This window comes from Cyrtonyx montezumae, unplaced genomic scaffold (assembly GCF_038088225.1).
Source record: "Cyrtonyx montezumae isolate F1298 unplaced genomic scaffold, pur_monq_1.0 scaffold_48, whole genome shotgun sequence".
NCBI classification, from domain to species: domain Eukaryota; kingdom Metazoa; phylum Chordata; class Aves; order Galliformes; family Odontophoridae; genus Cyrtonyx; species Cyrtonyx montezumae.
In genome coordinates this window covers 1,108,930-1,242,426 of record NW_027072054.1, presented here as the reverse complement: position 1 = coordinate 1,242,426, position 133,497 = coordinate 1,108,930, and the positions used below count along the sequence as shown (strand labels likewise).

General features: G+C 48.3%; 24 protein-coding genes and 1 pseudogene across 25 annotated transcripts; 13 read left to right on the top strand and 12 right to left on the bottom strand.

The window, feature by feature from the left end:
• Window positions 1-4,235: 4,235 nt before the first annotated feature.
• GOSR2 (golgi SNAP receptor complex member 2) lies at window positions 4,236-13,406 on the top strand. 2 transcript variants are annotated; one of them, XM_065747732.1, is made up of 5 exons: window positions 4,236-4,297; window positions 7,362-7,470; window positions 8,496-8,628; window positions 10,682-10,822; window positions 12,723-13,406. In XM_065747732.1, the coding sequence occupies exons 1-5, from the start codon at window positions 4,258-4,260 to the stop codon at window positions 12,882-12,884; spliced, it is 585 nt and encodes a 194-aa protein (XP_065603804.1). In that variant the 5' UTR covers window positions 4,236-4,257; the 3' UTR covers window positions 12,885-13,406. The 2 variants fall into 2 exon arrangements, with proteins under 2 accessions (XP_065603804.1, XP_065603805.1); XM_065747733.1 differs by lacking the exon at window positions 10,682-10,822.
• Window positions 13,407-37,534: 24,128 nt separating this feature from the next.
• On the bottom strand, window positions 37,535-41,907 carry LOC136055821 (feather keratin 1-like). The gene is made up of 3 exons (XM_065747697.1): window positions 41,827-41,907; window positions 38,574-38,726; window positions 37,535-38,216 (listed from the first exon to the last, which is right to left on the bottom strand). The coding sequence occupies exons 1-3, from the start codon at window positions 41,905-41,907 to the stop codon at window positions 37,881-37,883; spliced, it is 570 nt and encodes a 189-aa protein (XP_065603769.1). The 3' UTR covers window positions 37,535-37,880.
• Window positions 41,908-42,203: 296 nt separating this feature from the next.
• LOC136055779 (feather keratin 1-like) lies at window positions 42,204-42,864 on the top strand. The gene has a single exon (XM_065747661.1). It carries the CDS (start codon window positions 42,204-42,206, stop codon window positions 42,516-42,518), a length of 315 nt encoding a protein of 104 aa, XP_065603733.1. The 3' UTR covers window positions 42,519-42,864.
• Window positions 42,865-45,075: 2,211 nt separating this feature from the next.
• Window positions 45,076-49,352, bottom strand: LOC136055820 (feather keratin 1-like). The gene is made up of 3 exons (XM_065747695.1): window positions 49,272-49,352; window positions 46,029-46,181; window positions 45,076-45,671 (listed from the first exon to the last, which is right to left on the bottom strand). Exons 1-3 carry the CDS (start codon window positions 49,350-49,352, stop codon window positions 45,336-45,338), a joined length of 570 nt encoding a protein of 189 aa, XP_065603767.1. The 3' UTR covers window positions 45,076-45,335.
• Window positions 49,353-49,541: 189 nt separating this feature from the next.
• Window positions 49,542-50,309, top strand: LOC136055745 (feather keratin 1-like). Its single transcript, XM_065747616.1, has one exon. It carries the CDS (start codon window positions 49,649-49,651, stop codon window positions 49,961-49,963), a length of 315 nt encoding a protein of 104 aa, XP_065603688.1. The 5' UTR covers window positions 49,542-49,648; the 3' UTR covers window positions 49,964-50,309.
• Window positions 50,310-52,768: 2,459 nt separating this feature from the next.
• LOC136055819 (feather keratin 1-like) lies at window positions 52,769-56,796 on the bottom strand. The gene is made up of 3 exons (XM_065747694.1): window positions 56,716-56,796; window positions 53,474-53,626; window positions 52,769-53,116 (listed from the first exon to the last, which is right to left on the bottom strand). The coding sequence occupies exons 1-3, from the start codon at window positions 56,794-56,796 to the stop codon at window positions 52,781-52,783; spliced, it is 570 nt and encodes a 189-aa protein (XP_065603766.1). The 3' UTR covers window positions 52,769-52,780.
• A 189-nt stretch (window positions 56,797-56,985) lies between these two features.
• LOC136055826 (feather keratin 1-like) lies at window positions 56,986-57,753 on the top strand. The gene has a single exon (XM_065747702.1). It carries the CDS (start codon window positions 57,093-57,095, stop codon window positions 57,405-57,407), a length of 315 nt encoding a protein of 104 aa, XP_065603774.1. The 5' UTR covers window positions 56,986-57,092; the 3' UTR covers window positions 57,408-57,753.
• Window positions 57,754-60,119: 2,366 nt separating this feature from the next.
• LOC136055818 (feather keratin 1-like) lies at window positions 60,120-63,909 on the bottom strand. The gene is made up of 3 exons (XM_065747693.1): window positions 63,829-63,909; window positions 60,912-61,064; window positions 60,120-60,554 (listed from the first exon to the last, which is right to left on the bottom strand). Exons 1-3 carry the CDS (start codon window positions 63,907-63,909, stop codon window positions 60,219-60,221), a joined length of 570 nt encoding a protein of 189 aa, XP_065603765.1. The 3' UTR covers window positions 60,120-60,218.
• Window positions 63,910-64,098: 189 nt separating this feature from the next.
• Window positions 64,099-64,866, top strand: LOC136055759 (feather keratin 1-like). Its single transcript, XM_065747630.1, has one exon. It carries the CDS (start codon window positions 64,206-64,208, stop codon window positions 64,518-64,520), a length of 315 nt encoding a protein of 104 aa, XP_065603702.1. The 5' UTR covers window positions 64,099-64,205; the 3' UTR covers window positions 64,521-64,866.
• Window positions 64,867-67,077: 2,211 nt separating this feature from the next.
• On the bottom strand, window positions 67,078-71,354 carry LOC136055816 (feather keratin 1-like). The gene is made up of 3 exons (XM_065747692.1): window positions 71,274-71,354; window positions 68,031-68,183; window positions 67,078-67,673 (listed from the first exon to the last, which is right to left on the bottom strand). Exons 1-3 carry the CDS (start codon window positions 71,352-71,354, stop codon window positions 67,338-67,340), a joined length of 570 nt encoding a protein of 189 aa, XP_065603764.1. The 3' UTR covers window positions 67,078-67,337.
• Window positions 71,355-71,543: 189 nt separating this feature from the next.
• LOC136055744 (feather keratin 1-like) lies at window positions 71,544-72,311 on the top strand. Its single transcript, XM_065747615.1, has one exon. It carries the CDS (start codon window positions 71,651-71,653, stop codon window positions 71,963-71,965), a length of 315 nt encoding a protein of 104 aa, XP_065603687.1. The 5' UTR covers window positions 71,544-71,650; the 3' UTR covers window positions 71,966-72,311.
• A 2,459-nt stretch (window positions 72,312-74,770) lies between these two features.
• Window positions 74,771-78,798, bottom strand: LOC136055815 (feather keratin 1-like). Its single transcript, XM_065747691.1, has 3 exons — window positions 78,718-78,798; window positions 75,476-75,628; window positions 74,771-75,118 (listed from the first exon to the last, which is right to left on the bottom strand). The coding sequence occupies exons 1-3, from the start codon at window positions 78,796-78,798 to the stop codon at window positions 74,783-74,785; spliced, it is 570 nt and encodes a 189-aa protein (XP_065603763.1). The 3' UTR covers window positions 74,771-74,782.
• A 189-nt stretch (window positions 78,799-78,987) lies between these two features.
• On the top strand, window positions 78,988-79,755 carry LOC136055827 (feather keratin 1-like). Its single transcript, XM_065747703.1, has one exon. It carries the CDS (start codon window positions 79,095-79,097, stop codon window positions 79,407-79,409), a length of 315 nt encoding a protein of 104 aa, XP_065603775.1. The 5' UTR covers window positions 78,988-79,094; the 3' UTR covers window positions 79,410-79,755.
• A 2,366-nt stretch (window positions 79,756-82,121) lies between these two features.
• LOC136055814 (feather keratin 1-like) lies at window positions 82,122-85,911 on the bottom strand. Its single transcript, XM_065747690.1, has 3 exons — window positions 85,831-85,911; window positions 82,914-83,066; window positions 82,122-82,556 (listed from the first exon to the last, which is right to left on the bottom strand). Exons 1-3 carry the CDS (start codon window positions 85,909-85,911, stop codon window positions 82,221-82,223), a joined length of 570 nt encoding a protein of 189 aa, XP_065603762.1. The 3' UTR covers window positions 82,122-82,220.
• A 189-nt stretch (window positions 85,912-86,100) lies between these two features.
• LOC136055752 (feather keratin 1-like) lies at window positions 86,101-86,868 on the top strand. Its single transcript, XM_065747622.1, has one exon. It carries the CDS (start codon window positions 86,208-86,210, stop codon window positions 86,520-86,522), a length of 315 nt encoding a protein of 104 aa, XP_065603694.1. The 5' UTR covers window positions 86,101-86,207; the 3' UTR covers window positions 86,523-86,868.
• A 2,211-nt stretch (window positions 86,869-89,079) lies between these two features.
• Window positions 89,080-93,358, bottom strand: LOC136055813 (feather keratin 1-like). The gene is made up of 3 exons (XM_065747689.1): window positions 93,278-93,358; window positions 90,033-90,185; window positions 89,080-89,675 (listed from the first exon to the last, which is right to left on the bottom strand). Exons 1-3 carry the CDS (start codon window positions 93,356-93,358, stop codon window positions 89,340-89,342), a joined length of 570 nt encoding a protein of 189 aa, XP_065603761.1. The 3' UTR covers window positions 89,080-89,339.
• A 296-nt stretch (window positions 93,359-93,654) lies between these two features.
• Window positions 93,655-94,315, top strand: LOC136055751 (feather keratin 1-like). Its single transcript, XM_065747621.1, has one exon. It carries the CDS (start codon window positions 93,655-93,657, stop codon window positions 93,967-93,969), a length of 315 nt encoding a protein of 104 aa, XP_065603693.1. The 3' UTR covers window positions 93,970-94,315.
• Window positions 94,316-96,527: 2,212 nt separating this feature from the next.
• LOC136055812 (feather keratin 1-like) lies at window positions 96,528-100,806 on the bottom strand. The gene is made up of 3 exons (XM_065747688.1): window positions 100,726-100,806; window positions 97,481-97,633; window positions 96,528-97,123 (listed from the first exon to the last, which is right to left on the bottom strand). The coding sequence occupies exons 1-3, from the start codon at window positions 100,804-100,806 to the stop codon at window positions 96,788-96,790; spliced, it is 570 nt and encodes a 189-aa protein (XP_065603760.1). The 3' UTR covers window positions 96,528-96,787.
• Window positions 100,807-101,102: 296 nt separating this feature from the next.
• Window positions 101,103-101,763, top strand: LOC136055749 (feather keratin 1-like). The gene has a single exon (XM_065747620.1). It carries the CDS (start codon window positions 101,103-101,105, stop codon window positions 101,415-101,417), a length of 315 nt encoding a protein of 104 aa, XP_065603692.1. The 3' UTR covers window positions 101,418-101,763.
• A 2,212-nt stretch (window positions 101,764-103,975) lies between these two features.
• On the bottom strand, window positions 103,976-104,591 carry LOC136055746 (feather keratin 1-like). The gene has a single exon (XM_065747617.1). It carries the CDS (start codon window positions 104,548-104,550, stop codon window positions 104,236-104,238), a length of 315 nt encoding a protein of 104 aa, XP_065603689.1. The 5' UTR covers window positions 104,551-104,591; the 3' UTR covers window positions 103,976-104,235.
• Window positions 104,592-108,440: 3,849 nt separating this feature from the next.
• Window positions 108,441-108,864, top strand: LOC136055754 (feather keratin 1-like). Its single transcript, XM_065747625.1, has one exon. It carries the CDS (start codon window positions 108,548-108,550, stop codon window positions 108,860-108,862), a length of 315 nt encoding a protein of 104 aa, XP_065603697.1. The 5' UTR covers window positions 108,441-108,547; the 3' UTR covers window positions 108,863-108,864.
• A 6,223-nt stretch (window positions 108,865-115,087) lies between these two features.
• On the top strand, window positions 115,088-115,418 carry LOC136055753 (feather keratin 1-like). Its single transcript, XM_065747623.1, has one exon. It carries the CDS (start codon window positions 115,100-115,102, stop codon window positions 115,412-115,414), a length of 315 nt encoding a protein of 104 aa, XP_065603695.1. The 5' UTR covers window positions 115,088-115,099; the 3' UTR covers window positions 115,415-115,418.
• Window positions 115,419-120,833: 5,415 nt separating this feature from the next.
• Window positions 120,834-121,148, bottom strand: LOC136055811 (feather keratin 1-like). The gene has a single exon (XM_065747687.1). It carries the CDS (start codon window positions 121,146-121,148, stop codon window positions 120,834-120,836), a length of 315 nt encoding a protein of 104 aa, XP_065603759.1.
• A 3,133-nt stretch (window positions 121,149-124,281) lies between these two features.
• Window positions 124,282-125,026, top strand: LOC136055758 (feather keratin 1-like). The gene is made up of 2 exons (XM_065747629.1): window positions 124,282-124,301; window positions 124,665-125,026. The coding sequence occupies exon 2, from the start codon at window positions 124,686-124,688 to the stop codon at window positions 124,998-125,000; it is 315 nt and encodes a 104-aa protein (XP_065603701.1). The 5' UTR covers window positions 124,282-124,301; window positions 124,665-124,685; the 3' UTR covers window positions 125,001-125,026.
• Window positions 125,027-129,158: 4,132 nt separating this feature from the next.
• On the bottom strand, window positions 129,159-130,512 carry LOC136055810 (feather keratin 1-like; annotated as a pseudogene).
• Window positions 130,513-133,497: the final 2,985 nt, after the last annotated feature.

Here is a 133,497-nt window from a genome sequence, read left to right as displayed (position 1 = left end):
TTGGCCAGGAGGGAAGCCCCAGCACCTATCTCCATCCAAGACTTCTGTTTGCAGAAAACGTTTGAAACAGAGCATAATGACTCAGATTAAAGAGAGCAAAGAACAAAAACCGATTGTGTTTGTTCCTGCAGCAGCACATGTTTTTATATGTAGTTTATTTTTAGACTGATGTAATTTCTGTGGCTTGAAACACTGTTAAGAACTCAGTGGGATGATGTTTTTCCAGGCACCTGCCTTGCTGGTCAAAGCAAGTTTGCTGGAGTGGGGGGTGAAGGATACACAGGAACAAGAATTTTTCATTAATTACAGATGTGTCATTATTTCACTCATTTATACCTGTATAATGCTTGGTAACTTGTACTCATGTGATTAGAGTGCATCCTTCAGGTGCATCCCTTAACTGTAAATGAGGAACAGAAGAAAAAATGCCACCTTGGAGAGTGTTCCTGTCTCAAAGTGTCCTGTTTTGATCAGAATCATATAAGATGACCACCATAAACTTCTCCCCACCCACCCACCCTCTCAAAATCTTTCCTGGTTTCAACATTTGTCATCCTTAAGTACCTCGAACTTGTGCTGTAAACATAAATACACTTTGCATGTGTGGAAAAAAAAAAAGAAAAAAAAAAGTCAGAATAGGGCTGAAGACTGATTATGATCCTAGATTTAAAACTTGAATTTGACTGTATTAGAGCAATTAATTCCTTTGTTAACCCATGACTTCCATATTCTCAGAAGGATGGCAAGGAATCCCACTATGTCTTATTTCTGTAACCCAATTCCTTTGAAAGAGGTTTTATAGATTCATCATCTTGTCAACTGTTGCCTTGGGCACCTCTGAGGATGGGGCTCTGAACAGTGAGATCTATAATCACAGCAGCATGCAATGGTTTGGGTTGGAGGGGACCTCAGTGACCATTCCAGGGATGGGGCACCCACAGCTTCTCCAGGCAGCTTGTTCCAGCACCTCACTGTCCCATGAATAAGAAATTTCCCCTCTTTTAGCTTAAAATTATTCCCCCATCTACTATCCCTATCTGCGTGCGTAACAAGTTGCTGTCCTCCTGCTCCTAAGCTCCCCTCAAGCCCTGGAAGGCGGCAGCGAGGTCTCCCCGGAGCTTTCTCTCCTCCGGGCTTGTTCAGATCAGTGGCCGCAGGTGGGCTTGGGTCAGTGGGTCGTCCCCAACCACGAGGACCCCGCACCGATCCCATCCCCCCACCCGGGGCCGAACGCGCGCCCCACGCATCGGCTGAGGGAAGCGCGCCCCCCGGCGGCGGCGCAGGCGCACAGCCCGGGCCTGGTGGGGCCGCGGTTGGCGGAAGCGGAAGTTGCGTGCGGCAAAAAGCGGAAGTTGCGCGCGGCGGAAGTGGAAGCGACGTGTGCGGTAGTGCGGAGCGGGGCGCGCCTCGAGATGGAGGGACTGTACCATCAGACCAACAAGTGTGTGTGGTGCTGAGCCGGGATGGGGCGGGCCGTGAGGGGCGGCTGAGGCCGCCTTGAGCGCGCGGTGCTGGGGGAGAGGGACCGTAGCCTCTGCGGGATGACCGGGGCTCACACGACCGCAGCGCTTTGCGTGAGGGGTGTGCGGAGAGTTGCTTCGAGCGGCTGCGGAAAGCTCGGACCGGGCAGAATTCTGTGCCAGGCGGCCGCTGTGCCGTCAGGAGTGAGTTTTGTCGCAGCTTTGGGATGGTCTGGTGTGTGTCCAAAGACCCAACGTGCCCTTAGCCACGTCAGTCCGACGTAGGGCCTTTAGGTTTTAATTAAAGAGATTACAGTTGTCCGCTGAGAAAGTCATTGTGGTGCATTAGATGCATTAATTTACGTTCATCTACTTAAGTTTTTATGGTAGGGGGCTTTTGTGCTGGCTAGCAGATGGCATTTGAACTGTTTTAGGAAACGCATAGTGGATAGTGTGAAATGGTTTTGCAGATTTTGATGCAGGATGAGGCTTAGGCAATATGAAAATTGCAAATCACAGAGAAGGAAGAAAATGTGATGCTTGGTGTGAAAGACAGCAAAGCTGTGAAGGGGAGCAGCAGAGGGAACTGGAATAGTTCAGTCTGGAGAAGAGGAGGCTTTGGGAAACCTTATAGCTCTCTATAACTGCCACAAAAGAGGTTGTGGCAAGGTGAGGGTTGGCCTCTTCTCCTGGGTGACAGTGATCAGATGAGAGGGAAAGGCCTCAAGCTGTGCCAGGAGAGGTTCAGGTTGGAAATCAAACTTTTTTTTTCAGAAAGAGTGGTGATGCATTAGCAGAGGCTGACCAGGGAGGTGGGGGTGCCTCCATCTCTGGAGGTGTGTAAGTAAAGTGGCAATGTACTTTGTGATGTAGTTTAGTGAACAGTACTGGTGATGAGTGGACTGTTGGACTGGATATCTTAGAGTTCTTTTCCAACCTTAATGGTTCTACGGTTCTGTATGAAATAGCTCATGGAAAGCAGTTCAAAGGATGCAATTAGTCCAAAAGTGCAGTCTGTTATCTGTTTTAATGGTTTTCATTAAACAGTGATATAGAGAGACCAAGCAGGGAAGAGCTGGAAATCCTGTTGATCTAGAAATGCACACCCACATTGATAACGGGAGTAATCCTGCTTTGTTTCAGTTTCCATGTTGTCCTACTCTCAGTGTAGCACTTGAGATATGTTTTTTTTATTTTATTTTATTACAGTTTGTTGTTAGTCTGGATATGGTCTCAATTTTTAAACTCCTTTCCAAATTTTCCCTGTCTTAACGGTGATTGTGAAATAATTTCTCAGACCTAGCTGCTCGTGATCAGGTTTAGCTTCTCCATCTAGATTTTCAGAGCAGTGCAAGTCCTAAGATGTCTGGTGCATCCTAGAAAAGGTGATTGAGAACAGAACTATAGGACAAGGATGGATTGCAAGATAGTGAATATGGAATTGGTGATTAACTGAATGCATCATAAACTTGTTTTTTTTTCTACTGCTAGCTGTACAGCATTGTTAAAAAATTTCATACATGACTGAAAAGTGAATATTTTCTTCCTGAATAAGAGAAGCTGGTTTCTGAGGTCTGGCTTTGTAGAAATTGGTGCTGCAGTTATCTAACTATATTACCTAACTATAATTACTAGGAAAAGAGTCACTGATGTGAGCATAATTAGGCTCTTGCATATGTTTAAGAAATACATTTCAGAAGTTTTTTGAAGTTGGAATCCCAGGTGGTGTGAGGTTGTTTGTACCAAGTACAGCCAAAGTCTGACCTAGAGTATGCTCAGTGTTGTGTAACTGCAGATCTCTAGGAAAGACAGTAAGAAACAGGAAAAAGAGAGATCTTTATTGAATATTGTGCCAGCCTTCCTGGAACTTGAGGCTTGTGGAACATTTTTAAACAGGAATATAACAATCAACAGTGTTTTCCTTTCTTTTCCCTTTCCTTTCCCTGCCACTGTTTGTGCAGCATCGGGAGCTCCTTCTCTGCTCTTTTAAGCTATCTAACTTCTATTTTTGGCAAGATGCCTCTGTAATTCATATATTCTAAGAGTCAATTAAAGTCATTATTCACCTTACTCTGTGCTATTTTGCTCTAGGATATTTTCTTACAGACAATGATTATCAGTCCAGAGTGAAAATTCCATTCTGCATAAAAGCTTTTCTGTACTTTCCATAATCCATATAGTCCTTCTCTGATCCTTCACCAGTGCTGCTGTTTTCTTTAAGAAGGAAGTGACACAGCCTTTGTGCAAGATGTGTATTCGCAGTGCCCTAATGATGATGTACGTAAGTGGTACATACACAGACTCCAGGTGCTTCACTGCTTTACTCTGTATCAACTTTTCATACTCACTATTTCTGAGTTCCTCCTGTGAATCTGATAACTTTTCTTCTTGGTTGTAGTGGAGTAGGGAGAGATCTTAAATGGTGTTAAGTATGCCAGTGTGTGACACGAGAGAGCATCTCACTTCAGGTTCTGAATAAAAAAGGGAGCTAGAGTTGGACTGGAGTTCTTGGAAAAAAAAAAAGCCCTTTCACCTTGATTTTTGCTTATAAACTGCAGCTTGTAGGTACATGTTAAGTGAACGCACAGCTGTCTTCAAACTGAAGAAATTTGTTGTTTTTTTTTGTGTTTTAGTGATGGATTATATTCACCAAATAACACGTATCCAGTTCCTGATAGTAATACAGTCTGAAGATTGAGATACTGAAAAATGATTTGTTTTCATTTTATAGGCGTTAACTGACTTCTGTTTCTTTACCCTTTGTCTTTTCAGGCAAGTCCATGAAATCCAGTCGTACATGGGACGTCTGGAGACTTCAGACAAAGAGTCAGTACACTGTAAGTATTTAATCAGGGAGGAAAGTCCCACTCTGGTTCTGATTTGATGTAGTGTGCACTTTTAACCTCAAATGCTCTGTAATTAAATATGCAATCATTCTTGCAACTAATTTGGCATTTCAGTTACTCTTGATCAACTGGTGATGTGGAATGCATTAAAACTGTTTCACTGTGCGACTTAATTAAGGTGATGTTTTGTAGGAAAGAGTAGAAAATAGAGAACAGTAATTGTCCTCAAAACAAATTCCTTCAGTAATTCTTGAATTAAGAAGTAGTGTTAACTGTAAATACTTCTACAAGTGTCTTGCTATGGCAGTGCCAGGTATTTTTTGGTGCTGTACTTTTGGAACTCATTGTCAGAGTATGCTGTGGAAGCATACAATAAAAACAGATTAAGATAATCAAATTTGTACATAGAAGGAGGTAAAATTAGCATATACATGTGGAAGGAGCTGCAAATTCAGTCATCGTGAGGCTATTTTATTAGAGTTCAGAAGCTGGAAAATCTCACTGTATATCAGCCCTGTTGTTTTACTGTTCCTTAAGCATCCATTAATTGGCAGACATGTCAAAAAGATTATTAGTCCAATTTCTGCAGAAAAAAGACTATAATTTGATGTATAGGAATTTAAGCAGTATGATTCAGGCTTGAGAGTTGCATCTGTTCCAGCCTCATGAAGTTCGGCAAGGTCAAGTGCAAGGTCCTGTATCTGGGTCGGGGCAATCCCAGGCATAAATACAGGAATGTCTTGAGAGCAGCCCTGAGGAGGAGTTGGGGCTGTCAGTTGATGAAGGACTCAGTGTGTGTTGCCCAGAAGGCCAATTGTATCCTGGGTTGCATCAAGAGAATTGTGACCAGCAGGTCGAAGGAGGTGATTCTGCCCTTCTTCTCTGCTCTCAGGAGATCTCACCTGGAGCATGTGTCCGGTTCTGGGGCCCCCAAAACAAGAAGGATATGGGGCTGTTGGAATGGGTCCAGAGGAGTGCCATGAAGATGATCAGAGGGCTGGAGCACCTTCCCTATGAGGACAGGCTGAGAGCTGGGGCTCTTCAGTCTGGGGAAGAGAAAGCCCCAGGGGGACCTTATAGCCCTTCCAGTACCTGAAAGGGGGCTACAGGAAAGCTGAGGAGGGACTTTTTAGAAGAGCATATAGCAAGAGGACAAGGATAAATGGTTTCAAACTGTGAGAGGGTAGGTTTAGACTAGATATTAGGGAGAAATTCTTTACTGTAAGGGTGGTGAGGCACTGGAACAGGCTGCTCAGTGAGGTTGTGAACTCCCCCTCCCTGGGAGCATTCAAGGCCAGGCTGGATTGGGCTGTGAGCAACTTGGACTGGAGGGAAGTGTCTCTGCCTATAGGGTTGGAACTGGATGATCTTAAGGGTCCCTTTCAGCCCTGATTCTATGATGTTAGCTCCTTCTTGCATCACTGTCCTGTAGAGGCTTGCATCAAGACCAGAGTACTTGATGCGAGAGACAAGATTTCCAGAAATGGGATTATGTATCATCTCACACAGTCAATAAATGAAGGTAGTATTTTATTTATTAAAAATACAGATATGTACTCTATATGTTGTTGTATATTTGAGAATTTTGGGATAAGGAATTATCCCTTGGCTGAGGAACCAGGTAATCAAAGCTTCTTTTGAAGCTTTTCTTTTACAGCTTTGAGCAAATACGATTTCTCAGAGCAAGAAGGGATTAAGATGACCAAGATGGTAATACCACTGTTTGGACCAGCTAAAGCTGATGTAATTGCCCGCTGTTAACTTGATTACTCTTCTGTTAAGTTTGGCAGTATTAAATGATGGATAAATGAATTAGGACAGTTTGCTTGAGTTGTGTTTATGTACTTGACTTAAATTCCTCTTTGAATGGGTGAGATCAAAATGCAAAGAAAAGGGGTTAATGTAAGTTTCCTTTCTGGTTCTTCTGATTGTAATTTTTTTGGAAAGTCCTGAGATGCTGTGGAGTAAGTAGCAGTTGGTAAATATTGCTTTTCTCTACACCTTTATAGTCTAAAACCAAAATAAGAATAAACAGTGTATCTTAAGACTTATCCTAAATATAAACTAAGAACAAATGGTATCTGTAGAATTTTAAAATCATTTACTGTAGGACTGACCATGGCATTCTGTGATTAGAATTGGCTGCACAGACAGGATGGTGCTTCAGTGTCCTCTAATACTCATTCTGTGGATGTTCTCTGGAGGGTGCATACTTTCAGCCTTCTAGCTCTCCTTTATGCAGAAGAATGTCAGATGATTTGAGGTCTCCCCGTAAATAGTGAAATGCTGGATTGTGACATTCGTAGAGAAAGTGGCTTTAAAATGAAGGCAGTCATGGCCGAAGCAGGTTTTGCTTTACAGTGATGACAGTAACTGAAAGCCTGTGAGTCTTCTTTTTCCCTAATTTTATGCCTTTCCCAACTCGTTAAAGTACCAGTATTTGAGTTTGCATTTTGATTTCTCATCTCTCTACTATTTCTACACACAGAAGCAGTTGCAAAGTAGATGATTACAGGGACAATTGTTATGTAAGTCCTGTTTTCCCACCTGTAAGGGCTCCCCAGCCCTGATTTGGGCATGCTTTTCAGAGCTGTCTGTGCAGCACGCCAGTTTCTGTCTTTCTTCTTCCCATGCTTTGTCAACCTCTCCTGCTATAGATGTGGATAATGCAATTGTTTGTTAACATTTTTCATAAGTTTAAATTGCTGTTGTTGTGAAGATCATTTTGGCTATTAGCTTTTGTGAGCAAAACCTTGTGAGAGAACACAGAGGGGAATGTAAGAACTTTTAAGTCCTAATACATATAGGTGAGAGGGAAATACAGTTACATATTTCAGAAGAGCAGGGACTTTTCCTGTTTCCTTCACAGAGGAGGGATGGAAGGCAAGATTCTTAAACTAAAGAAGTGGCTTTTCATGACTTGTAGAGCTCTTCGTTAATTTTTATTTTCATCGAGTAAAGATACATCTTTTGGTTTGAATGCTTTTGAGCCTTTGTCTTCACTCTGATTGCGGTTCTTTAATTCAAATCAAAACATATTTTTATTTCCTTGCAGTAGTAGAAAATGAGATTCAGGCAAGAATAGACAAGGTATTCAGCAACTTGGAACGTCTGGAAATCCTGTCCAGCAAAGAACCTCCCAATAAGCGACAGAATGCTAAACTGTAAGTTCACCTTCTTTGCTACAGTAAAGGAGTAGTCCAGTTATTTTCGTTAAGCTGATTGAAGCCCTTTGCTTTTTCACTTGATTGAAACTTTTCTGCTTTGCAACTTAAATCTCTGTGCTCAGCTGTAACAGAACTGAAGGGCAGAGGCAGGATCACTTTCCTGCACATAACTGCAGTCTGGTGATGGAGCTAGATTCATGGCTCTGTCTGAGAACAGCAGACTTTGATTCATAAAGGCATTTCTATTCTGTACAGTATTTGTTTTAATGGTATTTTTAGAGATGTTGATGACTAAAATACGATTTCTAAAAAGAGCACTGGTTTGAGCAGGTGGTTGGACCACAGACTATTAGAGAACTTTCCATTCATAATTGTTCTGTTAATTGTTAGTCCCAGAATGCCTCTGTAGATAGTAGAAGTGGATTTCCTATCGCCTGTATTATAAAGGTTGGTATCTGAAATAGTCATCTTGGTTTTCTTTGTGGTCACTGAACATTTAATTAGAATCAGTGGAGTTCTGGACGTGATTTACCCCAGTGGAAATGTCTCCGATATTGCTCACTAGCTTTTGTACCTTTTGTAAAAACTGAGACTTAAGAACATGGTGTTAATTAATGAAACTTGAAAGCTTAATCTTTTATGTGAATGGGTCATAAAACAGAAACTGTTCAAATCTTCATTAAATGAAGAGTATATATATATATATATATAATCACTTTGAAGAGACTTACTATAGGAGATGATGTATATGATAGCTCAAGAATTCCGCTTTGCTTTTTATCTGTAGCCTGCAGTTAAATAATCACCTGTTCAGTAAAAAAAACACAAATGAGGCACAGAAGATCTAAGTTTGGAATAGAAGCCTAACATCAAATGTACTTTAGATGTTCTTTAGATAAAAGAATCCATTATTTTTAGCATTTGCTGTTAATTTATAATGCTCTGTTGTTCATTAAAAACCACCGCATAAAATTGGTATTTCTTATCCCTGGGAATTTCTTTCTGTTGTTGATCTTGTCTAGCCGAGTTGACCAGCTGAAGTATGATGTTCAGCATCTGCAGACAGCTCTGAGGAACTTCCAGCATCGCCGTTACATCCGGGAGCAGCAAGAGCGACAGCGAGAAGAGTTACTAGCACGTACATTTACTACTAATGTAAATATTCTTCGTTTTAGATTTCTCTGTTCTTGCGGTCATTATCTTTCAGAGAAGTTTCAGACAAGACCTAGGCTTGATTATTAGATTACTGCCATGTGGTGATGTAAATGGAATAAAGATAGAAAAGATTCATGATACACGGAAAAAGTACAACTCTCATGAAAGAAAGGTTGGTCTATTATAAGAGGCAGTTGTGAAAGGCTACAGAAATTGCTGCTTAGATTTAACCAGAGCAGCTCTGATTTTGTATAGCAGTTTGAAAAGGTTGAATGAGGTAGGTACTGAAGTATACATTTTTCTTGGATCTGTCAGATATCCCTGTAATAAGAAAATGATTTATTTGTGAGTTACTGGCCTAGCTTTTTTGGTTAGACATTTACCCACCAGTTTATATATGTCAGCTCAGTGTGAAAGCATCCTAAGTAAGTCACTGTAAAATGTGTAATAGTTCTTGGAAGCTCTAACAGTGTTCTGGACATTCTGCCTAATTCGAAGATATGTGGGGCCTTTATCTTTAAAACAATTGAACAATTCTGGAGAAAAATGCTAACAGCAGATGAAAAATATGCTGTCATCTAGTGCCCCTATGAGCAGCATGCAGAAGGCCAGGCTGAATGGTGCTTTGAGTCAAACTGATGTAGTGCCACGTGTCCCTTCCCATGGGCAGGGTGGTTGGAACTGGCCTTTCTAACCCAGACCATTCTAGGATTCTGTGAACAAAGATCTACCTAGACAGTTTTCTTGCTGCCTTGTGCATAAATGAAAATCAACTGGAAACTCCTTGCACAGGGAATGGAACTCTCCTGATTTGAAGTTTAATAAGTATCTGAAGGAATAGCCATTCACATGCAAATCCAGGTGTTTCTGCTTTGCAGATTCCCGTAAGATAACATATTTTTTTAACTTTTGTGCCTTATTAGCTTTTGATCAAAGAGTTGTGTATGCTTTCTAGAGTCTTTGACATCTAATAATTCTGACCTTGCAGCTGGGAACATCTCTGTCCTTTATCCTTCATTCTTTCAAACTAGATAAACAGAACACACACCTAAGCAGACACCGAACACTGGACTATGCCTGTCATTCCTGTATTAATTTTTTGTCTATCTTTTTCAGTGTTTTTACATGCTTATAACCTACATCTGACAGTCAAATGTAGAGCATTAACTATCTTTTGCCTCAGAGACTAATTATGTATTTAAGTAATTCTTGCCATTCTGTGTACATGGAAGCAGGTAACACAGTGTTTCCACACTTAATTCTCACCTGTACAATGACTCCTATTCATGAAACAGCACTAATAGTTTACAGCTATTACCTTGGCTCACAGTGGAGCGGTGTCCAAAGAAGAATAGACTGGAAGACTTTGGAAGACAAAAGTGATATCTTCTGATTTCTTGTGTAAACCAGATTGTACAATTTTATTCCAGTTATTTCGATTTTAAGATTTATAATTTCTACTTAAGATAATACATCTTCTCTGGATATTTTAGTTTTTTCTAGATAACACCTTCGTTGGTGAGTGAGTTAGACCTTGAGGGAACTAGGTTCATAAAGTCTGTTTGCCCTCACTATCCGAAATTGCATCTTGTAAATGAGTTTATAGAATGTTATCTCCCATACATTGTTTTAGAGGTCTTTTGTCATTAGAAATGTGCTACTGTCTTCCAGAAATCTTTCACATGTAATGATCAAATTACTCCTTTGTTTAATCCCTTCTGCTAGTTTTTATGTTCTCTTGTAAATACCCTTTTTTATTTGTGTCATAAAGAGATTATGAACATTCTCAACTTTTAATTTGTCCTTTAATCTTCTGAAGTCATATTTTATTTGAATAGCTGGTCAGTTTTGCTTCTTGATTTAATTCCTGTAGGCTTCTCTAAACTTTGTTTTTTTCACTCAAATACTAACATTAGCTTAACGTCCCTATAAAAAACTGTTTAAAACATAAACTCTCAAGTCCTGTTAAGGGCTGTTTGTTTTTGTTTGTTCTCTTTCTGGATCTATGAGTGTGAGTAGGCAAGGTAATCAAGACCCTGCATTTCCCCTACAGGACTCTGACACCACCATACCGATCGACGAAACATTACAGTTTAATGAATCCCTGCAGAATGCCCATCGTGGCATGGATGATCTTATTGGCAGTGGGACCAACATTCTTCAGGGGCTGAGGGACCAGAGAGTGACATTAAAGGTGGGGGCATCATTTTTTACCAAAAAGACCCCACGTTTCTGCATTTGTGGTGATCTGGTTAAGTAAAATAAATAAATTTGTTTCAGTGCATTGCTTCAAGCTGAGAACACTGGTAAAGACCTAAACTCCAATTTAGCTAAATCTAAAATCTTAATTGTTGTCATTTTACTAGGAATGTACTTAAAATCTATTTTTTTAACCTGGTATGGTAGCAGTCTTCACACAGTATCTACAGCACTGAATGTTTTGTTCTGTTTTTTTAATATTATTTTTTTCCAAATGATGAATAGAAAGTAATGGCTAGCTTACAGGTAGTTTAGAAGAACCACAACGCTGGGAAAGTATTGGTGTTTAAAATTACTAATGAAGATAGTAAGTCCAGTGTACCTCAGCAGTATGTCTTCACCCGAATACTGCTCAAGAAAGCTGTATTTCTTTAAGTCTTTTAATAACACTTTTCCTTTGAAGAATAGAGTGGTGTTCAATTTTGAGTTAGGAGTTCAAAGGTATAAAAGAATCTTTATAATAAGAAGTGTGTGTTGAGGAGGAGAGAGATGGATTTCTGAAAAGGGTAATTCCTGTCTCTGCTGTATTCATCCTGTGATGCGGGTAACAACTACTGCCTGTTTTTTTGCTTTGTTTTGGGATGCATTTGCCAGAGGATTTAAGCATTTTTAATTGCACACAAATCCTTCCTTGTTGTCAGACAAATCATGCCTCATAACTCCATGCGTTGTATATAATGTTCCACTGACAACCTTGCCAGATAAAAACAGTTAGCTGAACTGTAGACACAGTTCAGGTCTTTCCTCTCAGAGATGGAAGATAGCTTCATGGTTACGGTAGTTTGTTTACTGACCTATGAAATAGATATTTTATCTAAAGTCAATTACTAGAAAAACTTGATGATGTAGATTAAGAATATTCAAGAGGTGTATTGCAGCTGAATCTACCACAGCAGTGGTGGATAGAAAGGGTCCTATTACCATCTCATAAAGCAGAGGTTACTAGTGCTAGAAAGGTTCTCTTGGAAAAATTAACTTCCCTTTGTGTAGTTTATCTAGAATGGTGCTTTTCATTGTGATGGCAGCTGTAAATTCTTTTCCTTCTTTGCAGAGAGGATGATCTCTAGCTCTGAGCTGTGCCTAGAGTACATGTATGGACCTGTGTTCTGTAGAGGTTATTTTTGACAGTTTCCCTGAAATAAAGTAGCAGTATTAGTGCTGCACTGCATAGTGATTCTTGGGGCATTTCCTATTACTTCCAGTTGTGCAGCTCTGTTACACGCTTAGTGGTGATCTGGTAACTTTTGGGATCCACAGACATTCTTAATAATACCAACTGCTTCATCAGTGAAATGAAACTGAGGTATGGCCTTGTTTGCAGCATACCTGCTAGCAGTCTTGTTCAGTGCTGTTCTCTGAAGGGATGTCGTGAAATTGCATTAATTATACTTTTATATGCCTTTACACTGCATACCACCACTGGCATTACAAGTTTCTGGACCTCCTTATGAACTTGTTGATAAACTGTACTTCAGCAGGAGGGGAGTTCTTCAAGGAAGGTTTTCAAGAAGCTTCAGGCTCTTAGACGGTCTGAAAGTAGACCAGAAAAACTTATAATTGCTCCACACAGAGCTGCTGTCTGTGTTGCTTCTGTCAGGATCCATCGTTTTGTATCTTTTACCTCTGTCCTGTTCTTGTGTGTGAATTAATTAATCATATCATCATTTCCAGGATCCCAAGATCATCTCTTCTGACACTGTTGGCTTAGGGCAAGTTCCATCATTTTCTGAGGGATTAGAATTCACTGCATGCCATACCATATAAGATAAAGTATTTTATAGAATAAGAATTGTGCCATGAAGTTAATTAATTCTTTGTTGTCTTTTTATTCTTAGGGAACTCAGAAAAAGATCCTGGATGTTGCCAACACATTGGGCTTATCCAATACAGTAATGCGGCTGATTGAGAAGCGAGCCTTTCAAGATAAATACTTCATGATTGGGGGAATGATTGTGACTTGTGTAATTATGTTTCTTGTCGTGCAGTATCTGACATGAGTTACTAAACTATTGCCGGAGGATATCATCTTTTGGGAGCAAGATGGACTGCCCTCCAAAATGTACTTTCCTCTGAGTGCTGCTTTGGATGAACCCCTCCTGAGAACTTCAGAGTTTACAAATCACACTCAGACATGTCATGTGGAAAGCACATAGGGGATCAAATTTCTTTGGGGACAGTGTAGATTAGAATGACCCTATAAAAATATCCATGGCCATTACCACTTTCATGTTATTGTCTGTTAAGTTTAAGAATCTGATTAAGTAGGAAACAGAAGTGAAAATTTTGTCCAGATGTTTTACAAGGTAGGAATGTTTTTTTTTTTCTTTTTTGTTTTTTTTGTTAGATAGAAGAGGATGCTAAGGGAGAGCATGAGAGAATGCTCTTATGACACTGAGGATTGACCTCAGAGAGTGTATTTTGTGTTGAAGGAATTCTCTCACTGAAGAGAATTCTGCATTATTTGTCAGCGCACTCTTGCAGTGTAAGAGTGCAAAAAGAGGCAGAAAGTGAAGGATTCCCATCTTAGAGGAAGAAGGACTGGTAGGGACTTGACAGGTTCAAACTCTAAAAGTATGGTTATAACTTCTGGTAATGTTTTTGTATGCCCATACAATTCTAACCATTGCAAATCTTTAGGCTGAAATGCTTCTCATCTGAAGTATATTTCAGTAGCTTTGCCATGCTGCTTCCTAGTCGAAGCTGAATGCTGTACTCTGCTTCCTGACCGCTACAGGTCATTGAGTGTCATCTCAGTGTGCCCAAATCCAACCTCCAAAACTGTAACACTTGACATTTTTGGTGCTAATGCACATCTTGTTCTGAAATTATTTTCTGGGATGTTTGAGGTTGTGTGACCTGTAGCCAGTGTTTTTGGATTTGGTGAAGCAGATAAACTGCTGCTGTGTTCAAATTGAGTTCTGTCATTTTTTGTGTTCACAGAGCCAGAATGGGGCCTGCTGTTTTTTTTTTTTTTGTTTTGTTTTGTTTTGTTTAATTCAGAGTAACAGTGGGATAAGGGCAACAAACCTCTCACTTAAAACCAGTTATCATCAGAAGAGTTTCCTGAAGCTACATATCTTTAGATGGTAAACATTTCCTTTGTCTCCCTTGGAAGAGCGATCTTCACATTATTCTTAGTACCTGGAAATTTACTGTGAAGGACATGCTTACAAAATATCATCTCACAGAGATGATAGCCAACTTAGATTATATATCCTTGGTTGTGTAGATATATATCCACATTTAAACATTGACAGTTATGAAATGCCTCATAGTTGAAGTACAATACTCATTTCCCTGTATACTTTGGAGACTGTTAGAATGATTCCATTTCAAACAGTCTTCAGATACGTTCTTATTTTGAGTACAAGTCAGGAGTATTTCCAGATGTCTAACAGAGGCACAGAAGTTTCACATTTTGATGATGTGGCATTCTGCTGGGATTTCCTCCATCTTCTGTCTGGAAGGGTTGTAGGTCTTTTAATTAGTAACACTTTACAAGTGTTGTATTTGTTGCAATAAGCTTTGCTTTCATAATTATGCAGCTTGTTGCAAACCTGATTTTTTTTTTAACGGTTAATAATACAATTTCTTCAAAATCTGCTAATAAGGCCAAGTGAAATAGGCTTCATCAGGGCTTGTTTACAGTTGCTTAACGTAAGTATTGACTGATCTGTGGCATATCTTTAAAGTCCAGACGAGACTATCCAATTTGATCAGCCATCACCAGCCAATCAGCTTCATATATGGACTCCAGGAAAAGAGAAGTGTCAGTGCAGACCCAACAGTGGAGGAGGCCAAGATGCCATCAGTGCCTCGACAGTCTCATCAGATGGTTCAACAAAAGAAAGACCAGCTTAAACACTCGCTGAATATCCTACGTGCTGCACACCTGATGTCTGGTTGTTTTGTGCTTCTCGATGTGTTGGATGGTGATTTCAAGTGCTTAATTTTCTTTGTCTGCTACACTTCCTCAAGAAAACACATTAGCGGACCACATACTAAATCAGTTTATATGTAAGCCAGAAGGGCTAAGGAATGTAAAAGAGGAAGTCTGCAGTGAGAGATCATCTGTCTTATTGTTCTTTATAAGTTACCTTAAGTTTATTTCATCAGTGAGATGAAACTGGGATATAGACCTGTCTGAAATTTGTTATTTTAGAACACTTATTAATTTTCTATTACATCAGTCGGGCACCTTCTAAAGAGATCGCTCAAGAGTCTTTTGTTCCTGGTAAACAGGTCAATTTCCACCTTTATTTTGCAACGTTATGGTTTAGTGTTTCTACAGTTGTGCCTTGCTGCAGCAGGATTTGTCTTGTACCAAGCTGTTTTCCTTTTCAGTTTGTAGGAGCCATAAAATACAATTAATGGTACTGGAATTGTTTTCTGTATTGAGATGAGACTAACATTTTGACACATTCTTCTCCATTTATTTTTCAACTTTCTATAATCTCCTCATGTAGGCTAATTTCATGGCTGTATGTCTGCTATTCGCTGTTGAGATGTAGGGTTTGAAGAAATCAATGTAAATGGATTTTCATGATGTGTAACTTCAGACAAATTTGTACTAGATGTTAAATGCAAAATGACCAACATGAGTACCTCTGCCATCTCAGATGGTTAATGGAAACCTTTCAAAACTTCTGTCATTACAGTGTGCCACAGCAAAAGCAAAAGGTAGGATCAACATCTCTGCTGCTGTGAAATGACAGAACTGAAACTGCTGGCTTTACCAGTGTTGCTGCTATAGGTGCTCTGTGTGAAGTCTCCTTTCTTACTAAAGACGTTTCTTTTGCTTCTGAAGTTCTGTGGACAGAAGGTGTTCAGTTGGTGAATCAACTGCTCACTGTTGAGAGGACATTGTGAAAACTAACTTGGGAAAATACTCCTTCTCATGCGTGTTTTATACATGATGGAACAAGGGTGAGACATGATGGAGTTCAAATTAAGGACAGTACAGGAGGAGTTTGAAGGCCAAATGTGTCTGTTGACTGAGTGTATTTATAATGCAAGACCAAACTGATTAAGGATTAAATTATCGTTTTCTTGCAATTGCATGTTTTGTTTTGCACTAATTGTTCCCCATATCTACAAAGCACTCATTAAATCAGAAAATATCCAGCAAAGAATTGAAAAAGTTAAACATTTCATCCAGATATGTCAGCAGAAAATAGATAAATAGATCAGGCTGTCCTGTGGCGGTCTTTTGCTGAAGCTTTGGAAAAAGAATTAAAAAAATGTACTTAATAACTGACTGCTGAGATAGGTTTTCATGTTTTTTCTAATAGGGTGGTCCCCTAAAGGGATCCAGTGTGATAAGAAGCAGCTCAAGCCTAGAAACAGTATTTGTGATTCATCAGTACACCTTAAGGTGGTAAGAAACAATCTGGGAAGACACAAAGCAGGTAAAGGTTTTGGAACAGACACTCAGCACAGTTAAGTATTGTAGCAGTTGAGAGTGATCTGCAGATAAGATATGCAGATTGAAGGGGAGATAATGAATAACAAGCCTATGATTGGGTAGGATAGAATTAATTTAGAAGGAAGATGGTACAGATAAGTACTAGAAGTTATTTTCACTTGTCTAGTAACCAGAGTGTAAGCACGTACTGTTTCTGAAGGTTAACCCTATGCATGATTACAGCTGCTAAGTGTTAGAAAGCAACACCTGCTTTAAAGAAGTACAAAACAAATGGTGACATTACATGACTACAGGAACAATATTGAATGCCACAACCATCAAAGAAAAAATATATCTTTGAGTTTTATGGTCCAAAGATGGTGGTACCACGTTTTCACAGCAGCCCCCTGTAAATGTAGTAAGTGTAGTTGTGTACAGAGGGTGCTCTTGCCTTGCTCTGCTTTGTCTTGCCCAAGGCCTGTGAGTACTGAAGCTGTTTCTTGTTCCCCACCCCTGCTTTCTTGCTTTACATTGATGTGAAGCCAAGTCCCACCTTGAAACTCATATGCTTTTGGTGTGGACAGGATGGTGCTAGCACACAGAGCTTGCTATGCTATTGTCTGTGCTTTTGCAGCTGAGCTCATGCTGTCCTTCCGGACCCTTAGCCCAGTGCTAGCTCTCCCTGGACCCAGAGGAGGGCTCTTGTTTTTCCACAACTCTTTGGTCTCCAGGTGAAGAACTAAGAGTATAAGAGAGGGAGCCAGAGGGGAATACAAAAGGGAAAAGGGCAGATAAAGCGTTATCAGTGGTACAGTCATGGTGTATTTCAGACTGGCAGAATGTATGATGTCACACACATACAGCTGTGATGGCCATAGTAAAAGGGCTGCTGCCAATGACCATCTCGGTACCTGGGAGCTCCACACGAGAAGGCTCTTCCCAGATATTTGGTAAGAGGTCGGTGTGCTGCTTTAATCTTCTCTGTGCTCTGGAATGTGCACATCAGGCCTGCATGAAGAGACGCCTCATCTGCATGGTTTGGCTAATGTTTCAAAAGAAAGATGTTAACTCTGACTGTAGCAAACATGTGGGAAGCCCCGGGCAGTCACTGCTTTGATTTTCAGCCTATTACTGAGTTGGCACTTAAAAAAAACCTCCAGGCTGAGCCTATGCTTTTGTTAGAATCTTGTTAGAATGAGTTAGAATCTTGATTAAAAGCCAGGAAAGGGGAAATGGCTTCTTGAATGTTTGGTTGTGCAGTTGAGATCTGGGGCCAGAGCCTCATCCACCAGAAACAGGAGACTGCTGCCTTCAGTAACACCTGCTGGAACCTGAAAGTCAGAACCAGGTGGTAGTTCTCTATGGAGGTAAAGGAAACACCAAATCCAACAAATCAATGTAACCCTGGAACCTCAGAGATCCCCTGGGTAGTCTGTTCTCCCCCTCCAGCCCTCCACTGCCAGCCTTCATGACCACAGCACTGACAAAGGAGCTGGATGCAGAACTCAGAAGGCAAAACAAGACTGGGAACTTATTCACCATCCAGCATATAGATAGAGGGACATTTCTGTTGCTCGTGTTTCCCAGCCCCCATTAGGTGAAGACAACACCGAGGAAAGAGCTCACAGTCTGAACTGTGGGAGAGGCAGGTGAGCATTTTCCAGGTCATGTATATGGGCACTGTAGTCGTAAGTATACCCCTGTGGGATTGTGTGTACCCACTGTTCATCTTAACTACAGGGAAAGTGGAAGGGCACAAAAGAGGCTGTGAACAAGGATTGCATGGACTTGTATGGTCTTCTGGTGCCAACAGAGACCCAGGTGGTACAAAGACTGAGTGCCAGAAGAGTAGGCCATAAGAATCAAAGTCACTAATAAAGAGCTTGATCCTGAGAAGAAGCACAAACCAAGGCAGAGGCCCTTCCCCCAGCATTCTTGCTTCAACAGTGTGAGAGTGCAATTTGCCTTTGGTTGGAGGAGTGGAGAAGAGAGTGGTGAATTCCTTTCTCAGTGCTCTGCAGCTGGTGAAGAGAGAGGGAAGACTGGAGAAAGGACGTTCTTCCTGGGCTAGTGTGGTTCTGCTGATGGAAAGCAAGTACTAAATTGCGCAAGCTCAACAAGAGGGAAAAATTTGTGCTTAAAGGTAAATGCTACCTCTTCTCTTTTCTCCTGAGACTCAACTCATCACATCATCAAAAATGCAGACGCAAACAACTACTTATACCCCAGATTTCCATACAGATTTCTAGTCAGACCAGTCCTGTTGCTATTGAACTGGTAGCTCAGACAAGGCAGAAATGGCCCAGCAGGCAGGGTGCAGCTGTAAGAGTGCTCACAGAGTGAGTTTAAGAGTACTTGTGGCACCACAAAACTCAAGCTGGGGGAAGAGTCGTAGAATCATACCATGGTTTGAGCTGCAAGGGACCTTTAAGATTATTTAGCACCAACCCCTCTGCCTCCCTACAGGCAGGGACACCTCCCACTATACAAGGTTCTTCACAGCCCTATCCAGCCAGGCCCTGAATGCCTCCAGGGAGGAGGCATCCACAACCTCACTGGGCAAACCTGCTTTAGTGTCTCACCACTTTCACAGTAAAGAATTTCTTCCTCATATCTAGTTTAACTCTACCCTCTTCCAGTTTAAAACCATTTCCCCTCATCCTGTTGCTACATGCCCTTCTTAAAAGTCCCTCCCCAGCTTTCCTGTAGGCCCACTTTCAGGTACAGAAGGCTGCTGTAAGGTCCCTCCAGAGCCCCAGCTCTCAGCCTGTCCTCATAGGGAAGGTACTTCAGCCCTTTGATCATCTTTACAGGCCTCCTCTGGACCTGCTCCAACAGCTCCACATCATTCTTGTGTTTGTGGCTCGAGAACTGAACACAGTACTCCAGGTGGGGTTTCATGAGAACAGAGGGGCAGAATTGAGGTTTAACAAGAGCAAGGATAGAGTCTTGCACCTAGGGAGGAATAACCACATGCACCGGTACAGGTTGAGCTGCTGGAGAGGAGCCCTGAGGAGAGAGACCTGGGGGTCCTTGTGGATGACAAGTTGGCCATGAGCCAGCAGTGTGCCCAGGTGGCCAAGAAGGACAATGGCATCCTGGGGTGCATTCCAAGGAGCATGGTCAGCAGGTCAAGGGAGGTGATACTCCCCTTCTACTCTGCCCTGGTGAGGCCTGACCTAGAGTACTGTGTCCAGCTCAGTGCTCCCTAGTAAAAAAAGGCAGGGATGTCCTCAGAAGAGTCCAGCAGAGGGCTATAAAGATGATAAAGGGCATGGAACACCTCCCTTATGAGGAAAAGCTGAGAGACCTGGGGCTGTTCAGCCTTGAAAAAATAAGACTCAGAGTGGATCTTATCCACACCTATAAATATCTAAGGAGAGGGAGGCAAAGGGACGAGGCCAGACTCTTCTCAGTAGTGTGTGGCGATAGGACGAGGGGAAATGGCCACAAACTGAAGCATAGGAAGTTCTGCACAAACGTTCTTGGGAACTTCTTACATTGCAGTGATGGTGCACAAGAGCTGCACACAGAGGTGGTGGAGACTCTTTCTCTGGAGATGTTCAAGACCTGCCTGGATGCCTACCCGTGTAACCTGGGATAGAGAGCTGCTTTGGCAGGCGGTTGGACTTGATGGTCTCTGGAGGTCCCTTTCAACCCCTACAATTCTGTGATTCTGTGCATCACCTCCCTCAACCTACTGGTCACACTTCTCTTGATGCAACCCAGGATACAATTGGCCTTCTGGGCTGTGAGCACACATTGCCTGCTCACGTTGAGTCCTTCATGACCTGACAGCTCCAAATCCTTCTCTTCAGGGCTGCTCTCAAGCTGTTCTCTGCCCAGCCTGTATCTGAGCACAGTGTTGCCCCAACCCAGGTGCAGGACCTTGCACCTGGTCTTGTTGAACTTATGAGGTTGGCATAGACCAAAACTCTGAAGCCAGTCCACATCTCTCTAGATGGCAGCCCTACCCTCTACTGTATCAACTTCACCACTCAGCTTGGTGTCTTGTTTGTTATCTACCAACCTGCTGAGGGTGCATTTGATCCCACTGTCCCTGTCACATACAATGATGTCAAACAGCACCAGTCCCAACACGAATCCCAGAGGAATGCCACTTGTCACCATCCTCCACTGGCTGAACACAAGTTACCACCATTCACCGCATCTTTATTTTCCATGTGCCTTCGGAAGGTCTTCAGGAGGATCTGCTCCATGATCTTGCCAGGCACATAGGTGAGACTGACTGGCCTGTAGTTCCCTGGATCTTTTTTCCATCTTGAAAATGGGAGTTTTGATTCCACTTTTCTTCCAGTCAGTGGGAACTTCACCAGACTGCCATGACCTTTCAAATATGACGGATAATGGCTTAGCAACTTCATCTGCCATTTCCCTCTGAACCTGGGATGGATCTCATTGAGTCCCATGGACCTGTGCACCTTCAGGTTCTTTAGATGAGTCTCAGATCTGATCTTCACTTGCAGGGGGTAGATCTTCCTTCTCCCAGTTCTTATTCTTCTGAATAGATTTAATTCTATCTGGCTCTTAGCTTTCCTAACCTGATCCCTGTCTGTTTGGACGTCTCTGTAGTTCTCCCAGGTAATCTGTTCCTGCTTCCACTTCCTATAGACTTTCTTTTTGTGCAGAAGTGCATGCAGGACTCCTTGATTCCATGCCTGCCTTCTTCTTTATTGATACGACCGCCTCTGGGCTTGGAGAACATGGCCCTTGAATACTGACCAATTTTGTTGGACCCCTCTTCCCTCCAATGCTTCATCCCATGTCACTCTGCCGAACAGTTCCCTGAAGAGTTCTGAGTCTGCTCTCCTGAAGTTCAAAGTAGCAATCTTGCTGCACACCCTCTATGATGCACTAAGGATCTCCACTACTTCACGGTCACTACAGCCAAGGCTGCTCTTGAGCTTCACATTACTCACTAGCCCCTCCGCACTGGTGACAAGGTCCAGCATAGCATCTCTTCTCATGGGCTCCTGTAACACTTGTAAGAGGAAACTATCATTAACACATTCCAGGACCTCTCTCTTCGACTGCTGATGCTCTGCTGTGTTGTCCTTCCAGCAGTTATTGGGGTGCCTGAAGTCCTCCATGAAAACCATGTTCTGCAAAGGTGAAGCTACTCCTATCTGTTTATAGAGGCCTCATTCATGCAGTCATCCTGGTTGGGTGGCCTGTGGCAGACCCCCACTACAATGTCTCCTTCCCCTGCCTTCCCATATTTCCATATTTCTTTATGTACCACCTTCTCCCGTGAAAACAACACATCCAGCAGTGTCTGGAAAGGGATGAAGGCTCCAGCACAGGTCAGCCTGTCCATCACAGGAGAGACCAAGGATTTAACAAAGGACTACAAAGCTGAAACTGCAGTGATAGTCACACGAAAGCCCTTGGCTCTGCTACTCTGGAACAGGCATCATTTAACACACTTAAAATATTCCATGCCCTGTGGTAAACACAAAGTAATCAGAGGGAGCTTCATCCCAACAATCCAACCACAAATGATGATTGGATTTTAAATAATCTTAATGCTAGAGGGAATATCATCACCACACTGTTTTATATCCTTACACAGCTGGTTAATCTTGCCTTCCCAAATCACTATAGGGAGCAGCAAAATGACAGGTTTTCTCTTTGTTGTGGTTTAGGGTAAGGGAGTTACTGCAGTTAAGTACTGCCAGCCTTCCAACAAACAACAATTAAATGAGCTTCTTTACCAAACAGAACACAGATTAATGGGGATGAACTAGGGCATCTGCCTGTAAAATTAGAGGGTTTCCTGAGTAAAAATTTGCTTACTCAACAGGAGTATAACAAATCATTACGGTTGCCTTTTAGAAAAATAAAACAGGTCTGAGGCCATTTGATTAAAAATCTTTTTATTGTAAATTGTCATTCTCAACAACAAGAACCTTGACAGAACCAATCCTAATTTTGCAAATTATGCTCATCAACATACATCATTTTTCTCTGGTAGTAACACAAATAGTAAAAAGTCAGTATTTTGAGGAGCACTCTTCAAAACATCAGTGGCATTAACATTATTCTACACAAATACCTTGTGTTGTTTCTTAGGGTTTTTTTTTGTGCTCATAATTTAGATCTTATTTTGCACTTTGCATTCATTTCTTAAGAACATACTGTTTAATCCAAACAATTCCGCAGTCCTAGATGTATTTACTATTAACTAAACTTTTTCCCACCCTCGGGAATGAACAGTTCCTTTAGAGCTTTCAAACGTGCTCTAAACATTAGAAAACTTTTCTCTAAATAACAACTGCAGAACACTAAAGAAAACTAGACAAGTACTTCAATCTACTGTCAAGATTTCAGCTGTGTACATGCATATCATAAGGACTACATAATTGTACATTGTAGGGAATTCACAAGGATTGAAACACCATAAACCCACAATGACAAAGTGATGGCTTGAAGCTGCAATGATATGGCCACGATGTTTCCTAGAAAGAAGATGCAAGTGCCTATTAATGAAAATGTACTATAAAACCTGAATGTATCCTGAGTGGACACACTCAGATGCTGATAAGATAAAAAGCAGAAAATGCATGCACAGGAAAACTTCAAGGTTTGGTTGATACAAATGATCTTTACTAATCTTCATGCAGAGATGCAATAAGAAGTCTCAGCCTCCTTCACAGAGGAAGAATCTCTCACAATGTATTTTATGCTCTGCAGGCTATATAAGGCCCTCAAAGATGACTTCACTAACCACAGATCTTCTGACCGCTGGTTACTACAGAGAAACATTTTCTGTATCTCCTCAGCAAAAAAACCTAGTACTGTCCCAGATATCCAGTACAGCATCCACAGAAGTCACTTAAGACACCTGTAATTCTGAAAACAGCAACACACAGTGCTGTTGTGCAGGTGCAGGACACATGCTTATGATGCACAGTAGAAACACCTGGAAATTACTCTGTTGTGTGGTTCTCAACTTCCACTGAAATGGGACTATGAAAGTTTCTGCTATGCCAAGACCTGAATTCATACAAAGCTGCAGTTTATGCAGGGCTCTCAGCATAACTACATCTGTTCATTTACAGCTAACACCAAAGATCCTGAGCACTCAACTGAATGTGCCCCTTTTACAAAAGTACGTGCTTAATTTTATCAGTCTAAGGTACCACATTTCAGCACCATGTACAAACTCCCGTGTTGTTGTTTCTTATTTTTCTTCTCCTGTGAGTACTTCTGTGATTTTAGCACCTGTCACTTCAACACGAAGCTCTCTCTCTCCCACCTCCAAATGCAGTTAGATAATTTCTCTCCCTAGCAGTGCTGGTTTAAGCAGTCCCAGTTTTACCTCTACTCTGAGCTCACCAGGCCTGACAGTGATCACAGCTACACAAAGCAGGAACATCATTTGGTCTAAGTGGAGAAGGTGTGTGTGAACAGGGGATAGCACGGATGGACTTGTTTAGAGATGAGACTGAAGTGGCTGGGTAGCAGGGCTACTTATATTGGCACTACTCTAAAGAAGTCTGTCAATAATATGAAATAAAAGAAAACATACAGAGAATGCTTCAGAGAAAGAATACAGAGGATGATCCAAGCATCTGATTTCCTTAGGAAAAATCTCAAGAAGCATATTGTATAGTACCTCTCCTGTCCCTGTAGCTGCCACTAGGAGTGCTACAGCCAGAAATTTCATAAGCTGTCACTGTCTACAGAAGTTACAACATCCAAACCACACACAATCTGTATACTTACAGTCTTTCCATGAGCCAGGCAAAGACTCAGGTGCACGTGTACCTGAAGGCAGGTAATTCTTTTGTCCAGAGGTGACACTGCAACTGAAATAATTTAGTTACTCCTCTTGACTAACGTACTTGCTCAAATTTATGCACTTTACTATAGTATAGAGCAGAACAGGGACACAAGGAGATGGTACTTTGCTGCCTGGTAGTGGTGATATTTAGAACATCTACATATACTCTAAATACTAGAAAGTCTTCCAGAGATTGTAATGAGAGAAGCTAGACAACACTACTAACACCTTTTACAGGAGGACTACAGCATGCTTGAGCCCATGTATAACTGCAGGGCTGCCAGCTGGAATACTGCTTCTGCACACTGGCTTAGACAAACCTTAAAACATAATTTAGCAACTCTGGTGCTGTCATTGCACCACATATACAGATTGCAATAGTGATCTCTGTTGGATCAATGAAGCCAGGCAAGGCAGCTCCTCTGAGTGCACAACTGCCTACCAAGCTTCTCCTTCCCCTAAATCTTTACTGTGATTACACTTTACAAAGGGCAAGAGGGGACTTCTGCTAACACAGGGCCCTTATGCCAGCACATATGCCAAGTATAAAGTGACAAGAGATCACAAAGGACTGCTACCTAACCATTTGTTCCAGAGGAGTAATTGAAAACACTCCTCCAAAGGGAGGCATTGGGTAACGTTTCCCAAGTCAACATAATGGCACATCTCTCACACACCAGCCAGATATCCAGCATAACTGAACACTGTCCAGCCCCTCAGAGCTTCCTTCTCTTGTAAAGGCCAGTCATAAAAGCAAATGTCCAGCAATCAAGGGTGGGCTGGAAGCAGGTTGCAATATTTTTCTATTCAAAACACTTGTAATTATGACATTTGAACTCCCTACCTGTTTATGCCAGAGTTGGTTGTGCCCCAAACAAAAGGGGAATTTGGCTCCTCTAGCAACTCTGCAGAGTAAACAGATGATGTGGCTCAGTACTAAGAAACTCTAGTAAAGCACAATTACATCAGATTAGGAGCATCTTTGTCATTATTTCTATATGTTCAAGAGGAAATAGAAGACGATCTTGATGAACATAAGTGCCTGTTTCACTGTCATTTAACTGAAGAACATGAAGGTTATCATGTTTCCACTATTATCATGGCAGAGAAGGTAGAATAGCTTTTATGGGAAAGGGTGATGTTTGGAAATGTACCTCCATGTCAATTACAGCAGGCATGCTTCCATGCCAAGAAAAACCTGCTAAGCCAGGAGATGGACATTTAACAGTAAAGAGCATAAGCAGAGTATTCTACATGCAACACCTAAGTGAATGGCATCCCTGGAATCATGGTGTTCCAAGCAGAGATGGAGGACAGAACTTGGAAGAAGGCAGCAGATCAGGGAAGGAAGAAGTACCTCACCTGTTTCCCAGTCTTCATCACATGGAGGCGCCTGCCATGTGCTCACAACATTCATCTGATCTCTCTCGGAGCCAGAGAAACAATATGCTTCAGGAAGAGAAACTAAAAATAAAAATCAGTGACTTTAGTCTCTGTCCTGCATCAGAAGCATTAAGTACATTAGATCAAACTGTGACTATCTTTTGCTTTACAGGAAACTTTGTGTAATTAAAAAATGTAATTCACCTAGGAGCCAAGCACTGATCTGAAATCATAAACAGCTTTTTCAAAGAACAGGAGATGGCTGTCTTCCCTGGGACTTGGCATCAGGAATGCTTAAGTGAAGAGGAAACCTGTTACCATTTAATACTGATATGACTGTTAGCTTCAGTGCAACTCTACAGAAGGTGGAAAGTCATGTGCTCTTTAGTGTGGCAACAGTTGAAAAGCCACTGCAGAGAACCCTTCTAAATATATTGGGACAGACCCACACATGCTGTCTCATTGGGCAGGAGATAAGAATTTTAATGGTATGGCAGACAAAGCTAACAACAGAGAATCCTGGAAGAGGAGCAGACTCACCTCTTGGTGGGAATAAATGACTTAGGTTGCCCCAGCTGTAGGGATTTTCATAGCTTAGTCAATTATTTGATGGAAATCAACCTTTCACATGGCACCAGTGCTCAAGGCTCAATGTCCTTCTAGTAAGTAAAGCATTACAGCTCCTGGCAGTGGTATTTCAATATGCAGTCTTAGATACAAATGTTTTATTAAAAAGCCTGGGAACAAAAGAAGGCAAGACCTATCTTGCACATCTGCAGTGTTGTAATGAACCTAACCAATAAATTGAAGCAAATAAGACTCAAGTTTCTGAAGGCTGCTGTGCCTTGCAGAACTACAGACAATAACTGACTCCATGTTTTGGTTACCATATGAGCTATCTGGACAAACAGGTGATGTCAGTCCCTATGGAGGATCTGCATCTCAAAAGCTCTCTTACCTGTATCATGCTCAATTAACCTTTTGTCGTTGCACTTTGATATGTGATCACCAAGGTCAGCTTGAGGAACTAGATGGCGAGCATTGAATGGGCATGTGGCCAATAACTTTGCAACTTCAGGGTGGCTCTAGCAAAGGGAAAGCAAAAATTAAATGCCAGATCAACCAAGTTCACTTTTCCTTGTTCTTTCTATGGATTAGCAGGAGATACTGATCTGGTGGGTGGCAACCCTGCCCATGGCAGGTGATTTGGAACTAGATGATCCTTAAGATCCCTTCCAACTTGAGCCATTTTATGATTCCACATTAACCGTTGATGCTGCTTTAAAAAAGACTAAGCAAGGAATGGCTAAATACTGGCCAGGTACTTATTACAACTGCAAGACCAGGCTGTCTAGCAGACTTATTTAAAACACAGTTCATTAGAAAGAAACAAAGAGACACCCTTGAGTTGATTCAAACGAAACACATCATCAGCTACACACCCTACAATTTGCTGCAATGCTGCCAATATGGCCACATGATTTAAAGCACAGATGAAGCCATTCCAAAAACAATAGGGAGGAGATTTTAGGTAAAATATCTGAATGGCTTAGATTTAAAGCCAGAGAAATTAATTAATCCTTTCAGAACAAATATTCATAGAATCACAAAATATCCTCAGTTGGAAGGGACCCACAAGAATTATTAAGTTCAGTTCCTGGCACCACACAAGATTACCCAAAATTCTTAAAAAAGCACATTCACCCTACAGCCGCATCTTCAATGGAGGGCATAGTACTGCTATGCTGTTCTGAAAAAAACCCACTATATATGCTAAGCTGAAAGAGGAATAATTCTCAGCAGAAGCCAAAGCTCAGATACTCAGTTAATTAACAGAGTTAATCAGATACTCGGATAACCTGTCAAAGCATTTGACAGGTCAAATAAAACAAGCCTTGAGGGTATTAAGGAGAATAGAATCCAGAATGCCTCTCCTACTATGTGATTTGTATTCAATTTCTGAGATAATAGATTCAGAGGCAAAAAAAACCAAACTCTCTCCCACATGTGCTGAAGCCAGGATGTTCAGTTTCTGCACATATGCACATCAAATACTTATTAGAAACATTAAAAAAATAAAGCTATTCAGCATCACTTAACAAACTGCACTTCTATTCTAATAAGACATATGAAGTGCACTTTACTCAGCCTGAATTATCTCCTGAACTTAAAAGTGGGAAAATTTATCCAGTCTCAAAGAGACCATAAATTCCTCCCTGACCTAACCATAAGAGCCACACTGGTTTTAGGTAAGTCAATGTGCTTGAAGCTATTTCGAAAGAAGTAATAACAAAAAGTTATGAAATAAATACTAAATGGGATTATTTGTCAAGAACTTAAGTCATCCAGACAACAGAATAAGAGTGAGAATATGTACAATGGATTTACACAAACATACAACCCCCATCCCCAGCTGGTGCCTTGTTTAGCAATTCAGCTTACCTTCCTGCACTTCACAACGTGATAGGGAAATCGGCAGGCTCTGATTTGATGGTGCTTATTATATGGACACTGTACTAATCTCTGTGGATCATCTAATAGAATTGAAGAATAGAGGAAAAAAACCCAAAAACTAGTAAGAAAGACAAGATGTAACATCAACAGAGTGAAGTGAAAAAATGTACAACCACATCAGGGACGTCATCTCAGAAAGTTAAAAGTTGAGTTCTTACTTTGAAACTCATTGTTAAGGCAGACACTTGGTTTGTATAACCAAACAACTTGATTTTCAAGTTTGAGGTGACTGGGAGATTGTCAAAAAACAGAACAGTCAGCAGTACAGCGCATAACAGCTCCTTAAGTCACCATATTAGCTAAGTAACCACACATACTCAAAATTAAATTTGACAGCAGTGCTTCTCCATCAATTTTAAACAGGAATCTCTGAGATGATGACACACTCATCACGGCCCTCAGGAACTTCTGAGCCAAGATTCGGAGCTAGATTTGCAGGAAGGACACCAGACAATTTAGTTTAATTTCTGAAAAAGCAGCATGCCTAATACGATGCATGTGATCTTTCAGTGAAGCTTTTCCCAAATCAAGCAATTGTTTAGGAGCTAAGAACTTAACAAAACACCTAGTAATACAGGCAACAAACAAGGAAGCAGAATGAGTACATGCATACATGTCATATTAACATTTCCATATCCTCAGTGGGGAAAAGTGTGGCAGCCAGGAGGAGGCACAGGTTGCCCTGCTACCTGTGGGGTGTCTGTTGTGTACTCACAAGGAGCCAGAATTGACTTCTTTCATTATTTCTGCCTTTCTGTACAGGCCTTCAGTGTACTTAGGATTTGACTACAAAATACCTTAAATAGATTGAAGCATGGGCTGCTGCTGTTTACACTCTCTCCTGCCATCACATCCTCTTCTCTCACACAATTGGTGTACAGTTGTCTCAAAAGCCAGGTCAGGGAGCTGTTGCAGCCAACAGCACGTTGAGATGCTTTTCCCAAGTAACACTGAGTTGACTTCGTGTTCTGAGCCATTAGGAAAGAAGAATCTAATCCTTTGCACTCCAGCTGTGCAACACTGCTGCTGTCAGTGCTTCTCACTGCCATTAACCAGTTCAGGGTTATTAGAAATAATGATAAAGAAATCTTCGATTTTCAGCAAATTTCTACGACAAGCTTTATACTGGTTCAGGTTTCCCTGGAATTACAGAATGGCTTGGGTTGGAAGCGACCTCAAAGAATATCTAGTTCCAACCCCTCTGCAGTGGGCTGCTTGCCAATCACCAGATCAAGTTGCTTAGGGTGCCATCCAGCCTGGCCTTAAGCATCTCCAGGGATGGGGCATCCCACACTCTCTCTGCGCAGTATGTTACAGCACCTTGCCACCTTCTGTGAAAAGCTTTGCTGACATCTCATCTATATCTCCGCTCCATTAGTTTAAATCAGTTTTCTGTTGTCCTGTCACTACTTACCCATAGAGAAAGCTGTTTTCCCTCCTGTGTATAATCTCCCTTTAAACGCTGGAAGGCCACAACGAGGTCTCCCCACAGCCTTCTCTCCTCCAGGCTGAACAAGCCCAGCTCCTGTAGCCTTTCCTCACAGGGGAGGTGCTCCAGTCCTCAGAGCATCCTCATGGACCACCTCAGGACCCTCTCCAAAAGTTCTACATCTTTCTCGTGCTAGGTGCCCCAGGCCTGGAATGCAGTACTCCATATGGGGTCTCATGAGGGCAGAGTAGAGGGGGACAATCACCTCCCTCGCCCTGCTACTATCCCTCTGTTGGTGCAGCCCACGATACTGTTCGCCTTCTGGGCCACAAGCACACACTGTTGGCTCATGTGTTTTTCAGCTACCAGGATCTCCAAGTCCTTCCTGCAGGGCTGCTTGCAAGGAGATCTTCCAGTCTGAATACATATCTGGGACTGCTCCAAACCAACACCTGACTCTTGGCCTTGAACCTCATTAGTTTACATGGGCATTATCAGCACAAAGAAGAAAGCAAGGATGAGTACCCGATGAAGAAAATGTGTCCTTACTACTGCATCAAACAGCAACCACAAAAGTCACAGAGCTGGCATACCCAGGTAAACAGGTGCAGTTAATAATCCAAAGACTGCAGCAAGCAAAGGCTCTGGGCAGATTCTTCCACCCACGATGCAGACTCAGGAGCTAAGCACACAGATTATGTGCACACAACACATGTGAATACTCATGCAATTTCCACAGAGTGCCTACCTGAGGATTGCTATACACATTAACAACTGTCTCATAATGTCAGGATAGGAAACCCATCACAGAACAAAGTATGTCTGTGTTACTGTGAAGCTCATGATCCCTGTTACTATCTTCCATATACCCACACCTTGAGGGATGTCTGTCCTGCATCTCCAGAGACCATCTGCTCCGGAATCCAAACCCTGAGCTGTACTCTCAGTCCCACAGATGAAAAAACAGAGAAATTGCTTGCAGAGTCCATGGATTTTCTAAGAGATGTTGCAGAAGTATCTTTCCCTTTGTCTGCACAACCACCAACCACTTACATTTTGATTGCAAAGTGAAGCAATGAGGTGAGTGGTTTTGAACCCACTGGTGGGGTGACAGGAAGCAGCAGGGCTCTGATTTAATTTGGCAGTAAAACCTGAGGTTTCTCTCCTCATACATCACCATGAGAGTGGGGTGTAAAAGCATGGCTTTTGTTCCCAGCTGCCACTCACTCACCAGGACAGCATGGAGTGCAGCCCTGCTGTGCCTTCACCCACCTTCCAGCTCCATTTTGCCACCAGCTTTCTGCAAAGCTTTCAGGGCTGGGACACACTCTCCTCCCATGATTCTTGGATATGCTTTGGGCACTGATAATAAGGAGATAACGGCATCACCTGAAGCGCTGTGAGGTCAGGAGGTGCTGCTGAAATCCCTGAACAAATCCCACCAACCTGAATGCCAGGTTAGAAAGTCCTTTATATTATATTCATATTACCTTTATATTATATTCAGCATGTCTGAATACTTGCACAAAGTGCCCATCTGTTCCAAGAATTGCTATACATTAAGATCTCATACCTGTATCATACCATATCTCATAACTCTGCGTTAACACTACAGTCCTGCATAGGAGTCTTTTTAGTTGTGGGGTTCCAGTGGGAGGTGCTAGCTGGCCAAAAGGTCATGCTAAGTTGGTCAGGTCTTGTATTCAGTCAAGAAATAATTTACAAAAGAGTCAGCTGATGACTAAGTTTCTGATTAACACGCTGACTTTGCTCTTGTGCCAATATCAGGTATGTCTAACTCACGGCTTGCGGGCTGCACACAGCACAGCCCAGCCTGTCCTTTGGCCCCACAGCATCATGGCAGCATTACCTCCCCACAGAGCAGCCCCAGGGGCACACCCCTCACTCAGCAACAACCAAACCATGATGTACTACTGGTACTATTTGAGAATAGATTTTAAGCTCACAAAAATGATAATTAAAACAACAACAACAAAAACCCGAACAACAAACCCACATCAGTTTTTGAGTGTACTTGCGACACTTAATATGAATAAATTACCTGAGTATTTTCAATGGCATGTGTTGAATTGCAAACAGATTGAACTCAAAAATATGATCATGTCTATTCACTAGATTTTTATGAGACCTATCTTTTCAAAGGGAAGTATTTCTCAGATCACATTCATGTCTTATGCACGTCATCACTTTTTGGCAATATGCACATTCATTTCAAGGAGGATACACAAGAAGAGTAAAATAACATAAAAAATCTCTGACTAGCATCTTGAAACTGAGAACTGAAACCACTTCCATCAACCCATCCTGATGCATTAGTTCCACAAAACCAAGGTCAAATATTCCACTACTTTCATGCTTTCATTGCCCTTTTTATTTTGGTGCCATCTGCACCATTTAAATTTTTTTCAAATAGAAATATTAAGAAGATTTAAAGAAGTTTCATTATACAGAGGAAGTATATTATATATTCTATGATGGTGTCATGGTTTTATGATTTTTGGTACTGGCATTCCACATCATAGCATCATGTTGTGCATTTGGAGTTAAAGAGTTAATGCTCCATATCCGTGAATCATCAATAGTTCCAGGTATACCTGTCTCAGAAGAGAAGAAGAACTACATTCCCCAGAGGACTTTGCGATGCTTTGCGTTCTTACGTGTTTACACTCAGAGGGAAAGATAAAAGCTGTCTGTGGTCACGGGACACTTTCTTTTTCTTTTGGGATCGACTCAGCAGTGGGTGCTCACTGCCGTCTCGCCTTCAGCGTTAGCGTAATGCCTTTGGTTTATCGGACACTCTCTCTCTTGCTCATTTTACTTGATTTATTAGCTTTAATTCCAATTATATTGTATTATATTGTGTTATTTTGCTTTCTGATATCTATTTAGTAAATTAGCTTTCCTCCTCAGACCGTTGCCGCTGTTTTGTTTCTAGGCCCATCTCCCTTTTCCTCCTTCCCCTTTCCTGGGGTGTGGGTCCATGGGTCCCCCGCACCAATCGTCACAAAACTGGGCCGAACCTGCCCGTAAACTGTTGACAGATGGCTGCTCCAAAAATAACGTCTCCTGTTTTAGTATGTCTACAACATCAGAGGCGGTTGGTGGTTCAGCAGCATAGTCTGAACCTTCCCAGCAATACTCCATTACACTCGCTGCTGCATAACAGATGGCAGTGGAGAGGCAGGCTGAGAAAATGGCACCTGACGCTGACATCTGCATGAAGCAAAAAATGTGGAACTGAACTCCTCCACACAGAAAAAATGGCCCCCATTGACATTCATGGATGTTTGCTGAACATAAATGGAGACCAAACTGTGGACGTGAGCACAGTGAGGCGATGGGTGGTGCGTTTCATAGCATCACAGACTCTCCAAGGTTGGAAAAGACTCCCAAGATCATCCAGTTCAACTGTCCACCTTCCAATATTTTCCCACTAAACCACATCCCTCAGTACAACATCTAATGTTCCTTGAACAGCTCCAGGGACGGTGACTCCACCATCTCCCTGATCTCCCTGGGCAACTTATTCCAGTGCCTGATCGCTCTTCCAGATAAGAAGTTTCTCCTAATGTCCAATCTGAATCTTCCCTGGTGCAACTTGAGGCTCTCTTGTTCTACTGCTAGTTGTGTGGGAGGAGAGACCAAGCCCCACCTCACCACTACCTCCTTTAGGAAGTTCTTCTCTAGACTAAACAATCCCAGTTTCCTGAGCTGCTCCACACAAGATTTGTACTCCAGACCTCTCATAGCTCTGCCGCCCTTCTCTGGCCCTCAATGTGATTCTTGTAGTCAGGAGCCCAGAACACAACACAGTATCTGAGGTGCTGCCTCAGCAGAGCTGAATACAGAGGAACAATCGCTTGCTATTCTGCTCCTGCTAGCAACACTATTTCTGATACAGAAGATGCAATAGGTAACATGATTATTTACACTGGAAGCAACAGTGACAGCAATACTGCGTGTCAAAAATATGACAGTGGGTCACCTCAGCTGGTGCAGATTTGGAGGAGAAACGGTGAAAATTCACAGCCAATAGGGTTACTTATTTTATAGCTGAGAACACACACTACTAACAGCTTTATTGTGCTCTTTGTATCCATTGTAGTTCCCATGGAAACAAATAAAGGCAATACTTTCGGTGCAACCTATGTATACGTGGCACAGGAAAGACAAAAGGTGGGACACCCAACAGCTGTATTACCGATCTTAGCAGGGCGCTGCACCTCCTCAGAGCCAGCGGGCTGCTGAGACTCTGCTTTCTACTTATCTAGGAAAACCAAGCTTCTCCACACAGCACATCAGCATCCTGAAGGCTCTGCATTAACTGCAGCAGCAATGCAATTCACATGCACAGAACAATCACGAATCCCAAAAACAGCCCATCACATCACTCAACCAGATATGAATTGAAGGACAAGGGGCTTGTGTAAATGTAAACTTAAGAACAAGAATGCACAGACAAGGAAACTTGTCGATAAGAAAGCAGAACAGATACCCTGTCGTCCTGATAAGGCAACTGAACAGGTACCTCCACTCAACACAGTATCCACAGGAACAGGTTAGGGCTCTCCCACGTCAAGGTTGGAAATTTACAGCAAAAATGACCCTTAGCTTTAAACCCAAGACCACCATGGTTGGGAATGGAATGAACGAGCATGTGTTATGTCTTTAAATGTGTAGTCATTTATTTCTTTGGTGTGCGTGTTTAGAGGAGCAATCCCCCATGCACCCTACTACTGTAAATAAAGGGAATTCCTGCTTGACACGACTCACTGGCACGTTAAGTTACTTTGTCGGTTTTCTCGGCTTCAATCACATATGACAAATGCTACAGAAGCTGTAAATTTCCCTTTCCTTCAATAACGGTGTCACACGAAGACAGAACCAGCCCGCAATACCCCCTGCCACCTCACAGCACGCCCAGTTCCCGTCCTGATTTATCTGCTTTGGGATTCCGGACGGGACAAAGAGAGGAAGGGGAGCAGAGTGGGATAGGCAGGACCGGACCCAGCCCGCAAAACTAAGCGAACATCAACCCCTGCCACCCACAGACCCCGCCTCGAGCCTCACCCAAATCGTCCCCTGCCTCCATAGTGGGGACGTACTGCAGCACCGGGCCGGAAAAGCCGTCAGTGCACCGAGAGCGGAGCGAAGCGAAGCGGAGCCGAGCCGAGCCGAGCCGAGCCGAGCCGAGCCGAGCCGAGCCGAGAGCGAAGCGAAGCGGAGCCGAGCCGAGCGGAGCGAAGCGGAGCCGAGCCGCACCTCATCGGCCAGAAAACACTCACCTCCCTGCCGCGCTGCTCCACTGCGCCTGCGCGGTGCTTTCCGTCCAAGACCGCCCCTCGCGCCTGCGCGGTGCAGTTCTGCCAACAGCCTTTGCTTCCTGCGGAGCCCTCTTTTGCCCGGCCCCGTTCATTTTTGGGGGCCCACCGCCACTGGTAGCTGTCAATAAATTGACTTTTAAGTGACTACTTCGAATTGTTGAAGGCAAGAGATTGATATGGCTGAATCTGAACGTGCTGATCAAACCAGAGAGTACAAAGAAAACGCACAGGCAGTGGAAGTGGAGACAGGTACTGTGGGAGGAGTATACCAATAGGGTCAGGAATCACAGTCACAGAATTGTAGGGGTTGGAAGAGACCTCCAGAGATCATCGAGTCCAACCGCCCTGCAAAGCAGCTCTCTATCCTAGGTTGCATGGATAGGCATCCAGGCGGGTCTTGAACGTCTCCAGAGAAGGAGACTCCAGCACCTCTCTGCAGCTCCAGTGCTTCATTACTGCACTGTAAGAAGTTCCCACACACATTTGTGCAAAAATTCCTATGCTTCATGTGGCCATTTCCCCTCGTCCTATTGCCACACACTGCTGAGAAGAGTCTGATCTCATCCCTTGGCCTCCCGCTCCTTAGATATTTATAGATAGTGCTCAGATCCCCTCTGAGTCTTCTTTTCACAAGGCTGAACAGCACCAGGTCTCTCAGCCTTTCCTCATAAGGGAGATGCTCCACGCCCTTTATCATCTTTGCAGCTGTCCACTGGACTCTTTTGAGGAGATCCCTTTCTTTTCTGTATGGGGGAGCCCAGAACTGGACGCAATACTCCAGGAGAAGCCTCACCAGGGCAGAGTAGAGAGGAGGATAACCTCCCTCGACCTGCTGGCCACGCTGCTTATAATGCACGCCAGGATGCCATTGTCCTTCTTGGCCACCAGGGCACACTGCTGGCTCACGGCCAACCTGTCATCCACAAGGACCCCCAGGTCTCTCTCCTCAGTGCTCCTCTCCAGCAGGTCATCCCCCAACCTGTACCGGTGCATGTGGTTATTCCTCCCTAGGTGCAAGACTCTACACTTGCTCTTGTTAAACCTCATCCGGTTACTCTCTGCCCAACTCTCCAGCCTGTCCAGGTCTCACTGGATGAAAGCACAGCCTTCCAGCGTGTCAGCTATCCCTCCCAGTTTCATATAATCAGCAATCTTACTGAGGGTGGACTCAATTCCCTCATCAAGGTCATTCATGAAGAAGATCATTCATGAGGAAGGCCATTCATGAAGAAGGCCATTCATGAAGAAGGCCATTCATGAAGAAGGTCATTGAGAAAGGCCAAGGCCCAGCTGGACCTGAACTTGGCAAGAGAGAAGGAATAAGAAAGCCTTTTATGGGTACATTACCTGGAAAAGGTAAGTCCGGAAGGGTGTACCGCTGCTAGTGAGCAATACAAGCAGGCTGGTAACAACAGACAGATAGCTGAGGTACTAAACAACTTTTTTTTTGCCTCAGTCTTCACCAATGGCTGCTCTACAAACATTATTGGGTGGATGGTTTGGAGGATAGGAACTGGGGCAGCAATGTCCCTCCTTCTGTAAGCAAAGAGCCAGTTTGCAACCACCTGAGGAAACTGAAGATTCACATGTCTATGGATCCTAATGAGCTGTATCCCACTGGCATGAGGAAATAGGCCAGTAGTAGCAAAACCAATCTCAATGATATTTGAAAAGTCATGATGGTCAGGTGAAGACCCTGGTGACTGGAAAAAGACAGACTTGTGACCATATTTAATATAGGTTAACAAATATTTATTATATATTCATAGCATTTTTGTTACGCTTAGGGAAACTTGAAGAATATTCCACAATTTCCACAGCAAATGTTCACATGAACTAGTAGGAAAAAAATTGCTGAATCTCCAATCTGCTCTAAGTATGTTAGCAAGAAGTACTAGTTTGGGTATGATTTCAGTTTAAAATTAAAAAAAACAAACAACACATGTGCAAACCACAACAGTAGCTAATGATGAAAGATTATATAAAGACATAATGATTCCAAGTCTACATATCAAAAATAATGAGCGGAGAAAGTAGATGAAATGGATCATGCTTGACAAACCACACATCCTTCTAAAAGTATTAAAGCCAGGATTCACAAGGCCTTGCTTATTTGAAGGAAGGTCGCATGCCTCTCCAGCTGAGCATTTTGATCACCAGTCTGAGCAGGTGTCGTTTAGAACAGTCTTTAGCAAGAGACTTGGACTGGACCATCTGCAGAGACCACTTACAACCCCTCCATCTCTGCTTCTGGAAATGATATCATAGCATTGTTTTGTCTCTTGCAGAGCAGTCCAAGCACAGCGTCAAGGCTCTCTCCAATTTCTCTCCAATCAAATCCACTATGCTGGGGAAGGGGAGCTGTGGGGCTGAGGCATCACCTGGGCAGCTGACCTGAAGAGACTCAAGGGATATTCCAGACCACTAAGTATTACACTCAGCAGTAAAAGCTGGGGAAAAGGAAGGAGAACAAGAGAGTCTTCTCCTGAAAACATCTGTCCTCCCAAGTCCTATGACTATGGACTCTCTGCACTCCAAGGCACGGCTGAATATAACCCGCTGATGAGAAAAAGAACATACGTTCCTTCCATGCAGCCTCTGGTTTTCTCCCCGTTTCACGTTCCTTGGATTATCTTCATCATGTCACAACGCGCGAACCCTTCCTTTCCATGAAGTTCTCCCCTGACATGCCTTGCCAATTGTTAGGAAAAACTGTCAGAAGCGCTTCCCAGAATGACCACAGGAAAATAACACAGGGGCAATAATTAGGATGCAGTTAAATTTAATAAGGAAAAAGAAACGTCATATATTGAGGAAGCACAAGGAACAGATAACAGTCAACAACACAAATAGCCGGTGGATGCACTGCCATCTGTCCATGTGCCCTTGCCACTGAGGGAGAAGGGCCAGCAGTCCCTTTCTGGGACTGACAGTCCAGCGAGCAGATGCTGAGCAGCAATGTCACAGGAAGAAAAACATCGATGGAAAAGGGGAAAGGCAGACATGGATCACATTTTCAGTGCGATCAAGCTGGCTCCAATGCTCTTTCTCGAGTCACACAGGGACTTTGTGGACCCTGGGGATTTTTCTCGTGGGCCACCAGCAGCAGCTTTAGCAGGGGAAGCACCTCCTGCTGCCGTAGCGGCTGCCGAAGCCGGAGAAGCCAAAGCCTCCAGAGTTGATGGGCACACCCTCAGAGCTGAGGATGCTGCCAACGGCAGCGGAGGTGGAGGATCCGACGGCGGTGTTCTGCGGGAAGGAGCTGAGGATGGGTCCGGGCAGGGTCACCACCACGGGAGAGGGCTGGATGGCGACGTGGGAGTCCTGGCACTGCCTGACACAGGGCTCATTGCAGCTGTTGGCCAGCGGGGTGGGGCCGCAGGGCTGGCACGGCAGGCGCGGCAGGCACTGGTCGTAACAGGACATGTCTTGTGTGTGGAGGGGCACCTGTTGGAAGATGGGGTTGAGAGGAAACAGATGTGAGTGAAGAGCGGCCTGGCATAGAAGCCTGAGAGAGCCAGGGCACAGTGCTGTCTTGGGATATGGAGGCTGTGTGAGGAAAGCCATGGTCTTATACTGCTTCCTCACAACTGAAAAGAAACAATCAAGAGTAGCCAGGCACAGGCACGTCAATGCCTAGCCCGCAGCTGAGGAGACACCTCTGTCATAGTGAGCATCTCTCCATGACACACGTGCTACTCCCTTTCCATCAAATGGGGATAGCTGCTTTCCCAGAATACAACATCATATGAAGGCAGACAAATCCCAGAAGAAAAAGAGGTTGAGAAAGGACTTTGGACTCACCTTGTTACCAGGGAGATGGAGGTAAGAGGAGTGGATGACTGAGTGAAAAGTTGGGCGCGCTTTTATACCCATGCTGGTTTGCCCCAGGCCTGCAGTCACTCTACGCAGGCAGTAATTTTCCAAGAGACTCACCCCAAATGCAAATTGTCCTTGCTAATGGCACAGGTTGGGCTTTTGTTTTCCGTCACCAGTGCCATTTCATTTCCTTGTTTCTGACCTTCATGTATTGACCGTGGAGAAACCTTTCAAGTTCCAGCATGACGCGCGTAGTGAGTTTCCCCTGCAGAAACACATCACTACAGGTAAACGACGCATCCCAATTGCTGGAGGCTTTCTGCGCTACAGGCACAGCAGGTGTGCCTGGGGAAATGTCACGACCTTATCTGTAACCACTTTATGAGCAAGGAAGGCATATTCTCCTTCCAGTGTACCCTCCTTCAATGCATCCGGAGCCTTCTTTGTATGAGGACTGTTCCTGCCCTTCTCCAGCTCTGCCCGTTCCCTGCAAAGGCCGTTGCACACAGCTTATTGTTCTAGGAACACACTCGAGTGTTTCCTTGACTGATGATTCCACTCTCGTGACAGTGTCTTTGTCATCAGCCAACTTGTGCCATTATCGATTGCACATAACGAGAACATTGCCCTCCAGTGCAATCCGCTTATTATGCAAAAAGCCCCATGAAATCACATCTGTCCTCTTGAGCAGACTGCTCTGCAGAGTTTCTGGACAGCAGCGCATTGTGGCCTTTCCTCTCAGGGATGGAGTTTCCGTATGTGAGGAGCATACTTGATTGCGTTGTGCTCTAGCCTTCTGACTACACGCCTGCTGGGGAGACATTGCACCGAAAGGTTGGCTCGTGGCCAATCCAAACATTGATTCAGAATTGACACGTGTCTGTAGAAACTGTTGAGGGAGCTTGGCTTCTGAAGACGTTCGCTTTGCACCCTTGGACAGCGTCCCAGCTCCATCCGTGTCTGCAGGGCAGGGAAGTGCTTTGTTCATACAGCGAGGATGGCTCGCCTGCTTCATGGCATCGGGGAGATCTTTTGTAACTACGGCCTCCTTGCTCACATCCATTCCACAAACACCTTCAGCTATGTAAGAAGTCGAGGTCCCACCAGGCCTTGCTTATTTGAGGGAAGGTCACATGCCTCTCCAACGGAGCGTTTTGATCACCAGGCGGAGCAGGTCTCGTTTAGAACAGTCTTCAACAGTTTCACTATGGCCTTCTTATTGAGGAGAGTGTGAAAAGCCTTTCTGAGCTCCAGCAAGAATGTTCTCTTCGAGTGCACAAAGCTTTCTCTTTCCTTGTAGGCCCTTAACAGCTTGATCAGCAAAAGTCCACGGGACGAGGCCAAGGGATGAGGCCATACTCTTCTCAACAGTGTGTGGCGATAGCACAAGGGGAAATGTCCACAAACTGGTGCACAGGAAGCCCCGCACAAATGTGCATGGGAACTTCTTCCCAGTGCAGTGATGGAGAACTGGAGCAGGCTGTCCAGAGAGGCGATGGAGTCTCCTTCTCAGGAACTGTTCAAGACCCGCCTGGACGCCTACCTGTGCAAACTGCTCTAGGGGGCCTGCTTTGTCGGGGGCGGTTGGACTAGATGATCTCTGGAGGTCTATTCCAGCCCACACAGTTCAATGATTCTGTGATCCTGTGATCAGACCTTGACATCTCCATAATGAATCCACGCTGGCTGCTGCAATGAATACATTCACCCTTCATGAGCTGGGAAATGGTTTTCAGGAGGTGCTGTTCCATCAGCACGGTAGGACTGAGCCATACAGAGCAGTTGTCCCATTGTTCCTCCTTCCTGGTCTTCTTAAATGGGAGTGACATGCATTTTCCCCCCAGTCTTTGGGTCACTTTTCCCAGTCACCAACCTTTGTTTACTAAGACTGAACAGCTCCCTCAGTCTTCATAGGCTCAGCTCATCGTGGGATGGATAAGAACAGTGTGCTAAAAATCATAATGCAGTCTGTTCCAGGTTTTCTTGACCGAAAAGTGTATCTTGCTAGCTCCATTTTTTCCGACTGCCCTCTGAGCCGTGGGATTCCTGATGACCACTCATGGAGGGCAAGAAATTAACAAAGAAGACAGACAGTACCTCAGCATTTTCAGTGTCCTCATTAACCAAGTCTCCCGTTTACTTGAGGAGAACACTCACACACTTCCTAATTTTCCTTTTCCCGCTGAGATCCTCGCTGAAGGCCTCAGCGTTGCCCTTGATGTCCTTTGCGAGACTGAATTCTATCAGCCTTTGAGCTTTCCTTCTTTCAACCGTGCCTGCATGGACACTATGGCTTTATTCCTCTCAGGTTACTCACCCGAGCTTCCATCCTCTAGGGGCTTCATATTTTTGTTTTTGAGTTTAGCTAACAGCTTTCTTTTCTCCGTTTCAGGCCTCCTGACAACTTTACCTGACAGCCTCCTTGTTGGGATACCTCACTCCTGAGCTTCCAGGAGACCATCCTTGAGTACTCATGAATTTCCTTGGTTTGCTCTTCACTCCAGGGTCATGTCTCACAATATTCTACCACGTAAATTCCTGGAAATTTCGAGGTCTCATCTGCAGAAGTCCAGAGATAGGTGTCTTCTTCCCTGCCGTTAGAACACTGAACGCTACAGTTTCATGGACACTGAAGCCAAGGCTGCCTTTCACATTGGCGTTCAACACAAGCCCATCCTTCTCAGTGTGGATGCTGTCGAGCAGTGCTGCTCTCCTTACAGCTCCCCTGTCATTTGTAGACGGGAACGACCGTCAAATCGTAAAAGGAATCTCCCTATTTGCTAATGCCTGCTGGACTGTCGCTCCATCAGCTACCGTGTTGGCTGGACATCTGGAGCCTGCAGCACAACGGCCAGTAGCTGTCTGATTTGCGTGAGAAGAAGGGAGCAGGGAGAAGCACGTGGCACATTGGTAAGGAAGAGAAGCCTTAGGTGCTTGGCTGCAGATTGTAGAGCTGTCAGGATTTGGTTCTCATCTAACTAAGCAAGTTTCCAAGCATTCCTTGGATCTCTCCCACCAGCACATGAAAGAAGTAACCATGGCAAAATAGACCCGACAGAAATGAGGAAATGAAATGGCAGAGTCAGGGGAATGTAAACCATCAGCTGTGCCACTAGGAAGGCTCATTTGCATTTGAGGTGAGTCTTTTGTAAAATTGCTGCTTGCTAAGAGTGACTGAGTGCTGGCCTGAGGCAGCACACAAGCCACAAGCAGTATAAAAGTGGGTGCATCTCCTCACTCTCTCATCCACTTCCCTGGCCCACATCTCCCTGGGAACGAGGTAAGTCTGAAACCCCAGCATCAGGCCTTCTTCCTCCATGATCTACCCGCAGATGCAGGAGGCTTTATCCTACTCTGAGTCTCAGCGTGGCAGCAAGAACTGGGAGACGGAAGGGGGCAGCGAGTGAGGTGTCTTGGCAGAGGTGTTTCCGGAGCAACAGGCTAGGCTGGGGGCTGCCTGTGCCTGGCTGCTCTCGGCAAGGCAGAGGGGGAGGCAGGGAACAAGAAGAAGATGGGTGCAAACAGGCTCAGTTTCCCCAACCAACACTGTGCTTCTCTGTCTCCTCTTCCTCTGCATGCCTTTTGCCTCAGCAGTTTCCCCTGCAGTCACAAAACATGTCCTGCTACGACCAGTGCCTGCCGCGCCTGCCGTGCCAGCCCTGCGGCCCCACCCCGCTGGCCAACAGCTGCAATGAGCCCTGTGTCAGGCAGTGCCAGGACTCCCACGTCGCCATCCAGCCCTCTCCCGTGGTGGTGACCCTGCCCGGACCCATCCTCAGCTCCTTCCCGCAGAACACCGCCGTCGGATCCTCCACCTCCGCTGCCATTGGCAGCATCCTCAGCTCTGAGGGTGTGCCCATCAACTCTGGAGGCTTTGGCTTCTCCGGCTTCGGCAGCCGCTACGGCAGCAGGAGGTGCTTCCCCTGCTAAAGCTGCTGCTGGTGGCCCACGAGAAAGATCCCCAGGGTCCACAAAGTCCCTGTGTGACTCGAGAAAGAGCATTGGAGCCAGCTTGATCGCACTGAAAATGTGATCCATGTCTGCCTTTCCCCTTTTCCATCGATGTTTTTCTTCCTGTGACATTGCTGCTCAGCATCTGCTCGCTGGACTGTCAGTCCCAGAAAGGGACTGCTGGCCCTTCTCCCTCAGTGGCAAGGGCACATGGACAGATGGCAGTGCATCCACCAGCTATATGTGTTGTTGACTGTTATCTGTTCCTTGTGCTTCCTCAATATATGACGTTTCTTTTTCCTTATTAAATTTAACTGCATCCTAATTATTGCCCCTGTGTTATTTTCCTGTGGTCATTCTGGGAAGCGCTTCTGACAGTTTTTCCTAACAATTGGCAAGGCATGTCAGGGGAGAACTTCATGGAAAGGAAGGGTTCGCGCGTTGTGACATGATGAAGATAATCCAAGGAACGTGAAACGGGGAGAAAACCAGAGGCTGCATGGAAGGAACGTATGTTCTTTTTCTCATCAGTGGGTTATATTCAGCCGTGCCTTGGAGTGCAGAGAGTCCATAGTCATAGGATTTGGGAGGACAGATGTTTTCAGGAGAAGACTCTCTCGTTCTCCATCCCTTTCCCCAGCTTTTACTGCTGAGTGTAATACTTAGTGGTCTGGAATATCCCTTGAGTCTCTTCAGGTCAGCTGCCCAGGTGATGCCTCAGCCCCACAGCTCCCCTTCCCCAGCATAGAGGATTTGATTGGAGAGAAATTGGAGAGAGCCTTGATGCTGTGCCTGGACTGCTCTGCAAGAGACAAAACAATGCTATGATATCATTTCCAGAAGCAGAGATGGAGGGGTTGCAAGTGGTCTCTGCAGATGGTTCAGTCCGAGCCTCTTGCTAAAGCAGATTGCCTGCAGTAGGTTGCAGAGGCAAGAGTCCACGAGAGTTCTGAATATGCCCAGAAAAGTCGACTCGACCACCGCTCTGGGCATCCTGTTCTTGTTCTCTGTGTGTCCATGCTGTTCTCTTTTCACCGGGGGTTTCTGAGTGAAGTTGCAGGTGAAGACATTCTCCCCTGCTCTGCTAGAACATCCATTTCCCAGAGCTGGTGCTGCTCAGGCAAGCCCACAAGCAACTTCACATCCTGTAAATGAAGTTCAACGCTTTTTGTTGCTCAGGATTCCACTCGATGTATGTCCTCTTTTGAGTCACTCAGTCTAGAGGGCTCTCAAGCTGCCTATGGGCTGGAAGGTGCAGGGCCAAAGATAGCTCGTTTTCCTTTCTTCCTACCGGGTGGGGTAATAGTTGTTACCTTCCTACTCAAATCCACGGGAATGTGGTGTTGTTTATCCTTTTATTGTTCCCAGAAGAAAATGGATTTAATGTCAAACGTGGTCTTCAGATGAATTTGGATGATTTTACTCAGTATCTTAAAATCTTCTAGGGATCATTTTTTCTGCGTCCCTTCTCTGGATGTGCTCCACCAGGTCTATGTCTCTCCAGTACTGAGGACTCCACAGCTGGATGCAGTACTCCACTTGAGGCGTCAGCAGCACAGAGTAGAGGGGCAGGATCACCTCCCTCAGCCTGCTGGTCATGCTGCTTTTGATGCAGGTCGGGATACGCTTGGCTTTGTGGTCTGTGAGGGCACATTGCTGGCTCACGTCCAGCTTCCCCTCCACCAGCACCCACAGGTGTTCTATTTTTGTCAGGGCTGCTCTCAATCCTTTCATCCACCAGCTGCTATCGGTAGTGGGGGTTGCCTCGACCCAGGTGTAAGGCGTTGCATTTGGATTTGTTGAACCTCACGAGGATCACATGGGCCCACTGCTCAAGACGTTCAAGGTCTCTCTGGATGGCATCCTGTCGCTCTGGTGTGTTGACCGCACCACACAGCTTGGTGGCATCAGAATACTTGCTGAGGGGGCACTCAACCGTACTGTCAATGTCTTTGACGAAGATATTAAAGAGTATCGACCACAGCATTAACTGCTGCGGGATAGCACTCATCACCTATCTCCATGCAGATGCTGAGACACTGAACACCGCTCTCTGGACTCAATCCTGCAACTCTGGCTCCTCACTCAGAGGCAGCAGTGGCATGGCCATCTCATGCAGGACGTGCACTGCATCCGAGAGGGCACGTCAGGTCAGAGAGGGAGTGAAGCTGGACATGAAGGCCAGGGACACTGTGGGAATGGTGGATACCTGTTTCACTTGGGATTGACAGTACTCTCCTGAGGGAGCCACCTGCACACTGTTCCAGGTTACTCCTGCTGGGGAAAAGGTGAAGGGTCCACAGGTGCCATAAATGCTTGTTGAAGTCTGCAGAGCAGCTGACATCCTGCTGGCACGTGGTGTGTGTGTGCAGAGTAGAGAGCGTGATGCAGAGACACAGACGTAGACGCAGCACAATTTTATTGAGCCAAAAGAGGGGAACAAAGTTGCTCCAAGGGGGGGGGGCCTAGATGCAGAAAAGAAACCGGGGACGGAGACCACAGTGAGTGGCCACTGTGCACATCCCAGCATCTGACCATCTGCCTGTTTCCGCCCAGGGAGCAGAACTGTCGTGTCTTCCCCTGGCTGGATTACAGGGGTTGACAGACGAGAGTGGTAGAGGAGACAAGCATTGCGTCTGGAGGAAGAGGAGAGAGTTGAGGAGGGGAAAGGCAAATATGGACAGTGCTCTAGGAGAATGAATGCTGGCCCTGTTCTTCTGCAATAGATAGTGGTCCATGTTATCCCCAGACTTCTGGGTCCTAGGAGATAATTCTCGTGGGCCACCAGCAGCAGCTTTAGCAGGGGAAGCACCTCCTGCTGCCGTAGCGGCTGCCGAAGCCGGAGAAGCCAAAGCCTCCAGAGTTGATGGGCACACCCTCAGAGCTGAGGATGCTGCCAACGGCAGCGGAGGTGGAGGATCCGACGGCGGTGTTCTGCGGGAAGGAGCTGAGGATGGGTCCGGGCAGGGTCACCACCACGGGAGAGGGCTGGATGGCGACGTGGGAGTCCTGGCACTGCCTGACACAGGGCTCATTGCAGCTGTTGGCCAGCGGGGTGGGGCCGCAGGGCTGGCACGGCAGGCGCGGCAGGCACTGGTCGTAACAGGACATGTCTTGTGTGTGGAGGGGCACCTGTTGGAAGATGGGGTTGAGAGGAAACAGATGTGAGTGAAGAGCGGCCTGGCATAGAAGCCTGAGAGAGCCAGGGCACAGTGCTGTCTTGGGATATGGAGGCTGTGTGAGGAAAGCCATGGTCTTATACTGCTTCCTCACAACTGAAAAGAAACAATCAAGAGTAGCCAGGCACAGGCACGTCAATGCCTAGCCCGCAGCTGAGGAGACACCTCTGTCATAGTGAGCATCTCTCCATGACACACGTGCTACTCCCTTTACATCAAATGGGAATAGCTGCTTTCCCAGAATACAACATCATATGAAGGCAGACAAATCCCAGAAGAAAAAGAGGTTGAGAAAGGACTTTGGACTCACCTTGTTACCAGGGAGATGGAGGTAAGAGGAGTGGATGACTGAGTGAAAAGTTGGGCGCGCTTTTATACCCATGCTGGTTTGCCCCAGGCCTGCAGTCACTCTACGCAGGCAGTAATTTTCCAAGAGACTCACCCCAAATGCAAATTGTCCTTGCTAATGGCACAGGTTGGGCTTTTGTTTTCCGTCACCAGTGCCATTTCATTTCCTTGTTTCTGACCTTCATGTATTGACCGTGGAGAAACCTTTCAAGTTCCAGCATGACGCGCGCAGTGAGTTTCCCCTGCAGAAACACATCACTACAGGTAAACGACGCATCCCAATTGCTGGAGGCTTTCTGCGCTACAGGCACAGCAGGTGTGCCTGGGGAAATGTCACGACCTTATCTGTAGCCACTTTATGAGCAAGGAAGGCATATTCTCCTTCCAGTGTACCCTCCTTCAATGCATCCGGAGCCTTCTTTGTATGAGGACTGTTCCTGCCCTTCTCCAGCTCTGCCCATTCCCTGCAAAGGCCGTTGCACACAGCTTATTGTTCTAGGAACACACTCGAGTGTTTCCTTGACTGATGATTCCACTCTCGTGACAGTGTCTTTGTCATCAGCCAACTTGTGCCATTATCGATTGCACATAACGAGAACATTGCCCTCCAGTGCAATCCGCTTATTATGCAAAAAGCCCCATGAAATCACATCTGTCCTCTTGAGCAGACTGCTCTGCAGAGTTTCTGGACAGCGCATTGTGGCCTTTCCTCTCAGGGACGGAGTTTCCGTATGTGAGGAGCATACTTGATTGTGTTGTGCTCTAGCCTTCTGACTACACGCCTGCTGGGGAGGCATTGCACCGAAAGGTTGGCTCGTGGCCAATCCAAACATTGATTCAGAATTGACACGTGTCTGTAGAAACTGTTGAGGGAGCTTGGCTTCTGAAGACGTTCGCTTTGCACCCTTGGACAGCGTCCCAGCTCCATCCGTGTCTGCAGGGCAGGGAAGTGCTTTGTTCATACAGCGAGGATGGCTCGCCTGCTTCATGGCATCGGGGAGATCTTTTGTAACTACGGCCTCCTTGCTCACATCCATTCCACAAACACCTTCAGCTATGTAAGAAGTCGAGGTCCCACCGGGCCTTGCTTATTTGAGGGAAGGTCACATGCCTCTCCAACGGAGCATTTTGATCACCAGGCGGAGCAGGTCTCGTTTAGAACAGTCTTCAACAGTTTCACTATGGCCTTCTTATTGAGGAGAGTGTGAAAAGCCTTTCTGAGCTCCAGCAAGAATGTTCTCTTCGAGTGCACAAAGCTTTCTCTTTCCTTGTAGGCCCTTAACAGCTTGATCAGCAAAAGTCCACGGGACGAGGCCAAGGGATGAGGCCATACTCTTCTCAACAGTGTGTGGCGATAGCACAAGGGGAAATGTCCACAAACTGGTGCACAGGAAGCCCCGCACAAATGTGCATGGGAACTTCTTCCCAGTGCAGTGATGGAGAACTGGAGCAGGCTGTCCAGAGAGGCGATGGAGTCTCCTTCTCTGGAACTGTTCAAGACCCGCCTGGACGCCTACCTGTGCAACCTGGTCTAGGGGGCCTGCTTTGTCGGGGGGGTTTGGACTAGATGATCTCTGGAGGTCTATTCCAGCCCACACAGTTCAGTGATTCTGTGATCCTGTGATCAGACCTTGACATCTCCATAATGAATCCACGCTGGCTGCTGCAATGAATACATTCACCCTTCATGAGCTGGGAAATGGTTTTCAGGAGGTGCTGTTCCATCAGCACGGTAGGACTGAGCCATACAGAGCAGTTGTCCCATTGTTCCTCCTTCCTGGTCTTCTTAAATGGGAGTGACATGCATTTTCCCCCCAGTCTTTGGGTCACTTTTCCCAGTCACCAACCTTTGTTTACTAAGACTGAACAGCTCCCTCAGTCTTCATAGGCTCAGCTCATCGTGGGATGGATAAGAACAGTGTGCTAAAAATCATAATGCAGTCTGTTCCAGGTTTTCTTGACCGAAAAGTGTATCTTGCTAGCTCCATTTTTTCCGACTGCCCTCTGAGCCGTGGGATTCCTGATGACCACTCATGGAGGGCAAGAAATTAACAAAGAAGACAGACAGTACCTCAGCATTTTCAGTGTCCTCATTAACCAAGTCTCCCGTTTACTTGAGGAGAACACTCACACACTTCCTAATTTTCCTTTTCCCGCTGAGATCCTCGCTGAAGGCCTCAGCGTTGCCCTTGATGTCCTTTGCGAGACTGAATTCTATCAGCCTTTGAGCTTTCCTTCTTTCAACCGTGCCTGCATGGACACTATGGCTTTATTCCTCTCAGGTTACTCACCCGAGCTTCCATCCTCTAGGGGCTTCATATTTTTGTTTTTGAGTTTAGCTAACAGCTTTCTTTTCTCCGTTTCAGGCCTCCTGACAACTTTACCTGACAGCCTCCTTGTTGGGATACCTCACTCCTGAGCTTCCAGGAGACCATCCTTGAGTACTCATGAATTTCCTTGGTTTGCTCTTCACTCCAGGGTCATGTCTCACAATATTCTACCACGTAAATTCCTGGAAATTTCGAGGTCTCATCTGCAGAAGTCCAGAGATATGTGTCTTCTTCCCTGCCGTTAGAACACTGAACGCTACAGTTTCATGGACACTGAAGCCAAGGCTGCCTTTCACATTGGCGTTCAACACAAGCCCATCCTTCTCAGTGTGGATGCTGTCGAGCAGTGCTGCTCTCCTTACAGCTCCCCTGTCATTTGTAGACGGGAACGACCGTCAAATCGTAAAAGGAATCTCCCTATTTGCTAATGCCTGCTGGACTGTCGCTCCATCAGCTACCGTGGTGGCTGGACATCTGGAGCCTGCAGCACAACGGCCAGTAGCTGTCCGATTTGCGTGAGAAGAAGGGAGCAGGGAGAAGCACGTGGCACATTGGTAAGGAAGAGAAGCCTTAGGTGCTTGGCTGCAGATTGTAGAGCTGTCAGGATTTGGTTCTCATCTAACTAAGCGAGTTTCCAAGCATTCCTTGGATCTCTCCCACCAGCACATGAAAGAAGTAACCATGGCAAAATAGACCCGACAGAAATGAGGAAATGAAATGGCAGAGTCAGGGGAATGTAAACCATCAGCTGTGCCACTAGGAAGGCTCATTTGCATTTGAGGTGAGTCTTTTGTAAAATTGCTGCTTGCTAAGAGTGACTGAGTGCTGGCCTGAGGCAGCACACAAGCAGTATAAAAGTGGGTGCATCTCCTCACTCTCTCATCCACTTCCCTGGCCCACATCTCCCTGGGAACGAGGTAAGTCTGAAACCCCAGCATCAGGCCTTCTTCCTCCATGATCTACCCGCAGATGCAGGAGGCTTTATCCTACTCTGAGTCTCAGCGTGGCAGCAAGAACTGGGAGACGGAAGGGGGCAGCGAGTGAGGTGTCTTGGCAGAGGTGTTTCTGGAGCAACAGGCTAGGCTGGGGGCTGCCTGTGCCTGGCTGCTCTCGGCAAGGCAGAGGGGGAGGCAGGGAACAAGAAGAAGATGGGTGCAAACAGGCTCAATTTCCCCAACCAACACTGTGCTTCTCTCCCTCCTCTTCCTTTGCATGCCTTTTGCCTCAGCAGTTTCCCCTGCAGTCACAAAACATGTCCTGCTACGACCAGTGCCTGCCGCGCCTGCCGTGCCAGCCCTGCGGCCCCACCCCGCTGGCCAACAGCTGCAATGAGCCCTGTGTCAGGCAGTGCCAGGACTCCCACGTCGCCATCCAGCCCTCTCCCGTGGTGGTGACCCTGCCCGGACCCATCCTCAGCTCCTTCCCGCAGAACACCGCCGTCGGATCCTCCACCTCCGCTGCCGTTGGCAGCATCCTCAGCTCTGAGGGTGTGCCCATCAACTCTGGAGGCTTTGGCTTCTCCGGCTTCGGCAGCCGCTACAGCAGCAGGAGGTGCTTCCCCTGCTAAAGCTGCTGCTGGTGGCTCACGAGAAAGATCCCCAGGGTCCACAAAGTCCCTGTGTGACTCGAGAAAGAGCATTGGAGCCAGCTTGATCGCACTGAAAATGTGATCCATGTCTGCCTTTCCCCTTTTCCATCGATGTTTTTCTTCCTGTGACATTGCTGCTCAGCATCTGCTCGCTGGACTGTCAGTCCCAGAAAGGGACTGCTGGCCCTTCTCCCTCAGTGGCAAGGGCACATGGACAGATGGCAGTGCATCCACCGGCTATATGTGTTGTTGACTGTTATCTGTTCCTTGTGCTTCCTCAATATATGACGTTTCTTTTTCCTTATTAAATTTAACTGCATCCTAATTATTGCCCCTGTGTTATTTTCCTGTGGTCATTCTGGGAAGCGCTTCTGACAGTTTTTCCTAACAATTGGCAAGGCATGTCAGGGGAGAACTTCATGGAAAGGAAGGGTTCGCGCGTTGTGACATGATGAAGATAATCCAAGGAACGTGAAACGGGGAGAAAACCAGAGGCTGCATGGAAGGAACGTATGTTCTTTTTCTCATCAGCGGGTTATATTCAGCCGTGCCTTGGAGTGCAGAGAGTCCATAGTCATAGGATTTGGGAGGACAGATGTTTTCAGGAGAAGACTCTCTCGTTCTCCATCCCTTTCCCCAGCTTTTACTGCTGAGTGTAATACTTAGTGGTCTGGAATATCCCTTGAGTCTCTTCAGGTCAGCTGCCCAGGTGATGCCTCAGCCCCACAGCTCCCCTTCCCCAGCATAGAGGATTTGATTGGAGAGAAATTGGAGAGAGCCTTGACGCTGTGCCTGGACTGCTCTGCAAGAGACAAAACAATGCTATGATATCATTTCCAGAAGCAGAGATGGAGGGGTTGTAAGTGGTCTCTGCAGATGGTTCAGTCCGAGCCTCTTGCTAAAGCAGATTGCCTGCAGTAGGTTGCAGAGGCAAGAGTCCACGAGAGTTCTGAATTTGCCCAGAAAAGTCGACTCGACCACCGCTCTGGGCATCCTGTTCTTGTTCTCTGTGTGTCCATGCTGTTCTCTTTTCACCGGGGGTTTCTGAGTGAAGTTGCAGGTGAAGACATTCTCCCCTGCTCTGCTAGAACATCCATTTCCCAGAGCTGGTGCTGCTCAGGCAAGCCCACAAGCAACTTCACATCCTGTAAATGAAGTTCAACGCTTTTTGTTGCTCAGGATTCCACTCGATGTATGTCCTCCTTTGAGTCACTCAGTCTAGAGGGCTCTCAAGCTGCCTATGGGCTGGAAGGTGCAGGGCCAAAGATAGCTCGTTTTCCTTTCTTCCTACCGGGTGGGGTAATAGTTGTTACCTTCCTACTCAAATCCACGGGAATGTGGTGTTGTTTATCCTTTTATTGTTCCCAGAAGAAAATGGATTTAATGTCAAACGTGGTCTTCAGATGAATTTGGATGATTTTACTCAGTATCTTAAAATCTTCTAGGGATCATTTTTTCTGCGTCCCTTCTCTGGATGTGCTCCACCAGGTCTATGTCTCTCCAGTACTGAGGACTCCACAGCTGGATGCAGTACTCCACTTGAGGCGTCAGCAGCACAGAGTAGAGGGGCAGGATCACCTCCCTCAGCCTGCTGGTCATGCTGCTTTTGATGCAGGTCGGGATACGCTTGGCTTTGTGGTCTGTGAGGGCACATTGCTGGCTCACGTCCAGCTTCCCCTCCACCAGCACCCACAGGTGTTCTATTTTTGTCAGGGCTGCTCTCAATCCTTTCATCCACCAGCTGCTATCGGTAGTGGGGGTTGCCTCGACCCAGGTGTAAGGCGTTGCATTTGGATTTGTTGAACCTCACGAGGATCACATGGGCCCACTGCTCAAGACGTTCAAGGTCTCTCTGGATGGCATCCTGTCGCTCTGGTGTGTTGACCGCACCACACAGCTTGGTGGCATCAGAATACTTGCTGAGGGGGCACTCAACCGTACTGTCAATGTCTTTGACGAAGATATTAAAGAGTATCGACCACAGCATTAACTGCTGCGGGATAGCACTCATCACCTATCTCCATGCAGATGCTGAGACACTGAACACCGCTCTCTGGACTCAATCCTGCAACTCTGGCTCCTCACTCAGAGGCAGCAGTGGCATGGCCATCTCATGCAGGACGTGCACTGCATCCGAGAGGGCACGTCAGGTCAGAGAGGGAGTGAAGCTGGACATGAAGGCCAGGGACACTGTGGGAATGGTGGATACCTGTTTCACTTGGGATTGACAGTACTCTCCTGAGGGAGCCACCTGCACACTGTTCCAGGTTACTCCTGCTGGGGAAAAGGTGAAGGGTCCACAGGTGCCATAAATGCTTGTTGAAGTCTGCAGAGCAGCTGACATCCTGCTGGCACGTGGTGTGCGTGTGCAGAGTAGAGAGCGTGATGCAGAGACACAGACGTAGACGCAGCACAATTTTATTGAGCCAAAAGAGGGGAACAAAGTTGCTCCAAGGGGGGGGGGCCTAGATGCAGAAAAGAAACCGGGGACGGAGACCGCAATGAGTGGCCACTGTGCACATCCCAGCATCTGACCATCTGCCTGTTTCCGCCCAGGGAGCAGAACTGTCGTGTCTTCCCCTGGCTGGATTACAGGGGTTGACAGACGAGAGTGGTAGAGGAGACAAGCATTGCGTCTGGAGGAAGAGGAGAGAGTTGAGGAGGGGAAAGGCAAATATGGACAGTGCTCTAGGAGAATGAATGCTGGCCCTGTTCTTCTGCAATAGATAGTGGTCCATGTTATCCCCAGACCTCTGGGTCCTAGGAGATAATTCTCGTGGGCCACCAGCAGCAGCTTTAGCAGGGGAAGCACCTCCTGCTGCCGTAGCGGCTGCCGAAGCCGGAGAAGCCAAAGCCTCCAGAGTTGATGGGCACACCCTCAGAGCTGAGGATGCTGCCAACGGCAGCGGAGGTGGAGGATCCGACGGCGGTGTTCTGCGGGAAGGAGCTGAGGATGGGTCCGGGCAAGGTCACCACCACGGGAGAGGGCTGGATGGCGACGTGGGAGTCCTGGCACTGCCTGACACAGGGCTCATTGCAGCTGTTGGCCAGCGGGGTGGGGCCGCAGGGCTGGCACGGCAGGCGCGGCAGGCACTGGTCGTAACAGGACATGTCTTGTGTGTGGAGGGGCACCTGTTGGAAGATGGGGTTGAGAGGAAACAGATGTGAGTGAAGAGCGGCCTGGCATAGAAGCCTGAGAGAGCCAGGGCACAGTGCTGTCTTGGGATATGGAGGCTGTGTGAGGAAAGCCATGGTCTTATACTGCTTCCTCACAACTGAAAAGAAACAATCAAGAGTAGCCAGGCACAGGCACGTCAATGCCTAGCCCGCAGCTGAGGAGACACCTCTGTCATAGTGAGCATCTCTCCATGACACACGTGCTACTCCCTTTCCATCAAATGGGGATAGCTGCTTTCCCAGAATACAACATCATATGAAGGCAGACAAATCCCAGAAGAAAAAGAGGTTGAGAAAGGACTTTGGACTCACCTTGTTACCAGGGAGATGGAGGTAAGAGGAGTGGATGACTGAGTGAAAAGTTGGGCGCGCTTTTATACCCATGCTGGTTTGCCCCAGGCCTGCAGTCACTCTACGCAGGCAGTAATTTTCCAAGAGACTCACCCCAAATGCAAATTGTCCTTGCTAATGGCACAGGTTGGGCTTTTGTTTTCCGTCACCAGTGCCATTTCATTTCCTTGTTTCTGACCTTCATGTATTGACCGTGGAGAAACCTTTCAAGTTCCAGCATGACGCGCGCAGTGAGTTTCCCCTGCAGAAACACATCACTACAGGTAAACGACGCATCCCAATTGCTGGAGGCTTTCTGCGCTACAGGCACAGCAGGTGTGCCTGGGGAAATGTCACGACCTTATCTGTAACCACTTTATGAGCAAGGAAGGCATATTCTCCTTCCAGTGTACCCTCCTTCAATGCATCCGGAGCCTTCTTTGTATGAGGACTGTTCCTGCCCTTCTCCAGCTCTGCCCATTCCCTGCAAAGGCCGTTGCACACAGCTTATTGTTCTAGGAACACACTCGAGTGTTTCCTTGACTGATGATTCCACTCTCGTGACAGTGTCTTTGTCATCAGCCAACTTGTGCCATTATCGATTGCACATAACGAGAACATTGCCCTCCAGTGCAATCCGCTTATTATGCAAAAAGCCCCATGAAATCACATCTGTCCTCTTGAGCAGACTGCTCTGCAGAGTTTCTGGACAGCGCATTGTGGCCTTTCCTCTCAGGGACGGAGTTTCCGTATGTGAGGAGCATACTTGATTGTGTTGTGCTCTAGCCTTCTGACTACACGCCTGCTGGGGAGACATTGCACCGAAAGGTTGGCTCGTGGCCAATCCAAACATTGATTCAGAATTGACACGTGTCTGTAGAAACTGTTGAGGGAGCTTGGCTTCTGAAGACGTTCGCTTTGCACCCTTGGACAGCGTCCCAGCTCCATCCGTGTCTGCAGGGCAGGGAAGTGCTTTGTTCATACAGCGAGGATGGCTCGCCTGCTTCATGGCATCGGGGAGATCTTTTGTAACTACGGCCTCCTTGCTCACATCCATTCCACAAACACCTTCAGCTATGTAAGAAGTCGAGGTCCCACCGGGCCTTGCTTATTTGAGGGAAGGTCACATGCCTCTCCAACAGAGCGTTTTGATCACCAGGCGGAGCAGGTCTCGTTTAGAACAGTCTTCAACAGTTTCACTATGGCCTTCTTATTGAGGAGAGTGTGAAAAGCCTTTCTGAGCTCCAGCAAGAATGTTCTCTTCGAGTGCACAAAGCTTTCTCTTTCCTTGTAGGCCCTTAACAGCTTGATCAGCAAAAGTCCACGGGACGAGGCCAAGGGATGAGGCCATACTCTTCTCAACAGTGTGTGGCGATAGCACAAGGGGAAATGTCCACAAACTGGTGCACAGGAAGCCCCGCACAAATGTGCATGGGAACTTCTTCCCAGTGCAGTGATGGAGAACTGGAGCAGGCTGTCCAGAGAGGCGATGGAGTCTCCTTCTCTGGAACTGTTCAAGACCCGCCTGGACGCCTACCTGTGCAACCTGGTCTAGGGGGCCTGCTTTGTCGGGGGGGTTTGGACTAGATGATCTCTGGAGGTCTATTCCAGCCCACACAGTTCAGTGATTCTGTGATCCTGTGATCAGACCTTGACATCTCCATAATGAATCCACGCTGGCTGCTGCAATGAATACATTCACCCTTCATGAGCTGGGAAATGGTTTTCAGGAGGTGCTGTTCCATCAGCACGGTAGGACTGAGCCATACAGAGCAGTTGTCCCATTGTTCCTCCTTCCTGGTCTTCTTAAATGAGAGTGACATGCATTTTCCCCCAGTCTTTGGGTCACTTTTCCCAGTCACCAACCTTTGTTTACTAAGACTGAACAGCTCCCTCAGTCTTCATAGGCTCAGCTCATCGTGGGATGGATAAGAACAGTGTGCTAAAAATCATAATGCAGTCTGTTCCAGGTTTTCTTGACCGAAAAGTGTATCTTGCTAGCTCCATTTTTTCCGACTGCCCTCTGAGCCGTGGGATTCCTGATGACCACTCATGGAGGGCAAGAAATTAACAAAGAAGACAGACAGTACCTCAGCATTTTCAGTGTCCTCATTAACCAAGTCTCCCGTTTACTTGAGGAGAACACTCACACACTTCCTAATTTTCCTTTTCCCGCTGAGATCCTCGCTGAAGGCCTCAGCGTTGCCCTTGATGTCCTTTGCGAGACTGAATTCTATCAGCCTTTGAGCTTTCCTTCTTTCAACCGTGCCTGCATGGACACTATGGCTTTATTCCTCTCAGATTACTCACCCGAGCTTCCATCCTCTAGGGGCTTCATATTTTTGTTTTTGAGTTTAGCTAACAGCTTTCTTTTCTCCGTTTCAGGCCTCCTGACAACTTTACCTGACAGCCTCCTTGTTGGGATACCTCACTCCTGAGCTTCCAGGAGACCATCCTTGAGTACTCATGAATTTCCTTGGTTTGCTCTTCACTCCAGGGTCATGTCTCACAATATTCTACCACGTAAATTCCTGGAAATTTCGAGGTCTCATCTGCAGAAGTCCAGAGATAGGTGTCTTCTTCCCTGCCTTTAGAACACTGAACGCTACAGTTTCATGGACACTGAAGCCAAGGCTGCCTTTCACATTGGCGTTCAACACAAGCCCATCCTTCTCAGTGTGGATGCTGTCGAGCAGTGCTGCTCTCCTTACAGCTCCCCTGTCATTTGTAGACGGGAACGACCGTCAAATCGTAAAAGGAATCTCCCTATTTGCTAATGCCTGCTGGACTGTCGCTCCATCAGCTACCGTGGTGGCTGGACATCTGGAGCCTGCAGCACAACGGCCAGTAGCTGTCCGATTTGCGTGAGAAGAAGGGAGCAGGGAGAAGCACGTGGCACATTGGTAAGGAAGAGAAGCCTTAGGTGCTTGGCTGCAGATTGTAGAGCTGTCAGGATTTGGTTCTCATCTAACTAAGCGAGTTTCCAAGCATTCCTTGGATCTCTCCCACCAGCACATGAAAGAAGTAACCATGGCAAAATAGACCCGACAGAAATGAGGAAATGAAATGGCAGAGTCAGGGGAATGTAAACCATCAGCTGTGCCACTAGGAAGGCTCATTTGCATTTGAGGTGAGTCTTTTGTAAAATTGCTGCTTGCTAAGAGTGACTGAGTGCTGGCCTGAGGCAGCACACAAGCAGTATAAAAGTGGGTGCATCTCCTCACTCTCTCATCCACTTCCCTGGCCCACATCTCCCTGGGAACGAGGTAAGTCTGAAACCCCAGCATCAGGCCTTCTTCCTCCATGATCTACCCGCAGATGCAGGAGGCTTTATCCTACTCTGAGTCTCAGCGTGGCAGCAAGAACTGGGAGACGGAAGGGGGCAGCGAGTGAGGTGTCTTGGCAGAGGTGTTTCCGGAGCAACAGGCTAGGCTGGGGGCTGCCTGTGCCTGGCTGCTCTCGGCAAGGCAGAGGGGGAGGCAGGGAACAAGAAGAAGATGGGTGCAAACAGGCTCAATTTCCCCAACCAACACTGTGCTTCTCTCCCTCCTCTTCCTTTGCATGCCTTTTGCCTCAGCAGTTTCCCCTGCAGTCACAAAACATGTCCTGCTACGACCAGTGCCTGCCGCGCCTGCCGTGCCAGCCCTGCGGCCCCACCCCGCTGGCCAACAGCTGCAATGAGCCCTGTGTCAGGCAGTGCCAGGACTCCCACGTCGCCATCCAGCCCTCTCCCGTGGTGGTGGCCCTGCCCGGACCCATCCTCAGCTCCTTCCCGCAGAACACCGCCGTCGGATCCTCCACCTCCGCTGCCGTTGGCAGCATCCTCAGCTCTGAGGGTGTGCCCATCAACTCTGGAGGCTTTGGCTTCTCCGGCTTCGGCAGCCGCTACGGCAGCAGGAGGTGCTTCCCCTGCTAAAGCTGCTGCTGGTGGCCCACGAGAAAGATCCCCAGGGTCCACAAAGTCCCTGTGTGACTCGAGAAAGAGCATTGGAGCCAGCTTGATCGCACTGAAAATGTGATCCATGTCTGCCTTTCCCCTTTTCCATCGATGTTTTTCTTCCTGTGACATTGCTGCTCAGCATCTGCTCGCTGGACTGTCAGTCCCAGAAAGGGACTGCTGGCCCTTCTCCCTCAGTGGCAAGGGCACATGGACAGATGGCAGTGCATCCACCGGCTATATGTGTTGTTGACTGTTATCTGTTCCTTGTGCTTCCTCAATATATGACGTTTCTTTTTCCTTATTAAATTTAACTGCATCCTAATTATTGCCCCTGTGTTATTTTCCTGTGGTCATTCTGGGAAGCGCTTCTGACAGTTTTTCCTAACAATTGGCAAGGCATGTCAGGGGAGAACTTCATGGAAAGGAAGGGTTCGCGCGTTGTGACATGATGAAGATAATCCAAGGAACGTGAAACGGGGAGAAAACCAGAGGCTGCATGGAAGGAACGTATGTTCTTTTTCTCATCAGCGGGTTATATTCAGCCGTGCCTTGGAGTGCAGAGAGTCCATAGTCATAGGATTTGGGAGGACAGATGTTTTCAGGAGAAGACTCTCTCGTTCTCCATCCCTTTCCCCAGCTTTTACTGCTGAGTGTAATACTTAGTGGTCTGGAATATCCCTTGAGTCTCTTCAGGTCAGCTGCCCAGGTGATGCCTCAGCCCCACAGCTCCCCTTCCCCAGCATAGAGGATTTGATTGGAGAGAAATTGGAGAGAGCCTTGATGCTGTGCCTGGACTGCTCTGCAAGAGACAAAACAATGCTATGATATCATTTCCAGAAGCAGAGATGGAGGGGTTGCAAGTGGTCTCTGCAGATGGTTCAGTCCGAGCCTCTTGCTAAAGCAGATTGCCTGCAGTAGGTTGCAGAGGCAAGAGTCCACGAGAGTTCTGAATATGCCCAGAAAAGTCGACTCGACCACCGCTCTGGGCATCCTGTTCTTGTTCTCTGTGTGTCCATGCTGTTCTCTTTTCACCAGGGGTTTCTGAGTGAAGTTGCAGGTGAAGACATTCTCCCCTGCTCTGCTAGAACATCCATTTCCCAGAGCTGGTGCTGCTCAGGCAAGCCCACAAGCAACTTCACATCCTGTAAATGAAGTTCAACGCTTTTTGTTGCTCAGGATTCCACTCGATGTATGTCCTCTTTTGAGTCACTCAGTCTAGAGGGCTCTCAAGCTGCCTATGGGCTGGAAGGTGCAAGGGCCAAAGATAGCTCGTTTTCCTTTCTTCCTACCGGGTGGGGTAATAGTTGTTACCTTCTTACTCAAATCCACGGCAATGTGGTGCTGTTTATCCTTTTATTGTTCCCAGAAGAAAATGGATTTAATGTCAAACGTGGTCTTCAGATGAATTTGGATGATTTTACTCAGTATCTTAAAATCTTCTAGGGATCATTTTTTCTGCGTCCCTTCTCTGGATGTGCTCCACCAGGTCTATGTCTCTCCAGTACTGAGGACTCCACAGCTGGATGCAGTACTCCACTTGAGGCGTCAGCAGCACAGAGTAGAGGGGCAGGATCACCTCCCTCAGCCTGCTGGTCATGCTGCTTTTGATGCAGGTCGGGATACGCTTTGTGGTCTGTGAGGGCACATTGCTGGCTCACGTCCAGCTTCCCCTCCACCAGCACCCACAGGTGTTCTATTTTTGTCAGGGCTGCTCTCAATCCTTTCATCCACCAGCTGCTATCGGTAGTGGGGGTTGCCTCGACCCAGGTGTAAGGCGTTGCATTTGGATTTGTTGAACCTCACGAGGATCACATGGGCCCACTGCTCAAGACGTTCAAGGTCTCTCTGGATGGCATCCTGTCGCTCTGGTGTGTTGACCGCACCACACAGCTTGGTGGCATCAGAATACTTGCTGAGGGGGCACTCAACCGTACTGTCAATGTCTTTGACGAAGATATTAAAGAGTATCGACCACAGCATTAACTGCTGCGGGATAGCACTCATCACCTATCTGCATGCAGATGCTGAGACACTGAACACCGCTCTCTGGACTCAATCCTGCAACTCTGGCTCCTCACTCAGAGGCAGCAGTGGCATGGCCATCTCATGCAGGACGTGCACTGCATCCGAGAGGGCACGTCAGGTCAGAGAGGGAGTGAAGCTGGACATGAAGGCCAGGGACACTGTGGGAATGGTGGATACCTGTTTCACTTGGGATTGACAGTACTCTCCTGAGGGAGCCACCTGCACACTGTTCCAGGTTACTCCTGCTGGGGAAAAGGTGAAGGGTCCACAGGTGCCGTAAATGCTTGTTGAAGTCTGCAGAGCAGCTGACATCCTGTTGGCACGTGGTGTGCGTGTGCAGAGTAGAGAGCGTGATGCAGAGACACAGACGTAGACGCAGCACAATTTTATTGAGCCAAAAGAGGGGAACAAAGTTGCTCCAAGGGGGGGGCCTAGATGCAGAAAAGAAACCGGGGACGGAGACCGCAGTGAGTGGCCACTGTGCACATCCCAGCATCTGACCATCTGCCTGTTTCCGCCCAGGGAGCAGAACTGTCGTGTCTTCCCCTGGCTGGATTACAGGGGTTGACAGACGAGAGTGGTAGAGGAGACAAGCATTGCGTCTGGAGGAAGAGAAGAGAGTTGAGGAGGGGAAAGGCAAATATGGACAGTGCTCAAGGAGAATGAATGCTGGCCCTGTTCTTCTGCAATAGATAGTGGTCCATGTTATCCCCAGACTTCTGGGTCCTAGGAGATAATTCTCGTGGGCCACCAGCAGCAGCTTTAGCAGGGGAAGCACCTCCTGCTGCCGTAGCGGCTGCCGAAGCCGGAGAAGCCAAAGCCTCCAGAGTTGATGGGCACACCCTCAGAGCTGAGGATGCTGCCAACGGCAGCGGAGGTGGAGGATCCGACGGCGGTGTTCTGCGGGAAGGAGCTGAGGATGGGTCCGGGCAGGGTCACCACCACGGGAGAGGGCTGGATGGCGACGTGGGAGTCCTGGCACTGCCTGACACAGGGCTCATTGCAGCTGTTGGCCAGCGGGGTGGGGCCGCAGGGCTGGCACGGCAGGCGCGGCAGGCACTGGTCGTAACAGGACATGTCTTGTGTGTGGAGGGGCACCTGTTGGAAGATGGGGTTGAGAGGAAACAGATGTGAGTGAAGAGCGGCCTGGCATAGAAGCCTGAGAGAGCCAGGGCACAGTGCTGTCTTGGGATATGGAGGCTGTGTGAGGAAAGCCATGGTCTTATACTGCTTCCTCACAACTGAAAAGAAACAATCAAGAGTAGCCAGGCACAGGCACGTCAATGCCTAGCCCGCAGCTGAGGAGACACCTCTGTCATAGTGAGCATCTCTCCATGACACACGTGCTACTCCCTTTCCATCAAATGGGGATAGCTGCTTTCCCAGAATACAACATCATATGAAGGCAGACAAATCCCAGAAGAAAAAGAGGTTGAGAAAGGACTTTGGACTCACCTTGTTACCAGGGAGATGGAGGTAAGAGGAGTGGATGACTGAGTGAAAAGTTGGGCGCGCTTTTATACCCATGCTGGTTTGCCCCAGGCCTGCAGTCACTCTACGCAGGCAGTAATTTTCCAAGAGACTCACCCCAAATGCAAATTGTCCTTGCTAATGGCACAGGTTGGGCTTTTGTTTTCCGTCACCAGTGCCATTTCATTTCCTTGTTTCTGACCTTCATGTATTGACCGTGGAGAAACCTTTCAAGTTCCAGCATGACGCGCGCAGTGAGTTTCCCCTGCAGAAACACATCACTACAGGTAAACGACGCATCCCAATTGCTGGAGGCTTTCTGCGCTACAGGCACAGCAGGTGTGCCTGGGGAAATGTCACGACCTTATCTGTAACCACTTTATGAGCAAGGAAGGCATATTCTCCTTCCAGTGTACCCTCCTTCAATGCATCCGGAGCCTTCTTTGTATGAGGACTGTTCCTGCCCTTCTCCAGCTCTGCCCATTCCCTGCAAAGGCCGTTGCACACAGCTTATTGTTCTAGGAACACACTCGAGTGTTTCCTTGACTGATGATTCCACTCTCGTGACAGTGTCTTTGTCATCAGCCAACTTGTGCCATTATCGATTGCACATAACGAGAACATTGCCCTCCAGTGCAATCCGCTTATTATGCAAAAAGCCCCATGAAATCACATCTGTCCTCTTGAGCAGACTGCTCTGCAGAGTTTCTGGACAGCGCATTGTGGCCTTTCCTCTCAGGGACGGAGTTTCCGTATGTGAGGAGCATACTTGATTGTGTTGTGCTCTAGCCTTCTGACTACACGCCTGCTGGGGAGACATTGCACCGAAAGGTTGGCTCGTGGCCAATCCAAACATTGATTCAGAATTGACACGTGTCTGTAGAAACTGTTGAGGGAGCTTGGCTTCTGAAGACGTTCGCTTTGCACCCTTGGACAGCGTCCCAGCTCCATCCGTGTCTGCAGGGCAGGGAAGTGCTTTGTTCATACAGCGAGGATGGCTCGCCTGCTTCATGGCATCGGGGAGATCTTTTGTAACTACGGCCTCCTTGCTCACATCCATTCCACAAACACCTTCAGCTATGTAAGAAGTCGAGGTCCCACCGGGCCTTGCTTATTTGAGGGAAGGTCACATGCCTCTCCAACGGAGCGTTTTGATCACCAGGCGGAGCAGGTCTCGTTTAGAACAGCCTTCAACAGTTTCACTATGGCCTTCTTATTGGGGAGAGTGTGAAAAGCCTTTCTGAGCTCCAGCAAGAATGTTCTCTTCGAGTGCACAAAGCTTTCTCTTTCCTTGTAGGCCCTTAACAGCTTGATCAGCAAAAGTCCACGGGACGAGGCCAAGGGATGAGGCCATACTCTTCTCAACAGTGTGTGGCGATAGCACAAGGGGAAATGTCCACAAACTGGTGCACAGGAAGCCCCGCACAAATGTGCATGGGAACTTCTTCCCAGTGCAGTGATGGAGAACTGGAGCAGGCTGTCCAGAGAGGCGATGGAGTCTCCTTCTCTGGAACTGTTCAAGACCCGCCTGGACGCCTACCTGTGCAACCTGGTCTAGGGGGCCTGCTTTGTCGGGGGGGTTTGGACTAGATGATCTCTGGAGGTCTATTCCAGCACACACAGTTCAGTGATCCTGTGATCCTGTGATCAGACCTTGACATCTCCATAATGAATCCACGCTGGCTGCTGCAATGAATACATTCACCCTTCATGAGCTGGGAAATGGTTTTCAGGAGGTGCTGTTCCATCAGCACGGTAGGACTGAGCCATACAGAGCAGTTGTCCCATTGTTCCTCCTTCCTGGTCTTCTTAAATGAGAGTGACATGCATTTTCCCCCAGTCTTTGGGTCACTTTTCCCAGTCACCAACCTTTGTTTACTAAGACTGAACAGCTCCCTCAGTCTTCATAGGCTCAGCTCATCGTGGGATGGATAAGAACAGTGTGCTAAAAATCATAATGCAGTCTGTTCCAGGTTTTCTTGACCGAAAAGTGTATCTTGCTAGCTCCATTTTTTCCGACTGCCCTCTGAGCCGTGGGATTCCTGATGACCACTCATGGAGGGCAAGAAATTAACAAAGAAGACAGACAGTACCTCAGCATTTTCAGTGTCCTCATTAACCAAGTCTCCCGTTTACTTGAGGAGAACACTCACACACTTCCTAATTTTCCTTTTCCCGCTGAGATCCTCGCTGAAGGCCTCAGCGTTGCCCTTGATGTCCTTTGCGAGACTGAATTCTATCAGCCTTTGAGCTTTCCTTCTTTCAACCGTGCCTGCATGGACACTATGGCTTCATGGACACTGAAGCCAAGGCTGCCTTTCACATTGGCGTTCAACACAAGCCCATCCTTCTCAGTGTGGATGCTGTCGAGCAGTGCTGCTCTCCTTACAGCTCCCCTGTCATTTGTAGACGGGAACGACCGTCAAATCGTAAAAGGAATCTCCCTATTTGCTAATGCCTGCTGGACTGTCGCTCCATCAGCTACCGTGGTGGCTGGACATCTGGAGCCTGCAGCACAACGGCCAGTAGCTGTCCGATTTGCGTGAGAAGAAGGGAGCAGGGAGAAGCACGTGGCACATTGGTAAGGAAGAGAAGCCTTAGGTGCTTGGCTGCAGATTGTAGAGCTGTCAGGATTTGGTTCTCATCTAACTAAGCGAGTTTCCAAGCATTCCTTGGATCTCTCCCACCAGCACATGAAAGAAGTAACCATGGCAAAATAGACCCGACAGAAATGAGGAAATGAAATGGCAGAGTCAGGGGAATGTAAACCATCAGCTGTGCCACTAGGAAGGCTCATTTGCATTTGAGGTGAGTCTTTTGTAAAATTGCTGCTTGCTAAGAGTGACTGAGTGCTGGCCTGAGGCAGCACACAAGCAGTATAAAAGTGGGTGCATCTCCTCACTCTCTCATCCACTTCCCTGGCCCACATCTCCCTGGGAACGAGGTAAGTCTGAAACCCCAGCATCAGGCCTTCTTCCTCCATGATCTACCCGCAGATGCAGGAGGCTTTATCCTACTCTGAGTCTCAGCGTGGCAGCAAGAACTGGGAGACGGAAGGGGGCAGCGAGTGAGGTGTCTTGGCAGAGGTGTTTCCGGAGCAACAGGCTAGGCTGGGGGCTGCCTGTGCCTGGCTGCTCTCGGCAAGGCAGAGGGGGAGGCAGGGAACAAGAAGAAGATGGGTGCAAACAGGCTCAATTTCCCCAACCAACACTGTGCTTCTCTCCCTCCTCTTCCTTTGCATGCCTTTTGCCTCAGCAGTTTCCCCTGCAGTCACAAAACATGTCCTGCTACGACCAGTGCCTGCCGCGCCTGCCGTGCCAGCCCTGCGGCCCCACCCCGCTGGCCAACAGCTGCAATGAGCCCTGTGTCAGGCAGTGCCAGGACTCCCACGTCGCCATCCAGCCCTCTCCCGTGGTGGTGACCCTGCCCGGACCCATCCTCAGCTCCTTCCCGCAGAACACCGCCGTCGGATCCTCCACCTCCGCTGCCGTTGGCAGCATCCTCAGCTCTGAGGGTGTGCCCATCAACTCTGGAGGCTTTGGCTTCTCCGGCTTCGGCAGCCGCTACGGCAGCAGGAGGTGCTTCCCCTGCTAAAGCTGCTGCTGGTGGCCCACGAGAAAGATCCCCAGGGTCCACAAAGTCCCTGTGTGACTCGAGAAAGAGCATTGGAGCCAGCTTGATCGCACTGAAAATGTGATCCATGTCTGCCTTTCCCCTTTTCCATCGATGTTTTTCTTCCTGTGACATTGCTGCTCAGCATCTGCTCGCTGGACTGTCAGTCCCAGAAAGGGACTGCTGGCCCTTCTCCCTCAGTGGCAAGGGCACATGGACAGATGGCAGTGCATCCACCGGCTATATGTGTTGTTGACTGTTATCTGTTCCTTGTGCTTCCTCAATATATGACGTTTCTTTTTCCTTATTAAATTTAACTGCATCCTAATTATTGCCCCTGTGTTATTTTCCTGTGGTCATTCTGGGAAGCGCTTCTGACAGTTTTTCCTAACAATTGGCAAGGCATGTCAGGGGAGAACTTCATGGAAAGGAAGGGTTCGCGCGTTGTGACATGATGAAGATAATCCAAGGAACGTGAAACGGGGAGAAAACCAGAGGCTGCATGGAAGGAACGTATGTTCTTTTTCTCATCAGCGGGTTATATTCAGCCGTGCCTTGGAGTGCAGAGAGTCCATAGTCATAGGATTTGGGAGGACAGATGTTTTCAGGAGAAGACTCTCTCGTTCTCCATCCCTTTCCCCAGCTTTTACTGCTGAGTGTAATACTTAGTGGTCTGGAATATCCCTTGAGTCTCTTCAGGTCAGCTGCCCAGGTGATGCCTCAGCCCCACAGCTCCCCTTCCCCAGCATAGAGGATTTGATTGGAGAGAAATTGGAGAGAGCCTTGATGCTGTGCCTGGACTGCTCTGCAAGAGACAAAACAATGCTATGATATCATTTCCAGAAGCAGAGATGGAGGGGTTGCAAGTGGTCTCTGCAGATGGTTCAGTCCGAGCCTCTTGCTAAAGCAGATTGCCTGCAGTAGGTTGCAGAGGCAAGAGTCCACGAGAGTTCTGAATATGCCCAGAAAAGTCGACTCGACCACCGCTCTGGGCATCCTGTTCTTGTTCTCTGTGTGTCCATGCTGTTCTCTTTTCACCGGGGGTTTCTGAGTGAAGTTGCAGGTGAAGACATTCTCCCCTGCTCTGCTAGAACATCCATTTCCCAGAGCTGGTGCTGCTCAGGCAAGCCCACAAGCAACTTCACATCCTGTAAATGAAGTTCAACGCTTTTTGTTGCTCAGGATTCCACTCGATGTATGTCCTCTTTTGAGTCACTCAGTCTAGAGGGCTCTCAAGCTGCCTATGGGCTGGAAGGTGCAGGGCCAAAGATAGCTCGTTTTCCTTTCTTCCTACCGGGTGGGGTAATAGTTGTTACCTTCTTACTCAAATCCACGGGAATGTGGTGTTGTTTATCCTTTTATTGTTCCCAGAAGAAAATGGATTTAATGTCAAACGTGGTCTTCAGATGAATTTGGATGATTTTACTCAGTATCTTAAAATCTTCTAGGGATCATTTTTTCTGCGTCCCTTCTCTGGATGTGCTCCACCAGGTCTATGTCTCTCCAGTACTGAGGACTCCACAGCTGGATGCAGTACTCCACTTGAGGCGTCAGCAGCACAGAGTAGAGGGGCAGGATCACCTCCCTCAGCCTGCTGGTCATGCTGCTTTTGATGCAGGTCGGGATACGCTTGGCTTTGTGGTCTGTGAGGGCACATTGCTGGCTCACGTCCAGCTTCCCCTCCACCAGCACCCACAGGTGTTCTATTTTTGTCAGGGCTGCTCTCAATCCTTTCATCCACCAGCTGCTATCGGTAGTGGGGGTTGCCTCGACCCAGGTGTAAGGCGTTGCATTTGGATTTGTTGAACCTCACGAGGATCACATGGGCCCACTGCTCAAGACGTTCAAGGTCTCTCTGGATGGCATCCTGTCGCTCTGGTGTGTTGACCGCACCACACAGCTTGGTGGCATCAGAATACTTGCTGAGGGGGCACTCAACCGTACTGTCAATGTCTTTGACGAAGATATTAAAGAGTATCGACCACAGCATTAACTGCTGCGGGATAGCACTCATCACCTATCTCCATGCAGATGCTGAGACACTGAACACCGCTCTCTGGACTCAATCCTGCAACTCTGGCTCCTCACTCAGAGGCAGCAGTGGCATGGCCATCTCATGCAGGACGTGCACTGCATCCGAGAGGGCACGTCAGGTCAGAGAGGGAGTGAAGCTGGACATGAAGGCCAGGGACACTGTGGGAATGGTGGATACCTGTTTCACTTGGGATTGACAGTACTCTCCTGAGGGAGCCACCTGCACACTGTTCCAGGTTACTCCTGCTGGGGAAAAGGTGAAGGGTCCACAGGTGCCATAAATGCTTGTTGAAGTCTGCAGAGCAGCTGACATCCTGCTGGCACGTGGTGTGCGTGTGCAGAGTAGAGAGCGTGATGCAGAGACACAGACGTAGACGCAGCACAATTTTATTGAGCCAAAAGAGGGGAACAAAGTTGCTCCAAGGGGGGGGGGCCTAGATGCAGAAAAGAAACCGGGGACGGAGACCGCAGTGAGTGGCCACTGTGCACATCCCAGCATCTGACCATCTGCCTGTTTCCGCCCAGGGAGCAGAACTGTCGTGTCTTCCCCTGGCTGGATTACAGGGGTTGACAGACGAGAGTGGTAGAGGAGACAAGCATTGCGTCTGGAGGAAGAGGAGAGAGTTGAGGAGGGGAAAGGCAAATATGGACAGTGCTCTAGGAGAATGAATGCTGGCCCTGTTCTTCTGCAATAGATAGTGGTCCATGTTATCCCCAGACTTCTGGGTCCTAGGAGATAATTCTCGTGGGCCACCAGCAGCAGCTTTAGCAGGGGAAGCACCTCCTGCTGCCGTAGCGGCTGCCGAAGCCGGAGAAGCCAAAGCCTCCAGAGTTGATGGGCACACCCTCAGAGCTGAGGATGCTGCCAACGGCAGCGGAGGTGGAGGATCCGACGGCGGTGTTCTGCGGGAAGGAGCTGAGGATGGGTCCGGGCAGGGTCACCACCACGGGAGAGGGCTGGATGGCGACGTGGGAGTCCTGGCACTGCCTGACACAGGGCTCATTGCAGCTGTTGGCCAGCGGGGTGGGGCCGCAGGGCTGGCACGGCAGGCGCGGCAGGCACTGGTCGTAACAGGACATGTCTTGTGTGTGGAGGGGCACCTGTTGGAAGATGGGGTTGAGAGGAAACAGATGTGAGTGAAGAGCGGCCTGGCATAGAAGCCTGAGAGAGCCAGGGCACAGTGCTGTCTTGGGATATGGAGGCTGTGTGAGGAAAGCCATGGTCTTATACTGCTTCCTCACAACTGAAAAGAAACAATCAAGAGTAGCCAGGCACAGGCACGTCAATGCCTAGCCCGCAGCTGAGGAGACACCTCTGTCATAGTGAGCATCTCTCCATGACACACGTGCTACTCCCTTTACATCAAATGGGAATAGCTGCTTTCCCAGAATACAACATCATATGAAGGCAGACAAATCCCAGAAGAAAAAGAGGTTGAGAAAGGACTTTGGACTCACCTTGTTACCAGGGAGATGGAGGTAAGAGGAGTGGATGACTGAGTGAAAAGTTGGGCGCGCTTTTATACCCATGCTGGTTTGCCCCAGGCCTGCAGTCACTCTACGCAGGCAGTAATTTTCCAAGAGACTCACCCCAAATGCAAATTGTCCTTGCTAATGGCACAGGTTGGGCTTTTGTTTTCCGTCACCAGTGCCATTTCATTTCCTTGTTTCTGACCTTCATGTATTGACCGTGGAGAAACCTTTCAAGTTCCAGCATGACGCGCGCAGTGAGTTTCCCCTGCAGAAACACATCACTACAGGTAAACGACGCATCCCAATTGCTGGAGGCTTTCTGCGCTACAGGCACAGCAGGTGTGCCTGGGGAAATGTCACGACCTTATCTGTAGCCACTTTATGAGCAAGGAAGGCATATTCTCCTTCCAGTGTACCCTCCTTCAATGCATCCGGAGCCTTCTTTGTATGAGGACTGTTCCTGCCCTTCTCCAGCTCTGCCCATTCCCTGCAAAGGCCGTTGCACACAGCTTATTGTTCTAGGAACACACTCGAGTGTTTCCTTGACTGATGATTCCACTCTCGTGACAGTGTCTTTGTCATCAGCCAACTTGTGCCATTATCGATTGCACATAACGAGAACATTGCCCTCCAGTGCAATCCGCTTATTATGCAAAAAGCCCCATGAAATCACATCTGTCCTCTTGAGCAGACTGCTCTGCAGAGTTTCTGGACAGCGCATTGTGGCCTTTCCTCTCAGGGACGGAGTTTCCGTATGTGAGGAGCATACTTGATTGTGTTGTGCTCTAGCCTTCTGACTACACGCCTGCTGGGGAGGCATTGCACCGAAAGGTTGGCTCGTGGCCAATCCAAACATTGATTCAGAATTGACACGTGTCTGTAGAAACTGTTGAGGGAGCTTGGCTTCTGAAGACGTTCGCTTTGCACCCTTGGACAGCGTCCCAGCTCCATCCGTGTCTGCAGGGCAGGGAAGTGCTTTGTTCATACAGCGAGGATGGCTCGCCTGCTTCATGGCATCGGGGAGATCTTTTGTAACTACGGCCTCCTTGCTCACATCCATTCCACAAACACCTTCAGCTATGTAAGAAGTCGAGGTCCCACCGGGCCTTGCTTATTTGAGGGAAGGTCACATGCCTCTCCAACGGAGCATTTTGATCACCAGGCGGAGCAGGTCTCGTTTAGAACAGTCTTCAACAGTTTCACTATGGCCTTCTTATTGAGGAGAGTGTGAAAAGCCTTTCTGAGCTCCAGCAAGAATGTTCTCTTCGAGTGCACAAAGCTTTCTCTTTCCTTGTAGGCCCTTAACAGCTTGATCAGCAAAAGTCCACGGGACGAGGCCAAGGGATGAGGCCATACTCTTCTCAACAGTGTGTGGCGATAGCACAAGGGGAAATGTCCACAAACTGGTGCACAGGAAGCCCCGCACAAATGTGCATGGGAACTTCTTCCCAGTGCAGTGATGGAGAACTGGAGCAGGCTGTCCAGAGAGGCGATGGAGTCTCCTTCTCTGGAACTGTTCAAGACCCGCCTGGACGCCTACCTGTGCAACCTGGTCTAGGGGGCCTGCTTTGTCGGGGGGGTTTGGACTAGATGATCTCTGGAGGTCTATTCCAGCCCACACAGTTCAGTGATTCTGTGATCCTGTGATCAGACCTTGACATCTCCATAATGAATCCACGCTGGCTGCTGCAATGAATACATTCACCCTTCATGAGCTGGGAAATGGTTTTCAGGAGGTGCTGTTCCATCAGCACGGTAGGACTGAGCCATACAGAGCAGTTGTCCCATTGTTCCTCCTTCCTGGTCTTCTTAAATGGGAGTGACATGCATTTTCCCCCCAGTCTTTGGGTCACTTTTCCCAGTCACCAACCTTTGTTTACTAAGACTGAACAGCTCCCTCAGTCTTCATAGGCTCAGCTCATCGTGGGATGGATAAGAACAGTGTGCTAAAAATCATAATGCAGTCTGTTCCAGGTTTTCTTGACCGAAAAGTGTATCTTGCTAGCTCCATTTTTTCCGACTGCCCTCTGAGCCGTGGGATTCCTGATGACCACTCATGGAGGGCAAGAAATTAACAAAGAAGACAGACAGTACCTCAGCATTTTCAGTGTCCTCATTAACCAAGTCTCCCGTTTACTTGAGGAGAACACTCACACACTTCCTAATTTTCCTTTTCCCGCTGAGATCCTCGCTGAAGGCCTCAGCGTTGCCCTTGATGTCCTTTGCGAGACTGAATTCTATCAGCCTTTGAGCTTTCCTTCTTTCAACCGTGCCTGCATGGACACTATGGCTTTATTCCTCTCAGGTTACTCACCCGAGCTTCCATCCTCTAGGGGCTTCATATTTTTGTTTTTGAGTTTAGCTAACAGCTTTCTTTTCTCCGTTTCAGGCCTCCTGACAACTTTACCTGACAGCCTCCTTGTTGGGATACCTCACTCCTGAGCTTCCAGGAGACCATCCTTGAGTACTCATGAATTTCCTTGGTTTGCTCTTCACTCCAGGGTCATGTCTCACAATATTCTACCACGTAAATTCCTGGAAATTTCGAGGTCTCATCTGCAGAAGTCCAGAGATATGTGTCTTCTTCCCTGCCGTTAGAACACTGAACGCTACAGTTTCATGGACACTGAAGCCAAGGCTGCCTTTCACATTGGCGTTCAACACAAGCCCATCCTTCTCAGTGTGGATGCTGTCGAGCAGTGCTGCTCTCCTTACAGCTCCCCTGTCATTTGTAGACGGGAACGACCGTCAAATCGTAAAAGGAATCTCCCTATTTGCTAATGCCTGCTGGACTGTCGCTCCATCAGCTACCGTGGTGGCTGGACATCTGGAGCCTGCAGCACAACGGCCAGTAGCTGTCCGATTTGCGTGAGAAGAAGGGAGCAGGGAGAAGCACGTGGCACATTGGTAAGGAAGAGAAGCCTTAGGTGCTTGGCTGCAGATTGTAGAGCTGTCAGGATTTGGTTCTCATCTAACTAAGCGAGTTTCCAAGCATTCCTTGGATCTCTCCCACCAGCACATGAAAGAAGTAACCATGGCAAAATAGACCCGACAGAAATGAGGAAATGAAATGGCAGAGTCAGGGGAATGTAAACCATCAGCTGTGCCACTAGGAAGGCTCATTTGCATTTGAGGTGAGTCTTTTGTAAAATTGCTGCTTGCTAAGAGTGACTGAGTGCTGGCCTGAGGCAGCACACAAGCAGTATAAAAGTGGGTGCATCTCCTCACTCTCTCATCCACTTCCCTGGCCCACATCTCCCTGGGAACGAGGTAAGTCTGAAACCCCAGCATCAGGCCTTCTTCCTCCATGATCTACCCGCAGATGCAGGAGGCTTTATCCTACTCTGAGTCTCAGCGTGGCAGCAAGAACTGGGAGACGGAAGGGGGCAGCGAGTGAGGTGTCTTGGCAGAGGTGTTTCTGGAGCAACAGGCTAGGCTGGGGGCTGCCTGTGCCTGGCTGCTCTCGGCAAGGCAGAGGGGGAGGCAGGGAACAAGAAGAAGATGGGTGCAAACAGGCTCAATTTCCCCAACCAACACTGTGCTTCTCTCCCTCCTCTTCCTTTGCATGCCTTTTGCCTCAGCAGTTTCCCCTGCAGTCACAAAACATGTCCTGCTACGACCAGTGCCTGCCGCGCCTGCCGTGCCAGCCCTGCGGCCCCACCCCGCTGGCCAACAGCTGCAATGAGCCCTGTGTCAGGCAGTGCCAGGACTCCCACGTCGCCATCCAGCCCTCTCCCGTGGTGGTGACCCTGCCCGGACCCATCCTCAGCTCCTTCCCGCAGAACACCGCCGTCGGATCCTCCACCTCCGCTGCCGTTGGCAGCATCCTCAGCTCTGAGGGTGTGCCCATCAACTCTGGAGGCTTTGGCTTCTCCGGCTTCGGCAGCCGCTACAGCAGCAGGAGGTGCTTCCCCTGCTAAAGCTGCTGCTGGTGGCTCACGAGAAAGATCCCCAGGGTCCACAAAGTCCCTGTGTGACTCGAGAAAGAGCATTGGAGCCAGCTTGATCGCACTGAAAATGTGATCCATGTCTGCCTTTCCCCTTTTCCATCGATGTTTTTCTTCCTGTGACATTGCTGCTCAGCATCTGCTCGCTGGACTGTCAGTCCCAGAAAGGGACTGCTGGCCCTTCTCCCTCAGTGGCAAGGGCACATGGACAGATGGCAGTGCATCCACCGGCTATATGTGTTGTTGACTGTTATCTGTTCCTTGTGCTTCCTCAATATATGACGTTTCTTTTTCCTTATTAAATTTAACTGCATCCTAATTATTGCCCCTGTGTTATTTTCCTGTGGTCATTCTGGGAAGCGCTTCTGACAGTTTTTCCTAACAATTGGCAAGGCATGTCAGGGGAGAACTTCATGGAAAGGAAGGGTTCGCGCGTTGTGACATGATGAAGATAATCCAAGGAACGTGAAACGGGGAGAAAACCAGAGGCTGCATGGAAGGAACGTATGTTCTTTTTCTCATCAGCGGGTTATATTCAGCCGTGCCTTGGAGTGCAGAGAGTCCATAGTCATAGGATTTGGGAGGACAGATGTTTTCAGGAGAAGACTCTCTCGTTCTCCATCCCTTTCCCCAGCTTTTACTGCTGAGTGTAATACTTAGTGGTCTGGAATATCCCTTGAGTCTCTTCAGGTCAGCTGCCCAGGTGATGCCTCAGCCCCACAGCTCCCCTTCCCCAGCATAGAGGATTTGATTGGAGAGAAATTGGAGAGAGCCTTGACGCTGTGCCTGGACTGCTCTGCAAGAGACAAAACAATGCTATGATATCATTTCCAGAAGCAGAGATGGAGGGGTTGTAAGTGGTCTCTGCAGATGGTTCAGTCCGAGCCTCTTGCTAAAGCAGATTGCCTGCAGTAGGTTGCAGAGGCAAGAGTCCACGAGAGTTCTGAATTTGCCCAGAAAAGTCGACTCGACCACCGCTCTGGGCATCCTGTTCTTGTTCTCTGTGTGTCCATGCTGTTCTCTTTTCACCGGGGGTTTCTGAGTGAAGTTGCAGGTGAAGACATTCTCCCCTGCTCTGCTAGAACATCCATTTCCCAGAGCTGGTGCTGCTCAGGCAAGCCCACAAGCAACTTCACATCCTGTAAATGAAGTTCAACGCTTTTTGTTGCTCAGGATTCCACTCGATGTATGTCCTCCTTTGAGTCACTCAGTCTAGAGGGCTCTCAAGCTGCCTATGGGCTGGAAGGTGCAGGGCCAAAGATAGCTCGTTTTCCTTTCTTCCTACCGGGTGGGGTAATAGTTGTTACCTTCCTACTCAAATCCACGGGAATGTGGTGTTGTTTATCCTTTTATTGTTCCCAGAAGAAAATGGATTTAATGTCAAACGTGGTCTTCAGATGAATTTGGATGATTTTACTCAGTATCTTAAAATCTTCTAGGGATCATTTTTTCTGCGTCCCTTCTCTGGATGTGCTCCACCAGGTCTATGTCTCTCCAGTACTGAGGACTCCACAGCTGGATGCAGTACTCCACTTGAGGCGTCAGCAGCACAGAGTAGAGGGGCAGGATCACCTCCCTCAGCCTGCTGGTCATGCTGCTTTTGATGCAGGTCGGGATACGCTTGGCTTTGTGGTCTGTGAGGGCACATTGCTGGCTCACGTCCAGCTTCCCCTCCACCAGCACCCACAGGTGTTCTATTTTTGTCAGGGCTGCTCTCAATCCTTTCATCCACCAGCTGCTATCGGTAGTGGGGGTTGCCTCGACCCAGGTGTAAGGCGTTGCATTTGGATTTGTTGAACCTCACGAGGATCACATGGGCCCACTGCTCAAGACGTTCAAGGTCTCTCTGGATGGCATCCTGTCGCTCTGGTGTGTTGACCGCACCACACAGCTTGGTGGCATCAGAATACTTGCTGAGGGGGCACTCAACCGTACTGTCAATGTCTTTGACGAAGATATTAAAGAGTATCGACCACAGCATTAACTGCTGCGGGATAGCACTCATCACCTATCTCCATGCAGATGCTGAGACACTGAACACCGCTCTCTGGACTCAATCCTGCAACTCTGGCTCCTCACTCAGAGGCAGCAGTGGCATGGCCATCTCATGCAGGACGTGCACTGCATCCGAGAGGGCACGTCAGGTCAGAGAGGGAGTGAAGCTGGACATGAAGGCCAGGGACACTGTGGGAATGGTGGATACCTGTTTCACTTGGGATTGACAGTACTCTCCTGAGGGAGCCACCTGCACACTGTTCCAGGTTACTCCTGCTGGGGAAAAGGTGAAGGGTCCACAGGTGCCATAAATGCTTGTTGAAGTCTGCAGAGCAGCTGACATCCTGCTGGCACGTGGTGTGCGTGTGCAGAGTAGAGAGCGTGATGCAGAGACACAGACGTAGACGCAGCACAATTTTATTGAGCCAAAAGAGGGGAACAAAGTTGCTCCAAGGGGGGGGGGCCTAGATGCAGAAAAGAAACCGGGGACGGAGACCGCAATGAGTGGCCACTGTGCACATCCCAGCATCTGACCATCTGCCTGTTTCCGCCCAGGGAGCAGAACTGTCGTGTCTTCCCCTGGCTGGATTACAGGGGTTGACAGACGAGAGTGGTAGAGGAGACAAGCATTGCGTCTGGAGGAAGAGGAGAGAGTTGAGGAGGGGAAAGGCAAATATGGACAGTGCTCTAGGAGAATGAATGCTGGCCCTGTTCTTCTGCAATAGATAGTGGTCCATGTTATCCCCAGACCTCTGGGTCCTAGGAGATAATTCTCGTGGGCCACCAGCAGCAGCTTTAGCAGGGGAAGCACCTCCTGCTGCCGTAGCGGCTGCCGAAGCCGGAGAAGCCAAAGCCTCCAGAGTTGATGGGCACACCCTCAGAGCTGAGGATGCTGCCAACGGCAGCGGAGGTGGAGGATCCGACGGCGGTGTTCTGCGGGAAGGAGCTGAGGATGGGTCCGGGCAAGGTCACCACCACGGGAGAGGGCTGGATGGCGACGTGGGAGTCCTGGCACTGCCTGACACAGGGCTCATTGCAGCTGTTGGCCAGCGGGGTGGGGCCGCAGGGCTGGCACGGCAGGCGCGGCAGGCACTGGTCGTAACAGGACATGTCTTGTGTGTGGAGGGGCACCTGTTGGAAGATGGGGTTGAGAGGAAACAGATGTGAGTGAAGAGCGGCCTGGCATAGAAGCCTGAGAGAGCCAGGGCACAGTGCTGTCTTGGGATATGGAGGCTGTGTGAGGAAAGCCATGGTCTTATACTGCTTCCTCACAACTGAAAAGAAACAATCAAGAGTAGCCAGGCACAGGCACGTCAATGCCTAGCCCGCAGCTGAGGAGACACCTCTGTCATAGTGAGCATCTCTCCATGACACACGTGCTACTCCCTTTCCATCAAATGGGGATAGCTGCTTTCCCAGAATACAACATCATATGAAGGCAGACAAATCCCAGAAGAAAAAGAGGTTGAGAAAGGACTTTGGACTCACCTTGTTACCAGGGAGATGGAGGTAAGAGGAGTGGATGACTGAGTGAAAAGTTGGGCGCGCTTTTATACCCATGCTGGTTTGCCCCAGGCCTGCAGTCACTCTACGCAGGCAGTAATTTTCCAAGAGACTCACCCCAAATGCAAATTGTCCTTGCTAATGGCACAGGTTGGGCTTTTGTTTTCCGTCACCAGTGCCATTTCATTTCCTTGTTTCTGACCTTCATGTATTGACCGTGGAGAAACCTTTCAAGTTCCAGCATGACGCGCGCAGTGAGTTTCCCCTGCAGAAACACATCACTACAGGTAAACGACGCATCCCAATTGCTGGAGGCTTTCTGCGCTACAGGCACAGCAGGTGTGCCTGGGGAAATGTCACGACCTTATCTGTAACCACTTTATGAGCAAGGAAGGCATATTCTCCTTCCAGTGTACCCTCCTTCAATGCATCCGGAGCCTTCTTTGTATGAGGACTGTTCCTGCCCTTCTCCAGCTCTGCCCATTCCCTGCAAAGGCCGTTGCACACAGCTTATTGTTCTAGGAACACACTCGAGTGTTTCCTTGACTGATGATTCCACTCTCGTGACAGTGTCTTTGTCATCAGCCAACTTGTGCCATTATCGATTGCACATAACGAGAACATTGCCCTCCAGTGCAATCCGCTTATTATGCAAAAAGCCCCATGAAATCACATCTGTCCTCTTGAGCAGACTGCTCTGCAGAGTTTCTGGACAGCGCATTGTGGCCTTTCCTCTCAGGGACGGAGTTTCCGTATGTGAGGAGCATACTTGATTGTGTTGTGCTCTAGCCTTCTGACTACACGCCTGCTGGGGAGACATTGCACCGAAAGGTTGGCTCGTGGCCAATCCAAACATTGATTCAGAATTGACACGTGTCTGTAGAAACTGTTGAGGGAGCTTGGCTTCTGAAGACGTTCGCTTTGCACCCTTGGACAGCGTCCCAGCTCCATCCGTGTCTGCAGGGCAGGGAAGTGCTTTGTTCATACAGCGAGGATGGCTCGCCTGCTTCATGGCATCGGGGAGATCTTTTGTAACTACGGCCTCCTTGCTCACATCCATTCCACAAACACCTTCAGCTATGTAAGAAGTCGAGGTCCCACCGGGCCTTGCTTATTTGAGGGAAGGTCACATGCCTCTCCAACAGAGCGTTTTGATCACCAGGCGGAGCAGGTCTCGTTTAGAACAGTCTTCAACAGTTTCACTATGGCCTTCTTATTGAGGAGAGTGTGAAAAGCCTTTCTGAGCTCCAGCAAGAATGTTCTCTTCGAGTGCACAAAGCTTTCTCTTTCCTTGTAGGCCCTTAACAGCTTGATCAGCAAAAGTCCACGGGACGAGGCCAAGGGATGAGGCCATACTCTTCTCAACAGTGTGTGGCGATAGCACAAGGGGAAATGTCCACAAACTGGTGCACAGGAAGCCCCGCACAAATGTGCATGGGAACTTCTTCCCAGTGCAGTGATGGAGAACTGGAGCAGGCTGTCCAGAGAGGCGATGGAGTCTCCTTCTCTGGAACTGTTCAAGACCCGCCTGGACGCCTACCTGTGCAACCTGGTCTAGGGGGCCTGCTTTGTCGGGGGGGTTTGGACTAGATGATCTCTGGAGGTCTATTCCAGCCCACACAGTTCAGTGATTCTGTGATCCTGTGATCAGACCTTGACATCTCCATAATGAATCCACGCTGGCTGCTGCAATGAATACATTCACCCTTCATGAGCTGGGAAATGGTTTTCAGGAGGTGCTGTTCCATCAGCACGGTAGGACTGAGCCATACAGAGCAGTTGTCCCATTGTTCCTCCTTCCTGGTCTTCTTAAATGAGAGTGACATGCATTTTCCCCCAGTCTTTGGGTCACTTTTCCCAGTCACCAACCTTTGTTTACTAAGACTGAACAGCTCCCTCAGTCTTCATAGGCTCAGCTCATCGTGGGATGGATAAGAACAGTGTGCTAAAAATCATAATGCAGTCTGTTCCAGGTTTTCTTGACCGAAAAGTGTATCTTGCTAGCTCCATTTTTTCCGACTGCCCTCTGAGCCGTGGGATTCCTGATGACCACTCATGGAGGGCAAGAAATTAACAAAGAAGACAGACAGTACCTCAGCATTTTCAGTGTCCTCATTAACCAAGTCTCCCGTTTACTTGAGGAGAACACTCACACACTTCCTAATTTTCCTTTTCCCGCTGAGATCCTCGCTGAAGGCCTCAGCGTTGCCCTTGATGTCCTTTGCGAGACTGAATTCTATCAGCCTTTGAGCTTTCCTTCTTTCAACCGTGCCTGCATGGACACTATGGCTTTATTCCTCTCAGATTACTCACCCGAGCTTCCATCCTCTAGGGGCTTCATATTTTTGTTTTTGAGTTTAGCTAACAGCTTTCTTTTCTCCGTTTCAGGCCTCCTGACAACTTTACCTGACAGCCTCCTTGTTGGGATACCTCACTCCTGAGCTTCCAGGAGACCATCCTTGAGTACTCATGAATTTCCTTGGTTTGCTCTTCACTCCAGGGTCATGTCTCACAATATTCTACCACGTAAATTCCTGGAAATTTCGAGGTCTCATCTGCAGAAGTCCAGAGATAGGTGTCTTCTTCCCTGCCTTTAGAACACTGAACGCTACAGTTTCATGGACACTGAAGCCAAGGCTGCCTTTCACATTGGCGTTCAACACAAGCCCATCCTTCTCAGTGTGGATGCTGTCGAGCAGTGCTGCTCTCCTTACAGCTCCCCTGTCATTTGTAGACGGGAACGACCGTCAAATCGTAAAAGGAATCTCCCTATTTGCTAATGCCTGCTGGACTGTCGCTCCATCAGCTACCGTGGTGGCTGGACATCTGGAGCCTGCAGCACAACGGCCAGTAGCTGTCCGATTTGCGTGAGAAGAAGGGAGCAGGGAGAAGCACGTGGCACATTGGTAAGGAAGAGAAGCCTTAGGTGCTTGGCTGCAGATTGTAGAGCTGTCAGGATTTGGTTCTCATCTAACTAAGCGAGTTTCCAAGCATTCCTTGGATCTCTCCCACCAGCACATGAAAGAAGTAACCATGGCAAAATAGACCCGACAGAAATGAGGAAATGAAATGGCAGAGTCAGGGGAATGTAAACCATCAGCTGTGCCACTAGGAAGGCTCATTTGCATTTGAGGTGAGTCTTTTGTAAAATTGCTGCTTGCTAAGAGTGACTGAGTGCTGGCCTGAGGCAGCACACAAGCAGTATAAAAGTGGGTGCATCTCCTCACTCTCTCATCCACTTCCCTGGCCCACATCTCCCTGGGAACGAGGTAAGTCTGAAACCCCAGCATCAGGCCTTCTTCCTCCATGATCTACCCGCAGATGCAGGAGGCTTTATCCTACTCTGAGTCTCAGCGTGGCAGCAAGAACTGGGAGACGGAAGGGGGCAGCGAGTGAGGTGTCTTGGCAGAGGTGTTTCCGGAGCAACAGGCTAGGCTGGGGGCTGCCTGTGCCTGGCTGCTCTCGGCAAGGCAGAGGGGGAGGCAGGGAACAAGAAGAAGATGGGTGCAAACAGGCTCAATTTCCCCAACCAACACTGTGCTTCTCTCCCTCCTCTTCCTTTGCATGCCTTTTGCCTCAGCAGTTTCCCCTGCAGTCACAAAACATGTCCTGCTACGACCAGTGCCTGCCGCGCCTGCCGTGCCAGCCCTGCGGCCCCACCCCGCTGGCCAACAGCTGCAATGAGCCCTGTGTCAGGCAGTGCCAGGACTCCCACGTCGCCATCCAGCCCTCTCCCGTGGTGGTGGCCCTGCCCGGACCCATCCTCAGCTCCTTCCCGCAGAACACCGCCGTCGGATCCTCCACCTCCGCTGCCGTTGGCAGCATCCTCAGCTCTGAGGGTGTGCCCATCAACTCTGGAGGCTTTGGCTTCTCCGGCTTCGGCAGCCGCTACGGCAGCAGGAGGTGCTTCCCCTGCTAAAGCTGCTGCTGGTGGCCCACGAGAAAGATCCCCAGGGTCCACAAAGTCCCTGTGTGACTCGAGAAAGAGCATTGGAGCCAGCTTGATCGCACTGAAAATGTGATCCATGTCTGCCTTTCCCCTTTTCCATCGATGTTTTTCTTCCTGTGACATTGCTGCTCAGCATCTGCTCGCTGGACTGTCAGTCCCAGAAAGGGACTGCTGGCCCTTCTCCCTCAGTGGCAAGGGCACATGGACAGATGGCAGTGCATCCACCGGCTATATGTGTTGTTGACTGTTATCTGTTCCTTGTGCTTCCTCAATATATGACGTTTCTTTTTCCTTATTAAATTTAACTGCATCCTAATTATTGCCCCTGTGTTATTTTCCTGTGGTCATTCTGGGAAGCGCTTCTGACAGTTTTTCCTAACAATTGGCAAGGCATGTCAGGGGAGAACTTCATGGAAAGGAAGGGTTCGCGCGTTGTGACATGATGAAGATAATCCAAGGAACGTGAAACGGGGAGAAAACCAGAGGCTGCATGGAAGGAACGTATGTTCTTTTTCTCATCAGCGGGTTATATTCAGCCGTGCCTTGGAGTGCAGAGAGTCCATAGTCATAGGATTTGGGAGGACAGATGTTTTCAGGAGAAGACTCTCTCGTTCTCCATCCCTTTCCCCAGCTTTTACTGCTGAGTGTAATACTTAGTGGTCTGGAATATCCCTTGAGTCTCTTCAGGTCAGCTGCCCAGGTGATGCCTCAGCCCCACAGCTCCCCTTCCCCAGCATAGAGGATTTGATTGGAGAGAAATTGGAGAGAGCCTTGATGCTGTGCCTGGACTGCTCTGCAAGAGACAAAACAATGCTATGATATCATTTCCAGAAGCAGAGATGGAGGGGTTGCAAGTGGTCTCTGCAGATGGTTCAGTCCGAGCCTCTTGCTAAAGCAGATTGCCTGCAGTAGGTTGCAGAGGCAAGAGTCCACGAGAGTTCTGAATATGCCCAGAAAAGTCGACTCGACCACCGCTCTGGGCATCCTGTTCTTGTTCTCTGTGTGTCCATGCTGTTCTCTTTTCACCAGGGGTTTCTGAGTGAAGTTGCAGGTGAAGACATTCTCCCCTGCTCTGCTAGAACATCCATTTCCCAGAGCTGGTGCTGCTCAGGCAAGCCCACAAGCAACTTCACATCCTGTAAATGAAGTTCAACGCTTTTTGTTGCTCAGGATTCCACTCGATGTATGTCCTCTTTTGAGTCACTCAGTCTAGAGGGCTCTCAAGCTGCCTATGGGCTGGAAGGTGCAAGGGCCAAAGATAGCTCGTTTTCCTTTCTTCCTACCGGGTGGGGTAATAGTTGTTACCTTCTTACTCAAATCCACGGCAATGTGGTGCTGTTTATCCTTTTATTGTTCCCAGAAGAAAATGGATTTAATGTCAAACGTGGTCTTCAGATGAATTTGGATGATTTTACTCAGTATCTTAAAATCTTCTAGGGATCATTTTTTCTGCGTCCCTTCTCTGGATGTGCTCCACCAGGTCTATGTCTCTCCAGTACTGAGGACTCCACAGCTGGATGCAGTACTCCACTTGAGGCGTCAGCAGCACAGAGTAGAGGGGCAGGATCACCTCCCTCAGCCTGCTGGTCATGCTGCTTTTGATGCAGGTCGGGATACGCTTTGTGGTCTGTGAGGGCACATTGCTGGCTCACGTCCAGCTTCCCCTCCACCAGCACCCACAGGTGTTCTATTTTTGTCAGGGCTGCTCTCAATCCTTTCATCCACCAGCTGCTATCGGTAGTGGGGGTTGCCTCGACCCAGGTGTAAGGCGTTGCATTTGGATTTGTTGAACCTCACGAGGATCACATGGGCCCACTGCTCAAGACGTTCAAGGTCTCTCTGGATGGCATCCTGTCGCTCTGGTGTGTTGACCGCACCACACAGCTTGGTGGCATCAGAATACTTGCTGAGGGGGCACTCAACCGTACTGTCAATGTCTTTGACGAAGATATTAAAGAGTATCGACCACAGCATTAACTGCTGCGGGATAGCACTCATCACCTATCTGCATGCAGATGCTGAGACACTGAACACCGCTCTCTGGACTCAATCCTGCAACTCTGGCTCCTCACTCAGAGGCAGCAGTGGCATGGCCATCTCATGCAGGACGTGCACTGCATCCGAGAGGGCACGTCAGGTCAGAGAGGGAGTGAAGCTGGACATGAAGGCCAGGGACACTGTGGGAATGGTGGATACCTGTTTCACTTGGGATTGACAGTACTCTCCTGAGGGAGCCACCTGCACACTGTTCCAGGTTACTCCTGCTGGGGAAAAGGTGAAGGGTCCACAGGTGCCGTAAATGCTTGTTGAAGTCTGCAGAGCAGCTGACATCCTGTTGGCACGTGGTGTGCGTGTGCAGAGTAGAGAGCGTGATGCAGAGACACAGACGTAGACGCAGCACAATTTTATTGAGCCAAAAGAGGGGAACAAAGTTGCTCCAAGGGGGGGGCCTAGATGCAGAAAAGAAACCGGGGACGGAGACCGCAGTGAGTGGCCACTGTGCACATCCCAGCATCTGACCATCTGCCTGTTTCCGCCCAGGGAGCAGAACTGTCGTGTCTTCCCCTGGCTGGATTACAGGGGTTGACAGACGAGAGTGGTAGAGGAGACAAGCATTGCGTCTGGAGGAAGAGAAGAGAGTTGAGGAGGGGAAAGGCAAATATGGACAGTGCTCAAGGAGAATGAATGCTGGCCCTGTTCTTCTGCAATAGATAGTGGTCCATGTTATCCCCAGACTTCTGGGTCCTAGGAGATAATTCTCGTGGGCCACCAGCAGCAGCTTTAGCAGGGGAAGCACCTCCTGCTGCCGTAGCGGCTGCCGAAGCCGGAGAAGCCAAAGCCTCCAGAGTTGATGGGCACACCCTCAGAGCTGAGGATGCTGCCAACGGCAGCGGAGGTGGAGGATCCGACGGCGGTGTTCTGCGGGAAGGAGCTGAGGATGGGTCCGGGCAGGGTCACCACCACGGGAGAGGGCTGGATGGCGACGTGGGAGTCCTGGCACTGCCTGACACAGGGCTCATTGCAGCTGTTGGCCAGCGGGGTGGGGCCGCAGGGCTGGCACGGCAGGCGCGGCAGGCACTGGTCGTAACAGGACATGTCTTGTGTGTGGAGGGGCACCTGTTGGAAGATGGGGTTGAGAGGAAACAGATGTGAGTGAAGAGCGGCCTGGCATAGAAGCCTGAGAGAGCCAGGGCACAGTGCTGTCTTGGGATATGGAGGCTGTGTGAGGAAAGCCATGGTCTTATACTGCTTCCTCACAACTGAAAAGAAACAATCAAGAGTAGCCAGGCACAGGCACGTCAATGCCTAGCCCGCAGCTGAGGAGACACCTCTGTCATAGTGAGCATCTCTCCATGACACACGTGCTACTCCCTTTCCATCAAATGGGGATAGCTGCTTTCCCAGAATACAACATCATATGAAGGCAGACAAATCCCAGAAGAAAAAGAGGTTGAGAAAGGACTTTGGACTCACCTTGTTACCAGGGAGATGGAGGTAAGAGGAGTGGATGACTGAGTGAAAAGTTGGGCGCGCTTTTATACCCATGCTGGTTTGCCCCAGGCCTGCAGTCACTCTACGCAGGCAGTAATTTTCCAAGAGACTCACCCCAAATGCAAATTGTCCTTGCTAATGGCACAGGTTGGGCTTTTGTTTTCCGTCACCAGTGCCATTTCATTTCCTTGTTTCTGACCTTCATGTATTGACCGTGGAGAAACCTTTCAAGTTCCAGCATGACGCGCGCAGTGAGTTTCCCCTGCAGAAACACATCACTACAGGTAAACGACGCATCCCAATTGCTGGAGGCTTTCTGCGCTACAGGCACAGCAGGTGTGCCTGGGGAAATGTCACGACCTTATCTGTAACCACTTTATGAGCAAGGAAGGCATATTCTCCTTCCAGTGTACCCTCCTTCAATGCATCCGGAGCCTTCTTTGTATGAGGACTGTTCCTGCCCTTCTCCAGCTCTGCCCATTCCCTGCAAAGGCCGTTGCACACAGCTTATTGTTCTAGGAACACACTCGAGTGTTTCCTTGACTGATGATTCCACTCTCGTGACAGTGTCTTTGTCATCAGCCAACTTGTGCCATTATCGATTGCACATAACGAGAACATTGCCCTCCAGTGCAATCCGCTTATTATGCAAAAAGCCCCATGAAATCACATCTGTCCTCTTGAGCAGACTGCTCTGCAGAGTTTCTGGACAGCGCATTGTGGCCTTTCCTCTCAGGGACGGAGTTTCCGTATGTGAGGAGCATACTTGATTGTGTTGTGCTCTAGCCTTCTGACTACACGCCTGCTGGGGAGACATTGCACCGAAAGGTTGGCTCGTGGCCAATCCAAACATTGATTCAGAATTGACACGTGTCTGTAGAAACTGTTGAGGGAGCTTGGCTTCTGAAGACGTTCGCTTTGCACCCTTGGACAGCGTCCCAGCTCCATCCGTGTCTGCAGGGCAGGGAAGTGCTTTGTTCATACAGCGAGGATGGCTCGCCTGCTTCATGGCATCGGGGAGATCTTTTGTAACTACGGCCTCCTTGCTCACATCCATTCCACAAACACCTTCAGCTATGTAAGAAGTCGAGGTCCCACCGGGCCTTGCTTATTTGAGGGAAGGTCACATGCCTCTCCAACGGAGCGTTTTGATCACCAGGCGGAGCAGGTCTCGTTTAGAACAGCCTTCAACAGTTTCACTATGGCCTTCTTATTGGGGAGAGTGTGAAAAGCCTTTCTGAGCTCCAGCAAGAATGTTCTCTTCGAGTGCACAAAGCTTTCTCTTTCCTTGTAGGCCCTTAACAGCTTGATCAGCAAAAGTCCACGGGACGAGGCCAAGGGATGAGGCCATACTCTTCTCAACAGTGTGTGGCGATAGCACAAGGGGAAATGTCCACAAACTGGTGCACAGGAAGCCCCGCACAAATGTGCATGGGAACTTCTTCCCAGTGCAGTGATGGAGAACTGGAGCAGGCTGTCCAGAGAGGCGATGGAGTCTCCTTCTCTGGAACTGTTCAAGACCCGCCTGGACGCCTACCTGTGCAACCTGGTCTAGGGGGCCTGCTTTGTCGGGGGGGTTTGGACTAGATGATCTCTGGAGGTCTATTCCAGCACACACAGTTCAGTGATCCTGTGATCCTGTGATCAGACCTTGACATCTCCATAATGAATCCACGCTGGCTGCTGCAATGAATACATTCACCCTTCATGAGCTGGGAAATGGTTTTCAGGAGGTGCTGTTCCATCAGCACGGTAGGACTGAGCCATACAGAGCAGTTGTCCCATTGTTCCTCCTTCCTGGTCTTCTTAAATGAGAGTGACATGCATTTTCCCCCAGTCTTTGGGTCACTTTTCCCAGTCACCAACCTTTGTTTACTAAGACTGAACAGCTCCCTCAGTCTTCATAGGCTCAGCTCATCGTGGGATGGATAAGAACAGTGTGCTAAAAATCATAATGCAGTCTGTTCCAGGTTTTCTTGACCGAAAAGTGTATCTTGCTAGCTCCATTTTTTCCGACTGCCCTCTGAGCCGTGGGATTCCTGATGACCACTCATGGAGGGCAAGAAATTAACAAAGAAGACAGACAGTACCTCAGCATTTTCAGTGTCCTCATTAACCAAGTCTCCCGTTTACTTGAGGAGAACACTCACACACTTCCTAATTTTCCTTTTCCCGCTGAGATCCTCGCTGAAGGCCTCAGCGTTGCCCTTGATGTCCTTTGCGAGACTGAATTCTATCAGCCTTTGAGCTTTCCTTCTTTCAACCGTGCCTGCATGGACACTATGGCTTCATGGACACTGAAGCCAAGGCTGCCTTTCACATTGGCGTTCAACACAAGCCCATCCTTCTCAGTGTGGATGCTGTCGAGCAGTGCTGCTCTCCTTACAGCTCCCCTGTCATTTGTAGACGGGAACGACCGTCAAATCGTAAAAGGAATCTCCCTATTTGCTAATGCCTGCTGGACTGTCGCTCCATCAGCTACCGTGGTGGCTGGACATCTGGAGCCTGCAGCACAACGGCCAGTAGCTGTCCGATTTGCGTGAGAAGAAGGGAGCAGGGAGAAGCACGTGGCACATTGGTAAGGAAGAGAAGCCTTAGGTGCTTGGCTGCAGATTGTAGAGCTGTCAGGATTTGGTTCTCATCTAACTAAGCGAGTTTCCAAGCATTCCTTGGATCTCTCCCACCAGCACATGAAAGAAGTAACCATGGCAAAATAGACCCGACAGAAATGAGGAAATGAAATGGCAGAGTCAGGGGAATGTAAACCATCAGCTGTGCCACTAGGAAGGCTCATTTGCATTTGAGGTGAGTCTTTTGTAAAATTGCTGCTTGCTAAGAGTGACTGAGTGCTGGCCTGAGGCAGCACACAAGCAGTATAAAAGTGGGTGCATCTCCTCACTCTCTCATCCACTTCCCTGGCCCACATCTCCCTGGGAACGAGGTAAGTCTGAAACCCCAGCATCAGGCCTTCTTCCTCCATGATCTACCCGCAGATGCAGGAGGCTTTATCCTACTCTGAGTCTCAGCGTGGCAGCAAGAACTGGGAGACGGAAGGGGGCAGCGAGTGAGGTGTCTTGGCAGAGGTGTTTCCGGAGCAACAGGCTAGGCTGGGGGCTGCCTGTGCCTGGCTGCTCTCGGCAAGGCAGAGGGGGAGGCAGGGAACAAGAAGAAGATGGGTGCAAACAGGCTCAATTTCCCCAACCAACACTGTGCTTCTCTCCCTCCTCTTCCTTTGCATGCCTTTTGCCTCAGCAGTTTCCCCTGCAGTCACAAAACATGTCCTGCTACGACCAGTGCCTGCCGCGCCTGCCGTGCCAGCCCTGCGGCCCCACCCCGCTGGCCAACAGCTGCAATGAGCCCTGTGTCAGGCAGTGCCAGGACTCCCACGTCGCCATCCAGCCCTCTCCCGTGGTGGTGACCCTGCCCGGACCCATCCTCAGCTCCTTCCCGCAGAACACCGCCGTCGGATCCTCCACCTCCGCTGCCGTTGGCAGCATCCTCAGCTCTGAGGGTGTGCCCATCAACTCTGGAGGCTTTGGCTTCTCCGGCTTCGGCAGCCGCTACGGCAGCAGGAGGTGCTTCCCCTGCTAAAGCTGCTGCTGGTGGCCCACGAGAAAGATCCCCAGGGTCCACAAAGTCCCTGTGTGACTCGAGAAAGAGCATTGGAGCCAGCTTGATCGCACTGAAAATGTGATCCATGTCTGCCTTTCCCCTTTTCCATCGATGTTTTTCTTCCTGTGACATTGCTGCTCAGCATCTGCTCGCTGGACTGTCAGTCCCAGAAAGGGACTGCTGGCCCTTCTCCCTCAGTGGCAAGGGCACATGGACAGATGGCAGTGCATCCACCGGCTATATGTGTTGTTGACTGTTATCTGTTCCTTGTGCTTCCTCAATATATGACGTTTCTTTTTCCTTATTAAATTTAACTGCATCCTAATTATTGCCCCTGTGTTATTTTCCTGTGGTCATTCTGGGAAGCGCTTCTGACAGTTTTTCCTAACAATTGGCAAGGCATGTCAGGGGAGAACTTCATGGAAAGGAAGGGTTCGCGCGTTGTGACATGATGAAGATAATCCAAGGAACGTGAAACGGGGAGAAAACCAGAGGCTGCATGGAAGGAACGTATGTTCTTTTTCTCATCAGCGGGTTATATTCAGCCGTGCCTTGGAGTGCAGAGAGTCCATAGTCATAGGATTTGGGAGGACAGATGTTTTCAGGAGAAGACTCTCTCGTTCTCCATCCCTTTCCCCAGCTTTTACTGCTGAGTGTAATACTTAGTGGTCTGGAATATCCCTTGAGTCTCTTCAGGTCAGCTGCCCAGGTGATGCCTCAGCCCCACAGCTCCCCTTCCCCAGCATAGAGGATTTGATTGGAGAGAAATTGGAGAGAGCCTTGATGCTGTGCCTGGACTGCTCTGCAAGAGACAAAACAATGCTATGATATCATTTCCAGAAGCAGAGATGGAGGGGTTGCAAGTGGTCTCTGCAGATGGTTCAGTCCGAGCCTCTTGCTAAAGCAGATTGCCTGCAGTAGGTTGCAGAGGCAAGAGTCCACGAGAGTTCTGAATATGCCCAGAAAAGTCGACTCGACCACCGCTCTGGGCATCCTGTTCTTGTTCTCTGTGTGTCCATGCTGTTCTCTTTTCACCGGGGGTTTCTGAGTGAAGTTGCAGGTGAAGACATTCTCCCCTGCTCTGCTAGAACATCCATTTCCCAGAGCTGGTGCTGCTCAGGCAAGCCCACAAGCAACTTCACATCCTGTAAATGAAGTTCAACGCTTTTTGTTGCTCAGGATTCCACTCGATGTATGTCCTCTTTTGAGTCACTCAGTCTAGAGGGCTCTCAAACTGCCTATGGGCTGGAAGGTGCAGGGCCAAAGATAGCTCGTTTTCCTTTCTTCCTACCGGGTGGGGTAATAGTTGTTACCTTCTTACTCAAATCCACGGGAATGTGGTGTTGTTTATCCTTTTATTGTTCCCAGAAGAAAATGGATTTAATGTCAAACGTGGTCTTCAGATGAATTTGGATGATTTTACTCAGTATCTTAAAATCTTCTAGGGATCATTTTTTCTGCGTCCCTTCTCTGGATGTGCTCCACCAGGTCTATGTCTCTCCAGTACTGAGGACTCCACAGCTGGATGCAGTACTCCACTTGAGGCGTCAGCAGCACAGAGTAGAGGGGCAGGATCACCTCCCTCAGCCTGCTGGTCATGCTGCTTTTGATGCAGGTCGGGATACGCTTGGCTTTGTGGTCTGTGAGGGCACATTGCTGGCTCACGTCCAGCTTCCCCTCCACCAGCACCCACAGGTGTTCTATTTTTGTCAGGGCTGCTCTCAATCCTTTCATCCACCAGCTGCTATCGGTAGTGGGGGTTGCCTCGACCCAGGTGTAAGGCGTTGCATTTGGATTTGTTGAACCTCACGAGGATCACATGGGCCCACTGCTCAAGACGTTCAAGGTCTCTCTGGATGGCATCCTGTCGCTCTGGTGTGTTGACCGCACCACACAGCTTGGTGGCATCAGAATACTTGCTGAGGGGGCACTCAACCGTACTGTCAATGTCTTTGACGAAGATATTAAAGAGTATCGACCACAGCATTAACTGCTGCGGGATAGCACTCATCACCTATCTCCATGCAGATGCTGAGACACTGAACACCGCTCTCTGGACTCAATCCTGCAACTCTGGCTCCTCACTCAGAGGCAGCAGTGGCATGGCCATCTCATGCAGGACGTGCACTGCATCCGAGAGGGCACGTCAGGTCAGAGAGGGAGTGAAGCTGGACATGAAGGCCAGGGACACTGTGGGAATGGTGGATACCTGTTTCACTTGGGATTGACAGTACTCTCCTGAGGGAGCCACCTGCACACTGTTCCAGGTTACTCCTGCTGGGGAAAAGGTGAAGGGTCCACAGGTGCCATAAATGCTTGTTGAAGTCTGCAGAGCAGCTGACATCCTGCTGGCACGTGGTGTGCGTGTGCAGAGTAGAGAGCGTGATGCAGAGACACAGACGTAGACGCAGCACAATTTTATTGAGCCAAAAGAGGGGAACAAAGTTGCTCCAAGGGGGGGGGGCCTAGATGCAGAAAAGAAACCGGGGACGGAGACCGCAGTGAGTGGCCACTGTGCACATCCCAGCATCTGACCATCTGCCTGTTTCCGCCCAGGGAGCAGAACTGTCGTGTCTTCCCCTGGCTGGATTACAGGGGTTGACAGACGAGAGTGGTAGAGGAGACAAGCATTGCGTCTGGAGGAAGAGGAGAGAGTTGAGGAGGGGAAAGGCAAATATGGACAGTGCTCTAGGAGAATGAATGCTGGCCCTGTTCTTCTGCAATAGATAGTGGTCCATGTTATCCCCAGACTTCTGGGTCCTAGGAGATAATTCTCGTGGGCCACCAGCAGCAGCTTTAGCAGGGGAAGCACCTCCTGCTGCCGTAGCGGCTGCCGAAGCCGGAGAAGCCAAAGCCTCCAGAGTTGATGGGCACACCCTCAGAGCTGAGGATGCTGCCAACGGCAGCGGAGGTGGAGGATCCGACGGCGGTGTTCTGCGGGAAGGAGCTGAGGATGGGTCCGGGCAGGGTCACCACCACGGGAGAGGGCTGGATGGCGACGTGGGAGTCCTGGCACTGCCTGACACAGGGCTCATTGCAGCTGTTGGCCAGCGGGGTGGGGCCGCAGGGCTGGCACGGCAGGCGCGGCAGGCACTGGTCGTAACAGGACATGTCTTGTGTGTGGAGGGGCACCTGTTGGAAGATGGGGTTGAGAGGAAACAGATGTGAGTGAAGAGCGGCCTGGCATAGAAGCCTGAGAGAGCCAGGGCACAGTGCTGTCTTGGGATATGGAGGCTGTGTGAGGAAAGCCATGGTCTTATACTGCTTCCTCACAACTGAAAAGAAACAATCAAGAGTAGCCAGGCACAGGCACGTCAATGCCTAGCCCGCAGCTGAGGAGACACCTCTGTCATAGTGAGCATCTCTCCATGACACACGTGCTACTCCCTTTCCATCAAATGGGGATAGCTGCTTTCCCAGAATACAACATCATATGAAGGCAGACAAATCCCAGAAGAAAAAGAGGTTGAGAAAGGACTTTGGACTCACCTTGTTACCAGGGAGATGGAGGTAAGAGGAGTGGATGACTGAGTGAAAAGTTGGGCGCGCTTTTATACCCATGCTGGTTTGCCCCAGGCCTGCAGTCACTCTACGCAGGCAGTAATTTTCCAAGAGACTCACCCCAAATGCAAATTGTCCTTGCTAATGGCACAGGTTGGGCTTTTGTTTTCCGTCACCAGTGCCATTTCATTTCCTTGTTTCTGACCTTCATGTATTGACCGTGGAGAAACCTTTCAAGTTCCAGCATGACGCGCGCAGTGAGTTTCCCCTGCAGAAACACATCACTACAGGTAAACGACGCATCCCAATTGCTGGAGGCTTTCTGCGCTACAGGCACAGCAGGTGTGCCTGGGGAAATGTCACGACCTTATCTGTAACCACTTTATGAGCAAGGAAGGCATATTCTCCTTCCAGTGTACCCTCCTTCAATGCATCCGGAGCCTTCTTTGTATGAGGACTGTTCCTGCCCTTCTCCAGCTCTGCCCATTCCCTGCAAAGGCCGTTGCACACAGCTTATTGTTCTAGGAACACACTCGAGTGTTTCCTTGACTGATGATTCCACTCTCGTGACAGTGTCTTTGTCATCAGCCAACTTGTGCCATTATCGATTGCACATAACGAGAACATTGCCCTCCAGTGCAATCCGCTTATTATGCAAAAAGCCCCATGAAATCACATCTGTCCTCTTGAGCAGACTGCTCTGCAGAGTTTCTAGACAGCAGCGCATTGTGGCCTTTCCTCTCAGGGACGGAGTTTCCGTATGTGAGGAGCATACTTGATTGTGTTGTGCTCTAGCCTTCTGACTACACGCCTGCTGGGGAGGCATTGCACCGAAAGGTTGGCTCGTGGCCAATCCAAACATTGATTCAGAATTGACACGTGTCTGTAGAAACTGTTGAGGGAGCTTGGCTTCTGAAGACGTTCGCTTTGCACCCTTGGACAGCGTCCCAGCTCCATCCGTGTCTGCAGGGCAGGGAAGTGCTTTGTTCATACAGCGAGGATGGCTCGCCTGCTTCATGGCATCGGGGAGATCTTTTGTAACTACGGCCTCCTTGCTCACATCCATTCCACAAACACCTTCAGCTATGTAAGAAGTCGAGGTCCCACCGGGCCTTGCTTATTTGAGGGAAGGTCACATGCCTCTCCAACGGAGCGTTTTGATCACCAGGCGGAGCAGGTCTCGTTTAGAACAGTCTTCAACAGTTTCACTATGGCCTTCTTATTGGGGAGAGTGTGAAAAGCCTTTCTGAGCTCCAGCAAGAATGTTCTCTTCGAGTGCACAAAGCTTTCTCTTTCCTTGTAGGCCCTTAACAGCTTGATCAGCAAAAGTCCACGGGACGAGGCCAAGGGATGAGGCCATACTCTTCTCAACAGTGTGTGGCGATAGCACAAGGGGAAATGTCCACAAACTGGTGCACAGGAAGCCCCGCACAAATGTGCATGGGAACTTCTTCCCAGTGCAGTGATGGAGAACTGGAGCAGGCGGTCCAGAGAGGCGATGGAGTCTCCTTCTCTGGAACTGTTCAAGACCCGCCTGGACGCCTACCTGTGCAACCTGGTCTAGGGGGCCTGCTTTGTCGGGGGGGTTTGGACTAGATGATCTCTGGAGGTCTATTCCAGCCCACACAGTTCAGTGATCCTGTGATCCTGTGATCAGACCTTGACATCTCCATAATGAATCCACGCTGGCTGCTGCAATGAATACATTCACCCTTCATGAGCTGGGAAATGGTTTTCAGGAGGTGCTGTTCCATCAGCACGGTAGGACTGAGCCATACAGAGCAGTTGTCCCATTGTTCCTCCTTCCTGGTCTTCTTAAATGGGAGTGACATGCATTTTCCCCCAGTCTTTGGGTCACTTTTCCCAGTCACCAACCTTTGTTTACTAAGACTGAACAGCTCCCTCAGTCTTCATAGGCTCAGCTCATCGTGGGATGGATAAGAACAGTGTGCTAAAAATCATAATGCAGTCTGTTCCAGGTTTTCTTGACCGAAAAGTGTATCTTGCTAGCTCCATTTTTTCCGACTGCCCTCTGAGCCGTGGGATTCCTGATGACCACTCATGGAGGGCAAGAAATTAACAAAGAAGACAGACAGTACCTCAGCATTTTCAGTGTCCTCATTAACCAAGTCTCCCGTTTACTTGAGGAGAACACTCACACACTTCCTAATTTTCCTTTTCCCGCTGAGAACCTCGCTGAAGGCCTCAGCGTTGCCCTTGATGTCCTTTGCGAGACTGAATTCTATCAGCCTTTGAGCTTTCCTTCTTTCAACCGTGCCTGCATGGACACTATGGCTTTATTCCTCTCAGGTTACTCACCCGAGCTTCCATCCTCTAGGGGCTTCATATTTTTGTTTTTGAGTTTAGCTAACAGCTTTCTTTTCTCCGTTTCAGGCCTCCTGACAACTTTACCTGACAGCCTCCTTGTTGGGATACCTCACTCCTGAGCTTCCAGGAGACCATCCTTGAGTACTCACGAATTTCCTTGGTTTGCTCTTCACTCCAGGGTCATGTCTCACAATATTCTACCACGTAAATTCCTGGAAATTTCGAGGTCTCATCTGCAGAAGTCCAGAGATAGGTGTCTTCTTCCCTGCCTTTAGAACACTGAACGCTACAGTTTCATGGACACTGAAGCCAAGGCTGCCTTTCACATTGGCGTTCAACACAAGCCCATCCTTCTCAGTGTGGATGCTGTCGAGCAGTGCTGCTCTCCTTAGAGCTCCCCTGTCATTTGTAGACGGGAACGACCGTCAAATCGTAAAAGGAATCTCCCTATTTGCTAATGCCTGCTGGACTGTCGCTCCATCAGCTACCGTGGTGGCTGGACATCTGGAGCCTGCAGCACAACGGCCAGTAGCTGTCCGATTTGCGTGAGAAGAAGGGAGCAGGGAGAAGCACGTGGCACATTGGTAAGGAAGAGAAGCCTTAGGTGCTTGGCTGCAGATTGTAGAGCTGTCAGGATTTGGTTCTCATCTAACTAAGCGAGTTTCCAAGCATTCCTTGGATCTCTCCCACCAGCACATGAAAGAAGTAACCATGGCAAAATAGACCCGACAGAAATGAGGAAATGAAATGGCAGAGTCAGGGGAATGTAAACCATCAGCTGTGCCACTAGGAAGGCTCATTTGCATTTGAGGTGAGTCTTTTGTAAAATTGCTGCTTGCTAAGAGTGACTGAGTGCTGGCCTGAGGCAGCACACAAGCAGTATAAAAGTGGGTGCATCTCCTCACTCTCTCATCCACTTCCCTGGCCCACATCTCCCTGGGAACGAGGTAAGTCTGAAACCCCAGCATCAGTCCTTCTTCCTCCATGATCTACCCGCAGATGCAGGAGGCTTTATCCTACTCTGAGTCTCAGCGTGGCAGCAAGAACTGGGAGACGGAAGGGGGCAGCGAGTGAGGTGTCTTGGCAGAGGTGTTTCCGGAGCAACAGGCTAGGCTGGGGGCTGCCTGTGCCTGGCTGCTCTCGGCAAGGCAGAGGGGGAGGCAGGGAACAAGAAGAAGATGGGTGCAAACAGGCTCAGTTTCCCCAACCAACACTGTGCTTCTCTCCCTCCTCTTCCTCTGCATGCCTTTTGCCTCAGCAGTTTCCCCTGCAGTCACAAAACATGTCCTGCTACGACCAGTGCCTGCCGCGCCTGCCGTGCCAGCCCTGCGGCCCCACCCCGCTGGCCAACAGCTGCAATGAGCCCTGTGTCAGGCAGTGCCAGGACTCCCACGTCGCCATCCAGCCCTCTCCCGTGGTGGTGACCCTGCCCGGACCCATCCTCAGCTCCTTCCCGCAGAACACCGCCGTCGGATCCTCCACCTCCGCTGCCGTTGGCAGCATCCTCAGCTCTGAGGGTGTGCCCATCAACTCTGGAGGCTTTGGCTTCTCCGGCTTCGGCAGCCGCTACGGCAGCAGGAGGTGCTTCCCCTGCTAAAGCTGCTGCTGGTGGCCCACGAGAAAGATCCCCAGGGTCCACAAAGTCCCTGTGTGACTCGAGAAAGAGCATTGGAGCCAGCTTGATCGCACTGAAAATGTGATCCATGTCTGCCTTTCCCCTTTTCCATCGATGTTTTTCTTCCTGTGACATTGCTGCTCAGCATCTGCTCGCTGGACTGTCAGTCCCAGAAAGGGACTGCTGGCCCTTCTCCCTCAGTGGCAAGGGCACATGGACAGATGGCAGTGCATCCACCGGCTATATGTGTTGTTGACTGTTATCTGTTCCTTGTGCTTCCTCAATATATGACGTTTCTTTTTCCTTATTAAATTTAACTGCATCCTAATTATTGCCCCTGTGTTATTTTCCTGTGGTCATTCTGGGAAGCGCTTCTGACAGTTTTTCCTAACAATTGGCAAGGCATGTCAGGGGAGAACTTCATGGAAAGGAAGGGTTCGCGCGTTGTGACATGATGAAGATAATCCAAGGAACGTGAAACGGGGAGAAAACCAGAGGCTGCATGGAAGGAACGTATGTTCTTTTTCTCATCAGCGGGTTATATTCAGCCGTGCCTTGGAGTGCAGAGAGTCCATAGTCATAGGATTTGGGAGGACAGATGTTTTCAGGAGAAGACTCTCTCGTTCTCCATCCCTTTCCCCAGCTTTTACTGCTGAGTGTAATACTTAGTGGTCTGGAATATCCCTTGAGTCTCTTCAGGTCAGCTGCCCAGGTGATGCCTCAGCCCCACAGCTCCCCTTCCCCAGCATAGAGGATTTGATTGGAGAGAAATTGGAGAGAGCCTTGATGCTGTGCCTGGACTGCTCTGCAAGAGACAAAACAATGCTATGATATCATTTCCAGAAGCAGAGATGGAGGGGTTGCAAGTGGTCTCTGCAGATGGTTCAGTCCGAGCCTCTTGCTAAAGCAGATTGCCTGCAGTAGGTTGCAGAGGCAAGAGTCCATGAGAGTTCTGAATATGCCCAGAAAAGTCGACTCGACCACCGCTCTGGGCATCCTGTTCTTGTTCTCTGTGTGTCCATGCTGTTCTCTTTTCACCGGGGGTTTCTGAGTGAAGTTGCAGGTGAAGACATTCTCCCCTGCTCTGCTAGAACATCCATTTCCCAGAGCTGGTGCTGCTCAGGCAAGCCCACAAGCAACTTCACATCCTGTAAATGAAGTTCAACGCTTTTTGTTGCTCAGGATTCCACTCGATGTATGTCCTCCTTTGAGTCACTCAGTCTAGAGGGCTCTCAAGCTGCCTATGGGCTGGAAGGTGCAGGGCCAAAGATAGCTCGTTTTCCTTTCTTCCTACCGGGTGGGGTAATAGTTGTTACCTTCCTACTCAAATCCACGGGAATGTGGTGTTGTTTATCCTTTTATTGTTCCCAGAAGAAAATGGATTTAATGTCAAACGTGGTCTTCAGATGAATTTGGATGATTTTACTCAGTATCTTAAAATCTTCTAGGGATCATTTTTTCTGCGTCCCTTCTCTGGATGTGCTCCACCAGGTCTATGTCTCTCCAGTACTGAGGACTCCACAGCTGGATGCAGTACTCCACTTGAGGCGTCAGCAGCACAGAGTAGAGGGGGCAGGATCACCTCCCTCAGCCTGCTGGTCATGCTGCTTTTGATGCAGGTCGGGATACGCTTGGCTTTGTGGTCTGTGAGGGCACATTGCTGGCTCACGTCCAGCTTCCCCTCCACCAGCACCCACAGGTGTTCTATTTTTGTCAGGGCTGCTCTCAATCCTTTCATCCACCAGCTGCTATCGGTAGTGGGGGTTGCCTCGACCCAGGTGTAAGGCGTTGCATTTGGATTTGTTGAACCTCACGAGGATCACATGGGCCCACTGCTCAAGACGTTCAAGGTCTCTCTGGATGGCATCCTGTCGCTCTGGTGTGTTGACCGCACCACACAGCTTGGTGGCATCAGAATACTTGCTGAGGGGGCACTCAACCGTACTGTCAATGTCTTTGACGAAGATATTAAAGAGTATCGACCACAGCATTAACTGCTGCGGGATAGCACTCATCACCTATCTCCATGCAGATGCTGAGACACTGAACACCGCTCTCTGGACTCAATCCTGCAACTCTGGCTCCTCACTCAGAGGCAGCAGTGGCATGGCCATCTCATGCAGGACGTGCACTGCATCCGAGAGGGCACGTCAGGTCAGAGAGGGAGTGAAGCTGGACATGAAGGCCAGGGACACTGTGGGAATGGTGGATACCTGTTTCACTTGGGATTGACAGTACTCTCCTGAGGGAGCCACCTGCACACTGTTCCAGGTTACTCCTGCTGGGGAAAAGGTGAAGGGTCCACAGGTGCCGTAAATGCTTGTTGAAGTCTGCAGAGCAGCTGACATCCTGCTGGCACGTGGTGTGCGTGTGCAGAGTAGAGAGCGTGATGCAGAGACACAGACGTAGACGCAGCACAATTTTATTGAGCCAAAAGAGGGGAACAAAGTTGCTCCAAGGGGGGGGGGCCTAGATGCAGAAAAGAAACCGGGGACGGAGACCGCAGTGAGTGGCCACTGTGCACATCCCAGCATCTGACCATCTGCCTGTTTCCGCCCAGGGAGCAGAACTGTCGTGTCTTCCCCTGGCTGGATTACAGGGGTTGACAGACGAGAGTGGTAGAGGAGACAAGCATTGCGTCTGGAGGAAGAGGAGAGAGTTGAGGAGGGGAAAGGCAAATATGGACAGTGCTCTAGGAGAATGAATGCTGGCCCTGTTCTTCTGCAATAGATAGTGGTCCATGTTATCCCCAGACTTCTGGGTCCTAGGAGATAATTCTCGTGGGCCACCAGCAGCAGCTTTAGCAGGGGAAGCACCTCCTGCTGCCGTAGCGGCTGCCGAAGCCGGAGAAGCCAAAGCCTCCAGAGTTGATGGGCACACCCTCAGAGCTGAGGATGCTGCCAACGGCAGCGGAGGTGGAGGATCCGACGGCGGTGTTCTGCGGGAAGGAGCTGAGGATGGGTCCGGGCAGGGTCACCACCACGGGAGAGGGCTGGATGGCGACGTGGGAGTCCTGGCACTGCCTGACACAGGGCTCATTGCAGCTGTTGGCCAGCGGGGTGGGGCCGCAGGGCTGGCACGGCAGGCGCGGCAGGCACTGGTCGTAACAGGACATGTCTTGTGTGTGGAGGGGCACCTGTTGGAAGATGGGGTTGAGAGGAAACAGATGTGAGTGAAGAGCGGCCTGGCATAGAAGCCTGAGAGAGCCAGGGCACAGTGCTGTCTTGGGATATGGAGGCTGTGTGAGGAAAGCCATGGTCTTATACTGCTTCCTCACAACTGAAAAGAAACAATCAAGAGTAGCCAGGCACAGGCACGTCAATGCCTAGCCCGCAGCTGAGGAGACACCTCTGTCATAGTGAGCATCTCTCCATGACACACGTGCTACTCCCTTTCCATCAAATGGGGATAGCTGCTTTCCCAGAATACAACATCATATGAAGGCAGACAAATCCCAGAAGAAAAAGAGGTTGAGAAAGGACTTTGGACTCACCTTGTTACCAGGGAGATGGAGGTAAGAGGAGTGGATGACTGAGTGAAAAGTTGGGCGCGCTTTTATACCCATGCTGGTTTGCCCCAGGCCTGCAGTCACTCTACGCAGGCAGTAATTTTCCAAGAGACTCACCCCAAATGCAAATTGTCCTTGCTAATGGCACAGGTTGGGCTTTTGTTTTCCGTCACCAGTGCCATTTCATTTCCTTGTTTCTGACCTTCATGTATTGACCGTGGAGAAACCTTTCAAGTTCCAGCATGACGCGCGCAGTGAGTTTCCCCTGCAGAAACACATCACTACAGGTAAACGACGCATCCCAATTGCTGGAGGCTTTCTGCGCTACAGGCACAGCAGGTGTGCCTGGGGAAATGTCACGACCTTATCTGTAACCACTTTATGAGCAAGGAAGGCATATTCTCCTTCCAGTGTACCCTCCTTCAATGCATCCGGAGCCTTCTTTGTATGAGGACTGTTCCTGCCCTTCTCCAGCTCTGCCCGTTCCCTGCAAAGGCCGTTGCACACAGCTTATTGTTCTAGGAACACACTCGAGTGTTTCCTTGACTGATGATTCCACTCTCGTGACAGTGTCTTTGTCATCAGCCAACTTGTGCCATTATCGATTGCACATAACGAGAACATTGCCCTCCAGTGCAATCCGCTTATTATGCAAAAAGCCCCATGAAATCACATCTGTCCTCTTGAGCAGACTGCTCTGCAGAGTTTCTAGACAGCAGCGCATTGTGGCCTTTCCTCTCAGGGACGGAGTTTCCGTATGTGAGGAGCATACTTGATTGTGTTGTGCTCTAGCCTTCTGACTACACGCCTGCTGGGGAGGCATTGCACCGAAAGGTTGGCTCGTGGCCAATCCAAACATTGATTCAGAATTGACACGTGTCTGTAGAAACTGTTGAGGGAGCTTGGCTTCTGAAGACGTTCGCTTTGCACCCTTGGACAGCGTCCCAGCTCCATCCGTGTCTGCAGGGCAGGGAAGTGCTTTGTTCATACAGCGAGGATGGCTCGCCTGCTTCATGGCATCGGGGAGATCTTTTGTAACTACGGCCTCCTTGCTCACATCCATTCCACAAACACCTTCAGCTATGTAAGAAGTCGAGGTCCCACCGGGCCTTGCTTATTTGAGGGAAGGTCACATGCCTCTCCAACGGAGCGTTTTGATCACCAGGCGGAGCAGGTCTCGTTTAGAACAGTCTTCAACAGTTTCACTATGGCCTTCTTATTGGGGAGAGTGTGAAAAGCCTTTCTGAGCTCCAGCAAGAATGTTCTCTTCGAGTGCACAAAGCTTTCTCTTTCCTTGTAGGCCCTTAACAGCTTGATCAGCAAAAGTCCACGGGACGAGGCCAAGGGATGAGGCCATACTCTTCTCAACAGTGTGTGGCGATAGCACAAGGGGAAATGTCCACAAACTGGTGCACAGGAAGCCCCGCACAAATGTGCATGGGAACTTCTTCCCAGTGCAGTGATGGAGAACTGGAGCAGGCGGTCCAGAGAGGCGATGGAGTCTCCTTCTCTGGAACTGTTCAAGACCCGCCTGGACGCCTACCTGTGCAACCTGGTCTAGGGGGCCTGCTTTGTCGGGGGGGTTTGGACTAGATGATCTCTGGAGGTCTATTCCAGCCCACACAGTTCAGTGATCCTGTGATCCTGTGATCAGACCTTGACATCTCCATAATGAATCCACGCTGGCTGCTGCAATGAATACATTCACCCTTCATGAGCTGGGAAATGGTTTTCAGGAGGTGCTGTTCCATCAGCACGGTAGGACTGAGCCATACAGAGCAGTTGTCCCATTGTTCCTCCTTCCTGGTCTTCTTAAATGGGAGTGACATGCATTTTCCCCCAGTCTTTGGGTCACTTTTCCCAGTCACCAACCTTTGTTTACTAAGACTGAACAGCTCCCTCAGTCTTCATAGGCTCAGCTCATCGTGGGATGGATAAGAACAGTGTGCTAAAAATCATAATGCAGTCTGTTCCAGGTTTTCTTGACCGAAAAGTGTATCTTGCTAGCTCCATTTTTTCCGACTGCCCTCTGAGCCGTGGGATTCCTGATGACCACTCATGGAGGGCAAGAAATTAACAAAGAAGACAGACAGTACCTCAGCATTTTCAGTGTCCTCATTAACCAAGTCTCCCGTTTACTTGAGGAGAACACTCACACACTTCCTAATTTTCCTTTTCCCGCTGAGAACCTCGCTGAAGGCCTCAGCGTTGCCCTTGATGTCCTTTGCGAGACTGAATTCTATCAGCCTTTGAGCTTTCCTTCTTTCAACCGTGCCTGCATGGACACTATGGCTTTATTCCTCTCAGGTTACTCACCCGAGCTTCCATCCTCTAGGGGCTTCATATTTTTGTTTTTGAGTTTAGCTAACAGCTTTCTTTTCTCCGTTTCAGGCCTCCTGACAACTTTACCTGACAGCCTCCTTGTTGGGATACCTCACTCCTGAGCTTCCAGGAGACCATCCTTGAGTACTCACGAATTTCCTTGGTTTGCTCTTCACTCCAGGGTCATGTCTCACAATATTCTACCACGTAAATTCCTGGAAATTTCGAGGTCTCATCTGCAGAAGTCCAGAGATAGGTGTCTTCTTCCCTGCCTTTAGAACACTGAACGCTACAGTTTCATGGACACTGAAGCCAAGGCTGCCTTTCACATTGGCGTTCAACACAAGCCCATCCTTCTCAGTGTGGATGCTGTCGAGCAGTGCTGCTCTCCTTAGAGCTCCCCTGTCATTTGTAGACGGGAACGACCGTCAAATCGTAAAAGGAATCTCCCTATTTGCTAATGCCTGCTGGACTGTCGCTCCATCAGCTACCGTGGTGGCTGGACATCTGGAGCCTGCAGCACAACGGCCAGTAGCTGTCCGATTTGCGTGAGAAGAAGGGAGCAGGGAGAAGCACGTGGCACATTGGTAAGGAAGAGAAGCCTTAGGTGCTTGGCTGCAGATTGTAGAGCTGTCAGGATTTGGTTCTCATCTAACTAAGCGAGTTTCCAAGCATTCCTTGGATCTCTCCCACCAGCACATGAAAGAAGTAACCATGGCAAAATAGACCCGACAGAAATGAGGAAATGAAATGGCAGAGTCAGGGGAATGTAAACCATCAGCTGTGCCACTAGGAAGGCTCATTTGCATTTGAGGTGAGTCTTTTGTAAAATTGCTGCTTGCTAAGAGTGACTGAGTGCTGGCCTGAGGCAGCACACAAGCAGTATAAAAGTGGGTGCATCTCCTCACTCTCTCATCCACTTCCCTGGCCCACATCTCCCTGGGAACGAGGTAAGTCTGAAACCCCAGCATCAGTCCTTCTTCCTCCATGATCTACCCGCAGATGCAGGAGGCTTTATCCTACTCTGAGTCTCAGCGTGGCAGCAAGAACTGGGAGACGGAAGGGGGCAGCGAGTGAGGTGTCTTGGCAGAGGTGTTTCCGGAGCAACAGGCTAGGCTGGGGGCTGCCTGTGCCTGGCTGCTCTCGGCAAGGCAGAGGGGGAGGCAGGGAACAAGAAGAAGATGGGTGCAAACAGGCTCAGTTTCCCCAACCAACACTGTGCTTCTCTCCCTCCTCTTCCTCTGCATGCCTTTTGCCTCAGCAGTTTCCCCTGCAGTCACAAAACATGTCCTGCTACGACCAGTGCCTGCCGCGCCTGCCGTGCCAGCCCTGCGGCCCCACCCCGCTGGCCAACAGCTGCAATGAGCCCTGTGTCAGGCAGTGCCAGGACTCCCACGTCGCCATCCAGCCCTCTCCCGTGGTGGTGACCCTGCCCGGACCCATCCTCAGCTCCTTCCCGCAGAACACCGCCGTCGGATCCTCCACCTCCGCTGCCGTTGGCAGCATCCTCAGCTCTGAGGGTGTGCCCATCAACTCTGGAGGCTTTGGCTTCTCCGGCTTCGGCAGCCGCTACGGCAGCAGGAGGTGCTTCCCCTGCTAAAGCTGCTGCTGGTGGCCCACGAGAAAGATCCCCAGGGTCCACAAAGTCCCTGTGTGACTCGAGAAAGAGCATTGGAGCCAGCTTGATCGCACTGAAAATGTGATCCATGTCTGCCTTTCCCCTTTTCCATCGATGTTTTTCTTCCTGTGACATTGCTGCTCAGCATCTGCTCGCTGGACTGTCAGTCCCAGAAAGGGACTGCTGGCCCTTCTCCCTCAGTGGCAAGGGCACATGGACAGATGGCAGTGCATCCACCGGCTATATGTGTTGTTGACTGTTATCTGTTCCTTGTGCTTCCTCAATATATGACGTTTCTTTTTCCTTATTAAATTTAACTGCATCCTAATTATTGCCCCTGTGTTATTTTCCTGTGGTCATTCTGGGAAGCGCTTCTGACAGTTTTTCCTAACAATTGGCAAGGCATGTCAGGGGAGAACTTCATGGAAAGGAAGGGTTCGCGCGTTGTGACATGATGAAGATAATCCAAGGAACGTGAAACGGGGAGAAAACCAGAGGCTGCATGGAAGGAACGTATGTTCTTTTTCTCATCAGCGGGTTATATTCAGCCGTGCCTTGGAGTGCAGAGAGTCCATAGTCATAGGATTTGGGAGGACAGATGTTTTCAGGAGAAGACTCTCTCGTTCTCCATCCCTTTCCCCAGCTTTTACTGCTGAGTGTAATACTTAGTGGTCTGGAATATCCCTTGAGTCTCTTCAGGTCAGCTGCCCAGGTGATGCCTCAGCCCCACAGCTCCCCTTCCCCAGCATAGAGGATTTGATTGGAGAGAAATTGGAGAGAGCCTTGATGCTGTGCCTGGACTGCTCTGCAAGAGACAAAACAATGCTATGATATCATTTCCAGAAGCAGAGATGGAGGGGTTGCAAGTGGTCTCTGCAGATGGTTCAGTCCGAGCCTCTTGCTAAAGCAGATTGCCTGCAGTAGGTTGCAGAGGCAAGAGTCCACGAGAGTTCTGAATATGCCCAGAAAAGTCGACTCGACCACCGCTCTGGGCATCCTGTTCTTGTTCTCTGTGTGTCCATGCTGTTCTCTTTTCACCGGGGGTTTCTGAGTGAAGTTGCAGGTGAAGACATTCTCCCCTGCTCTGCTAGAACATCCATTTCCCAGAGCTGGTGCTGCTCAGGCAAGCCCACAAGCAACTTCACATCCTGTAAATGAAGTTCAACGCTTTTTGTTGCTCAGGATTCCACTCGATGTATGTCCTCTTTTGAGTCACTCAGTCTAGAGGGCTCTCAAGCTGCCTATGGGCTGGAAGGTGCAAGGGCCAAAGATAGCTCGTTTTCCTTTCTTCCTACCGGGTGGGGTAATAGTTGTTACCTTCTTACTCAAATCCACGGGAATGTGGTGTTGTTTATCCTTTTATTGTTCCCAGAAGAAAATGGATTTAATGTCAAACGTGGTCTTCAGATGAATTTGGATGATTTTACTCAGTATCTTAAAATCTTCTAGGGATCATTTTTTCTGCGTCCCTTCTCTGGATGTGCTCCACCAGGTCTATGTCTCTCCAGTACTGAGGACTCCACAGCTGGATGCAGTACTCCACTTGAGGCGTCAGCAGCACAGAGTAGAGGGGCAGGATCACCTCCCTCAGCCTGCTGGTCATGCTGCTTTTGATGCAGGTCGGGATACGCTTGGCTTTGTGGTCTGTGAGGGCACATTGCTGGCTCACGTCCAGCTTCCCCTCCACCAGCACCCACAGGTGTTCTATTTTTGTCAGGGCTGCTCTCAATCCTTTCATCCACCAGCTGCTATCGGTAGTGGGGGTTGCCTCGACCCAGGTGTAAGGCGTTGCATTTGGATTTGTTGAACCTCACGAGGATCACATGGGCCCACTGCTCAAGACGTTCAAGGTCTCTCTGGATGGCATCCTGTCGCTCTGGTGTGTTGACCGCACCACACAGCTTGGTGGCATCAGAATACTTGCTGAGGGGGCACTCAACCGTACTGTCAATGTCTTTGACGAAGATATTAAAGAGTATCGACCACAGCATTAACTGCTGCGGGATAGCACTCATCACCTATCTCCATGCAGATGCTGAGACACTGAACACCGCTCTCTGGACTCAATCCTGCAACTCTGGCTCCTCACTCAGAGGCAGCAGTGGCATGGCCATCTCATGCAGGACGTGCACTGCATCCGAGAGGGCACGTCAGGTCAGAGAGGGAGTGAAGCTGGACATGAAGGCCAGGGACACTGTGGGAATGGTGGATACCTGTTTCACTTGGGATTGACAGTACTCTCCTGAGGGAGCCACCTGCACACTGTTCCAGGTTACTCCTGCTGGGGAAAAGGTGAAGGGTCCACAGGTGCCATAAATGCTTGTTGAAGTCTGCAGAGCAGCTGACATCCTGCTGGCACGTGGTGTGCGTGTGCAGAGTAGAGAGCGTGATGCAGAGACACAGACGTAGACGCAGCACAATTTTATTGAGCCAAAAGAGGGGAACAAAGTTGCTCCAAGGGGGGGGGGCCTAGATGCAGAAAAGAAACCGGGGACGGAGACCGCAGTGAGTGGCCACTGTGCACATCCCAGCATCTGACCATCTGCCTGTTTCCGCCCAGGGAGCAGAACTGTCGTGTCTTCCCCTGGCTGGATTACAGGGGTTGACAGACGAGAGTGGTAGAGGAGACAAGCATTGCGTCTGGAGGAAGAGGAGAGAGTTGAGGAGGGGAAAGGCAAATATGGACAGTGCTCTAGGAGAATGAATGCTGGCCCTGTTCTTCTGCAATAGATAGTGGTCCATGTTATCCCCAGACTTCTGGGTCCTAGGAGATAATTCTCGTGGGCCACCAGCAGCAGCTTTAGCAGGGGAAGCACCTCCTGCTGCCGTAGCGGCTGCCGAAGCCGGAGAAGCCAAAGCCTCCAGAGTTGATGGGCACACCCTCAGAGCTGAGGATGCTGCCAACGGCAGCGGAGGTGGAGGATCCGACGGCGGTGTTCTGCGGGAAGGAGCTGAGGATGGGTCCGGGCAGGGTCACTACCACGGGAGAGGGCTGGATGGCGACGTGGGAGTCCTGGCACTGCCTGACACAGGGCTCATTGCAGCTGTTGGCCAGTGGGGTGGGGCCGCAGGGCTGGCACGGCAGGCGCGGCAGGCACTGGTCGTAACAGGACATGTCTTGTGTGTGGAGGGGCACCTGTTGGAAGATGGGGTTGAGAGGAAACAGATGTGAGTGAAGAGCGGCCTGGCATAGAAGCCTGAGAGAGCCAGGGCACAGTGCTGTCTTGGGATATGGAGGCTGTGTGAGGAAAGCCATGGTCTTATACTGCTTCCTCACAACTGAAAAGAAACAATCAAGAGTAGCCAGGCACAGGCACGTCAATGCCTAGCCCGCAGCTGAGGAGACACCTCTGTCATAGTGAGCATCTCTCCATGACACACGTGCTACTCCCTTTCCATCAAATGGGGATAGCTGCTTTCCCAGAATACAACATCATATGAAGGCAGACAAATCCCAGAAGAAAAAGAGGTTGAGAAAGGACTTTGGACTCACCTTGTTACCAGGGAGATGGAGGTAAGAGGAGTGGATGACTGAGTGAAAAGTTGGGCGCGCTTTTATACCCATGCTGGTTTGCCCCAGGCCTGCAGTCACTCTACGCAGGCAGTAATTTTCCAAGAGACTCACCCCAAATGCAAATTGTCCTTGCTAATGGCACAGGTTGGGCTTTTGTTTTCCGTCACCAGTGCCATTTCATTTCCTTGTTTCTGACCTTCATGTATTGACCGTGGAGAAACCTTTCAAGTTCCAGCATGACGCGCGCAGTGAGTTTCCCCTGCAGAAACACATCACTACAGGTAAACGACGCATCCCAATTGCTGGAGGCTTTCTGCGCTACAGGCACAGCAGGTGTGCCTGGGGAAATGTCACGACCTTATCTGTAACCACTTTATGAGCAAGGAAGGCATATTCTCCTTCCAGTGTACCCTCCTTCAATGCATCCGGAGCCTTCTTTGTATGAGGACTGTTCCTGCCCTTCTCCAGCTCTGCCCGTTCCCTGCAAAGGCCGTTGCACACAGCTTATTGTTCTAGGAACACACTCGAGTGTTTCCTTGACTGATGATTCCACTCTCGTGACAGTGTCTTTGTCATCAGCCAACTTGTGCCATTATCGATTGCACATAACGAGAACATTGCCCTCCAGTGCAATTCGCTTATTATGCAAAAAGCCCCATGAAATCACATCTGTCCTCTTGAGCAGACTGCTCTGCAGAGTTTCTGGACAGCGCATTGTGGCCTTTCCTCTCAGGGACGGAGTTTCCGTATGTGAGGAGCATACTTGATTGTGTTGTGCTCTAGCCTTCTGACTACACGCCTGCTGGGGAGGCATTGCACCGAAAGGTTGGCTCGTGGCCAATCCAAACATTGATTCAGAATTGACACGTGTCTGTAGAAACTGTTGAGGGAGCTTGGCTTCTGAAGACGTTCGCTTTGCACCCTTGGACAGCGTCCCAGCTCCATCCGTGTCTGCAGGGCAGGGAAGTGCTTTGTTCATACAGCGAGGATGGCTCGCCTGCTTCATGGCATCGGGGAGATCTTTTGTAACTACGGCCTCCTTGATCACATCCATTCCACAAACACCTTCAGCTATGTAAGAAGTCGAGGTCCCACCGGGCCTTGCTTATTTGAGGGAAGGTCACATGCCTCTCCAACGGAGCGTTTTGATCACCAGGCGGAGCAGGTCTCGTTTAGAACAGTCTTCAACAGTTTCACTATGGCCTTCTTATTGAGGAGAGTGTGAAAAGCCTTTCTGAGCTCCAGCAAGAATGTTCTCTTCGAGTGCACAAAGCTTTCTCTTTCCTTGTAGGCCCTTAACAGCTTGATCAGCAAAAGTCCACGGGACGAGGCCAAGGGATGAGGCCATACTCTTCTCAACAGTGTGTGGCGATAGCACAAGGGGAAATGTCCACAAACTGGTGCACAGGAAGCCCCGCACAAATGTGCATGGGAACTTCTTCCCAGTGCAGTGATGGAGAACTGGAGCAGGCTGTCCAGAGAGGCGATGGAGTCTCCTTCTCTGGAACTGTTCAAGACCCGCCTGGACGCCTATCTGTGCAACCTGGTCTAGGGGGCCTGCTTTGTCGGGGGGGTTTGGACTAGATGATCTCTGGAGGTCTATTCCAGCACACACAGTTCAGTGATCCTGTGATCCTGTGATCAGACCTTGACATCTCCATAATGAATCCACGCTGGCTGCTGCAATGAATACATTCACCCTTCATGAGCTGGGAAATGGTTTTCAGGAGGTGCTGTTCCATCAGCACGGTAGGACTGAGCCATACAGAGCAGTTGTCCCATTGTTCCTCCTTCCTGGTCTTCTTAAATGAGAGTGACATGCATTTTCCCCCAGTCTTTGGGTCACTTTTCCCAGTCACCAACCTTTGTTTACTAAGACTGAACAGCTCCCTCAGTCTTCATAGGCTCAGCTCATCGTGGGATGGATAAGAACAGTGTACTAAAAATCATAATGCAGTCTGTTCCAGGTTTTCTTGACCGAAAAGTGTATCTTGCTAGCTCCATTTTTTCCGACTGCCCTCTGAGCCGTGGGATTCCTGATGACCACTCATGGAGGGCAAGAAATTAACAAAGAAGACAGACAGTACCTCAGCATTTTCAGTGTCCTCATTAACCAAGTCTCCCGTTTACTTGAGGAGAACACTCACACACTTCCTAATTTTCCTTTTCCCGCTGAGATCCTCGCTGAAGGCCTCAGCGTTGCCCTTGATGTCCTTTGCGAGACTGAATTCTATCAGCCTTTGAGCTTTCCTTCTTTCAACCGTGCCTGCATGGACACTATGGCTTTATTCCTCTCAGGTTACTCACCCGAGCTTCCATCCTCTAGGGGCTTCATATTTTTGTTTTTGAGTTTAGCTAACAGCTTTCTTTTCTCCGTTTCAGGCCTCCTGACAACTTTACCTGACAGCCTCCTTGTTGGGATACCTCACTCCTGAGCTTCCAGGAGACCATCCTTGAGTACTCACGAATTTCCTTGGTTTGCTCTTCACTCCAGGGTCATGTCTCACAATATTCTACCACGTAAATTCCTGGAAATTTCGAGGTCTCATCTGCAGAAGTCCAGAGATAGGTGTCTTCTTCCCTGCCTTTAGAACACTGAACGCTACAGTTTCATGGACACTGAAGCCAAGGCTGCCTTTCACATTGGCGTTCAACACAAGCCCATCCTTCTCAGTGTGGATGCTGTCGAGCAGTGCTGCTCTCCTTACAGCTCCCCTGTCATTTGTAGACGGGAACGACCGTCAAATCGTAAAAGGAATCTCCCTATTTGCTAATGCCTGCTGGACTGTCGCTCCATCAGCTACCGTGGTGGCTGGACATCTGGAGCCTGCAGCACAACGGCCAGTAGCTGTCCGATTTGCGTGAGAAGAAGGGAGCAGGGAGAAGCACGTGGCACATTGGTAAGGAAGAGAAGCCTTAGGTGCTTGGCTGCAGATTGTAGAGCTGTCAGGATTTGGTTCTCATCTAACTAAGCGAGTTTCCAAGCATTCCTTGGATCTCTCCCACCAGCACATGAAAGAAGTAACCATGGCAAAATAGACCCGACAGAAATGAGGAAATGAAATGGCAGAGTCAGGGGAATGTAAACCATCAGCTGTGCCACTAGGAAGGCTCATTTGCATTTGAGGTGAGTCTTTTGTAAAATTGCTGCTTGCTAAGAGTGACTGAGTGCTGGCCTGAGGCAGCACACAAGCAGTATAAAAGTGGGTGCATCTCCTCACTCTCTCATCCACTTCCCTGGCCCACATCTCCCTGGGAACGAGGTAAGTCTGAAACCCCAGCATCAGGCCTTCTTCCTCCATGATCTACCCGCAGATGCAGGAGGCTTTATCCTACTCTGAGTCTCAGCGTGGCAGCAAGAACTGGGAGACGGAAGGGGGCAGCGAGTGAGGTGTCTTGGCAGAGGTGTTTCTGGAGCAACAGGCTAGGCTGGGGGCTGCCTGTGCCTGGCTGCTCTCGGCAAGGCAGAGGGGGAGGCAGGGAACAAGAAGAAGATGGGTGCAAACAGGCTCAATTTCCCCAACCAACACTGTGCTTCTCTCCCTCCTCTTCCTTTGCATGCCTTTTGCCTCAGCAGTTTCCCCTGCAGTCACAAAACATGTCCTGCTATGACCAGTGCCTGCCGCGCCTGCCGTGCCAGCCCTGCGGCCCCACCCCGCTGGCCAACAGCTGCAATGAGCCCTGTGTCAGGCAGTGCCAGGACTCCCACGTCGCCATCCAGCCCTCTCCCGTGGTGGTGACCCTGCCCGGACCCATCCTCAGCTCCTTCCCGCAGAACACCGCCGTCGGATCCTCCACCTCCGCTGCCGTTGGCAGCATCCTCAGCTCTGAGGGTGTGCCCATCAACTCTGGAGGCTTTGGCTTCTCCGGCTTCGGCAGCCGCTACGGCAGCAGGAGGTGCTTCCCCTGCTAAAGCTGCTGCTGGTGGCCTTGGAGAGAGATCTTCAAGGCCCACAGAATCTTTGTTGGACTTGAGACAGAGCAATGGATCTGACCTGATCACACCAAAAACGTGGTCCATGTCTGCCTTTCCCCTTTTCTCTCCCTCTTTTACTTCCTGTGACATTGCTGCTAACCATCTGCTCCCATGGACTGTCAGTCCCAGAAAGGGACTGCTGGCCCTTCTCCCTCAGTGGCAAGGGCACATGGACAGATGGCAGTGCATCCACCGGCTATATGTGTTGTTGACTGTTATCTGTTCCTTGTGCTTCCTCAATATATGACGTTTCTTTTTCCTTATTAAATTTAACTGCATCCTAATTATTGCCCCTGTGTTATTTTCCTGTGGTCATTCTGGGAAGCGCTTCTGACAGTTTTTCCTAACAATTGGCAAGGCATGTCAGGGGAGAACTTCATGGAAAGGAAGGGTTCGCGCGTTGTGACATGATGAAGATAATCCAAGGAACGTGAAACGGGGAGAAAACCAGAGGCTGCATGGAAGGAACGTATGTTCTTTTTCTCATCAGCGGGTTATATTCAGCCGTGCCTTGGAGTGCAGAGAGTCCATAGTCATAGGATTTGGGAGGACAGATGTTTTCAGGAGAAGACTCTCTCGTTCTCCATCCCTTTCCCCAGCTTTTACTGCTGAGTGTAATACTTAGTGGTCTGGAATATCCCTTGAGTCTCTTCAGGTCAGCTGCCCAGGTGATGCCTCAGCCCCACAGCTCCCCTTCCCCAGCATAGAGGATTTGATTGGAGAGAAATTGGAGAGAGCCTTGATGCTGTGCCTGGACTGCTCTGCAAGAGACAAAACAATGCTATGATATCATTTCCAGAAGCAGAGATGGAGGGGTTGCAAGTGGTCTCTGCAGATGGTTCAGTCCGAGCCTCTTGCTAAAGCAGATTGCCTGCAGTAGGTTGCAGAGGCAAGAGTCCACGAGAGTTCTGAATATGCCCAGAAAAGTCGACTCGACCACCGCTCTGGGCATCCTGTTCTTGTTCTCTGTGTGTCCATGCTGTTCTCTTTTCACCGGGGGTTTCTGAGTGAAGTTGCAGGTGAAGACATTCTCCCCTGCTCTGCTAGAACATCCATTTCCCAGAGCTGGTGCTGCTCAGGCAAGCCCACAAGCAACTTCACATCCTGTAAATGAAGTTCAACGCTTTTTGTTGCTCAGGATTCCACTCGATGTATGTCCTCTTTTGAGTCACTCAGTCTAGAGGGCTCTCAAGCTGCCTATGGGCTGGAAGGTGCAAGGGCCAAAGATAGCTCGTTTTCCTTTCTTCCTACCGGGTGGGGTAATAGTTGTTACCTTCTTACTCAAATCCACAGGAATGTGGTGCTGTTTATCCTTTTATTGTTCCCAGAAGAAAATGGATTTAATGTCAAACGTGGTCTTCAGAAGAATTTGGATGATTTTACTCAGTATCTTAAAATCTTCTAGGGATCATTTTTTCTGCGTCCCTTCTCTGGATGTGCTCCACCAGGTCTATGTCTCTCCAGTACTGAGGACTCCACATCTGGATGCAGTACTCCACTTGAGGCGTCAGCAGCACAGAGTAGAGGGGCAGGATCACCTCCCTCAGCCTGCTGGTCATGCTGCTTTTGATGCAGGTCGGGATACGCTTGGCTTTGTGGTCTGTGAGGGCACATTGCTGGCTCACGTCCAGCTTCCCCTCCACCAGCACCCACAGGTGTTCTATTTTTGTCAGGGCTGCTCTCAATCCTTTCATCCACCAGCTGCTATCGGTAGTGGGGGTTGCCTCGACCCAGGTGTAAGGCGTTGCATTTGGATTTGTTGAACCTCACGAGGATCACATGGGCCCACTGCTCAAGACGTTCAAGGTCTCTCTGGATGGCATCCTGTCACTCTGGTGTGTTGACCGCACCACACAGCTTGGTGGCATCAGAATACTTGCTGAGGGGGCACTCAACCGTACTGTCAATGTCTTTGACGAAGATATTAAAGAGTATCGACCACAGCATTAACTGACCTCTATTTGACACCACCCGTCACCGATCTGATGTTGTGACATTGACCGCCACTCTCTGCGCTCAATCCTGAAGCCCTTTCTTCTGCTGAACGTTCCATCCATCTAATCCATACTTTTCCAATTTGGAGAGTATTTGTTGTTCTGTTTACTCTGTTCAAAGTCTTGTTGTTGCTCAGGCCTCCACTCAAATTTGTTCTGGTTTTGCGTCTTTTTACACAAATGGCCCTCAAGCTGATTCTGGGCTGGAAGCTGTATTATCCAGGATTGGACAGTGCTGTGGATAACTTGTGTTTCTTAATATCAAGTGGGGGAATATATGTTATCTTCTTCCTCATATCCACTATTGATGTGGCAACATGCATTGTGTATTTTACGCTCCAGGAATGAATTGTTTATCTAAAGCAAACTTTAGAAGAATTTGGATGATCTTTGTTGATTTCTCGAAATCTTCCTCTGTCTGCTGTGTTACCTGCCCTACAGGTAGATGTCATCACTGTATTGCAGGAGATTCCCACCTTTTCCAGTGCAGTGTTGATTAGGCAGTGGCAAGTGGTACGGTTGTTCTTCCACCCTTGGTGCAATCAATACTGCTGTACAGACAGCTGTTAGAATAACCCTGTCACTGTTAGCAGACTGCTGACTTCTCTGCTTTGGTGACCCAATAGCACCAGGATACGCATTTCACTGGTGTTCATTAGAGCCTTCTGCACACTTGTGAGTCTGATGTGCCAGTTTATCAGATCAGCGTAGCCCAACAAAATCGTCTGTCCATTTTCTCTTCCTGGCCGGAGGCAGAGACCCTTTGGTCCTGACTGGTATATCCATCACACTGTTCTTCCAAATGTGAAGCAGAAGTCCCTTCAATAGAGGGGAAACTATGTGGGAAACTGAAACTCTGGCATTACTAATGAGGTACAGAAACGAGAATATGAGAATATGAGTGATGAAGCTCTGGAACAGGCAATTCAGAGAGGCTGTGGAGTCTCCTTTTCTGGATACATTCAACACCCATCTGGATGTCTACCTCTATGTCCTGCTGCAGGGAACTTATTTAAATGGAGCAATTGGTCTCTATGTTCTCTAGAGGTGCCTTCCAACCTCTCCAATTCTGTGGTTCTGAGATTCTGTGAAAATCCTCATGTGGAAGCAAGCCAAGGTCACAGCTTATGTCTTTCAACCATTCCATTAGTGTTTAAGGATTTCACACTTGTTTGGGGTGAGGCTCAAAACCATGCAGAGAGATAACAGTGGCATGTATCTGTCCATATCCTCCCATAAACCTTGCCATTCTCCTCCACACTGCCTTGAGGATGATTCTAAGGTAGTGCTCATAACTAATTGTTTAACCTAAGATAAACAGAGCAATGGCTTTTGGAGAACAAACAATAGCCGAATGCTGGTTGTCCAAGGAAGTTCACAACACTCTAAAGCAGTTGCAATTGGCCCAGAGGGAAAGGAGGGGGATAGACCACTTCTTATATCTTCAACCAATCGACTGCCAGAGAAAAATAGCAAGACTGTGTTTGTTAATGTACTCCAAGAAACTTCAAACTTTCTGAATCTCAGAGATAATCTTGATGTAGGGTATAAATTCCAGATTAGGTACTGGTCATAGCAGGACATGTCTTGTGTCTGCAGGGCCACCTGTGGGGAGTGAAGATTGTGCAAAGGAAGATGAGTGTGAGAGTCAGCCTGCTATCCCAACACTGGAGAGCCATTGCATAGTGTTTTTTGGGGGTTTGGAGTCTGTGTAAGTTAGCTCTTGTTCTTCTTCCCTATCACACCCTTTACTCTGCCAAGTGACCAGGCATAGGGAATTCCATACCTAGCCCGTAGCACAGCTCATACAAGACCCAGTATCTCTTCATTTCACACCTGCTGCTCTCTTCCCAATCCCAGTTTGTGCTGCCATCGCAAGACTCAACATAAAATTGAAGGCGGTTCCTCATGCAGAGCAATCCTGAAGGAGTAAGGGCTCCAAGCTCACCTTGTTTCCAGGAAGATGGAGGCAAGAGATGTGGATGAAAGAGAGGGGAGCAGGCCCACTTTTATACTACTCTAGCACTGACCCTGGCCCACAGAAACTGTATGCAGGCTGTAATATTTCAAGCGACTCAACTCAAATGCAAATCATCCTTCCTAACTGAACACATTATGGTTTTGTTTTCTTCTACTCTGTTATTTCATTTCCTCATTTCTGACATGTTTATTTTGTCAGTGTAACTTCTTTCAAGTGTTCACGTGAAAAACTCAAGGAATGGTTGCCACCTCCCTTTTGTAGGAAGTGGCCCATTTCCTCACAGCCCTACAGTCTTCAGCCAAGCATCTATGGCTTCTCTTCCCCATGCCTACTCCTTCCCTCTCACTCTAACCTGACAGTCTCAATCCATTGTGCAGCAAGTCACTCTGATACCTGTTGGAAGTATAGCTTAGTAGGGTATAAGGAATCTTGGGGATTCCTTTTATGTTTCTTGCGAGCTTCCTTCTCCATATGATAAGCTGGGGGGAAGAGGAGCCTATGAAAGCTAATTAGTTCTTAGAGTTCACCTCCTCCAAACTCAGCAGCAAGGCATACCAACAAGGAAGTAATCAGGTAAAAGTAGCAAGAGACCTACATGGGGTGATGAGAAGCTCTTGGCCAAAATCAAACACAAAATTACGAAGCCTCTGGAGGATGGAAGCATGGACAGGTAGCCTGAGAGGAATGCAGCCACAATGTCCATGTAGTCAGGGATCAAGTAAAGAAAGCTGAAGACCTGATAGAATTCAATCTCATGAAGGACATCAAGGGCAACAAAAAGCATGTCTACAATGGAACACATGGAGTGGTCATGATCAAGAAGGCCTTAAGTACACTAAAATCTCCTAGACCTCATCAAGGAGGCAATGCATCCCTTCTGCATAAACAAATCACATCTCTGCCCTGCAGACATGGGGGAGCTGGAACATACTCCAAAAGTACAAGTGAATACATTTAGAAGCCAAGCAGTTTCCCCTGACACATGGGAATTCTGAGTCTAACTTAGGATTGGCCATGAGCCAGCCCTTTGGTGTGAAGCTACCCCAGATGCGAGTGATGTTTGCAGGCCTGAACATCACTCAAACGGGAAGTTCCATCACTGTGAGGAGGAAGTACCAGGTGGTATACAGAAAAACAGCACAGCCATCTACTGTAGAAGAGAGACCAGATTTTATGGGACTTTTAGGGTAATCAAGGGTTTCAGGAAACAAATGTTTTCCTTTCACCAAACAGCTGATGGCATGAGATAGCTGATGATCCCAGAGACTCCCATGAGAGTGGATGATGGCAAAGAAAACACGTGTCTTACGAGAAAAGTATGCTGTGTTCAAGGACATTTGTAAGCAGCAGAACCGTCCATGTGACTTTGCAGGGAATGAGCAGGCAGGAAGAGAGAAGGACAAAATGAGATAACACACAAAGAAGTCTCTGGGTGTCTTGGAGGGGGCTACATTGGCAGGAGAATATGCCTTCCTTGCTGATGAAGTGGTTACAGATAAGGTCGTGACATTTCCCCAGACACACCTGCTGTGCCTGTAGCACAGACACCCTCCAGCACATGGGATGCATCTTTTACCTGTAGTGACGTGTTTCTGCAAGGAAATTCTTTGTATCTTTAATTCTGGAACTTGAAAGGGGACAATTTGTGAAGGTCAGGAACAAGGAAATGAAATAGCAAGGTTGACAGGAACCAAAAGCTCAACCTGTGCCATTAGCAAGGACAATTTGCATTTGGGGTGAGTCTCTTGGAAAATTACTGCCTGCATAGAGTGACTGAAGGCCTGGGGCAGTGCAGGAGTGGTATAAAAGCAGACCCAGCTCTTCAGTCTGTCATTCACTAGACTTGCCTCCACTTCCCTGGGATCAAGGTAAGTATGAAACTCTTTCACAAACTCCTCTGCCTCTGTGATTTCCCTTCACATATGTGCATTTTACTTAGGGCTCTGTGAAAACATTTAGCCCTGTGAGACTGAAGGGGGCAGCAAGTGTGGCATCAAGAAGTGCTGTATCTTCTGTGAGGTGTGTCCTGAAGTATTCACCAGGCAATGAACAGGCCACTCTTAGCTGGAATATGGGTGCAAAATGAGAGAACAAGCACATTGCCCTGCCTTTTACATGCTGGGAAGGCAGACTTCTCCTCACTCTCCTCTTCCTTTGCACAATCTTTGCTTCCGACAGGTGCCTCTGCAGACACAAGACATGTCCTGCTACGACCAGTGCCTGCCACGCCTGCCATGCCAGCCCTGTGGCCCCACCCCGCTGGCCAACAGCTGCAATGAGCCCTGTGTCAGGCAGTGCCAGGACTCCCACGTCGCCATCCAGCCCTCTCCCGTGGTGGTGACCCTGCCCGGACCCATCCTCAGCTCCTTCCCGCAGAACACCGCCGTCGGATCCTCCACCTCCGCTGCCGTTGGCAGCATCCTCAGCTCTGAGGGTGTGCCCATCAACTCTGGAGGCTTTGGCTTCTCCGGCTTCGGCAGCCGCTACGGCAGCAGGAGGTGCTTCCCCTGCTAAAGCTGCTGCTGGTGGCCTTGGAGAGAGATCTTCAAGGCCCACAGAATCTTTGTTGGACTTGAGACAGAGCAATGGATCTGACCTGATCACACCAAAAACGTGGTCCATGTCTGCCTTTCCCCTTTTCTCTCCCTCTTTTACTTCCTGTGACATTGCTGCTAACCATCTGCTCCCATGGACTGTCAGTCCCTCAAAGCCAGTGTAGGGAGGACCTGCTGGTCCTTCTTTCACTGTGGAATGGGCAGATGGACAGATGGAGACATGTCCTCTCTGGTCATGCTTTACAGGCTTTCATCTTTTCCTGGTCACTGCATGAGGACCTCCCCTTGGAGCAATTTCCGTTCGCTCTTTTGCCTCATTAAAGTTTTACTGTATTGCAATCTGTGCCTCTGTTTTATCCATTCCCCTGTAAAGCCTGTGACATGATTGGTCTTTGGAGAGAGATGTTTCTCCATGGTCGTTCTGTGAAGTGGTTCTGCCTGTTGTTCTGAACAATGGGCAAGACGTCTCAGGGGTGTTTACTTGAGCCACTGTTGAACCACTGCTTTTTTTGTCATCCTTTTCACTGACATGGAGAGTGGGGTTGGCTGAACCTCTAGGAGGTTAATTAAGGCTGTATAAAGGAATCCAGTGTTGTTCAGAGACTATAGTTTGTTTTGTTTTTCTTAATATTTCTTGCTTTCTGATACTCTCAGCAGGAGTAAGGAAGATGGAGAGCACAGCAGAACTTGCTCCACATGCTCTTTTATCTAACAGAATCCATAACAGGGTACAGAGTTCCAAATTCAGTCATATGAGAAGTGAATAGAGTGAGAATCTTCTAGGACTTGAGCTCCTTGGTGTAGTCCTGCTCTTATATTCCAGGATACTTTATGTGTCTCTGTTGTCATACCATATGACAGGGAGTCACATTTTTATTGGGGTTTTCACATAATATCTTTCTATTGGTTCTGCTTTAGGGCCACTGCTGTAGAGAATATGAAAGTTGTATGTGAAGTGAAGTCTGGGAGGCATCAAGCCAGCTGCCAAGTGGGTACTGGCTGAACCAACATGATTTTGTCCAGCTGTGTCCTGTGGCTCTCCAGCAGCTCCTCTGTCTTAGTTGCAAGTCTCTCTGCAGCCTTTGCACATCTTGGAGAGCTTCTGATTGGCCTTATGAACCAGCACAATGTCCCTGGCATGTACATAAGTGCCCTCCAGAGTCCTTCTCACTCCCCACCCACGTATTGGGAAGTTAATGGGAAGAAGAATAAGAACTCACACGTTGATATAAATACACTGTAATAGAAGAAGGAAAATCTAAATGGGAAAGAGGAAGGAATGCAGAAACAGTCACTTTGCAGATCCTAACTGAAGACTCATTTAAAATTTTATAACCATTATTGGTCAGGAATCTACCCAAAGCTGGGTAATACTGAGAGGCAGGGGGTGTGGAAGAACTTGGGAGAAATGGATGGTCACGGTGTCATGGAGCTTCACTCCCAAACACCTACAGAACACTGGAAGTTTAGGCAGTCATTTAAGAGACGAATATTGTAGCTCCAGCAGATCTAAGAAGCCAATAATTGTTTGGGGTCTGGCTTATGTCCACTGAGTGCTGTTCAATACTATTCAAGGGAGAGTGTCTCCAAACCTTCAGTGGAGGCTCAGAGAGAGAAACTCTATTAGTGTTAGTTGCCTCTATAGAAGGAAGAAAGTTGCAGTGAAGATCATCTTACTTAGAATGGGAAGAGGTAGCAAAGAAAGAGGAAGAAATAGAGGAAGACAGAAAAGAGCAGAGCAATTGAGAAAACCATCAAAATAAAAAATGGCAAAAAACACCAACTGAGACATTTAAAGTAAGTCAGAGATAATCAATATGAACTGAAGTCAAAGGCAGCAAGGTGGTATGCCACAACTGACATTGCTAATGCATCCTTTTCTATCCCTTTGGCAGAAGAGTGCAAGGCACAGTTTGCTTTTACTTGGAGGAATGTTCAGTATTCCTGGAATTCTTTGCCCCTAGGGTGGAAATACAGCCCAGCCATCTACCATGGACTAAAAGACTGCACTGAAACAGGGTGAAGCTCATGAACACCTGCAATACACTGATGACATTATCATTTGGGGCAATACAGAAGAGGAAGTATTTGAGAATGGGGAAAAAAGTCCAAATCCTTCTGCAAGATGGTTTCACTGTTAAGAGAAGTCAAGGGACCTGGCCAGGAAATCCAGTTTGTAGGAGAAAAATGGCAAAATGGTCACGGTCACATCCTGATGGATATGATCAACAAAATCACTGCTACATTCCTGCCAGCTAGTAAGAAAGAAATATAATCTTTTCTAAGTGATGTGGGTTACTGGAGAATGCATGTCCCAGATTACAGTTTCTTTGTAAGCCTTCTCCATCAATTGACAAGAAAGATAAAATTTGTATGTGAGCCTGAACAACAACAAGCTTTGGAACAAACTAAACAGGAGCTAGCCCATGCAGTAGTCCTGGGATCAGTCCAGACAGAACATGATGTAATAAACTTGTTCTATACTGCAGCCAAGGAGAAGGGCCCAACCTGGAGCCTATAGCAAAGGACAATAATGGAGACCAAAGGTTGACCCATTGGGTTTGGGAGTCAAGGATACAGAGAATCTGAAGAGTGTTATTCTCCAACTGAAAAGGGGATATTAGCAGCTCATGAAGGGTTCATGCTGCTTCATTAGTGATTGGTACTGAAGTGAAGCTCCTTTTAACACCTCAACTACCAATACTAAATTGGATGTCTGAAGAGAAGGTCCCCTCCACATACCACGCTGCCAATGATACTTGGAATAAGTGGACTGTGTTGATTACACAACAGGCCCAGATTGGAATCCCCAGTCATCCAGGAATTTTTTATTTGACTGTGGACTGACCTGAATAAAAATTTTGAAACATCACCAGGGGAGGAGGCAACAAATGCCAAAGAGGCCTCACCACATATTGAACTACCAATGAAGAGAAAGAGAAATAGCCTTGTTCACTGATGTGCCCTACATTACCATGGGGAATTATTGGAGATGGAAGGATTGTGTGTGAAGTCCTATGTAGCATATTACAGAGGCCACCAAAGGAGAAAGAGAATTGAGACAATTTGCAGAGGTGAAGGCTATTCAGCTGAGCTTAGATATTGCTGAACAAGACAAGTTGACAATGAATCACAGAATCATAAAATCATCAAGGTTGGAAAAGACTTCCAAGATTATCCAGTCCAGCCATCTACCTAACCAGTATTTCCCCACTAAACCATGTTCCTTAGTACATCTGTTTCTTGAACAACTCCAGGGACAGTGACTCCACCACCTTCCTGAGAAGCCTGTTCTGGTGCCTAAATACACTTTCAGAGAAGAAATTTTTTTCTAACATCCAACCAGAATCTCCTTTGGCACAATTTGAGGCTATTCCCTCTAGTCCAATCTCTAGTTATGTGGGAGAAGAGGCCATTCCCCTGTCACCACAGCCTTTTTTAAGGTAGTTGTAGAGAGCAATAAGGCCTCCCTTGAGACTCTTCTCCAGACTAAACAATCCCAGTTCCCTAAGCCACTCCTCACAAGACTTGCGCTCCAGTGAAAATAAATCAACTAGTAGCACAGAGACAAATCCATTTGAGCTGCTGAATTCTGAAAACACATTGCTACCCAGTCAGAGAATATGGCCATCAAGGCGCATCATGTAGATACTCATGTAGTCAGGAGCTGGGACACTGAAGAACGTAAAAACAACCAGCATATAGACAGGGCCTCTAGAACTTATGTGACACAAATAGATTTGTAGCAGCAACACAGTGGTGAGTTATTTAAAGCTTGGTGGGCCCATGGCACCTCAGATCATCAAAGAGATGTAACATATAAATGGGCGTGAGATCAAGGGGTGGACTTAACCATGGGTGATGCCATTGTGCAAGTTATTAATGAATTTGGAACATGCTGCAATTAAGCAGTCTAAGTGCATGAAATTTCTCTACTAAGAGAAGTGATGGAAAAACTATAAATATGGAGATTTCCCTGTCTATAGCAGGAGGATTGGAATTAAATGATCTTAAAGGTCTCTTCCAACCAAATCATTCTATGATTCCACAATCATATTCGCACTCATGCATCAGCTTCTAGAAAAGTTGAAAGATGCAATGATTGTTAAAAATCCTGCTGAAAGCAATGTGTGTTGGAGTATTCAAGCACTGTGATAAACATCTAGCAGAAGCTACTGGGTTAATCAATACTGGAGATGTGTAAATCAAGACAGTCCTGCCCAATCCAGACTCATTTACTGTGGAAGGGGATAAAGTTTGTGTAGTACATATGAAGAATGACCTAGGGAAAACTGATTGGATTATCCCAGCTTCAGGCAAGGACTACAGTTGCCAGAGAGCTCTGGTGATTCCTGTATGGCTTCTAGGAAGGAAGGAAGCAATTTAATGACAGTTTTATTCCAGATATACTGCCAAATCACTGCTAGATTTATTATCCTTAATCCTTTCTTCTGTTACATTATCTCACATTTCATTGTGATATCTAGTAAATTAGTTCCTCTTTATCTCAACTGAAATTGTTTTTCTCACACCTTTGCTGACATCGTGAGGGGGTGGGGAGGAAGGAGGGCCAAGATTGCAACTGTTCTACTGAAGACCTTCAAACTGTGACGCTGTTCCTGGGCCTCCTGCAGCTCTGGATCCTCACTCAGGGCTAAAAGAGGTCACCCTCTGCAGAATGTGCACTGATGCTGAGAGGGCATGTGAGGACAGAGAAGAAGTGAAAGTGGGCCTGAAAGTCAAAAACACTGCAGGACTGGTGGACACCAAAAACATGTGGGAGCAACAGTCTGCCAAAGGAATCAACTGCATGCTGATCAAGGTTATGCATGATGTGGAAAAGGTGATGGGTTATCATGTGTGGCACACACCTACTGAATTATCCAGAGCAGCATGTGTCCTCCTGACACATGTAGTGTTTTCAGTGAAGTATGATGCAGAGGTACAGACTGAGATGCACCACAATTTTATTGAGTCAAAAGAGGGAATCCAAGTTTCTCACAGGGGACGATATACTACCAGATAGTAGCAGGGTTAGAGTCTGCACTGAATGGCCACAGTGGACATTCCCCCAGTTGCCCATTTGCCATATGTCAGAGGGCGAAGGGCCATCATATCCTCCATCTGCTGGTCGTGTGGGTTTGACAGACCAGAGGAGCAGAAGTGACGAGCAAGAATTCAGAGGAAAAAGGAGAATTTTGAATAGTGGACAGGCAGACACAGGCAGTGCATTCAGAGAGTCTGTGTGGCCCTGTCTTTTATTGAGAGATGTTGGCATTGCTTGGACCCTCCAAAAGCAAGATCCCAGTGCTCCATCTCAGGTCCACTGCAAACTTCTGTGTCCTAAGAGATTTTTCCCTGAGCCACTGGCAGCAGCTTTAACAGGGAAAGCACCTTCTGCCACAGATGCGGCTGCCAGAGCCAGAGAGGCCAAAGCCTCCAGAGTTGATGGGCACACCCTCAGAGCTGAGGATGCTGCCAACAGCAGCAGAGGTGGAGGATCCCACGGCGGTGTTCTGCGGGAAGGAGCTGAGGATGGGTCCGGGCAGGGTCACCACTACGGGAGAGGGCTGGATGAAGACATGGGAGTCCTGGCACTGCCTGACACAGGGCTCATTGCAGCTGTTGGCCAGTGGGGTAGGGGCGCAGGGCTGGCACGGCAGGCGCGGCAGGCACTGGTCATAGCAGGACATGTTTTGTGTCTGGAGGAGTACCTGTTGGGACAGAGGGCTGTGTAAAGGAAGGGGAGAGTGAAAAGCAACCTTCCTTCCCAGTGTGCATTTTCCTAGGCACATGCTGTCTGGAGATACGGAGTCTGCGTAAGGCATCCCGTTGTGTTCTCCTTCTGTTCGACCTTGCCAAGAATGACCAGGCACAGTCACAGTGTTGCCTTGCCTTTTGGTCGGGAGGCACCTCACGCAAAACCTAGAATCTCTTGATGCCATACCTGCTGCCCCTTCCTTCCTTCAGGCCTAGCTGCCTTCCCAAGACCCAACAAAGGTCAAAGTGATGAAAGAGCTTCAGACTCACCTCGTTTTCGGGGCGATGGAGGCAAGAAGAGTGTGTAAGAGAAAGAGAGAGAAGGGCTCAGTTTTATACTTCCAGGGCACTGCCCCAGGCCAATAGTCTTTCCACGTGAGCAGTAATTTTCCTAGAGACTCACATCAGATGCCAATTATGCTTCTCAGTGTTCCACATTGTTGTCTTGTTCCCCTCAAATCATCCATTTAATTTCCTCATTTCTAAAATGCTGATTCTTCCAGGCTGACTTTGTTCAAAACTTGGTATGAGAGACCTAAGGATTATGCCATTCCAATAGCACTGATATTAACAGAAGTGGAAGAAGAAAAAGCTGTTGGCCAAACTGAAACATAGAAATATGGAGCCTCTGGAGGATGAAAGCATGGAAAGTTGGTGACTGGAGAAGTGCCTCAAAACTGTGGGAAAGTGCATGTCAGTCTTTTTTAAGAAGACCAAGAAGGAGTAAGCAGCAAACAACCAGATAAGAAACTTCAGTTTGTTCTCTTGATAGGTGATGGAACAGTGGATGCTGCAAAATGTGGATCCTCAAAACCATTTCCATGCTCACTAAGGATGAAAATATATCTAGAGTATCACAGAATCACAGAAATGTATGGATGGGAATGGACCTTCAGAGATTGTTGAGTTCAATCCATCTGCCAAATCCAGGTCCCTACAGCAGGTTGCACATCAAGTCACATCTTGAATATTGCTGGAGAAGGAGATGCCACAACCTGTCTGGGTAGCCTGTTCCAGAGCTTTGTTACCTGCACTGTGAAGGACTTAATTTGCATATTATTATGGAGCTTGCTATGCTCCAGATTATGGCCATTGCCCCTTGTCCAGGTCCACACAGGCCAATGAAAAGAATTTGTCCATGTCCCTTTGTCTCCCACAATTAGGATATTTATAAATGTTATTAAGATCTCCTCTCAGTCTTCTTCCATCAAGATTGAAAAGAACCAGGACACGCAGCCTTTCTGCATATGCTTTAGGCCCTTCATCATCTTTGTGACCCTCTGCACAGGGCTCTTTCCAGGAGATCCCTGTCTTTTTCGTACTGGAGAGCCAAGAACAGGACACAATTGTCCAGGTGCTGCCTAACCAGGGGAGAGGGGAGGGGGAGACATGCTGGCCAGGCTCCTTCTAATGCATGTTAGGATCTCATTGGCCTTCTTGTCCACCAGGACACCCAGGACCTTCTCTCCAGGGCTCCTGTCCAGCAGCTCATCCCCCAAATTCTACGGAGTCATGCAATTATTCCTTTGAATGTGTAAGACTGTAAACTTGCTTTTATTAAACCTCATCTTGTTTCTCATAGGCCAGTTCTCCAGCCTGACCAGGTCCTGCTGAAAGGCAGCACAGCCTTATTTCACGTAATTGGTAATGGTATATGCCAACCCGTGGTCAAGGTCATGGATGGAGATACTGAACAAGTAGTCAGCATGGATTCACTATGGAGAAATTGAGGCCTGATCAAACCAAATTGCATCTACAATGAATCAACGAGCTTGAAGGATGTGGTCTGTATTTATTCTTGCTGGAGATCAAAAAGAACTCGTTGTCCTCAAAGAGGTAGTCATAGTGAAGTTGTTGAAGAATGGTCAGAATGAGTCTACCTCAGTCTGAAGAAAAATCAGCTCAGTTACGTGACAGGCAATACCCCAAAAATGAGCAAGAATGATTGAGCCCATGAACTGTCATGTGGCTGGGAATGGTTGTGGATTGGAAATGATCAAGAAGGCCCTAGGTTCACAATTTTCTCCCAGACTCAACCAAAGTGGCAATGCATCTTTGCTGTGTGAACACAAAACTTCTCTGCCCAGCTAATATAGAGGGAGCTGATTTGTGGTTCAAAAGTACTAGATAATATCTCAATTCCATGGCAAGTTTCCTGCAGAGACTATCTCTGTGCATAGCAATTTGCGATCTACTTTTGGTTGGTCGATGAGAAACCCCTTTGGTGTGAGGCCTCCCCAGCTGTGCGTGCTGTCTGCAGACCTAAGCATTTATCACATGAGTTAATTCCATCCCTGAGATGAGGAGGATCCAGGCACTGTAAAGAAAACCAGCACATCCATCAAATCAAGAAGAGGGACCATATTAAATGGGGCTGTTTAGGTAATAATTGGGTTCAGGAAGGCAATACTCTCCATCCACAAAACAACAGATGGCATGAGATGGAGAATGTCCTTGGAGAATATTACTAGAGTGGACAATGCCAAATATACATGAAAGTGTCTTTCCAGAAAAATAAGCTGTTGGCAAAGACATTTGCAAGCATCACAGCAATGCACCTGGATTTGCTGGGAATGAGCAGAGGCTTGCAGAGTAGACTGAGAAAAAGACGTTGACGGAGAAGGACAGAAGGAGTCCGCTGGCAAGGAAAGTCCAGGATATTCAGGAGTGGAGTCCCTTGACAGAAGGATATGCCTGACTTGCTGCTAAGGTGGTTACAAATTAGGTCATGACATTTCTCAGAACACACGTGCACTGCCTGCAGCACAGATTACATCTTCTGCCAATATTTATGTGTTTCTGCAAGGAAACTCCTTGTGCTTTTCATTCTGGAAGTTGAAAGGTGTCTCCATGGACAAATTGGTAAGGTCAGAAACAAGGAAATGAAACAACAGGTTTGACGGAAACCAAAACCTCAACCTGCAAAATTAGAAAGGATAATTTGCATTTGAGGTGAGTCTCTTTGAAAATTACTGCCTGCATAGGGTGACAGTGGCCCTGGGGCAGTGCAGAAGCAGTATAAATGTGGGCCCGTCTCCTCTCTCTCAGTCATCTATTCCTCTTGGCTTCATCCCTCTGGGAACAAGGTGAGTCTCAAGCCTTTTTGTCACCCTCTCCTTCTCTAGGATTTCTGTGCACATATATGTGCCTCACTGCAAGGTTGGATGATGGGGAAGCAGGTATCCCTGAGGGAGGGAAGAGTGGCAGCCAGAGTGGCATGATGCTGGACCTTACCTGATGTGTCTCCATAGCTATGGTTTAGGCAAGTACCTAGTTGTGCCATGGTGATCTTGGCAAGAGTATTAGGTTTGAAGGGAGGGAGAAGACCATGGGCATCCTGACACATCCAACATACCCTTTGTCTGCACTGTGCATTGGGTATCTCATGCTGAGATGGCATTTTGCTTCTCCCTGACTCCTGAGCTTTGCCAGACCCTCTGTCCCAGCAGGTGCCCCTGCAGACACAAGACATGTCCTGCTACGACCAGTGCCTGCCGCGCCTGCCGTGCCAGCCCTGTGGCCCCACCCCGCTGGCCAACAGCTGCAATGAGCCCTGTGTCAGGCAGTGCCAGGACTCCCACGTCTTCATCCAGCCCTCTCCCGTGGTGGTGACCCTGCCCGGACCCATCCTCAGCTCCTTCCCGCAGAACACCGCCGTCGGATCCTCCACCTCTGCTGCCGTTGGCAGCATCCTCAGCTCTGAGGGTGTGCCCATCAACTCTGGAGGCTTTGGCTTCTCTGGCTTCGGCAGCCGCTACGGCAGCAGGAGGTGCTTCCCCTGCTAAAGCTGCTGGCAGTGGCTCAGGGAATGACCTCCAGAATCCATGAAGTTTGAATCAGATCTGATAGAGGGCAATGAGGCCATCCTCATCTCTCAGGATATTTGGTCCATGACTTCTTTTCCTCTCTTCCATCATTTTGTTTTTCCGTTGTCCTTGCTGCTCACCATCTGCTCCCCTGAACTCTGAGTCCCTCCAAATCAGTCTAGAGAGGACAAACTGACCCTATGCCATCTGTGGGAAGGGCAAATCGACAGCTGGATGCATGACTGCTTCTGATAGCAGGGCCTGTTCTCGTTTCCAAATTTTCACTCATTAAAGATCTAATGCATTCTAATCTGTACCTCTGTGTTCTCCTTTCCCTTGAAAAGGCTGTCCAATGCAGGGTTGGGAGAGTTGATTCTAAGTGTTGGTTCTGGAAAAGAGTACTTATGATTCTTTTGAACATTTGAATAGAGGCTTCTACTATGTGTGCTTGGTGTGGAATCACTTTGCCGTTTGGTTTCTAAACAGTTTGACTTACATACACACCTCAAGAATCTTTGAACAGAGTAAACAGGATGTTGGTTTTGCGCAGTTGCTCTTGGGCCTTTTTGTGCAGCAGCAGCCCTGCCAAATGAGTTCCTAGCACAACTGAGTAGAACGGCCTCTCCTGGAGCCTCTGGCAGAAAGCCCAGGAGAAAATAGAAGAGCATTGACTGACAGATTATAGGAACAGGCTGCCCAGAGATGTGGTGAAGTCTCCTTTTCTGGAGATATTCTCAACTCTCTTGGACTCTTTCCTCAGCAGCTTTCTCTAGGGAACCCTCATTATCAGGGGACTTGGTGACCTCCAGATGACCTATCAGATGACCTCCAGAGGTCCCTTCCAACCCCTCCAAATCTGTGATTCAGAGGTTGACACCATACCACTGTTTTGTCTTTTGCTGAGCAGTGCAGGTACAGCGTCTACGTCATAGGTGTGAAGAACGATACACACCGATCATTGCCAACAGTAAAGAATTTATTGAGCAAGCAATAAACAAGGGAAACAGCGCTGGGCGGCCAGGACTCTCCGCTCCACCAGAGGCGTGCAACAGGGGCCTCCTGATCCCTCTTTTTATTGTCTCTTATCTCTACATTCATGTTTTATCTTTCTCTTCCTGGACTGCGCTGGCTGTTATGTGGGGGTCGTTCTCTGCCACCTGGTGATCAAGATGAAAAGCGCCGTAGTCCTCTTCAGCTTCTATCATGTGCACTTAAGAGGAGATTTTCACTTATTTTTCTTTTTTCAGTTTCTTAGAAGGTCACTGCTATCTGTTGTTCATTGTCCAGGTGTTAGAAGTAAGAGCTATGTCTCCAATTTGCACAAATTCCAAAGTTCTCAGACTAAATATTTATACATCTATTTTGAGACTTCTACAAACTACATAGTTTTCAGAAAGCAAAACACTGAAAAACACTGACACATCTGTCTCAAGTTGGTTTGATTAACAGATACAGTACTCATTTTTATCACATCTACAGCACAGAAGGCCTACGGTATCTTGTGTTGCTTCAAGAGAAGTGTGGCCAGTGAGTCTAGGGAGGTGATTCTACCCCTCTGCTCTGCTCCCGTGAGACCCAACCTGAATTACTGCATCCAATTTGTGCATCCTCAACAGAAGAAAGATACAGAGCTGTTGGATCAGGTCGAGAGAAGGGCCACAATGATGATCAGAGTGTTGGAGAACCTCCCACACCAATACAAGGGCAGGCTGAGAGAACTGGGGCACTCAACCATGGAGAAGAGAAGGCTCTGAGGAGGCATACCGTGACCTTCCAGTATCTGAAGGGGGCCTACAGGAAAGCTGTGTAGGAATTTTTAAAAGGGCAGATAGAGACAGGTTGTGGGGATTTTTTTTTAAACAGCAAGAGTGTAGATTTAGAGTAGATATTAGGAAGTAATTCTTTACTGTGAGGGTGGTGAGACCCTGGAAGAAGTTGCCCAGCCAGGTTATGGATGCCTCCTCCCTGGAAGCATTGAAAGCCAGGTTGGATGGGGCCTTGAGCTAGCTGGTATGGGGGAATGTGTCCCAGCCTATAGCAAGCAGGTTGGAAGTAGGCAATTTTAAATGTCCCTTCCAACCCAAACCATTTGTCAACTGATTATGGGCAGGTTCAGCCCAGTTCCATGATGATCGGTCTGGGGGACCCACGGACTCATGCCCCAGGAAAGGGGAGGGGGGAAAGGGAAAAAGTGAAAAAGGGCCTAGAAACAAAACAGCGGCAACGATCTGAGGAGGAAAGCTAATTTACTAAATAGATATCAGAAAGCAAAATAACACAATATAATACAGTATAATGGGAATTAAAGCTAATAAATAAAATAAAATGAGCAAGAGAGAGTGCTCGATAAACCGAAGGCTTTATGCAAACACTGAAGGCGAGACGGCAGCGAGCACCCACTGCTGAGTCGATCCCAAAGGAAAAGGAGTGTCCCGTCACTGCAGACAGTTTTTATCTTTCCCCCTGAGTGTAAACACGTAAAAATGCAAAACATCACAAAGTCCTCTGGGGAATGTAGTTCTTCTTCTCTTCTGAGACAGGTATACCTGGAATTATCGATGATCCATGGAGCTGGAGCATTAACTCTTCAACTCCCAGTACACCACATGATGTTATGATGTGGAATACCAGTACCAAAAATCATAAAACCATGACACCACTCTATGATTCAATGATTCTATGAAATATTCCTTAGAAACAGCATTGAGAAGGTTGTGAGCATGGGATGCACAACCAACGAGTAACTAGGAGAGATGGTATCACGTGTCAGGAAGAAGATATCAAAGGAGGTGTATTTCACTGATAAGGCATGCATTTTGTCTCTTGCCACAAGGGAGTGCATGTCTGGCACTGCAATTGCAAATAAAGTATGCAACTTCACTAAGATCCTTGTGGGAGTCAAGCATACTGGCTGAGATCGTTTCACACACAAGGGATATTCCATACCATGTGACATTACACCAGCAATACACTTGGAGTAAGGGAAGGAGGAGAGTCATGTTATGAAGACATCTGTCCTCACAAACAACTTTTGTGCCTAGGGACTCCCCAAATCCCTAAACTTTAATTAAATTTAATTAACTTTAATTTACATAATCTTATATCAATCTGCAAATCTTTCCATTAAATTTTCTTTCTACACAATTCCTTTCAAGAGGGTGAGGGAGGGTGAGCAGAGCAGTTGAGGTATGCCAGCTATCATTGTAAAAGTATCACATGTAAAAGTATCACAATTGACAGTATGAGGCTCTGATGGGAGAAAGCTTGAAAGGCCATCCCAAACTGACCATTGGGATACTGCGCGCCACTCACTCAGCAATAAAATGATAGAATCATAGAATCATATGTGTTGGAAGCAAACTCTGGAGATCACTGAATCCAATCCCCCTCCTCAAGCCAGTTCCCTTCAATAGGTGAGTAGGTGAGGCTCCAGGATCTTCTGGATATCTCCAAAGGACATATCACAACCTCTGTGGGCAGCCTGTTCCAGAGCTCCATCATTCTCAAAGTAAAATTGTTCTTTCACATGTTTGCACTGAACTTCCTGTGTTCCGGTTTCTGACCATTGCCCTTTGTTCCATTGCTGTACACCACTGAAAAGAGTCTGGCACCACTGACTAGACTCCTGGACTTTAGATATTTAGAAACAGTTATAAGATCTCCTCTCTGCCTCCTCCTGGTATAACAGATCTACGTCTCTCATCATTTCCTCATAGGGGAGATGCTCCCGAACCTCTCTGTGATGCTCCCTTATCTTCTCTCCCAACAATTCTTAGGATCTTGAACAGGAAAGCCTCAGACTGGACACAGTATTTCAGATGTGTCAGCACCAGGGCAGAATAAATGGAAGGGTAAGTTCCCTCAAGCTGCTGGCCATGCTCTTGTCAGGTCTCCTACAAACTTCATGGAGTCTGGAGATTTTTGTGCAGGGCCACTGCCAGCAGCTTTAGCTTGGTAAGTGCCTCCTGTCCCAGTGGTGGCTGCCAAAGCCAGCAGCACACTGTTCCAGGCAATGCCTGATTGGGAAAACATGATGGGTCACCATGTGTGGCACACGCTTGCTGCATTCTACAGTGCTGAAGTTTTCCTGCTGGCACATGGAGTATTTGCAGGGAAGTATGATTCTGAGACACAGACTGAGATGCACCACAATTTTATTGAGTCAAAAGAGGGAATGCAATTTTCACGTAGGGGAGGACATCATGCAGGAAGCAGCAGGGACAGAGTTGCACTGAATGGCCACAGTGGACAGTTTTCCATTTGCCTTTATGACCAAGGGAAAAGAGCCCTCATATCCTCCATCTGTTGGTTGTGTGGGTTTGACAGACCAGAGGAGCAAAGGTGACAAGCCAGAATTCAGAGGGAAAAGGCAAATTTTGAATAGTGGACAGGCAGACACGGGCAGTGCATTCAGAGAATCTGTGCTTGCCCCATCTTTTTATGAGAGGCGTTGGCATTGCTTGGACATCCAAAAGCAAGATCCCAGTTCTTCATCTCAGGTCCACTGCAAACTTCTTTGTCCCAGGAAGTCTTTCCCTGAGACACTGTCAGCAGCTTTAACAGGGAAGGTACCTTCTGCCACAGATGCGGCTGCCGAATCCGGAGAGGCCAAAGCCTCCAGAGTTGATGGGCACACCCTCAGAGCTGAGGATGCTGCCAACGGCAGCAGAGGTGGAGGATCCCACGGCGGTGTTCTGCGGGAAGGAGCTGAGGATGGGTCCGGGCAGGGTCACCACCACGGGAGAGGGCTGGATGAAGACGTGGGAGTCCTGGCACTGCCTGACACAGGGCTCATTGCAGCTGTTGGCCAGCGGGGTGGGGCCACAGGGCTGGCACGGCAGGCGCGGCAGGCACTGGTCGTAGCAGGACATGCCTTGTGTCTGCAGGGGCACCTGCTGGGACAGAGGGTCTGGCAAAGCTCAGGAGTCAGGGAGAAGCAAAATGCCATCTCAGCATGAGATACCCAATGCACAGAGCAGACAAAGGGTATGTTGGATGTGTCAGGATGCCCATGGTCTTCTCCCTCCCTTCAAACCTAATACTCTTGCCAAGATCACCATGGCACAACTAGGTACTTGCCTAAACCATAGCTATGGAGACACATCAGGTAAGGTCCAGCATCATGCCACTCTGGCTGCCATGCTTCCCTCCCTCAGGGATACCTGCTTCCCCATCATCCAACCTTGCAGTGAGGCACATATATGTGCACAGAAATCCTAGAGAAGGAGAGGGTGACAAAAAGGCTCGAGACTCACCTTGTTCCCAGAGGGATGAAGCCAAGAGGAATGGATGACTGAGAGAGAGGAGACGGGCCCACATTTATACTGCTTCTGCACTGCCCCAGGGCCACTGTCACCCTATGCAGGCAGTAATTTTCAAAGAGACTCACCTCAAATGCAAATTATCCTTTCTAATTTTGCAGGTTGAGGTTTTGGTTTCCGTCAAACCTGTTGTTTCATTTCCTTGTTTCTGACCTTACCAATTTGTCCATGGAGACACCTTTCAACTTCCAGAATGAAAAGCACAAGGAGTTTCCTTGCAGAAACACGTAAATATTGGCAGAAGATGTAATCTGTGCTGCAGGCAGTGCACGTGTGTTCTGAGAAATGTCATGACCTAATTTGTAACCACCTTAGCAGCAAGTCAGGCATATCCTTCTGTCAATGGACTCCACTCCTGAATATCCTGGACTTTCCTTGCCAGCGGACTCCTTCTGTCCTTCTCCGTCAACGTCTTTTTCTCAGTCTACTCTGCAAGCCTCTGCTCATTCCCAGCAAATCCAGGTGCATTGCTGTGATGCTTGCAAATGTCTTTGCCAACAGCTTATTTTTCTGGAAAGACACTTTCATGTATATTTGGCATTGTCCACTCTAGTAATATTCTCCAAGGACATTCTCCATCTCATGCCATCTGTTGTTTTGTGGATGGAGAGTATTGCCTTCCTGAACCCAATTATTACCTAAACAACCCCATTTAATATGGTCCCCTTTTTGAGTTTATTTCTGTGCTGGTTTTCTTTACAGTGCCTTGTTTCTTGTCATCTCAGCGATGATTCCTCCTCTGGCTGGGGAAATATCTGCTCATTCGAAGAGCCAGGCAAGCCCCACACAAATGAGCAAGAGCTGGGTGTCCCAGAGAAGTCATGTGGCTGTAAATGATTGTTGTTTGGAAGTGATCAAGAGGGCTCTAGGTTCACAAATTTCTCCCAGAATCAAAGAAAGGGGCAGTGCATCCTTCTGCTTGAATACAACACTTCTCTTCCCTGCTGACATAGAGGGAGCTGATTTGTGGTGCAGAAGTACTAAATGATATCTTGATTCCATGGCAAGTTTCCTGAAGAGACTATTCCTGTGCATGGCAATTTACAATCTCATTTTGGATGGTCGACGAGAAACCTTTTTGTTTTAAGGCCTCCCCTGTTGTGTGTGCTGTCTGTAGACTTGAACATATCTCTCAGCATGGAATTCCATCCTTGAGATGAGGAGGATCCAGGTACTTTAAAGAAAACAAAAACAGCCATCAAATCAAGAAGAGAGACCATATTAAATGGGGCTTTTTAGATAATAATATAGCTCAGGAAGGCAATATTCTCCATCCACAAAACAACTGATGTTGTCTTGGGCCCAAAATCATTCTATGATTGCAGTGATTTTACAAAAGACTTCCCTGAAATGCAAATTATTCTTCATTATGACACAGGTTGTGTTCTGCTTTGGGATCATCTCTGCTACTGTATTTCCTTATTTCTGACTTGCTCATTGAGACTCAGATGCTCTTTTCAAGTTCCAAGATGAGAGGTGCAAAAATTAAATGGGTAGGAACAGGTCAGTATGGGCAGAGCATGTATTCAAAGTGCTGGAAAAATCCCCTGCAGGGGATTTTTATATATCTGTGAAATGTGAGCCCTGCCTTTGCGACTTCCCTTGGAGGATTGTGTTCATAGCCTTCTGCTGTTGTAGTTCCCATCTATATGCTACAAAAGCCTCCTGTGCTCATGAACAAGATGTTTTCTCTTGCCCTGACTACCTTCCAGTCTGCTCCACTGGTCACTGCTCATCACTTGCATAGGCAGGTGTACTGTTGTGTTCATATGTGTACACCCAAGGCTTCTCTTTCTAGGGAGACATTTACCTGTTTGTCTGAACTCATCCTCTCATTTGTCAGGCTTGAGTTCATCTGACAGTCCTATTGTGAGCTGTTTTTTGAAAGGGTAATGTTGCCATCCCAAATCCAGTCATTAATCTCGGAATCATAGAATCATAGAATGGCTTGGGTTGGAAGGGACCTTTAATATTACCAACTTCCAACCAGTTGCTATAGGCTGAAACACATCCCAGGAGGCCAGGTAGCTCAAAGCACCATACAACCTGTCCTTGAACGCCTCTAGTGTGGGGGCATCCACAGCCTCTCTGGGAGACCTGTTCCAGTGTCTCACTAACCTCACAGTAAGGAATTACTTCCTAATATCTACTCTATAATCTACTCTTTTCTAGTTTAAAACCATTTCTTCTTTTCCTATCACTACATGCCCTCCTAAGAAGTCTCTCCACAGATTTCCTGTAGGCCCCCTTCAGATACTGGAAGGTCACTGTATGTTAGCCCCAGAACATTCTCTTCTCCAGGCCTAAGAGCCCCAGCTCACTCAGCCTGTCCTTTTAGAGTAGGTTCTCCAGCCCTCTGATCGTCTTCATGGCCCTTCTCTGGACCCGCTCCAACAAATCCATGTCCTTCTTCTGTTGGGGACTCTAGAACTGAACACAGTGCTGCAGGTGAGGTCTCACAGAAGCAGAGTAGAGGGGTAGAATCACCTCCCTAGACTTTGGTCATACTTCTCTTGATGCAGCCCAGAATACAGTTGGCTTCATGGTCTGCAAGCACACATTGCTGCCTCATGTTGAATATTTCATCAACTGACACCCCCAAATCCTTCTCCTCAGGGCTTCTCTAAAGACATTACTAATAAAGTCCTGTGGAGTCCAATCCTTCCATACAGTTAAAAAGTGACATATTGACAAGCAACAAACCCAAAGACCTGACCACTTTTGGAAAACACGCTGACCATCATATGAGCTGCCTGAATTGCTAGAGTCTTGGTAAGAAGGTCATGATGGAGGGGAATGGCCATTGGGGCTTTCTGGTGTCATGTCTCAAGGCACAACGTGATTCTCAATACTGGTTTTCCCTGGGAAGAGATGTAGTTGTCCTGGATGGTGGAGGATTCACCTCTATATGGTACTCAGGCCTGCAGACACTACAAACTCTGGCTTGATGACTTAATGTCAAAAGGGTGGCTCATGACCACTCCAAAATTAGACTGTGACTTCCAGTGGGTAGAGAGATTACCTTCAGGAAACTCCTTTTAAGGATACTCTCTTGCACTCTTGGAGCATGTCCCAGCTCCTTCCATGTCTGCAGAGCACAGAAGTGCTCCGTTCATGCAGCAAGCCTCCTTGATGGATTCTGGGAGATGTTTTTG

What these genes read in the sequence shown, in the direction of transcription:
- LOC136055779 (XM_065747661.1), top strand. Translation starts at nt 42,204, where the DNA reads ATGTCCTGCTACGACCAGTGCCTGCCGCGCCTGCCGTGCCAGCCCTGC.
- LOC136055827 (XM_065747703.1), top strand. Translation starts at nt 79,095, where the DNA reads ATGTCCTGCTACGACCAGTGCCTGCCGCGCCTGCCGTGCCAGCCCTGC.
- LOC136055745 (XM_065747616.1), top strand. Translation starts at nt 49,649, where the DNA reads ATGTCCTGCTACGACCAGTGCCTGCCGCGCCTGCCGTGCCAGCCCTGC.
- LOC136055818 (XM_065747693.1), bottom strand. Translation starts at nt 63,909, where the DNA reads ATGGAGGAAGAAGGCCTGATGCTGGGGTTTCAGACTTACCTCGTTCCC. An exon ending in CCAGGGAAGTGGATGAGAGA is followed by an intron (nt 61,065 to 63,828) that starts GTGAGGAGATGC and finishes CTGTGCCATTAG; the next exon opens with CAAGGACAATTTGCATTTGG. An exon ending in TCCATCTCCCTGGTAACAAG is followed by an intron (nt 60,555 to 60,911) that starts GTGAGTCCAAAG and finishes ATCTTCCAACAG; the next exon opens with GTGCCCCTCCACACACAAGA.
- LOC136055749 (XM_065747620.1), top strand. Translation starts at nt 101,103, where the DNA reads ATGTCCTGCTACGACCAGTGCCTGCCGCGCCTGCCGTGCCAGCCCTGC.
- LOC136055821 (XM_065747697.1), bottom strand. Translation starts at nt 41,907, where the DNA reads ATGGAGGAAGAAGGCCTGATGCTGGGGTTTCAGACTTACCTCGTTCCC. An exon ending in CCAGGGAAGTGGATGAGAGA is followed by an intron (nt 38,727 to 41,826) that starts GTGAGGAGATGC and finishes CTGTGCCATTAG; the next exon opens with CAAGGACAATTTGCATTTGG. An exon ending in TCCATCTCCCTGGTAACAAG is followed by an intron (nt 38,217 to 38,573) that starts GTGAGTCCAAAG and finishes ATCTTCCAACAG; the next exon opens with GTGCCCCTCCACACACAAGA.
- LOC136055814 (XM_065747690.1), bottom strand. Translation starts at nt 85,911, where the DNA reads ATGGAGGAAGAAGGCCTGATGCTGGGGTTTCAGACTTACCTCGTTCCC. An exon ending in CCAGGGAAGTGGATGAGAGA is followed by an intron (nt 83,067 to 85,830) that starts GTGAGGAGATGC and finishes CTGTGCCATTAG; the next exon opens with CAAGGACAATTTGCATTTGG. An exon ending in TCCATCTCCCTGGTAACAAG is followed by an intron (nt 82,557 to 82,913) that starts GTGAGTCCAAAG and finishes ATCTTCCAACAG; the next exon opens with GTGCCCCTCCACACACAAGA.
- LOC136055753 (XM_065747623.1), top strand. Translation starts at nt 115,100, where the DNA reads ATGTCCTGCTACGACCAGTGCCTGCCACGCCTGCCATGCCAGCCCTGT.
- LOC136055758 (XM_065747629.1), top strand. Translation starts at nt 124,686, where the DNA reads ATGTCCTGCTACGACCAGTGCCTGCCGCGCCTGCCGTGCCAGCCCTGT.
- LOC136055811 (XM_065747687.1), bottom strand. Translation starts at nt 121,148, where the DNA reads ATGTCCTGCTATGACCAGTGCCTGCCGCGCCTGCCGTGCCAGCCCTGC.
- LOC136055813 (XM_065747689.1), bottom strand. Translation starts at nt 93,358, where the DNA reads ATGGAGGAAGAAGGACTGATGCTGGGGTTTCAGACTTACCTCGTTCCC. An exon ending in CCAGGGAAGTGGATGAGAGA is followed by an intron (nt 90,186 to 93,277) that starts GTGAGGAGATGC and finishes CTGTGCCATTAG; the next exon opens with CAAGGACAATTTGCATTTGG. An exon ending in TCCATCTCCCTGGTAACAAG is followed by an intron (nt 89,676 to 90,032) that starts GTGAGTCCAAAG and finishes ATCTTCCAACAG; the next exon opens with GTGCCCCTCCACACACAAGA.
- LOC136055752 (XM_065747622.1), top strand. Translation starts at nt 86,208, where the DNA reads ATGTCCTGCTACGACCAGTGCCTGCCGCGCCTGCCGTGCCAGCCCTGC.
- LOC136055754 (XM_065747625.1), top strand. Translation starts at nt 108,548, where the DNA reads ATGTCCTGCTATGACCAGTGCCTGCCGCGCCTGCCGTGCCAGCCCTGC.
- LOC136055826 (XM_065747702.1), top strand. Translation starts at nt 57,093, where the DNA reads ATGTCCTGCTACGACCAGTGCCTGCCGCGCCTGCCGTGCCAGCCCTGC.
- LOC136055820 (XM_065747695.1), bottom strand. Translation starts at nt 49,352, where the DNA reads ATGGAGGAAGAAGGCCTGATGCTGGGGTTTCAGACTTACCTCGTTCCC. An exon ending in CCAGGGAAGTGGATGAGAGA is followed by an intron (nt 46,182 to 49,271) that starts GTGAGGAGATGC and finishes CTGTGCCATTAG; the next exon opens with CAAGGACAATTTGCATTTGG. An exon ending in TCCATCTCCCTGGTAACAAG is followed by an intron (nt 45,672 to 46,028) that starts GTGAGTCCAAAG and finishes ATCTTCCAACAG; the next exon opens with GTGCCCCTCCACACACAAGA.
- GOSR2 (XM_065747732.1), top strand. Translation starts at nt 4,258, where the DNA reads ATGGGACGTCTGGAGACTTCAGACAAAGAGTCAGTACACT. An exon ending in AGACAAAGAGTCAGTACACT is followed by an intron (nt 4,298 to 7,361) that starts GTAAGTATTTAA and finishes ATTTCCTTGCAG; the next exon opens with TAGTAGAAAATGAGATTCAG. An exon ending in CACGTACATTTACTACTAAT is followed by an intron (nt 8,629 to 10,681) that starts GTAAATATTCTT and finishes TTTCCCCTACAG; the next exon opens with GACTCTGACACCACCATACC.
- LOC136055819 (XM_065747694.1), bottom strand. Translation starts at nt 56,796, where the DNA reads ATGGAGGAAGAAGGCCTGATGCTGGGGTTTCAGACTTACCTCGTTCCC. An exon ending in CCAGGGAAGTGGATGAGAGA is followed by an intron (nt 53,627 to 56,715) that starts GTGAGGAGATGC and finishes CTGTGCCATTAG; the next exon opens with CAAGGACAATTTGCATTTGG. An exon ending in TCCATCTCCCTGGTAACAAG is followed by an intron (nt 53,117 to 53,473) that starts GTGAGTCCAAAG and finishes ATCTTCCAACAG; the next exon opens with GTGCCCCTCCACACACAAGA.
- LOC136055816 (XM_065747692.1), bottom strand. Translation starts at nt 71,354, where the DNA reads ATGGAGGAAGAAGGCCTGATGCTGGGGTTTCAGACTTACCTCGTTCCC. An exon ending in CCAGGGAAGTGGATGAGAGA is followed by an intron (nt 68,184 to 71,273) that starts GTGAGGAGATGC and finishes CTGTGCCATTAG; the next exon opens with CAAGGACAATTTGCATTTGG. An exon ending in TCCATCTCCCTGGTAACAAG is followed by an intron (nt 67,674 to 68,030) that starts GTGAGTCCAAAG and finishes ATCTTCCAACAG; the next exon opens with GTGCCCCTCCACACACAAGA.
- LOC136055746 (XM_065747617.1), bottom strand. Translation starts at nt 104,550, where the DNA reads ATGTCCTGTTACGACCAGTGCCTGCCGCGCCTGCCGTGCCAGCCCTGC.
- LOC136055759 (XM_065747630.1), top strand. Translation starts at nt 64,206, where the DNA reads ATGTCCTGCTACGACCAGTGCCTGCCGCGCCTGCCGTGCCAGCCCTGC.
- LOC136055815 (XM_065747691.1), bottom strand. Translation starts at nt 78,798, where the DNA reads ATGGAGGAAGAAGGCCTGATGCTGGGGTTTCAGACTTACCTCGTTCCC. An exon ending in CCAGGGAAGTGGATGAGAGA is followed by an intron (nt 75,629 to 78,717) that starts GTGAGGAGATGC and finishes CTGTGCCATTAG; the next exon opens with CAAGGACAATTTGCATTTGG. An exon ending in TCCATCTCCCTGGTAACAAG is followed by an intron (nt 75,119 to 75,475) that starts GTGAGTCCAAAG and finishes ATCTTCCAACAG; the next exon opens with GTGCCCCTCCACACACAAGA.
- LOC136055744 (XM_065747615.1), top strand. Translation starts at nt 71,651, where the DNA reads ATGTCCTGCTACGACCAGTGCCTGCCGCGCCTGCCGTGCCAGCCCTGC.
- LOC136055812 (XM_065747688.1), bottom strand. Translation starts at nt 100,806, where the DNA reads ATGGAGGAAGAAGGACTGATGCTGGGGTTTCAGACTTACCTCGTTCCC. An exon ending in CCAGGGAAGTGGATGAGAGA is followed by an intron (nt 97,634 to 100,725) that starts GTGAGGAGATGC and finishes CTGTGCCATTAG; the next exon opens with CAAGGACAATTTGCATTTGG. An exon ending in TCCATCTCCCTGGTAACAAG is followed by an intron (nt 97,124 to 97,480) that starts GTGAGTCCAAAG and finishes ATCTTCCAACAG; the next exon opens with GTGCCCCTCCACACACAAGA.
- LOC136055751 (XM_065747621.1), top strand. Translation starts at nt 93,655, where the DNA reads ATGTCCTGCTACGACCAGTGCCTGCCGCGCCTGCCGTGCCAGCCCTGC.